This window comes from Heterodontus francisci, chromosome 8 (genome assembly GCF_036365525.1).
Source record: "Heterodontus francisci isolate sHetFra1 chromosome 8, sHetFra1.hap1, whole genome shotgun sequence".
NCBI classification, from domain to species: domain Eukaryota; kingdom Metazoa; phylum Chordata; class Chondrichthyes; order Heterodontiformes; family Heterodontidae; genus Heterodontus; species Heterodontus francisci.
In genome coordinates this window covers 115,439,593-115,582,938 of record NC_090378.1, presented here as the reverse complement: position 1 = coordinate 115,582,938, position 143,346 = coordinate 115,439,593, and the positions used below count along the sequence as shown (strand labels likewise).

General features: G+C 46.6%; 1 protein-coding gene across 8 annotated transcripts; it reads right to left on the bottom strand.

Annotated features, from left to right (window-relative positions):
• Positions 1-37,312: 37,312 nt before the first annotated feature.
• Positions 37,313-133,093, bottom strand: LOC137373086 (2-5A-dependent ribonuclease-like). Of its 8 annotated transcripts, XR_010975580.1 has the most exons (9): positions 105,582-105,785; positions 92,808-92,991; positions 86,422-88,091; positions 73,926-74,098; positions 72,017-72,234; positions 68,167-68,299; positions 64,587-64,711; positions 42,391-42,604; positions 37,568-37,650 (listed from the first exon to the last, which is right to left on the bottom strand). XR_010975580.1 is itself a non-coding variant. In XM_068037953.1 (8 exons), the coding sequence occupies exons 3-8, from the start codon at positions 88,061-88,063 to the stop codon at positions 37,509-37,511; spliced, it is 2,433 nt and encodes an 810-aa protein (XP_067894054.1). In that variant the 5' UTR covers positions 88,064-88,091; positions 92,808-92,991; positions 132,977-133,093; the 3' UTR covers positions 37,313-37,508. The 8 variants fall into 8 exon arrangements, 7 of the variants coding, with proteins under 7 accessions (XP_067894054.1, XP_067894051.1, XP_067894052.1 ...); XM_068037953.1 differs by lacking the exons at positions 42,391-42,604; positions 105,582-105,785 and adding an exon at positions 132,977-133,093 and having other exon boundaries at positions 37,313-37,650; XM_068037950.1 differs by lacking the exon at positions 42,391-42,604 and having other exon boundaries at positions 37,313-37,650; positions 105,582-105,787.
• Positions 133,094-143,346: the final 10,253 nt, after the last annotated feature.

The window sequence follows — 143,346 nt, the reverse complement described above, 5'->3', positions numbered from 1 at the left end:
GAGTGTGGTGGTGGCAGGTTCAGTGAGTTATTACGATCTGGAATGCACTGTCTGAGAGTGTGGTGGAGGCAGATTCAGTGAGTGTTTAGTATCTGGAATGCACTGCCTGAGTGTGTGGTGGGGGCAGGTTCAGTGAGTGTTTAGGATCTGGAATGCACTGTCTGAGAGTGTGGTGGAGGCAGGTTCAGTGAGTGTTTCGGATCTGGAATGCACTGTCTGAGAGTGTAGTGGAGGTTGGTTCAGTGAGTGTTTAGCATCCGGAATGCACTGTCTGAGAGTGTGGTGGAGGCAGGTTCCGTGAGTGTTTAGTATCTGGAATGCACTGTCAGAGAGGGTGGTGAAGGCAGGTGCAGTGAGTGTTTAGTGTCTGGAATGCACTACCTGAGAGTGTGGAAGAGGCAGGTCGAGTAAGTGTATAGGATCTGGAATGCACTGTCTGAGAGTGTGGTGGTGGCAGGTTCAGTGAGTGTTTACGATCTGGAATGCACTGTCTGAGAGTGTGGTGGAGGCAGATTCAGTGAGTGTTTAGTATCTGGAATGCACTGCCTGAGTGTGTGGTGGGGGCAGGTTCAGTGAGTGTTTAGGATCTGGAATGCACTGTCTGAGAGTGTGGTGGAGGCAGGTTCAGTGAGTGTTTCGGATCTGGAATGCACTTTCTGAGAGTGTGGTGGAGGCAGGTTCGGTCAGTGTTTAGGATCTGGAATGCACTGTCTTAGAGTTTGGTGGAGGCAGGTTCAGTGAGTGTTTAGGATCTGGAATGCACTGTCTGAGTGTGTGGTGGAGGCAGGTTCAGTGAGTGTTCAGGATCTGGAATGCACTTTCTGAGAGTGTGGTGGAGGCAGGTTCAGTGAGAGTTTAGGATCTGGAATGCACTGTCAGAGAGTGTGGTGCAGGCAGGTTCAGTGAGTGTTTAGCATCTGGAATGCACTGTCTGAGAGTGTAGTGGAGGCAGGTTCAGTGAGTGTTTAGCATCCGGAATGCACTGTCTGAGAGTGTGGTGGAGGCAGGTTCCGTGAGTGTTTAGTATCTGGAATTCACTGTCAGAGAGGGTGGTGAAGGCAAGTTCAGTGAGTGTTTAGGATCTGGAATGCACAGACTGAGAGTGTGGTGTAGGCTGGTTCAGTGAGTGTTTAGTGTCTGGAATGCACTACCTGAGAGTGTGGTGGAGGCAGGTTGAGTGAGTGTATAGGATCTGGAATGCACTGTCTGAGAGTGTGGTGGAGGCAGGTTCAGTGAGTGTTTAGGATCTGGAATGCACTGTCTGAGAGTGTGGTGGAGGCAGGTTCAGTGAGTGTTTAGTATCTGGAATGCACTGCCTGAGTGTGTGGTGGGGGCAGGTTCAGTGAGTGTTTAGGATCTGGAATGCACTGTCTGAGAGTGTGGTGGGGTCAGGTTCATTGAGTGTTTAGGATCTGGAATGCGCTGTCTGAGAGTGTGGTGGAGGCAGGTTCAGTGAGTGTTTAGTATCTGGAATGCACTGCCTGAGTGTGTGGTGGGGGCAGGTTCAGTGAGTGTTTAGGATCTGGAATGCACTGTCTGAGAGTGTGGTGGAGGCAGGTTCAGTGAGTGTTTAGTATCTGGAATGCACTGCCTGAGTGTGTGGTGGAGGCAGGTTCAGTGAGTGTTTCGGATCTGGAATGCACTGTCTGAGAGTGTGGTGGAGGCAGGTTCAGTGAGTGTTTAGTATCTGGAATGCACTGCCTGAGTGTGTGGTGGAGGCAGGTTCAGTGAATGTTTCGGATCTGGAATGCACTGTCTGAGAGTGTAGTGGAGGTTGGTTCAGTGAGTGTTTAGCATCCGGAATGCACTGTCTGAGAGTGTGGTGGAGGCAGGTTCCGTGAGTGTTTAGTATCTGGAATGCACTGTCAGAGAGGGTGGTGAAGGCAGGTGCAGTGAGTGTTTAGTGTCTGGAATGCACTACCTGAGAGTGTGGAAGAGGCAGGTCGAGTAAGTGTATAGGATCTGAAATGCACTGTCTGAGAGTGTGGTGGTGGCAGGTTCAGTGAGTGTTTACGATCTGGAATGCACTGTCTGAGAGTGTGGTGGAGGCAGATTCAGTGAGTGTTTAGTATCTGGAATGCACTGCCTGAGTGTGTGGTGGGGGCAGGTTCAGTGAGTGTTTAGGATCTGGAATGCACTGTCTGAGAGTGTGGTGGAGGCAGGTTCAGTGAGTGTTTCGGATCTGGAATGCACTTTCTGAGAGTGTGGTGGAGGCAGGTTCGGTCAGTGTTTAGGATCTGGAATGCACTGTCTTAGAGTTTGGTGGAGGCAGGTTCAGTGAGTGTTTAGGATCTGGAATGCACTGTCTGAGTGTGTGGTGGAGGCAGGTTCAGTGAGTGTTCAGGATCTGGAATGCACTTTCTGAGAGTGTGGTGGAGGCAGGTTCAGTGAGAGTTTAGGATCTGGAATGCACTGTCAGAGAGTGTGGTGCAGGCAGGTTCAGTGAGTGTTTAGCATCTGGAATGCACTGTCTGAGAGTGTAGTGGAGGCAGGTTCAGTGAGTGTTTAGCATCCGGAATGCACTGTCTGAGAGTGTGGTGGAGGCAGGTTCCGTGAGTGTTTAGTATCTGGAATTCACTGTCAGAGAGGGTGGTGAAGGCAGGTTCAGTGAGTGTTTAGCATCCGGAATGCACTGTCTGAGAGTGTGGTGGAGGCAGGTTCCGTGAGTGTTTAGTGTCTGGAATGCACTACCTGAGAGTGTGGTAGAGGCAGGTTTAGTGAGTATATAGGATCTGGAATGCACTGTCTGAGAGTGTGGTGGAGGCAGGTTCAGTGAGTGTTTAGTGTCTGGAATGCACTACCTGACAGTGTGGTAGAGGCAGGTTGAGTGAGTGTATAGGATCTGGAATGCACTGTCTGAGAGTGTGGTGGATGCAGGTTCAGTGAGTGTTTAGGATCTGGAATGCACTGTCTGAGAGTGTGGTGGGGGCAGGTTCATTGAGTGTTTAGGATCAGGAATGCGCTGTCTGAGAGTGTGGTGGAGGCAGGTTCAGTGAGTGTTTAGTATCTGGAATGCACTGCCTGAGTGTGTGGTGGGGGCAGGTTCAGTGAGTGGTTAGCATCCGGAATGCACTGTCTGAGAGTGTGGTGGAGGCAGGTTCAGTGAGTGTTTAGGATCTGGAATGCACAGTCTGAGAGTGTGGTGGAGGCAGCTTCAGTGAGTGTTTAGTGTCTGGAATGCACTACCTGAGAATGTGGTAGAGGCAGGTTGAGTGAGTATATAGGATCTGGAATGCACTGTCTGAGAGTGTGGTGGAGGCAGGTTCAGTGAGTGTTTAGGATCTGGAATGCACAGTCTGAGAGTGTGGTGGAGGCAGGTTCAGAGAGTGTTTAGTGTCTGGAATGCACTACCTGACAGTGTGGTGGAGGCAGGTTGAGTGAGTGTTTAGGATCTGGAATGCACTGTCTGAGAGTGTGGTGGAGGCAGGTTCAGTGAGTGTTTAGGATCTGGAATGCACTGTCTGAGAGTGTGGTGGATGCAGGTTCAGTGAGTGTTTAGGATCTGGAATGCACTGTCTGAGAGTGTGGTGGGGGCAGGTTCATGGAGTGTTTAGGATCAGGAATGCGCTGTCTGAGAGTGTGGTGGAGGCAGGTTCAGTGAGTGTTTAGTATCTGGAATGCACTGCCTGAGTGTGTGGTGCGGGCAGGTTCAGTGAGTGTTTAGGATCTGGAATGCACTGTCTGAGAGTGTGGTGGAGGCAGGTTAAGTGAGTGTTTCGGATCTGGAATGCACTTTCTGAGAGTGTGGTGGAGGCAGGTTCAGTGAGTGTTTAGGATCTGGAATGCACTTTCTGAGAGTGTGGTGGAGGCAGGTTCAGTCAGTGTTTAGGATCTGGAATGCACTGTCTGAGAGTGTGGTGGAGGCAGGTTCAGTGAGTGTTTAGGATCTGGAATGCACTGTCTGAGAGTGTGGTGGAGGCAGGTTCAGTGAGTGTTTAGGATCTGGAATGCACTGTTTGAGAGTGCGGTGGAGGCAGGTTCAGTGAGTGTTTAGCATCTGGAATGCATTGTCTGAGAGTGTGGTGGAGACAGGTTCAGTGAGAGTTTCGGATCTGGAATGCACTAGATGAGAATGTGGTGGAGGCAGGTTCAGTGAGTGTTTAGGATCTGGAATGCACTGTCTGAGAGTGTGGTGGAGGCAGGTTCAGTGAGTGTTTAGGATCTGGAATGCACTGTCTGAGAGTGCGGTGGAGGCAGGTTCAGTGAGTGTTTAGCATCTGGAATGCATTGTCTGAGAGTGTGGTGGAGACAGGTTCAGTGAGTGTTTAGGATCTGGAATGCACTGTCTGAGAGTGTGGTGGAGGCAGCTTCAGCGAGCAGTTCGGATCTGGAATGCACTGTCTGAGAGTGTGGTGGAGGCAGGTTCAGTGAGAGTTTAGGATCTGGAATGCACTGTCTGAGAGTGTGGTGGGGGCAGGTTCATTGAGTGTTTAGGATGTGGAATGCGCTGTTGTGAGTGTGGTGGTGGCAGGTTCAGTGAGTGTTTAGTATCTGGAATGCACTGCCTCAGAGTGCAGTGGAGGCAGTTTCTGTGATTGTTTAGTATCTGTAATGCACTGCCTGAGAGTGTGGTGGAGGCAGGTTCAGTGAGAGTTTCGGATCTGGAATGCACTAGCTGAGAATGTGGTGGAGGCAGGTTCAGTGAGTGTTTAGGATCTGGAATGCACTGTCTGAGAGTGTGGTGGAGGCAGGTTCAGTGAGTGTTTAGGATCTGGAATGCACTGTCGGAGAGTGTGGTGGAGGCAGGTTCAGTGAGTGTTTAGGATGTGGAATGCGCTGTCTGTGAGTGTGGTGGAGGCAGGATCAGTGAGTGTTTAGTACTGGAATGCACTGTCTGAGAGTGTGGTGGGGAGGCAGGTTCAGTGAGTGTTTAGGATCTGGAATGCACTGTCTGAGAGTGTGGTGGAGGCAGGTTCAGTGAGTGTTTAGGATCCGGAATGCAATGTCTGAGAGTGTGGAGGAGGCAGGTTCAGTGAGTGGTTCGGAACTGCAACACATTGTCTGAGAGTGTGGTGGAGGCAGGTTCAGTGAGTGTTTAGGATCTGGAATGCACTGCCTGAGAGTGTGGTGGAGGCAGGTTCAGTGAATGTATAGGATCTGGAATGCACAGTTTGAGAGTGTGGTGGAGGCAGGTTCAGTGAGTGTTTAGGATCTGGAATGCACTGTCTGAGAGTGCGGTGGAGGCAGGTTCAGTGAGTGTTTAGGATCTGGAATGCACTGTCTGAGAGTGTGGTGGAGGCAGGTTCAGTGAGTGTTTAGGATCCGGAATGCAATGTCTGAGAGTGTGGAGGAGGCAGGTTCAGTGAGTGGTTCGGAACTGGAACACATTGTCTGAGAGTGTGGTGGAGGCAGGTTCAGTGAGTGTTTAGGATCTGGAATGCACTGCCTGAGAGTGTGGTGGAGGCAGGTTCAGTGAATGTATAGGATCTGGAATGCACAGTTTGAGAGTGTGGTGGAGGCAGGTTCAGTGAGTGTTTAGGATCTGGAATGCACTGTCTGAGAGTGCGGTGGAGGCAGGTTCAGTGAGTGTTTAGGATCTGGAATGCAATGTCTGAGAGTGTGGAGGATGCAGGTTAAGTGAGTGTTTAGGATCTGGAATGCTCTGCCTGAGAGTGTAGTGGAGGCAGTTCAGTGAGTGTTTAGTATCTGGAATGCACTGTTTGAGAGTGTGGTGGAGGCAGGTTCAGTGAGTGTTTAGGATCTGGAATGCACTGCCTGAGAGTGTGGTGGAGGCAGGTTCAGTGAGTGTACAGTATCTGGAATGCACTATCTGAGAGTGTGGTGGAGGCAGGTTCAGTGAGTGTTTCGGATCTGGAATGCACTGTCTGAGAGTGTGGTGGAGGCAGGTTCAGTGAGTGGTTCGGATCTGGAATGCACTGTCTGAGAGTGTGGTAGAGGCAGGATCAGTGTGTGTTGAGGATCTGGAATGCACTGTCTGAGAGTGTGGTGGAGGCAGGTTCAGTGAGTGTTTAGGATCTGGAATGCACTGCCTGAGAGTGTGGTGGAGGCAGGTTCAGTGAGTGTACAGTATCTGGAATGCACTATCTGAGAGTGTGGTGGAGGCAGCTTCAGCGAGCAGTTCGGATCTGGAATGCACTGTCTGAGAGTGTGGTGGAGGCAGGTTCAGTGAGAGTTTAGGATCTGGAATGCACTGCCTGAGAGTGCAGTGGAGGCAGGTTCAGTGATTGTTTAGTATCTGGAATGCACTGTTTGAGAGTGTGGTGGAGGCAGGTTCAGTGAGAGTTTCGGATCTGGAATGCACTAGCTGAGAATGTGCTGGAGGCAGGTTCAGTGAGTGTTTAGGATCTGGAATGCACTGTCTGAGAGTGTGGTGGAGGCAGGTTCAGTGAGTGTTTAGGATCTGGAATGCACTGTCTGAGAGTGCGGTGGAGGCAGGTTCAGTGAGTGTTTAGCATCTGGAATGCACTGTCTGAGAGTGTGGTGGAAGCAGGTTCAGTGAGTGTTTAGGAGCTGGAATGCACTGCCTGAGAGTGTGGTGGAGGCAGGTTCAGTGAGTGTTTAGCATCTGGAATGCACTGTCTGAGAGTGTAGTGGAGGTTGGTTCAGTGAGTGTTTAGCATCCGGAATGCACTGTCTGAGAGTGTGGTGGAGGCAGGTTCCGTGAGTGTTTAGTATCTGGAATGCACTGTCAGAGAGGGTGGTGAAGGCAGGTGCAGTGAGTGTTTAGTGTCTGGAATGCACTACCTGAGAGTGTGGTAGAGGCAGGTTGAGTGAGTGTATAGGATCTGGAATGCACTGTCTGAGAGTGTGGTGGTGGCAGGTTCAGTGAGTGTTTAGGATCTGGAATGCACTGTCTGAGAGTGTGGTGGAGGCAGGTTCAGTGCGTGTTTAGTATCTGGAATGCACTGCCTGAGTGTGTGGTGGGGGCAGGTTCAGTGAGTGTTTAGGATCTGGAATGCACTGCCTGAGAGTGTGGTGGAGGCAGGTTCAGTGAATGTATAGGATCTGGAATGCACAGTTTGAGAGTGTGGTGGAGGCAGGTTCAGTGAGTGTTTAGGATCTGGAATGCACTGTCTGAGAGTGCGGTGGAGGCAGGTTCAGTGAGTGTTTAGGATCCGGAATGCAATGTCTGAGAGTGTGGAGGAGGCAGGTTCAGTGAGTGTTTAGGATCTGGAATGCACTGTCTGAGAGTGTGGTGGAGGCAGGTTAAGTGAGTGTTCAGGATCTGGAATGCTCTGCCTGAGAGTGCAGTGGAGGCACGTTCAGTGAGTGTTTAGTATCTGGAATGCACTGTCTGAGAGTGTGGTGGAAGCAGGTTCAGTGAGTGTACAGTATCTGGAATGCACTGTCTGAGAGTGTGGTGGAGGCAAGTTCAGTGAGTGTTTCGGATCTGGAATGCACTGTCTGAGAGTGTGGTGGAAGCAGGTTCAGTGAGTGTACAGTATCTGGAATGCACTGTCTGAGAGTGTGGTGGAGGCAGGTTCAGTGAGTGTTTAGGATCTGGAATGCACTGTCTGAGAGTGTGGTGGAGGCAGGTTCAGTGAGTGTTTAGGATCTGGAATGCACTGTCTGAGAGTGTGGTAGAGGCAGGATCAGTGTGTGTTGAGGATCTGGAATGCACTGTCTGAGAGTATGGTGGAAGCAGGTTCAGTGAGTGTACAGTATCTGGAATGCACTGTCTGAGAGTGTGGTGGAGGCAGGTTCAGTGAGTGTTTCGGATCTGGAATGCACTGTCTGAGAGTGTGGTGGAAGCAGATTCAGTGAGTGTACAGTATCTGGAATGCACTGTCTGAGAGTGTGGTGGAGGCAGGTTCAGTGAGTGTTTAGGATCTGGAATGCACTGTCTGAGAGTGTGGTGGAGGCAGGTTCAGTGAGTGTTTAGGATCTGGAATGCACTGTCTGAGAGTGTGGTAGAGGCAGGATCAGTGTGTGTTGAGGATCTGGAATGCACTGTCTGAGAGTATGGTGGAGGCAGCTTCAGCGAGCAGTTCGGATCTGGAATGCACTGTCTGAGAGTGTGGTGGAGGCAGGTAGAGTGAGAGTTTAGGATCTGGAATGCACTGCCTGAGTGTGCAGTGGAGGCAGGTTCAGTGATTGTTTAGTATCTGGAATGCACTGTTTGAGAGTGTGGTGGACGCAGTTTCAGTGAGAGTTTCGGATCTGGAATGCACTAGCTGAGAATGTGCTGGAGGCAGGTTCAGTGAGTGTTTAGGATCTGGAATGCACTGTCTGAGAGTGTGGTGGAGGCAGGTTCAGTGAGTGTTTAGGATCTGGAATGCACTGTCTGAGAGTGTAGTGGAGGTTGGTTCAGTGAGTGTTTAGCATCCGGAATACACTGTCTGAGAGTGTGGTGGAGGCAGGTTCCGTGAGTGTTTAGTATCTGGAATGCACTGTCAGAGTGGGTGGTGAAGGCAGGTGCAGTGAGTGTTTAGTGTCTGGAATGCACTACCTGAGAGTGTGGTAGAGGCAGGTTGAGTGAGTGTATAGGATCTGGAATGCACTGTCTGAGAGTGTGGTGGTGGCAGGTTCAGTGAGTGTTTAGGATCTGGAATGCACTGTCTGAGAGTGTGGTGGAGGCAGGTTCAGTTCGTGTTTAGTATCTGGAATGCACTGCCTGAGTGTGTGGTGGGGGCAGGTTCAGTGAGTGTTTTGGATCTGGAATGCACTGTCTGAGAGTGTGGTGGAGGCAGGTTCAGTGAGTGTTTCGGATCTGGAATGCACTTTCTGAGAGTGTGGTGGAGGCAGGTTCGGTCAGTATTTAGGATCTGGAATGCACTTTCTTAGAGTTTGGTGGAGGCAGGTTCAGTGAGTGTTTAGGATCTGGAATGCACTGTCTGAGTGTGTGGTGAAGGCAGGTTCAGTGAGTGTTCAGGATCTGGAATGCACTTTCTGAGAGTGTGGTGGGGGCAGCTTCATTGAGTGTTTAGGATGTGGAATGCGCTGTCTGTGAGTGTGGTGGAGGCAGGTGGAGTGAGAGTTTAGGATCTGGAATGCACTGCCTGAGAGTGCAGTGGAGGCAGGTTCAGTGATTGTTTAGTATCTGGAATGCACTGTTTGAGAGTGTGGTGGAGGCAGTTTCAGTGAGAGTTTCGGATCTGGAATGCACTAGCTGAGAATGTGCTGGAGGCAGGTTCAGTGAGTGTTCAGGATCTGGAATGCACTGTCTGAGAGTGTGGTGGAGGCAGGTTCATTGAGTGTTTAGGATCTGGAATGCATTGTCTGAGAGTGTAGTGGAGGTTGGTTCAGTGAGTGTTTAGCATCCGGAATACACTGTCTGAGAGTGTGGTGGAGGCAGTTTCCGTGAGTGTTTAGTATCTGGAATGCACTGTCAGAGAGGGTGGTGAAGGCAGGTGCAGTGAGTGTTTAGTGTCTGGAATGCACTACCTGAGAGTGTGGTAGAGGCAGGTTGAGTGAGTGTATAGGATCTGGAATGCACTGTCTGAGAGTGTGGTGGGGAGGCAGGTTCAGTGAGTGTTTAGGATCTGGAATGCACTGTCTGAGTGTGTGGTGGAGGCAGGTTCAGTGAATGAATAGGATCTGGAATGCACTGTTTGAGAGTGTGGTGGAGGCAGGTTCACTGCGTGTTTAGGATCCAGAATGCACTGTCTGAGAGTGTGGTGGAGGCAGGTTCACTGCGTGTTTAGGATCCAGAATGCACTGTCTGAGAGTGTGGTGGAGGCAGGTTCAGTGAGTGTTTAGGATGTGGAATGGACGGCTTGAGAGTGTGGTGGAGGCAGGTTCAGTGAGTGGTTCGGAACTGGAACACATTGTCTGAGAGTGTGGTGGAGGCAGGTTCAGTGAGTGTTTAGGATCTGGAATGCAATGTCTGAGAGTGTGGTGGAGGCAGGTTCAGTGAGTGTTTAGGATCTGGAATGCACTGCCTGAGAGTGTGGTGGAGGCAGGTTCAGTGAATGTATAGGATCTGGAATGCACAGTTTGAGAGGGAGGTGGAGGCAGGTTCAGTGAGTGTTTAGGATCTGGAATGCACTGTCTGAGAGTGCGGTGGAGGCAGGTTCAGTGAGTGTTTAGGATCCGGAATGCAATGTCTGAGAGTGTGGAGGAGGCAGGTTAAGTGAGTGTTTAGGATCTGGAATGCTCTGCCTGAGAGTGTAGTGGAAGCACGTTCAGTGAGTGTTTAGTATCTGGAATGCACTGTTTGAGAGTGTGGTGGAGGCAGGTTCAGTGAGTGTTTAGGATCTGGAATGCACTGCCTGAGAGTGTGGTGGAGGCAGGTTCAGTGAGTGTACAGTATCTGGAATGCACTATCTGAGAGTGTGGTGGAGGCAGGTTCAGTGAGTGTTTAGGATCTGGAATGCACTGCCTGAGAGTGTGGTGGAGGCAGGTTCAGTGAGTGGTTCGGATCTGGAATGCACTGTCTGAGAGTGTGGTGGAGGCAGGTTCAGTGAGAGTTTAGGATCTGGAATGCACTGCCTGAGAGTGTAGTGGAGGCAGGTTCAGTGAGTGTACAGTATCTGGAATGCACTGTTTGAGAGTGTGGTGGAGGCAGGTTCAGTGAGAGTTTCGGATCTGGAATGCACTAGCTGAGAATGTGCTGGAGGCAGGTTCAGTGAGTGTTTAGGATCTGGAATGCACTGTCTGAGAGTGTGGTGGAGGCAGGTTCAGTGAGTGTTTAGGATCTGGAATGCACTGTCTGAGAGTATGGTGGAGGCAGGTTCAGTGAGTGTTTAGCACCTGGAATGCACTGTCTGAGAGTGTGGTGGAAGCAGGTTCAGTGAGTGTTTCGGAGCTGGAATGCACTGCCTGAGAGTGTGGTGGAGGCAGGTTCAGTGAGTGTTTAGCATCTGGAATGCACTGTCTGAGAGTGTAGTGGAGGTTGGTTCAGTGAGTGTTTAGCATCCGGAATGCACTGTCTGAGAGTGTGGTGGAGGCAGGTTCCGTGAGTGTTTAGTATCTGGAATGCACTGTCAGAGAGGGTGGTGAAGGCAGGTGCAGTGAGTGTTTAGTGTCTGGAATGCACTACCTGAGAGTGTGGAAGAGGCAGGTCGAGTAAGTGTATAGGATCTGGAATGCACTGTCTGAGAGTGTGGTGGTGGCAGGTTCAGTGAGTGTTTACGATCTGGAATGCACTGTCTGAGAGTGTGGTGGAGGCAGATTCAGTGAGTGTTTAGTATCTGGAATGCACTGCCTGAGTGTGTGGTGGGGGCAGGTTCAGTGAGTGTTTAGGATCTGGAATGCACTGTCTGAGAGTGTGGTGGAGGCAGGTTCAGTGAGTGTTTCGGATCTGGAATGCACTGTCTGAGAGTGTAGTGGAGGTTGGTTCAGTGAGTGTTTAGCATCCGGAATGCACTGTCTGAGAGTGTGGTGGAGGCAGGTTCCGTGAGTGTTTAGTATCTGGAATGCACTGTCAGAGAGGGTGGTGAAGGCAGGTGCAGTGAGTGTTTAGTGTCTGGAATGCACTACCTGAGAGTGTGGAAGAGGCAGGTCGAGTAAGTGTATAGGATCTGGAATGCACTGTCTGAGAGTGTGGTGGTGGCAGGTTCAGTGAGTGTTTACGATCTGGAATGCACTGTCTGAGAGTGTGGTGGAGGCAGATTCAGTGAGTGTTTAGTATCTGGAATGCACTGCCTGAGTGTGTGGTGGGGGCAGGTTCAGTGAGTGTTTAGGATCTGGAATGCACTGTCTGAGAGTGTGGTGGAGGCAGGTTCAGTGAGTGTTTCGGATCTGGAATGCACTTTCTGAGAGTGTGGTGGAGGCAGGTTCGGTCAGTGTTTAGGATCTGGAATGCACTGTCTTAGAGTTTGGTGGAGGCAGGTTCAGTGAGTGTTTAGGATCTGGAATGCACTGTCTGAGTGTGTGGTGGAGGCAGGTTCAGTGAGTGTTCAGGATCTGGAATGCACTTTCTGAGAGTGTGGTGGAGGCAGGTTCAGTGAGAGTTTAGGATCTGGAATGCACTGTCAGAGAGTGTGGTGCAGGCAGGTTCAGTGAGTGTTTAGCATCTGGAATGCACTGTCTGAGAGTGTAGTGGAGGCAGGTTCAGTGAGTGTTTAGCATCCGGAATGCACTGTCTGAGAGTGTGGTGGAGGCAGGTTCCGTGAGTGTTTAGTATCTGGAATTCACTGTCAGAGAGGGTGGTGAAGGCAAGTTCAGTGAGTGTTTAGGATCTGGAATGCACAGACTGAGAGTGTGGTGTAGGCTGGTTCAGTGAGTGTTTAGTGTCTGGAATGCACTACCTGAGAGTGTGGTGGAGGCAGGTTGAGTGAGTGTATAGGATCTGGAATGCACTGTCTGAGAGTGTGGTGGAGGCAGGTTCAGTGAGTGTTTAGGATCTGGAATGCACTGTCTGAGAGTGTGGTGGAGGCAGGTTCAGTGAGTGTTTAGTATCTGGAATGCACTGCCTGAGTGTGTGGTGGGGGCAGGTTCAGTGAGTGTTTAGGATCTGGAATGCACTGTCTGAGAGTGTGGTGGGGTCAGGTTCATTGAGTGTTTAGGATCTGGAATGCGCTGTCTGAGAGTGTGGTGGAGGCAGGTTCAGTGAGTGTTTAGTATCTGGAATGCACTGCCTGAGTGTGTGGTGGGGGCAGGTTCAGTGAGTGTTTAGGATCTGGAATGCACTGTCTGAGAGTGTGGTGGAGGCAGGTTCAGTGAGTGTTTAGTATCTGGAATGCACTGCCTGAGTGTGTGGTGGAGGCAGGTTCAGTGAGTGTTTCGGATCTGGAATGCACTGTCTGAGAGTGTGGTGGAGGCAGGTTCAGTGAGTGTTTAGTATCTGGAATGCACTGCCTGAGTGTGTGGTGGAGGCAGGTTCAGTGAATGTTTCGGATCTGGAATGCACTGTCTGAGAGTGTAGTGGAGGTTGGTTCAGTGAGTGTTTAGCATCCGGAATGCACTGTCTGAGAGTGTGGTGGAGGCAGGTTCCGTGAGTGTTTAGTATCTGGAATGCACTGTCAGAGAGGGTGGTGAAGGCAGGTGCAGTGAGTGTTTAGTGTCTGGAATGCACTACCTGAGAGTGTGGAAGAGGCAGGTCGAGTAAGTGTATAGGATCTGAAATGCACTGTCTGAGAGTGTGGTGGTGGCAGGTTCAGTGAGTGTTTACGATCTGGAATGCACTGTCTGAGAGTGTGGTGGAGGCAGATTCAGTGAGTGTTTAGTATCTGGAATGCACTGCCTGAGTGTGTGGTGGGGGCAGGTTCAGTGAGTGTTTAGGATCTGGAATGCACTGTCTGAGAGTGTGGTGGAGGCAGGTTCAGTGAGTGTTTCGGATCTGGAATGCACTTTCTGAGAGTGTGGTGGAGGCAGGTTCGGTCAGTGTTTAGGATCTGGAATGCACTGTCTTAGAGTTTGGTGGAGGCAGGTTCAGTGAGTGTTTAGGATCTGGAATGCACTGTCTGAGTGTGTGGTGGAGGCAGGTTCAGTGAGTGTTCAGGATCTGGAATGCACTTTCTGAGAGTGTGGTGGAGGCAGGTTCAGTGAGAGTTTAGGATCTGGAATGCACTGTCAGAGAGTGTGGTGCAGGCAGGTTCAGTGAGTGTTTAGCATCTGGAATGCACTGTCTGAGAGTGTAGTGGAGGCAGGTTCAGTGAGTGTTTAGCATCCGGAATGCACTGTCTGAGAGTGTGGTGGAGGCAGGTTCCGTGAGTGTTTAGTATCTGGAATTCACTGTCAGAGAGGGTGGTGAAGGCAAGTTCAGTGAGTGTTTAGGATCTGGAATGCACAGACTGAGAGTGTGGTGTAGGCTGGTTCAGTGAGTGTTTAGTGTCTGGAATGCACTACCTGAGAGTGTGGTGGAGGCAGGTTGAGTGAGTGTATAGGATCTGGAATGCACTGTCTGAGAGTGTGGTGGAGGCAGGTTCAGTGAGTGTTTAGGATCTGGAATGCACTGTCTGAGAGTGTGGTGGAGGCAGGTTCAGTGAGTGTTTAGTATCTGGAATGCACTGCCTGAGTGTGTGGTGGGGGCAGGTTCAGTGAGTGTTTAGGATCTGGAATGCACTGTCTGAGAGTGTGGTGGGGTCAGGTTCATTGAGTGTTTAGGATCTGGAATGCGCTGTCTGAGAGTGTGGTGGAGGCAGGTTCAGTGAGTGTTTAGTATCTGGAATGCACTGCCTGAGTGTGTGGTGGGGGCAGGTTCAGTGAGTGTTTAGGATCTGGAATGCACTGTCTGAGAGTGTGGTGGAGGCAGGTTCAGTGAGTGTTTAGTATCTGGAATGCACTGCCTGAGTGTGTGGTGGAGGCAGGTTCAGTGAGTGTTTCGGATCTGGAATGCACTGTCTGAGAGTGTGGTGGAGGCAGGTTCAGTCAGTGTTTAGGATCTGGAATGCACTGTCTGAGAGATTGGTGGAGGCAGGTTCAGTGAGTGTTTAGGATCTGGAATGCACTGTCTGAGGGTGTGGTGGAGGCAGGTTCAGTGAGTGTTTAGGATCTGGAATGCATTTTCTGAGAGTGTGGTGGAGGCAGGTTCAGTCAGTGTTTAGGATCTGGAATGCACTGTCTGAGAGTGTGGTGGAGGCAGGTTCAGTGAGTGTTTAGGATCTGGAATGCACTTTCTGAGAGTGTGGTGGAGGCAGGTTCAGTGAGTGTTTAGGATCTGGAATGCACTGTCTGAGAGTGTGGTGGAGGCAGGTTCATTGAGAGTTTAGAATCTGGAATGCACTGTCTGAGAGTGTGGTGGAGGCAGGTTCAGTGATTGTTTAGTATCTGGAATGCACTGTCTGAGAGTGTGGTGGAGGCAGGTTCAGTGAGTGTTTGGGATCTGGAATGCAGTGTATGAGAGTGTGGTGGGGGCAGGTTCAGTGAGTGTTTAGGATCTGGAATGCACTGCCTGAGTGTGTGGTGGGGGCAGGTTCAGTGAGTGTTTAGGATCTGGAATGCACTGTCTGAGAGTGTGGTGGAGGCAGGTGAAGTGAGTGTTTAATATCTGGAATGCACTGCCTGAGTGTGTGGTGGAGGCAGGTTCAGTGAATGTTCAGGATCTGGAATGCACTTTCTCAGAGTGTGGTGGAGGCAGGTTCAGTCAGTGTTTAGGATCTGGAATGCACTGTATGAGAGTGTGGTGGAGGCAGGTTCAGTGAATGTTTAGGATCTGGAATGCACTGTCTGAGAGTGTGGTGGAGGCAGGTTCAGTGAGTGTTTAAGATCTGGAATGCAATGTCTGAGAGTGTGGTGGAAGCAGGTTCAGTGAGTGTTTAGGAGCTGGAATGCAATGCCTGAGAGTGTGGTGGAGGCAGGTTCAGTGACTGTTTAGGATCTGGAATGCACAGTTTGAGAGTGTGGTGGAGGCAGGTTCAGTGAGTGTTTAGTGTCTGGAATGCACTACCTGAGAGTGTGGTAGAGGCAGGTTGAGTGAGTGTATAGGATCTGGAATGCACTGTCTGAGAGTGTGGTGGAGGCATGTTCAGTGAGTGTTTAGGATCTGGAATGCACTGTCTGAGAGTGTGGTGGAGGCAGGTTCAGTGAGTGTTTAGGATCTGGAATGCACTGTCTGAGAGTGTGGTGGAGGCAGGTTCAGTGAGTGTTTAGTATCTGGAATGCACTGCCTGAGTGTGTGGTGGAGGCAGGTTCATTGAGTGTTTCGGATCTGGAATGCACTGTCTGAGAGTGTGGTGGAGGCAGGTTCAGTCAGTGTTTAGGATCTGGAATGCACTGTCTGAGAGTTTGGTGGAGGCAGGTTCAGTGAGTGTTTAGGATCTGGAATGCACTGTCTGTGTGTGGTGGAGGCAGGTTCAGTGAGTGTTTAGGATCTGGAATGCACTTACTGAGAGTGTGGTGGAGGCAGGTTCAGTCAGTGTTTAGGATCTGGAATGCACTGTCTGAGACTGTGGTGGAGGCACGTTCAGTGAGTGTTTAGGATCTGGAATGCACTTTCTGAGAGTTTGGTGGAGGCAGGTTCAGTGAGAGTTTAGGATCTGGAATGCACTGTCTGAGAGTGTGGTGGAGGCAGGTTCAGTGAGTGTTTAGGATCTGGAATGCACTGTCTGAGAGTGTGGTGGAGGCAGGTTCAGTGATTGTTTAGTATCTGGACTGCACTGTTTGAGAGTGAGGTGGAGGCAGGTTCAGTGAGTGTTTCGGATCTGGAATGCACTGTCTGAGAGTGTGGTGGAGGCAGGTTCAGTGAGTATTTAGGATCTGGAATGCACTGTCTGAGAATGTGGTGGAGGAAGGTTCAGTGAGTGTTTGGGATCTGGAATGCAGTGTATGAGAGTGTGGTGGGGGCAGGTTCAGTGAGTGTTTAGGATCTGGAATGCACTGTTTGAGAGTGAGGTGGAGGCAGGTTCTGTGAGTGTTTCGGATCTGGAATGCACTGTCTGAGAATGTGGTGGAGGCAGGTTCAGTGAGTGTTCAGGATCTGGAATGCACTTTCTCAGAGTGTGGTGGAGGCAGGTTCAGTCAGTATTTAGGATCTGGAATGCACTGTCTGAGAGTGTGGTGGAGGCAGGTTCAGTGAGTGTTTAGGACCTGGAATGCACTGTCTGAGAGTGTGGTGGAGGCAGGTTCAGTGAGTGTTTCGGATCTGGAATGCACTTTCTGAGAGTGTGGTGGAGGCAGGTTCAGTCAGTGTTTAGGATCTGGAATGCACTGTCTGAGAGTTTGGTGGAGGCAGGTTCAGTGAGTGTTTAGGACCTGGAATGCACTGTCTGAGAGTGTGGTGGAGGCAGGTTCAGTGAGTGTTTAGGATCTGGAATGCACTTTCTGAGAGTGTGATGGAGGCAGGTTCAGTCAGTGTTTAGGCTCTGGAATGCACTGTCTGAGAGTGTGGTGGAGGCAGGTTCAGTCAGTGTTTAGGATCTGGAATGCACTGTCTGAGAGATTGGTGGAGGCAGGTTCAGTGAGTGTTTAGGATCTGGAATGCACTGTCTGAGGGTGTGGTGGAGGCAGGTTCAGTGAGTGTTTAGGATCTGGAATGCATTTTCTGAGAGTGTGGTGGAGGCAGGTTCAGTCAGTGTTTAGGATCTGGAATGCACTGTCTGAGAGTGTGGTGGAGGCAGGTTCAGTGAGTGTTTAGGATCTGGAATGCACTTTCTGAGAGTGTGGTGGAGGCAGGTTCAGTGAGTGTTTAGGATCTGGAATGCACTGTCTGAGAGTGTGGTGGAGGCAGGTTCATTGAGAGTTTAGAATCTGGAATGCACTGTCTGAGAGTGTGGTGGAGGCAGGTTCAGTGATTGTTTAGTATCTGGAATGCACTGTCTGAGAGTGTGGTGGAGGCAGGTTCAGTGAGTGTTTGGGATCTGGAATGCAGTGTATGAGAGTGTGGTGGGGGCAGGTTCAGTGAGTGTTTAGGATCTGGAATGCGCTGTCTGAGAGTGTGGTGGAGGCAGGTGAAGTGAGTGTTTAATATCTGGAATGCACTGCCTGAGTGTGTGGTGGAGGCAGGTTCAGTGAGTGTTCAGGATCTGGAATGCACTTTCTCAGAGTGTGGTGGAGGCAGGTTCAGTCAGTGTTTAGGATCTGGAATGCACTGTATGAGGGTGTGGTGGAGGCAGGTTCAGTGAATGTTTAGGATCTGGAATGCACTGTCTGAGAGTGTGGTGGAGGCAGGTTCAGTGAGTGTTTAAGATCTGGAATGCAATGTCTGAGAGTGTGGTGGAAGCAGGTTCAGTGAGTGTTTAGGAGCTGGAATGCAATGCCTGAGAGTGTGGTGGAGGCAGGTTCAGTGAGTGTTTAGGATCTGGAATGCACAGTTTGAGAGTGTGGTGGAGGCAGGTTCAGTGAGTGTTTAGTGTCTGGAATGCACTACCTGAGAGTGTGGTAGAGGCAGGTTGAGTGAGTGTATAGGATCTGGAATGCACTGTCTGAGAGTGTGGTGGAGGCATGTTCAGTGAGTGTTTAGGATCTGGAATGCACTGTCTGAGAGTGTGGTGGAGGCAGGTTCAGTGAGTGTTTAGGATCTGGAATGCACTGTCTGAGAGTGTGGTGGAGGCAGGTTCAGTGAGTGTTTAGTATCTGGAATGCACTGCCTGAGTGTGTGGTGGAGGCAGGTTCAGTGAGTGTTTCGGATCTGGAATGCACTGTCTGAGAGTGTGGTGGAGGCAGGTTCAGTCAGTGTTTAGGATCTGGAATGCACTGTCTGAGAGTTTGGTGGAGGCAGGTTCAGTGAGTGTTTAGGATCTGGAATGCACTGTCTGAGTGTGGTGGAGGCAGGTTCAGTGAGTGTTTAGGATCTGGAATGCACTTACTGAGAGTGTGGTGGAGGCAGGTTCAGTCAGTGTTTAGGATCTGGAATGCACTGTCTGAGAGTGTGGTGGAGGCAGGTTCAGTGAGTATTTAGGATCTGGAATGCACTGTCTGAGAGTGTGGTGGAGGCAGGTTCAGTGAGAGTTTAGGATCTGGAATGCACTGTCTGAGAGTGTGGTGGAGGCAGGTTCAGTGAGTGTTTAGGATCTGGAATGCACTGTCTGAGAGTGTGGTGGAGGCAGGTTCAGTGATTGTTTAGTATCTGGAATGCACTGTTTGAGAGTGAGGTGGAGGCAGGTTCAGTGAGTGTTTCGGATCTGGAATGCACTGTCTGAGAATGTGGTGGAGGCCGGTTCAGTGAGTGTTTGGGATCTGGAATGCAGTGTATGAGAGTGTGGTGGGGGCAGGTTCAGTGAGTGTTTAGGATCTGGAATGCACTGTTTGAGAGTGTGGTGGAGGCAGGTTCAGTGAGAGTTTAGGATCTGGAATGCACTGTCTGAGAGTGTGGTGGAGGCAGGTTCAGTGAGTGTTCAGGATCTGGAATGCACTTTCTCAGAGTGTGGTGGAGGCAGGTTCAGTGAGTGTTTAGGATCTGGAATGCATTGTCTGAGAGTGTGGTGGAGGCAGGTTCAGTGAGTGTTTAGGATCTTGAATGCACTGTCTGAGAGTTTGGTGGAGGCAGGTTCAGTGAATGTTTAGGATCTGGAATGCACTGTCTGAGAGTGTGGTGGAGGCAGGTTCAGTTAGTGTTTAGGATCTGGAATGCATTGTCTGAGAGTGTGGTGGAGGCAGGTTCAGTGACTGTTTAGGATCTGGAATGCCCTGTCTGAGAGTGTGGTGGAGGCAGGTTCAGTGAGTGTTTAGGATCTTGAATGCACTGTCTGAGAGTTTGGTGGAGGCAGGTTCAGTGAATGTTTAGGATCTGGAATGCACTGTCTGAGAGTGTGGTGGAGGCAGGTTCAGTCAGTGTTTAGGATCTGGAATGCGCTGTCTGAGAGTGTGGTGGAGGCAGGTTCATTGAGTGTTTAGGATCTGGAATGCGCTGTCTGAGAGTGTGGTGGAGGCAGGTTCAGTGAGAGTTTAGGATCTGGAATGCACTGTCTGAGAGTGTGGTGGAGGCAGGTTCAGTCAGTGTTTAGGCTCTGGAATGCACTGTCTGAGAGTGTGGTGGAGGCACGTTCAGTGAGTGTTTAGGATCTGGAATGCACTTTCTGAGAGTGTGGTGGAGGCAGGTTCAGTGAGAGTTTAGGATCTGGAATGCACTGTCTGAGATTGTGGTGGAGGCAGGTTCAGTGAGAGTTTAGGATCTGGAATGCACTGTCTGAGAGTGTGGTGGAGGCAGGTTCAGTCAGTGTTTAGGCTCTGGAATGCACTGTCTGAGAGTGTGGTGAAGGCAGGTTCGGTGAGTGTTTAGGATCTGGAATGCACTGTTTGAGAGTGTGGTGGAGGCAGGTTCAGTGAATGTTTAGGATCTGGAATGCACTGTCTGAGAGCGTGGTGGAGGCAGGTTCAGTGAGTGTTTAAGATCTGGAATGCACTGTCTGAGAGTATGGTGGAGGCAGGTTCAGTGTGTGTTTAGAATCTGGAATGCACTGTCTGAGAGTATGGTGGAGGCAGGTTCATTGAGTGTTTAGGATCTGGAATGCACTGTCTGAGTGTGTGGTGGAGGCCGGTTCAGTGAGAGTTTAGAATCTGGAATGCACTTTCTGAGAGTATGGTGGAGGCAGGTTCAGTCAGTGTTTAGGCTCTGGAATGCACTGTCTGAGAGTGTGGTGGAGGCACGTTCAGTGAGTGTTTAGGATCTGGAATGCACTTTCTGAGAGTGTGGTGGAGGCAGGTTCATTGAGTGTTTAGGATCTGGAATGCACTGTCTGAGTGTGTGGTGAGGCCGGTTCAGTGAGAGTTTAGGATCTGGAATGCACTGCCTGAGAGTGCAGTGGAGGCAGCTTCAGTGATTGTTTAGCATCTGGAATGCTCTGTTTGAGAGTGTGGTGGGGGCAGGTTCAGTCAGTGTTTAAGATCTGGAATGCACTGTCTGAGAGTGTGGTTGAGGCAGGTTCAGTGAGTGTTTCGGATCTGGAATGCACTTTCTGAGAGTGTGGTGGAGGCAGGTTCAGTCAGTGTTTAGGATCTGGAATGCACTGTCTGAGAGTTTGGTGGAGGCAGGTTCAGTGAGTGTTTAGGATCTGGAATGCACTGTCTGAGTGTGTGGTGGAGGCAGGTTCAGTGAGTGTTTAGGATCTGGAATGCACTTTCTGAGAGTGTGGCGGAGGCAGGTTCAGTCAGTGTTTAGGATCTGGAATGCACTGTCTGAGAGTGTGGTCGAGGTTGGTTCAGTGAGTGTTGAAGATCTGGAATGCACTGTCTGAGAGAGTGGTGGAGGCAGGTTCAGTGAGTGTTTAAGATCTGGAATGCACTGTCTGAGAGTATGGTGGAGGCAGGTTCAATGAGTGTTTAGGATCTGGAATGCACTGTCTGAGTGTGTGGTGGAGGCCGGTTCAGTGAGAGTTTAGGATCTGGAATGCACTGCCTGAGAGTGCAGTGGAGGCAGGTTCAGTGATTGTTTAGCATCTGGAATGCTCTGTTTGAGAGTATGGTGGGGGCAGGTTCAGTGAGTGTTTAGTATCTGGAATGCACTTCCTGAGTGTGTGGTGGGGGCAGGTTCAGTGATTGTTTAGGATCTGGAATGCACTGTCTGAGAGTGTGGTGGAGGCAGGTTCAGTGAGTGTTTAGGATCTGGAATGCACTTACTGAGAGTGTGGTGGAGGCAGGTTCAGTCAGTGTTTAGGATCTGGAATGCACTGTCTGAGAGTTTGGTGGAGGCAGGTTCAGTGAGTGTTTAGGATCTGGAATGCACTGTCTGAGTGTGTGGTGGAGGCAGGTTCAGTGAGTGTTTAGGATCTGGAATGCACTTTCTGAGAGTGTGGTGGAGGCAGGTTCAGTCAGTGTTTAGGATCTGGAATGCACTGTCTGAGAGTTTGGTGGAGGCAGGTTCAGTCAGTGTTTAGGCTCTGGAATGCACTGTCTGAGAGTGGGGTGGAGGCAGGTTCAGTGAGTGTTTCGGATCTGGAATGCACAGTCTGAGAATGTGGTGGAGGCAGGTTCAGTGAGTGTTTGGGATCTGGAATGCACTGCCTGAGTGTGTGGTGGAGGCAGGTTCAGTGAGTGTTCAGGATCTGGAATGCACTTTCTGAGAGTGTGGTGGAGGCAGGTTCAGTCAGTGTTTAGGATCTGGAATGCACTGTATGAGAGTGTGGTGGAGGCAGGTTCAGTGAGTGTTTAGGATCTGGAATGCACTTACTGAGAGTGTGGTGGAGGCAGGTTCAGTCAGTGTTTAGGATCTGGAATGCACTGTCTGAGAGTTTGGTGGAGGCAGGTTCAGTGAGTGTTTAGGATCTGGAATGCACTGTCTGAGTGTGTGGTGGAGGCAGGTTCAGTGAGTGTTTAGGATCTGGAATGCACTTTCTGAGAGTGTGGTGGAGGCAGGTTCAGTCAGTGTTTAGGATCTGGAATGCACTGTCTGAGAGTTTGGTGGAGGCAGGTTCAGTCAGTGTTTAGGCTCTGGAATGCACTGTCTGAGAGTGGGGTGGAGGCAGGTTCAGTGAGTGTTTCGGATCTGGAATGCACAGTCTGAGAATGTGGTGGAGGCAGGTGAAGTGAGTGTTTAATATCTGGAATGCACTGCCTGAGTGTGTGGTGGAGGCAGGTTCAGTGAGTGTTCAGGATCTGGAATGCACTTTCTGAGAGTGTGGTGGAGGCAGGTTCAGTCAGTGTTTAGGATCTGGAATGCACTGTATGAGAGTGTGGTGGAGGCAGGTTCAGTGAGTGTTTAAGATCTGGAATGCAATGTCTGAGAGTGTGGTGGAGGCCGGTTCAGTGAGAGTTTAGGATCTGGAATGCACTTTCTGAGAATGTGGTAGAGGCTGGTTCAGTGAGTGTTTAAGATCTGGAATGCACTGTCTGAGTGGTGGAGGCAGGTTCAGTGAGTGTTTAGCATCCGGAATGCACTGTCTGAGAGTGTGGTGGAGGCCGGTTCAGTGAGAGTTTAGGATCTGGAATGCACTGCCTGAGAGTGCAGTGGAGGCAGGTTCAGTGATTGTTTAGTATCTGGAATGCACTGTTTGAGAGTGTGGTGGGGGCAGGTTCAGTGAGTGTTTAGGATCTGGAATGCACTGTCTGAGAGTGTGGTGGAAGGAGCTTCAGTGAGTCCTCAGAATCTGGAATGCACTGTCTGAGAGAGTGGTGGAGGCAGGTTCAGTGAGTGTTTAGGATCTGGAATGCACTGTCTGAGAGTGTGGTGGAGGCAGGTTCAGTGAATGTTTAGGATCTGGAATGCACTGTCTGAGTGTGTGGTGGAGGCAGGTTCAGTGAGTGTTTCGGATCTGGAATGCACTGTCTGAGAGTGTGGTTTAGGGAGGTTCAGTGAGTGTTTAGGATCTGGAATGCAATTTGTGAGATTGTGGTGGAGGCAGGTTCAGTGAGTGTTTAGAATCTGGAATGCACTGTCTGAGAGTATGGTGGAGGCAGGTTCAGTGAGTGGTTCGGATCTGGAATGCACTGTCTGAGAGTGTGGTGGAGGCAGGTTCAGTGAGTGTTTAGGATCTGGAATGCAATTTCTGAGAGTGTGGTGGAGGCAGGTTCACTGTGTGTTTAGAATCTGGAATGCACTGTCTGAGAGTGTGGTGGAGGCAGGTTCATTGAGTGTTTAGGATCTGGAATGCACTGTCTGAGAGTGTGGTGGAGGCAGGTTCAGTGAGTGTTTAGGATCTGGAATGCACTGTCTGAGAGTGTGCTGGAGGCAGGTTCAGTGAGTGTTTAGGATCTGGAGTGCACTGTCTGAGAGTGTGCTGGAGGCAGGTTCAGTGAGTGTTTAGGATCTGGAATGCACTGCCTGTGTTTGTGGTGGAGGCAGGTTCAGTGAGTGTTTAGGATCTGGAATGCACTGCCTGTGTGTGTAGTGGAGGCAGGATCAGTGACTGTTTAGGATCTGGAATGCACTGTCTGAGAGTGTGGTGGAGGTAGGTTCAGTGTTTGTTTAGGATCTGGAATGCACTGCCTGAGAGTGTGGTGGAGGCAGGTTCAGTGAGTGTTCAGGATCTGGAATGCACTGTCTTAGAGTGTGGTGGAGGCAGGTTCAGTGAGTGGTTCGGATCTGGAATGCACTGTCTGAGAGTGTGGTTTAGGGAGGTTCAGTGAGTGTTTGGGATCTGGAATGCACTGTCTGAGAGTGTGGTGGAGGCAGGTTCAGTGTGTGTTTAGAATCTGGAATGCACTGTCTGAGAGTGTGGTGGAGGCAGGTTCATTGAGTGTTTAGGATCTGGAATGCACTGTCTGAGAGTGTGGTGGAGGCAGGTTCAGTGAGTGTTTAGGATCTGGAATGCACTGTCTGAGAGTGTGGTTTAGGGAGGTTCAGTGAGTGTTTAGGATCTGGAATGCACTGTCTGAGAGTGTGGTGGAGGCAGATTCAGTGAGTGGTTCGGATCTGGAATGCACTGTCTGAGAGTGTGGTTTAGGGAGGTTCAGTGAGTGTTTGGGATCTGGAATGCACTGTCTGAGAGTGTGGTGGAGGCAGGTTCATTGTGTGTTTAGAATCTGGAATGCACTGTCTGAGAGTGTGGTGGAGGCAGGTTCATTGAGTGTTTAGGATCTGGAATGCACTGTCTGAGAGTGTGGTGGAGGCAGGTTCAGTGAGTGTTTAGGATCTGGAATGCACTGTCTGAGAGTGTGGTGGAGGCAGGTTCAGTGAGTGTTTAGGATCTGGAATGCACTGTCTGAGAGTGTGGTGGAGGCAGATTCAGTGTGTGTTTCGAATCTGGAATGCACTGTCTGAGAGTGTGGTGGAGGCAGGTTCAGTGAGTGTTTAGGATCTGGAATGCACTGCCTGTGTGTGTGGTGGAGGCAGCTTCGGTGAGTGTTTAGGATCTGGAATACGCTGTCTGAGAGTGTGGTGGAGGCAGGTTCGTTGAGTGGTTCGGATCTGGAATGCACTGTCTGAGAGTTTGGTTTAGGGAGGTTCAGTGAGTGTTTAGGATCTGGAATGCACTGTCTGAGAGTGTGGTGGAGGCAGGTTCAGTGAGTGTTTAGGATCTGGAATGCACTGTCTGAGAGTGTGGTGGAGGCAGGTTCAGTGAGTGGTTCGGATCTGGAATGCACTGTCTGAGAGTGCGGTGGAGGCAGGTTCAGTGAGTGTTTAGGATCTGGAATGCACTGTCTGAGAGTGTGGTGGAGGCAGGTTCAGTGAGTGTTTAGGATCTGGAATGCACTGTCTGAGAGTGTGGTGGAGGCAGGTTCAGTGAGTGTTTAGGATCTGGAATGCACTGTCTGAGAGTGTGGTGGAGGCAGGTTCAGTGAGTGTTTCGGATCTGGAATGCACTGTCTGAGAGTGTGGTGGAGGCAGGTTCAGTGAGTGTTTCGGATCTGGAATGCAATTTCTGAGAGTGTGGTGGAGGCAGGTTCAGTGTGTGTTTAGAATCTGGAATGCACTGTCTGAGAGTGTGGTTTAAGGAGGTTCAGTGAGTGTTTTGGATCTGGAATGGACTGTCTGAGAGTATGGTGGAGGCAGGTTCAGTGAAGGCATTCAAGAGGGAATTGGATTGTTATCTGACAAGGAAGAATGTGCAGGGATACAGCGAGGAGACGTGGGAGTCGCACTCATTGCTTAGTCAGAGAGCCAGCACAGACACGTTGGGCTTTATGGCCTCCTTCTGTGCTGTAACAATTCTGTGAATTGAGCCTTGGCCAGTCGACCCTCTCTGGATGCTTACTTCTTGCACGCACAGGTGGCTATTGGCGTTGCCCCTCCGCACCCCTCTCTGACATTCTGACCCCAAAATCTCGCCCTCCTGGGACCCCTGAGGATGCTGATGTTCTGCTACTGGTGCTTGTTGTGTTTGCGTCTCCTTGTGTTAGTGTTGGCTATTCACAAGAACCAACCATGGGTAAGGGATCGATTAGCACTGGATTTTGGGCAGGAGGCGGGGCTCCCGGCACCAGGTCAAAAAGATTGGGGGATCCCCGCCTCTGCATTTTATTCTGACCCATGAAGCGATCCTCCAGTCTTTTGGGGTCAAAGTTTAAGGAGGCGGATCCCCTTCCCTTTAAACACTTAATAGAGACGAGGATCCCGCCCCCAAGAGCTGTCTGACAGTCACAGTGCCGGCAGATCAACAGTATCGGCAGTGCCACTGGGAGCGGTGTCCACTGCTGGTACTGGAGAGGCTTCAAACCCAGGCCTAGTGCTGGAACCCCAGACCCGAGCGAGGTGAGATAGGGTCACCTGGGCCAGTCTGGAAGGTCTCAGCATGGAGGTGGGGGCGGGGGTTTACTGGGCATTTGGTCCAGGGGTGGGGGGTCCCAGGGGGTACAGTGGTTCCCTGGGGAGAGGGTCCTCCGTGGGCCACAAATTGTCCATGAACAGACACCACCCCCAGGCCCGCAGGGAGGGCACTTGTTTTCCAAAGCACCCACCACCCCCCACTTTGGTGGAGGCCCCCCGCCACTGTAATGATGCCAGCGGAGACAGGAAGAGGCCCTCATTTGGCCTCTGTTGCGGCGGGGAGGCCGATGTCGGCCTATCCCACCCTTGGGAAGATCGGATCCGGCAATCCCTGCCTCGGGTTCCGTGGCGGCTGCTGCCACTACGATTTCCGTCACCCGCCACCCACCTCCACCATGGGACCTGACATCGGGTGGGCACCAGAATGCAGCCCCACGTAGCGTGGGATCTTTATTTATAACTGCACTGCAGGTGTACAACTGTGAGCAAGCTTACACCATCTGTCCTGGACACCTACTCCCTACAGACTCACACCAAGTACAAGACACAAGGTGCATTACATCATTTACATTGAAAACAGAACCACACCTTCTTAAAGGTGTACCACTTTTTTGTAAGTAAACGTTACCCCTTTGACAAATAAACCATAATGATATACAGGTAAGCAAACAGTGGTGAATTACAAATATACATTGTACAAGGTTTTAACATAAGTCTCATAGACTCATAAGTCTCGATAACGCAGTGGCCAATGACAGGGGCGGCAGCTCAACAGTATCTAGAGCACAACCAGGAGTGGTGGCTACTGTCGGTACTGCAGTGGCATCGGACTCAGGCCCAGCACAGGAATCTCAGACCCGAGCTAGGTGAGGGACAGACTCCAGGGCGGTCTGGAAGGCCCCGGCAGTGGGTGTGGGAGGTGGGCATTCAATCCAGGGGAAGGGGGTTCCAGGGGTACAGTGGTTCCTGGGGAGGGGGAGCGTGGGGGGAGCTGACTTGGGGGAAACTGTATATCTGCTCATGGATTATTGGAAAGTTTCACATGGACTCTTCTCCTTAGAGGTTTTGTGCTTACAGTTTGCTTGAGAATAAGTTTGGGGTCTTGTCCTGCTTGCAGTGGAATCTTGCAGCGATGCACAGTCAGGAACCTCTCGGATCTGACCTCGGTTTCTCAGGCTCTCCCTCTGTGACCTTGGCTGAGGTGAAACCTCATGAATCTTCTCCTTCAGGTTATGTGGTTCTGCTGTAACGCTTGTGTGCTTTGCTTTGTCCCGTTGAAAACAATATACAAATCTCCTGGTGTGCGGTCTCACCATTTGCTGAGGCTTTGTTCCTTGCCCATTTGCAAATTCATTCACCGCTATCTGAACAGCCAGCATTTTGGTCTTGTTTTCCTCGTTCAGAGACCTTTCTTGCAACTGGTTGTGTTTTGCTTCTGTTTTCTTCAGGTACTCCTCCATCCTCTCAAGCAGTGCTGCACGTTTCTTCAGCTTTTCTATTTCTTTAGTGAGATCCTCAGCTGAGTGAGTCGGTTAGTCCTCTGTGCTTGGTTTGCTGCCATGGTGATGCCCAATGCCATATATTGTTACCAGGGTCAAATCCCTGTATGTCTATATTCTTATGATAGCTGGTCTGGTAGTCTGAACAATATAAAAAAGCTGGGATGTCCATGTCGATTGGTTGCATGGACAATCTATCCTTCTCGAACCCGACATGGAATTGAAGACCCATTATAAGCTGCAAGCTGAGTGCTCATCATGGCTTTCCACACATTCTCGACGATCCGCAGAAGGAGTATGTCCGCACTTGCCCCGTATCAACTTTTGTCCTTAGAGCATGTTTGCCTTGCTTCCTAGGACATATAATCTGCATGGATGCGAAAGCTTCCACTGTTGTGATGGAATCAATACCTGCAGTGACATCCACTGTGTGAAAGTTTGTTTCTCAAGTCCCGTGGAACCTGGATCCCTGATAGCATCATCACTCTGGTCATTTCCACTGGCTACCTCATGTATCTGTTTTTTGTTGTCTCTAGAATGGTCCCTGTGCTTACAAAGGTGTTGAACCTTTTTCATCGACTGTTTGACTCTTGTCACAAACCTTGCTCTTTCAATTGGGTTTGGTTGCCTTGCACTGCCGCTTCCAGTGCCCTTTTGCACTGCATGTTTTGCACACATGATAGAATGCCAGTCAGCAGCATGGCACGTGTAGGAGTCCACATCTCGAACAGATTTGGAACCTTTGGCTAATGTACCGATCGTTGGGGTCGAGCACAAAGAATGCAAATTTTGTTGTCCTGCAATGATCACTTTGTACCTGTGTTCATCCTTGGCGAGTGAACCCATGGTGTAACCTTAATGTTTCTCCAAACGATCTTTCTGGTGTGTCTCGATCGGCGTTGATGCGATGACTAATTCAGTGACTCACTCTGCGAGTTCCGCTTCTGCGAAGTCACAGTCATGGACCTTGTTTCGACACCTGCTAATGAATGATCAATTGATTCATGTGGCTGTTGCTGGAATGACATGAAGCCAAGGTGATGAACACGGAAATTGATCTTGATCCTCAGTTGATCTAGAAGCACAGACCAAATCTTAGTGGGATCTTTCTGTTCCTCCTCTTTGAGCCCTGATGTAATCAACCAGTGCAAACCTTTGTTGCCTATAGCGATTGGAATTTTCACAGCTTGCTTTCCAGGCTCCGATGTGCCAAATCGACAAAGCACAACTCAACTCACTGTTGGAACAACTTGAACTCTGAGTCCAGATCAGCTGCTTTCCAATTGATGGATGGAAACTTGGTATTCATCCTTACACTTTCTCTGACCAAATCAGCTTGCTTCCAAGTTAAAATTGAGCCTCCTTGCTGTTCAGGAAAAAACGCGCATTTCCACAAATTGCCACCACCCAGTAGAATGGTGAAGCTTGGAATGTGTGGCATTGTCTCATGGTTCACATGCTTTCTGTTGGCCCCGCCCACGAAGGGTGATTTCAATATGAAAAAGCTCGACGGCCAAAAGACAGTAGCGGTGCTAAAATTTTCTAATAGACCTTGGAGCTCGCCCAATTCCTCCATTCGAGCACTCGACCTCGGCAAAATCGATCTAATGGTTTGCTGTAACCCACTATCAATCCGACAGCCTGCTACAGCTACCCGGCTACCCGGTGTCGGTGCCCTACTACCAAATTGGCATGATGCCTCTCAATGTGATGTGCTAACTTGCAGATTCCCTCTGTAAGTGCAGATTAACCTTGAAATGCTCCTGGGACTCAACTCCCTTACTGAACTGATCCCTTTACTTGAGAGTGCGAGGGCCCAATCTCACAACTACAGTGTAAACAATCTTACCGTACACAGATGCAGAGCTGCCTATACACGCTGTGGTCAGAAGTCAGATCCCTCTGTGTCCTTGAGGATCTTCTGAAGTCAATGAACCTCGTTGAAGATGGTGGCATTCAGAATCCAAACATCTCCACTACTGCCACCATATTGTGTTTGCTTCTCCTTGTGTTTAGTGCTGACTATACACAAGAACCAACCACCCCTAAGGGATCAGTTAATACGTATCGTAGATTTTTTATTTATAACTGTACTGCAGATGTACAACTAGGAACAATCTTACACAGGTCTGGTTGGACGCCTACTCTCTATAGTCTCACACCGAATAGAAGTCACATGGTGCATTGCATCATTTCCCTTACACTGTTGTACATTGCAAACAGAACCACACCTTCTTAAAGGTGTAGCAAAACAGCTCCTGGACCTCCCTCCCTCTCTGCTGCTCCTTCCCCTCAATGCGGTCCCAGATGCCAGAGTGAATGAGGCCCAGGACAAGTTGCCTTCACAGCTAATAGCCCTCTCACTCTTCTTCCCCTCAGTTGTCACCTCGAAGGAGGTGGCACTTGCTGGATGTGAGCCTGGTATGCACCTTTGCCCTCACTCCTCAGACTGATTCCCGATGCCCTCTCTCCTTCACCCTCCCTGACAATCGGCACTGCCTCACCCAATGGCTTCCCTTTGAAGCCAGAACTGAGCTCCTGCCTCCTTGGCTCCCTCTTAAAGTAGCCGAGGATCCGAAGGCCTGGGGTTCCTGTGCGCCATCGGCTAAATGCAAAACAGAGAATAAAATTGCTGTCAATTGAGCTCTTAATTACCGTCCCACTGTGTGGATGTGCAATGTCCGCCCTCCATGTCAACTGCCAACGGTAAAATACACGCCTTCGGATTTCCGGCCCAAAGTCTCCCTTCCCGATTTTTTATCCCCGTCTGCAACGTACCCATAAAATTCAGTCCTTGGTTCAGAACAGTCTGATTCAGCCTCACACAGTTGCCAGGGAGAGGGATGGAGTTGGTGGCTAGGAAACAGAGTTTTGTGGCAAAGACTGAATAAATTGGCTTCACTCTTCCCAATATTTAGTTGGTAGAAATTTCAGCTCATTCAGTGCTGGATAATGGACAAGAAGTGTGAACACAAAGGGCGGCCCTGGGGAGGCGGCTTTGGAACGGGAGGGGCTGAGGAGAATCGGGCTCGCTCCCCAATGTCTCCCTGCCTCCAAGAGATTTTCCTGGAGTCGAGCTCCCTGTGACAGTGGCTGCCAGCCTGTCCACAGCAGGTTTCCAGTCAAGGTTTTAAAGGACAATTATCCCTTAACTGTGCAGAGCAATGCCATCTTACAAAAGGCAAATGGGGTCCGCACTGTGTTAAGAGCTCAGCAGAACACGACGCGAGGTTAGGGGGACATGTGAGGCTGCTGTCCATGATGCAATTGTGGAGTCACAAGGCTGAAATTGGCAAAGCCTCAGCCAAAAATATTCTTGTGGAGGGGTCAATCTCCACACTGTGGCCCTAACAGCTCTAGCCCTTCATTTTTATTGACCCCTCCAAAGCCTTTCGACACCACCTCCATTTTGAGGCACGTTGCGCTTTCCCTCGTCATCGGCAGTGCCCGTTTCTACGAGTGGGGGGGTCCCCTCCGTCAGGTCCTGTGGGCCACCCACTGGGCCTCCTGCGTCTGTGTCCCGCCCAACATCCTTAACTGGACAGCAAACACAGAGGCGGTCTGGCCCCCTCCCGTAAGATCGCGTTGCAGGACGCACCGGCGACACGAGCGGGAGTCGGGACTCGCAAATTGTGCCGATGCTAGAAAATTTTAAACAGGACAAGATTCCACGGAAAAGAGACAGCAGAACGGTGGAGAGAGGTGCCGGGAAGGGCTGGGTGTCAGCAGCAATATGGAACGTGACATTGTGTTTGCGGATGATGTCGCCAAGAGGCAGAGGAAAAGCGAGAGAAAGAGCGGGAGGGAGAAAAACAGAGGAGAGACGGCGAAAGAGAAAGTGAGAGACAGAGAGGTCAATTAACCCTAGAATATAAAGAAAGACTTACATTTATATAGCGCCTTTCACAACCACTGGACATCTCAAAGCACTTTACAGCCAATGGAGTAGTTTTGACGTGTAGTCACTGTTGTAATGTAGGAAACGTGTGTGTGTGTGAGAGAGAGAGAGACAGTGGACCTGATTTTCAATTCAGTGTAGAATTTTTATATCTGCACCCTATGCTCATGTGAGCCTATCTTTAAATGTAAATGCTCTAACTGGGCTGGAGGCGAGCTCAGCGCCCAATAGTGGCACCGTTACCAGGAGGCGGGAGCTGCCTGCAGAGCCTGAGCGGCAAAGACAGATGGCAGCCATGATGGGGCCTGCTACTGAAGAGACCAGGCAGCATGTCAGAGGGCCTGCAGCCTAACCACGCAAGAAAGTGGCCATATGGCCAAAGGAGAGGTACTGCACACGATCCAGCGCAAAATCCCCCAGGTCCTGATATTTTTAACGATATAAAAAAACCTTTAACTTCACTATCAAACCAAATCCAGCAGTGCCTTCACTGTGCTTATCCTCCCAGGATAGCGGGCTGACAGGCCAACAACAACACAGTAAGAGCAAACCACAGACAGCCCTGATTCCTAACAACCTCAACAGCTAACTGACACACAGCGACTGGTGGTAAAGGAAGTTCATTCTGAGGAGTGAGGGTTCATTGAACCAGGCTTCCAAAGGTGCCACCCCACCACCCACCCCTCCTCCCCCAAGCCCCCGCCCCCTGCCATTTGCAATTTTATCTGGTGCTGGACCGGGGGTTAGAACTACAAACCCAACATCAAAAGGAGTGGCTGCAGCCATAAAGGATGCATTGGTTGTAATCTCCCAAAATTCGCTGGATTCTGGAAAGGTCCCAGAGGATTGGAAAACTGAAAATTTAATGTCCCTATTCAAGAAAGGAGGGTGACAAAAAGCAGGAAACTATAGGCCAGTTAGCTTAATGTCTGTCATTGGGAAAATCCATTATTAAGGAAGTTAACAAGCCAGGGAGGATGAGAGTGCAATTTTCAATTGGGAAATTGGCAAACCCAAACAATCTGGTGCATGTCAGTAACAGGACATTTAGAAAATCATAATGCAATCAGGCAGAGTCAACATGGTTTATGAAAGGGAAATCGTGTCTGAAAAATTTATTAGAGTTCTTTGAGGATGTAACAAGCTGGGTGGGTAAAGGGAAACCAGCAGATGGAGTGTATTCGGATTTCCAAAAGGCATTCAATAAGGCGCCACATAAAAGGTTATTACACAAGATAAGAACTCATGGGCATTGGGGTAATATATTAACATGGAAAGAGGATTGGCTAACTAAACAGGAAAGAGAAAGTCAGGATAAATGGGTCATTTTGAGGTTGGCAAACTGTAATTGGGAGAGGTGGTAGCGTAGTGGTAATGTCACTAGACTAGTAACCCAGAGATCCAGGCTACTGCTCTGGGGACATGGGTTCAAATCCCACTATGGTATATGGTGAAATTTGAATTCAATTAGTCTGGGAATTAAAAAGCAAATCTAATGGTAACCATGAAACCATTGTCAGTTGTTGTTAAAAACTCATCTGGATCACTAATGTCCTTTCGGGAAGGAAATCTGCCGTCCTTACCCAGTCTGGCCTACATGAGACTCCAGACCCGCAGCAATGTGGTTGACTCTTAAAACACCCTCTTAATTGGTCCAGCAAGGCACTCAGTTCAAGGGCAATTAGGGATGGGCAATAAATGCCCACATCCCACAAATTAAAAAATAAACTGCGGGAGTGCCACAGGGATCAGTGCTGAGGGTGTTCGTTTAAGATCAAACGAAGGAATGTCTTCTCTCAAAGGGTTGTGAGTCTTTGGAATTCTCTTCCTCAGAGAGGAGTGGAGGCTGTGTCATTGAATATATTCAAAGCTGAGTTGGACAGATTTGTGATGTACAAGGGAGTCAAGGGTAATAGGGAAACAAGCAGGAAAGTGGAGTTGAGGCCAAGATGATCTTATTGAATGGTGGAGCAGGCTTGAGGGGCCGAATGGCCTACTCCTGCTCCTATTTCTTCATATTCTTATCAACCTGTAACATTGGCTCCCACTGCCGGTGGAGCAAGGAGATGCAGTTAGTTACTAGCTGCAGCCAACAGTGAGGGAACCTTCAGTCAGTAGAAACACCCTCCAGTAGCCTGCCTTACTCACTAAACAGGAGAGCAGACCAAGAAGAGTCAGGTAACGCCTTGATTTTAAAATTCTCATCTTTGTTTTCAAATCCCTCCACAGCCTCATTCCTCCCTATCTCTCAAATCTCCTCCAGCCCTACAACCCTCCGAGTTACCTGTGCTCCCCTAATTCTAGCCTCTTGAGCATTCCCAATTTTATTTGCTTCACCATTGGTGGCCGTGCCTTCAGCTGCCTCGGGCCGAAGCCCTGAAATTCCCTCCCTAAACCTCTCTACCTCATTTTCCTCCTTTAAGATGTTCCTTAAAACCTACATCATTGACCAAGCTTTTGTCCATCTGCCCTGATATCTCAATTTAAGTGGTTTCTTGCCAAATTTTGCTTTGGACTACTCCTGTAAAATGTCTTGGGATGTTTCATTCTGTTAAAGGTGCTATATAAAGCAAGTTATTGTTGTTGAAACCTCTTTCTCAGTAACTTTCGGCAGTGGTGCAGGAAAAGCTATACCTGGGTAATAGGTTCAACTGAATAACTTCACATTTGCTGTCAATTAGTCAGTTGCCAGCCCCTCATCCCTGCCAGACTCACTTTTACTTCCTAAGGATGCTGCTAGGAAACATTTCATAACACCGAGGCTGGTGGAAATCTGGAGCTCTCTCCCCCCAAAAAGCTGCTGATGCTGGGGGTGAATTCAAAAATGTCAAAACTGAGATTGATAGACTTTATTAGATAAAGGTATTAAGGATTGCGGAATCATGGCAGGTAGACGGGGTTGCCAGGATTTAATTTAATGACGGAGTGACAGGGGCGCTAGACTCACTCGCTTCTTCCTCCCACACTCCTCCAGACAAAACCTCTCACCTACAATCATTGCGGGGATGAGCTGGGGCAGATCAAACTGCACTATGACCTTTTAATGATTCTGGTCTTTAAGCAGAGTTGAGTTTGGGTGACACTCCATTCTTGGTCTCAATTCCCACTGGGAATTCTGGATGGGTACTCTTGTGATGAGGAAAGTATGTCTCTTTGTGCCTCGACCCCACACAGTGACAGTATAAGAGTTACCATGCTACAACTAAAGACCCCATTCTCAACGTTTTGCAGTTGCAGCTTTACCTCCAAGCTGCAGACTTTGGGGCCCAGAGATTGCCGAAGTGGGGCATCTTGCAGTGAGCACCATCAATTTGATTTTTCTCTTGCCTTTCAGATTATATTGTTTTGCTGCCTCAGGTCTCTGGAAGTGTAAGCTGATAATGGAATGGCAAATTCAACAGCTCATCTGAGACCTCATGAACAACAGGGCCAATGGCTTTGTGTTAGGCGTGACGCTAACCGATGGAGAGTTTTTCTCCAATTCCCATTGACTCCAGTTTTGCTGGGGCTCCTTGATGCTACACTCAGTCAAATGTTGCCTTGATGTCAAGGCAAGTCACTTTTGCCTCATCTCCGGAGTTCAGCTCTTTTATCCATGTTTGAACCAAGGCTGTAATGAGGTCTGGAGCCAAATGGCCCTGGCGAAACCCAGACTGAGCATCAGTGAGCAGGTTATTGCTGTGCAAATGCTGTTTAACAACACCTTCCATCACTTTACTGATGATTGAGAGTAGACTGATGGGGCGGTAATGGCTGGGTTGGACTTGTCCTGCTTTTTGTGTTCCGCACATACCTGGGCATTTTTTTCACATTGCCGGGTAGATGCCAGTGTTGTAGCTGTACTGGAACAGCTTGGCTAGGGGCGCGGCAAGTTCTGGAGCACAGGTCTTCAGTACTATTGCTGGAATATTGTCGGGCCCACAGCCTTTGCAGTATCCAGTGCCTTCAGTCATTTCTTGATATCGTGGAGTGAATCGAATTGGCAGAAGTCTGGCATCTGTGATGCTGGGGACTTCAGGTGGAGGCCGAAATGGATCATCCATGCAGTGCTTCTGGCTGAAGATGGATGCAAACGCACCTTTTGCAGTCACGTTCTGGGCTTTGCCATCATTGAGGATGGGGATATTCATGTGCCTCCTCTTCCCATTGGTTGTTGAAATGTCCACCACCAATTAACGGTGTAAAGTCCAGGAATTTCATGGCATACAGTTGAGCAGCTCATGGCGAAATGTTAATTTTTTCAGTTTTGTCGAGGCTAATAGTGGAACAGCACAAATCGTCCGTCAACTTGTGGCGATTGGGACTCTTAGTGTATCTATTCTTCACCACAAATTGCTGGGTTTTTCACGCACTAACAATGCTGGGTGTCCTGAAATCATCATTTCTTTTACAGCAATCTCTGGTAATTGGTGCTGACAGGTTGGGTCACCACTGCACCAAGTTGTCGATTTCAGCACCGTGCTACAGGGAAGTGCACAACCAACTGTGCTGCTCATTTTCCTTTACACTGTGCAGCCTGAGCTACAATGGATCTGACAGAATAATCCAAAACAATCATTACAGATATGTGAACAGGGTGGCTCAATGAGATCTGGATTATTTGCTCACGTGGAATAGAAAACGCCAACACGGAATGGCTGGGCTGAATGGACCGTTTCTTGTGTTGGAATCTCTACATATTTCCTGATTGTGGAAAATTAATTAGTGTTTGTGCAACGTGATGGAAACCGAGTAAACAATTGGCGTGTTGAATGCACTGCGAGGTGTACTGACTTTGGGATTCATGCTTGTATTTTTTTTCCTGGGACAGTCATTTACTGGAAAGGGAAACTGAAAGCTACAGAGTTCTGGGGAAGGTAGAACTGGTTGGGATCAATTAAAACAGTCCTGTGATCAGAGGTACATGGGAACTGGAGCTCAGGTTTCAGCTCTGCACTGTGTGCAAGAGAAACAACAAGGCGCTGTACTTGAAACCTGTTTTCCTGGGGCTGGCCCACGGGAAGGTACAAGTTGCTGCAACTGTTTTCGGTGCCTTTTAAAGAGTTATTTAAGGCGACAATGGAGGAGTAACGCCACCAGGACTGTTGTAAGCAGAGATACGGAGGTTCCGGAAGAGTGACCAGTTTTGGTGAAGACAGCACTGCTGCAGTTCGGATGGCAGGGGAACTGCTATTAAATGGAAATCGCCATTGCACTGGGGTAGATGGGATCTGGAGATCTACTTGAACAATTCAAAGAGCTGGAGGGCTTGGTGACTGTAATTGGTGCTATCTGTGCTGACAGGTCAACCCAAAAGACTGGTGAGATCTATCTTTGCTGCATCTGATAACTAATGTGTAATCTTTAAGTTATATCTACATCAACTCTGATTTAACTGTTAGTTCATGTTTAGTTTATGTTGCTTTTGGTTTTGAGTGTTATAGTAACATTCATAAAAGTGAATCCTTGTCCGTTGTTCTTTTTTTCTAAATTGGGGCTGGTCGGTGGATTGATTTCCTTTGGGGGTCATAACAGCGAATATAATGGGGGTGAATGCTGCTGCCTTCATCTGTGTGACCAATTTACGTTTCAAACTTTTACAGTTCTGGATATTTGAAGGGGGGACAAGTAGTAAACAGTGATCTCATTGCTCATGATTTCAAATCTGCTCAGTCCTCAGCCCATTGCAACTTTCCTCAAAACAGAACAATTACATGAAAATCCCAGCAATCCAGCACTTGCTTCAAACCTTCTGCTTGTGATGATCCATGCTGCGTCACATTACTAGAGTGAGTTTACTGTTGAAAACAGGAGTTCTTATCAATCTAGGAGCCATGACAGTGCAAATGGCATTTGTAAAACTAATGCTGTGAATGTGGCTTTAACCCTTAACCTACTGAATAAGCTTCATTATGGAACGCCTGCATTTCCAATCATGCAACACGCATATTGGCCCTCTAACTACGCCAAAGAAGTCCAAAAAAACCTGAAACTCCACTGATTTCACGGATTCATAGTAATTGCCAAAAGAAACAGGGAGAAGATAAGGTTTTTTTCATGCAGCGAGTTGTTACAATCAGGTATGCACTGCCTGGTTGCAGTGTTGGATAAGTCCTTTACCTGTTAAATAGATTTGTGTGACTCGAGACAGCAATATATTTGATAATTCACTTCATTTATTATTGACAAAACCTTAATATTAAAACACCTAACCAACCGTGTGCACATTAGCCCTGGCCCCAAAACACACTGTATCTAATAACGACTGGTGAAGTTGGCGTCTCCAAGCCAGTTCTCAAATACAGAAGAAGTTGCTTTTTCTTTTCTTTCTATCCAAATAAAACCATGCTGTCTGTCTGTTATGGCCTGGTGAGGAAGGGGTCTCAGACTTTCCTCTCACCCCCTCGTCTTGTTTGACAGCAACAGGGTTTATTCCTTTATTAAAAACAATGGTTGTGCTTACCACCCCAGTGAGTGCTTTCCCTTTTTCTTCTAATGTGATTGCAAAAGAACCAATCTAACAGGTTTTCTTGAGTTTCAACAAGAGGTAAGTTTATTATTCTTAACACTCTAACCCTATTTAAAAATACGCTACACATTCACACAAAAGTCACACACTAACAGATTAGAGGGAAACAGATTTAGTGGTTGGATTAAAGTCCAGAATAAATGGAACTTAAATACAGTCTGTAAATCCAGTAGTCCTTGCCTGAAGCTGTATTCCTGAAGTCCTCGCTGGTCAAAGGGCACTTTGGTTGGCTTGCTTTGCTCAGAGTCTTCCTGAAAGCAGAATTTGGAGTTGATTCTCTTCCCCGGTTGCTGGCTTTGGCAGTCTGTAGGCTTGAGGGGGAGGGAGGGTGGGGGGCAGGGCGGGGGTCCCCAGTTGCAAATGGTTCTTTTCTTGATATTTTCTGGGGAAAGAGAGAGAGAGACAGGGGTGTCAGTCACCTTCTTCTTTGCTGTCTCAGTTACTGCCTGTCTGTTGTCTGTGTGGCAAAACTTTCAGTTTTTTCAGAGAGGAGCGAGCAGTCACATGGTTCTATCCCCTTTGAATCTCATTAGAAACAAAGTCTAAAACCCAAAACTCATCTTAGGTGGGGTTGTCAGGGTTTACTCCCAAACTACCCCCTCCCCACCCCTGGAGGGACGTCTCCACTTATGAATGCCTCAGGATGACTTTGAATGGCTCGCTAACGAGGATAATCTGGCTAATCTATTCAGTCTGCAGCATTGTTCTGGCTGGGCTTCTTGTTAGACTTTTTGTCTCCAGTTCAATCTTCTGGTGTTTCAAATGTAAATTGCAGTGGCCATCTTGGCTACTAGTTTTTTTTTAAAGTTACTGTAGGTTTTTCCCATTAAAAGTCTAATGTAATTTTCCAACCGATGAGATTAATATTTCCCATTTGGCATATAGGGTTGTTCCTGACACTCTCTTATGGTTCTCTTCCTATTGGATACAACCCTATGTCACGTTAAACAACTGCCCAGTCAGTCGGGTTGCTTGCCAAACAGAGATGAGAGGCCCCATGCCTTTTCACACCATACTCTTATTTAATGTTATCAGTGCTTTCCCAAACCATTGCTTTGTTATAAACAACCTTTTGATGTATACACATATAGCAGCATAGTACTGTTTGTATTGCCTGCCATACACTACCCCTGGTGTGATGAAAAGCCTGTGTTTCAAAAGCTTATCTTGTCGGCATCATTGAGGGGGAAAGCCAGGCTTCTCGAGAACACAATTTAAACCAATTAGTTTTGTCTCTATTAAAAACAGAAGTCATATAAAAACATACCGATATACCCTGGAGAAAGCAGATTCAATAGCAACTTTCAAAAGAGAACTAAATTATTGAAGGGGAGAAAATTGCAGGGCTATGGGAAAGGGTGGGAGGTGGGACTCTTTAAAGGGCTGGCAAAGGTACGATGGGCCAAATGGCCTCCTTCTGTGCAGTCAGACTCTATGATTATTGGTCCAATAGAATTGTAATTAGAAGCTGGGTTTTTTAAACTGGACACAGTTGACTTGTCTGCTTAATCCTTGATATCCCTTTTCCTCAATGGGCTGATTAATAGTAATTACTGAATGCCAATTTGTAACAGATGGTATAATGCCAATTGGAGAGAGTACTCTCAGTTAGGTGAGCATCCCCTCACTATTTTTTAAGAAAACTTTCTCACCACTGCTCTCCCAATATAAGGAAGCCGCATTATGAGATAAAGTGCTGCTTGCAAATTAAATCACAGCAACCTTTCAATGATTATTCCCTAAACCTAATCAAATAATATGAATGTGGCAATTCATTCACCATGGGACCTGAAGAGGGCAAGTAAAGGGTTATCATTAGCTAGCTTCATGATTAACCGGGCTGGAGTTGCACAAACACAGTTGCAGCTGCCAGCACAAGGGGATGATGTGTGCAGGGTGAAGATTTTTGAGAAACCACAAGGTGCTGTCCGTTCACGGTCACAGGAACAAAGGCGGTGAATTTTTCATACAGAATGTAATAAGTGTTAATTGCTCGAGAATAACATGGTCTGCTGCCATGTACTTTTGAGCTTCGGTTAAAGGCTGTGTAACCACTGCGGACGTGTCTTCATTGTAATAGGACAATATAATCACTGTGCACAAGTGAGCTTTAATTAAGCAATGTCAATTTCATCTCGTGAGTGAGCTTTGATTAAATAATGTCAATTTCATGTCAACTCCTGATTGGTGTATGCTAATAATTGGATCTATCTGAACTCTATAATAATGATGGAATGTAATTGATCGGTGAGCCGTATGGGATCACTGGATACGTGCGACACCCTTGCAAATGCTTGAATGAACCGGTGGAAAAAGACTCGAGTCTGGTGACTGCGGGTGTGGAGGGCAAATGAACTCCCATGACAGCACCCACCAGAAGAAATCAAAGGATAGGAGACAAAATCAAAATCCACACAAAGTCTGAAGTGCTCATCACAAGAAGTGCTGGATGGAAGGAAGAATTGCACGATGAGTCTTGTTATTTTGGAGTTCAGATTGCCAGCAAATCATTCAAGTGTCATTCTTTTGTCATCTGAACACATCAATTTCTGTCTCCTCCTATTCACCATTCCCTAGCATCAGCTTGGCTCAAGGAGAAGCACTGGATCAATGGCCTGAAGTTAACGATTAGGCAGTGGCCCCAGCCACTGGCTGGAAAGCCAGGACAGCCCGCCTCTGCTGCCCTGGAAACCACGCTGCTATTTTGCGTGGCTCAGCCAATTAATGGCTGGCAGTCGTAGCTTCCGCCCCTCTGAGGCAGCATGTCCCGCCTTCAACATCTGCCAGCCAATCAGAGGGCTGGTGGCTCTTCAGTCCCAGTAGCACCACGGGAGCAAGTGGCCACTGCTGGGACTGCACCCAGTCAAAAGAGGATCCATGGATACCGGCCTCTGAACAGGTAAGAGGGGTCAGGGCTCGCCGGGGCCAATCAGCTAGGCCGCAGAAAGGTGTGGGGGTGGGGGGGAAAATCTATTGAGAGGGTGGGGGTGATCCAGTGGAAGTGACCTGTGTTACTGTGGGGGGGGGGGCACAGGGTGCCTGATCAGGAGCCCCCCCCAAGGAGGCTGCCAGGTATTACTGGGCAGTCTCCTCAGGTGTCAGTGAAGTGATTTATGACCTTAACCCCCTCTCGGGGTCAAACCAAATCAAGCATACTCCTCTGCTAATAGCTTTCAATTAAGTTTAAACTAGACAGATTCCCACAGACACTTGTTTGGGTCTGAACTGAATTAGCTCTCCCTCAAAGAAAGAAGTCCACAGAGAATATTACCATATTTCGGATAGCCTATTTTTAAAATAAATGATAGCTAGGTCATAAATATCCACCAGATATTACAACGGTCTGGGAGACTCTCTTCAATACGTTTCTCCTCACATAAGGAGACACAGCGAGGGGTTCTTGCAGTTGTATACAGAATATTACGCGAGATGTTTACTAATTTATTTATAAATTGATTAAAGAATTGAACATGCAATACACTTAAGTGGCTAAGTATGCTACATCAAAGATTACTAAAAGATGTAAAACAAAATCTTATTTCTAAAATAAGAATACAAAAATTCAACCTTGACACTATTACAGCAAAATATCTTAGAATATCTATCAAAATTCAAAGTACACTGTTACCTTAAATTCCCCGAGTAAGCCTCCTGCTTAACAAGACAAAACACTCTCAGTTGAGAGCAGAATTCTCATGTCAGGCAGTCAGCTTCCTTTACTGTGAAGTGAGAAGCACTGCTGAGGAACTCAATACTTCTGATTTTTCGATTCAAAACTCACGTTTATACTGTTTCTAATCAATTAGCTCATCCTTAGCAAATGTAGGTGTTACCTTTCTGTGAATGTTCCTCCCTCTTTCATTATCCATATATGGTTGCATTATTCACTATTATTCTCAATGATTTAATTGCTGAGAATTCCCCTAGCATGAAATTATGAGCTTTTATCGGGTCAAAATGTTTGTAGCGTTTGATGGTAGCACTATGACTTTGGTTTATTGGTTACTTAACTTCATAAATGTGTTTTATTCTTAAAAGTTTTTTCAACGAATATAGTGCAGTAACTGTTTTTTTCCTTTTGGGTTAACTTAAGGTGACATGGTATCTGTTCTTTGTACGTAACAATCCATTCGTAATGGTTCTTTGGTGCTACCTTCTACCATCTTCGTTAAGATAGTCTGTATCATTATCAATGCATTAGGATTATAGTTATAATTGTGTACCATGTACAGTATGTCTCAGTATGTCTCATTTTCCAATTAGTTCATAAATTCCAATGTAGCAGAGACATTGGGATGGATTTTTTAACTAATAGAGAATCATGAATTTTTAACTCTGCTCTTAAAGGGAATCTTGAAAACTGACAATTTATTCAATCTTTGATTGTATTAAATGAATCTTGATTCCTAAAGTTTAATGTATTAATTATATTTGAATTCTACCTAATTAAGTGTATTAATTATCTATATTCTTTCCTAATTATCCCTATTATACCTATACTTCATCACAGCAGAGTGCCCATCTGCCGCTGATTAAATACCAGCGGCAGCGGGCATAGGCCCTTAAGTGGCTATTAATTTGTCCACTTAAGGGCGTCAATTAGCCTAAGGGCGGGTGGGCAACCTGCCACCTCGCCCGCCACTGGTAAAATACCAGCGGGGGCGGGGAGGTGACGGGCACAGCGCCCCTGCCATCCTACACAATTTTACACTCCCACCACCCCCCAGCCCGATCTCAGGGAGGGGCGTAAAATTCCGGCCAAAATGTTGTGGCTTCAAACTCTATTCCAGAGTACTGAGGGAGTGCTGCACTGTCAGAAGTGCTGTCTTTTGGATAAGGCTCTGTAAAAGATTCCATGGCGCTATTGAGGGAAGAGCAGAGGAGCTCTCGCTGGTGTCCTGGACAATATTTATCCTTCCACCAAGATTATTAAAACAGATTATCTGGTCCTTTATCTCGCTGCTGTTGGTGGGATCTTGCTGTGCACAAATTGGCTGTCATGCTTCCTACGTTACAACAGTGACTACACTTCAAAAGTACTTCATTGACTGTAAAGCATTTTGGGATGCCCTGAGGAGATGAGAGGCACCATATAAATGCAAGTTCCTTCTTTTTATGATACCATTGAAGCATGCATGTAGTTCTGGCTAATATCGCAACAATCCTGTGCAGAACCGCCAAGGAGTTATCAATCCTTTGATGGCAGGAGCAGCCTTTAATCTTTTGGAAAGTGCTTATTCCACTCGGTGTGCTTCACAGCATTGTAGATAGTGACGATGAGATCCGGAAATAATCCAAAGCAATATTCTTCTGGACTCTTCAGTAAACTGTGGAATCTGAAAAACAGTAATTAATGATAGATAGGCTTGTGCCAATGAAGGTTTTTCTTACTGAGCACTAAATGCTGAGTTTTGGTATTTAACGCTCACCACGATTCAAAATATCAACATTAAAGGCAGCTAATAAAAATTGCCTTAGTATTTCTGCAAGCTTTGAATAAAAATACCATTTACCCCTCTCCAGAAGGACACAGCTCACACGCAGGTACAATTCCACATCGGCAGAAACCCCCAGAGAAGTCGCTGAAACTGCTGTTTCCATCAAAGCGATTGCAGAGGATCAGGGAGAACGGCTGTAAAAATGTTATCCTGCTGTGGCTCAGTGAGTAGCACCCTCGCCTCCAGGTCAGAAGGTTGTGGGTTCAAGTTGCACAACAGGACCTGAGCATGTAATCCAGGCTGATACTACAGTACTGCACTGTGGGAGGCTCTGTCTTGTGCAGACTGAGGCCTCTATCTGCCCTTTTGCATGGATGTAAAAGATACCACAGCACTATTGCTCTGCTGTTCTAGACAATATTTATCCCTCAATCAACATCACTGAAAAATACCGATTACCTGGTCATTATCACATTGCTGTTTGTGGGAGCTTACTGTGCACAAGTTGGTTGCTGTTTTTCTACATTACAACAGTGACTACACTTCAAAAAGTGTTTGGGGACGCCCTGTGGTTACGATAGGGTCTATATTCATGCAAGACATTTTTTAGTGATTCAGTTGAGGTTTAAAAACCATTGACAACAAGAGGAAGAGAAATCTACAACACAGGCATCTACCCAGCAATATGAAAATTGCCCAAGTATGTCCTGCACACAAAAGGCAGGACAAGTCCAACCCGGCCAATTACCGCCCCATCAGTCTCCTCTCAATCATCAGTAAAGTGATGGAAGGTATCATTAATAGTGCTATCAAGCAGCACTAACTTAGCAATAACCTGCTCAGTGATGCTCAGTTTGGGTTCCGACAGGACCGCTCAGCTCCTGACCTCATTACAGCCTTGGTTCAAACATGGACAAAAGAGCTGAACTCAAGATGAGAGTGAGAGTGACTGCCCTTGACATCAAGGCAGCATTTGACTGAGTGTGGCATCAAGGAGCCCCAGCAGAACTGGAGTCAATGGGAATCGGGGGAAAACTCTCTGCTGGTAGGAGTCATACTTAGCGCAAAGGAAGATGGTTGTGGTTGTTGGAGGTCAATCATCTCAGCCCCAGAACATCACTGCAGGAGTTCCTCCGGGTAGTGTCTTAGGCCCAACCATCTTCAGCTACTTCATCAATGACCTTCCTTCAATCACAAGGTCAGAAGTGGGGATTTCGCTGATGATTGCACAATGTTCAGCACCATTCGTGACTCCTCAGATACTGAAGCAGTCCGTGTAGAAATGCAACAAGACCTGGACAATATCCAGGCTTGGGCTGATAATTGGCAAGTAACATTCACGCCACACAAGTGCCAGGCAATGACCATCTCCAACAAGAGAGAATCTAACCATCTCCCTTTGACATTCAATGGCATTACCATCACTGAATCCCACTCCATCAACATCCTGGGGGTTACCATTGATCAGAAACTGTACTGGAGTAGCCAGATAAATACCGTGATTATAAGAGCAGGTCAGAGGCTAGGATTCCTGAGGCGAGTAACTCACCTCCTGACTCCCCAAAGCATGTCCACCATCTACAAGGCACAAGTCAGGAGTGTGATGGAATACTCTCCACTTGCCTGGATGAGTGCAGCTCCAACAACACTCAAGAAGCTCGACACCATCCAGGACAAATAAGCCCGCTTGATTGGCACCCCATTTACAAACATTCACTCCCTCCACCACCGACGCACAGTGGCAGCAGTGTGTACATGCTGCAAGATGCACTGCAGCAACGCAGCAAGACTCCTTCGACAGCACCTTCCAAACCCGTGAACTTTACCACCTAGAAGGACAAGGGCAGCAGATACATGGGAACACCACCACCTGCAAGTTCCCCCCCAAATCACACACCATCCTGACTTGGAACTATATCGCTGTTCCTTCACTATCACTGGGTCAAAATCCTGGAACTCCCTTCCTAACAGCACTGTGGGTGCACCTACCCCAAATGGACTGCAGCGGTTCATGAAGGCAGCTCACCACCACCTCCTCAAGGGCAATTAGGGATGGGCAATAAATGCTGGCCTAGCCAGCGACACCCACATCCTATGAAAGAGTAAAAAGATATTGCAGGAATTGTAGAAAATTGTTGGTAGCCTTATTGATTATAGGTACGATTACAATAATGGAGGATATAGGTAAAAGAAAGCAATCAGTGGAGATTCTATGGTTAGAATTGAGGAATATGAATAATGGGAATTGTCTACAGGCCTCCTGATAACAGCAATGAAATGGCAGAATATATTCATTCAGAGATTAGCAAAGCTTGCAGCAAAAGCAGTGTTATTTTAATAGAATAATTTTCACATAGGTTGGGAAGAGCGGAGTACTTCAAATCAGAAAGGTAGTGAATTTCTCGAGTCCATTCACAATAGTTTTCAGGAGCAATATGTCCTGGAACCACAAGATGGCAGGCCATACTAGATTTAACACTGAGTAATAAACCAGACTCAGTTAATAAGCTGTGCTTGCGAACAACGCAGCCACGAGGTGGCGCAGTACTGGCACAGACACAAATGCAGCCTCATTGACCAAACCGTGAAAGAATAAAAAAAAGACCAAACACTTAAGAGAAATTTGAACTGATTTCAGAGAGCCAGTGTGGATTTGTAATGGGTATGCCTAACAAACCTAATTGAATGTTTTGAGGAACTAACTAAAGTAGCAGACAAGAATGTCTATGGATGTTGTTTATATCGATTTCCAGAAGTATTCAATAAGGTTCCACATGGACTGTTAGCTAAAGTTAAATCTCATGGTATTGAAGACAGATTATTGACTTGGTTAGGACATTCATTAGGTGGTAGAGGACACAGAGTAGGGATACTGGGTATATACTCGAATTGGACAGGTGCAGTGCCCCACCGGGATCTGTGCTGGGGCCTTAACTATTCACTATATTTATTAATGATTTAGATAACACAATAGTGAGCCATATATGCAAGTTTGCTTATGACACAAGTAGTGTAGATGATAGCATAAAATTACAGAGAGACATTGATAGATTAAATGAGTGGGCAAAAGTGTGGTAGATAGATTTCAACGCATTTAAGTATGAGGTCATCCATTTTAGACCTAAAATGGATTGAACTGAGTGTTTCTTAAATGGTGAAAAGCTAGGAACAGCGAAGATCTAAAAAGACTTCGGGGTCCATGTACAAAGATCGCTAAAGTAGTGTTGTCAGGTATAAAAAATAAATCAAAAAGGCTAATGGAATGTTACCTTTCAATCTAGAGGGCTAGAACAACAAAGGGTCAAAGTCTTGCTACAGATACAAAAAGCCCTGGTTTGACCAGAGCTGGAGTACTGTGGAATTGATGGTCTAGAGAGAATATTTTTCTGCTGGTGATTGAGTCTAGGACAAGGTGACATAACCTTAAAATCAAAGCCAATCCATTCAGCAGTGAAGTCAGGAAACGCTTCTTCATGGAAAGGGCAGCAGAAGTGTCCCTTTGCGTGAAGAAGTGTGGAACTTTCTCCGAAAAAAATCATCGGATGCCAGCTCAATTAATAACTTTAACTCATATTGAAAGGTTTTTGCGAGTCAAGGGTATAAAGGGATATAGGGCCAAGGCAGATGGAGGGAGGTAGGATACATATCAACAGTGGTCTCACTGAATGGCAGAACAGGTTTGAGGAGCAGGGAGGAGGAAAGGCATGTAGGGTCACTTACGTGAAATTCAAGAGTAACAACAACATTCAGTGGAACAATGAGCATAGGACTGTCAATAAAATCAAGAGAGACAAGGCTGTGATGGAGCGAGGGTGGAGGTCTGAGGTGAAAGAAGGAGCATCCATCCCATACCAAAATGTACTTGCGTGAGAAGGACCTTGCGTCAAACATATTGAAGTCCTGGATGGATCTAGGCTTCATGGAGAGTTAGGAGATGCTGGCAGAAAAAGGGACATTTGGCACAAAAGAAGAATCTGTGCTTCTACGAGGCAGCTTCAGTGATGGTGGAGATACCGGAGTTACGTATTTGAGGCCAGAGCAGATAGTGATCTGACAATGTCAACGGATGAAGTGATAAAATCTGAGCTATTAAAGGTAAGAGGCAGTAGCTACAAGTTGGAGTTGGAAGAGACATGAAACTGTCTTGTAAAAAACAGAGGTAAGTAAGATTTTCACTGCCTCATTGAATGTCACGGAGGAGATTAAGATTCAAGTTTAAGTTTCAACACTGTTGACATGCTATGCTACCATGAGGAGCATAGCGTTAAACCTAATCTTATCCTCATCACACACCCACATCTAAACACGTTCCATCAGAGGTGGAGGGGCGACATGATCGAGGTTTACAAAGTCATGAGCGGCATGGACAGAGTGGATCGTCAGAAGCTTTTTCCCAGGGTGGAAGAGTCAGTTACTAGAGGACATAGGTTTAAGATGCGAGGGGCAAAGTTTAGAGGGGATGTGTGAGGCAAGTTCTTTTACACAGAGGGTGGTGAGTGCCTGGAACTTGCTGCCGGGGGAGGTGGTGGAAGCAGGTACGATAGTGACGTTTAAGAGGCATCTTGACAAATATATGAATAGGATGGGAATAGAGAGATACGGCCCCAGAAATGCAGAAGGTGTTAGTTTACACAGGCATCATGATCGGCGCAGGCTTGGAGGGCTGAATGGCCTGTTCCTGTGCTGTACTGTTCTTTGTTCTTTGTCACTGGATAAAGATCAGGAACAATACACCAGATAGTTCCATCAATGAGCACCGTGCCAGCTCATTTCAACTAATTCAGCGTTAATCGTGAATCAAATCTTAGACGTTCCTGCTCTACTTTGCTCAGTAACACTCATTCAGCCATCACAGTAGACCTTCCTTTGTACTGTATTTCCCTTGGTTGAGTCATGGCCTATTGTTACTTACTTTTAATCAGTGACTGCATGTCATGACTCTGCAAATCCATCATGTGTAATCTGCACTTGCATGAGATGCCATGATGTAAACTTGCTCCACTACTGTTCTGTCGATGGCCTTGGACGTTATAGTGCATTACTAAGCCATTAATGACAAGATCTGAGGTTCATAGCATCACAAAGTCATTTACAGCATAGAAGGAGGCCATTCTGCCCATCAAGTCCATGCCGGCTCTCCGCGAAGCAATCCAGTCAGTCCTACACCTCCACTCAATCCCTGTAGCCCTGCAAGTTTATTTCCTTCAAGGACCCACCCAATTTCTATTTGAAATCATTGATTGTCTCCACTTCCACCATCCTCGTGGGTAGTGAGTTCTAGGTCATTACCACTCGCTCACATTCCTGCTGCATCTCTTGTCCAAAACTGTAAATCTGTGTCCCCTAGTCCTTTTACCATTAACTAATGGGAAGATTAGCATTTTTTATCAAAGCCTGCCGTAATCTTGTATATCTCTATCAAATCTCCCCTTAATCTCCTTTGCTCCAAGGAGAACGACCCCAGCTTTTCCAACCTAACCTTGTAACTAAAATCTCCCATCCCTGGAACTGCTCTGGTAAATCTCCTCTGCGCCTTCTCAAAGACCCTCACATCCTTCCTAAATAGTGATGACCAGAACTGGATGAAATAGTCTAGTTGGGGCTTAACAGAGCTTGATAAAGGTTCAGCATAACTTCCCTACTTTTGTTCCCTATGCCTCTGTTTATGAAGCCCAAGATCCCACCTGCTTTACTAACCACTCTTTCAATATGTCCTGCCACCTTCAAAGATTGACACTCATGCACCCCCAGCTCCCTGCACAATCTTTAGAAATATGCCATTAAGTTTATATTGCCTCTCCCTATCCCTGCTGCCAAAATGCATCACCTCGCACTTGTCAGTAGTAAATTCCATCTGCCACTTGTCTGCCCATTCTGCTAGCCTATCTATGTCCTGTTTCATGCGGTTCATATCATACTCACAGTTTGCCACTCCTCCAAGTTTGATATCATTGACAGATTTTGAGATTCTACTCTATTCCAAGATCCAAGTCATTTATATATAGCAAAAGAAGCAGTGATCCTAGGACTGACCATAGGGGAACACCATTCTCCAGTCTGAAAAACAACCATTTACCACAACTTGCTGTTTTCTATCCTTAAGTAGCCATATAAATACCGTGGCTACAAGAGCAGGACAGAGGCTAGGAATCCTGAGGCGAGTAACTCACCTCCTGACTCCCCAAAGCCTGTCCACCATCTACAAGGCACAAGTCAGGAGTGTGATGGAATACTCTCCACTTGCCTGGATGGGTGCAGCTCCAACAACACTCAAGAAGCTCAACACCATCCAGGACAAAGCAGCCCGCTTGATTGGCACCCCATCCACAAACATTCGCTACCTCCACCACCGACGCACAGTGGCAGCAGTGTGTACCATCTACAAGATGCACTGCAGCAACGCACCAAGGCTCCTTCAACAGCACCTTCCAAACCCGCAACCTCTACCAACTAGAATGACAAGGGCAGCAAATGCAAGGGAACACCACCACCTGCAAGTTCCCCTCCAAGTCGCACACCATCCTGACTTGGAACTATATCACCATTCCTTCACTGTCACTGGGTCAAAATCCTGGAACTCCCTTCCTAACAGCACTGTGGGTGTACCTACCCCACATGGATTGCAGCGGTTCAAGAAGGCAGCTCACCCCCACCTTCTCAAGGGTAATTAGAGATGGGCAATAAATGCTGGCCTAGCCAGCGACACCCACATCCCATGAATGAATTAAAAAAAAAAGCCAATTTTTTATCCAACTGGGCACCGGCCCTCCTAGTCCATGAGCCTCAATTTTGTTAACTAGCCTTTTATGTGGCACTTTGTCAAATGCTTTCTTAAAATCCATAAAGACATAGAGCATGGATCAGTACATGGGATTGTGATATTATAGCTATTACGGAAACGTGGTTGAGGGATGGGCAGGACGTGCAGCTCAATGTTCCGGGGTACCGATCTTTCCGGCGTGACAGAGGTGGAGGTAAGAGAGGAGGGGCAGTTGCACTATTGATTAGGGAGGACATCATGGCAGTACTTAGAGAGGATATCCCGGGGGGAACGTCCAGCGAGGCCATATGGGTAAAACTTAGAAATAAGAAAGGGGTGATGGCTTTGATGGGATTATACTATAGGCCCCCCAATAGTCAGAGGGAAGTGGAGGAGCATATATGTAGGGAAATCACAGATAGGTGTAGGAATTTTTCTAAAAAATAACTTAGTGTAGGTCAGATGGTTTCACAGGTCGGCGCAACATCGAGGGCCAAAGGGCCTGTACTGCGCTGTAATATTCAAAAAAAAAAAATTATAGGGTTGTAATAGTAGGTGATTTTAACTCCCCTAATATTGACTGGGACTCCCTTAGTGCTAAGGGATCAGATGGGGAAGAATTTGTTAAGTGTGCCCAGGATAGTTTTCTGAAGCAGTATGTGGATGGCCCTACTAGAGAAGGGGCTACACTCGACCTCCTCTTAGGAACTGAGGATGGACAGATGGTTGATGTGTCAGTGGGGGAGCACTTTGGGACCAGTGACCATAACTCTATTAGCTTCAAGATAGATATGGAAAAGGGCAGGACTGGTCCTCAGGTTGAAGTCTTAAATTGGGGGAAGGCTAATTTTGATGGCATCAGACAGGAACTCTCAAAAGTTGAATGGGAGAGGCTGTTTACAGGTAAAGGGACATCTGGCAAGTGGGAGGCTTTTAAAAGTGAGATAGGAAGAGTTCAGGGCCGGCATGTTCCTGTTCGATGGAAGGGCAAGGCTGGCAAGTTAAGGAAACCTTGGTTGACGAGGGATATTGAGGGTCTGGTCAGGACAAAGAAGAAGGCATATGTAAGGTATAGGCAGCTGGGATCAAGTGAGTCCCTCGAGGAGTATAGGGGATATAGGAGTACACTTAAGAAGGAAACTAAGAGGGTGAAAAGGGGTCATGAGATTTCGCTGGCAGATAAGATAAAGGAGAATCCTAAAAGATTCTATAAGTATATTAAGAGTAAAAGGGTAGCTAGGGAGAGAGTAGGTCCCCTTAAGGATCAGTGTGGCAATCTATGTGTGGAGCCACAGAAAATGGGCGAGGTCTGAAATGAATATTTCTCGTCAGTATTTACCATGGAGAAGGTCATGGAAGCTAGTGAGTTCAAGGGAGGGAACACCGATAACCTGGAGCATATCAACATTACAAAGGAGGAGGTGTTGGAGGTTTTGAAGTGTATTAAGGTGGATAAATCCCCCAGGGCCTGACCAGGTGTATCCTAGGATACTATGGGAAGCAAGGGAGGAGATTGCTGGGGCCCTGGCACAGATTTTTGTATCATCGTTAGCCACGGGTGAGGTACCGTAAGACTGGAGGAAAGCTAATGTTGTGCCTTTATTTAAGAAGGGCAGCAGGGATAAGCCAGGGAACTACAGGCCGGTGAGCCTTACATCAGTGGTGAGAAAGTTATTGGAAGGGATTCTGAGAGACAGGATTTATATGCCTCTGGAGAGGCATGGTCTGATTATGGATAGTCAGCATGGCTTTGTGCGTGGGAAATCATGTCTCACGAATTTGATTGAGTTTTTCGAGGAGGTGACCAAGAGGATTGACGAGAGCAGGGCAATGGACGTTGTCTACATGGCCTTTAGCAAGGCCTTTGACAAGGTCCCGCATGATAGGCTGGTCCAGAAGGTTCGAACACATGGGATCCAGGGTGAGCTCGTAAATTGGATACAAAATTGGCTTGGTGATAGGAGGCAGAGGGTGGTAGTGGAGGGTTGTTTTTCAGATTGGAGGCCAGTTGTGTGCCGCAGGGATCGGTGCTGGGCCCTCTGTTGTTTGTCATATATATTAATGACTTGGATGTGAATGTAGGGGTCATGATTAGTAAGTTTGCAGATGACACCGTAACATTGGTTAGGCCGCATTTGGAGTACTGTGTGCAGTTCTGGTCGCCGCACTACAGGAAAGATGTGATTAAGTTAGAGAAGGTGCAGAAAAGATTCACAAGGATGTTGCCTGGTTTGGAGGGCTTGAGTTATAAAGAGACTGGATAGGCTGGATCTATTTTCCCTGGAGCGAAGGAGGCTGAGAGGGGACATGATAGAGGTATAAAAAATTATGAGGGGCATAGATAGGGTTGATAGTCAGAGTCTGTTTCCCATGGTAGGGGTGACTAAAACTAGAGGGCATAGATTTAAGGAGAGAGGGAGGAGGTTTAAAGGGGATCAAAGGGGTAAATTTTTCACACAAAGAATAGTGGGTATCTGGAATGAGTTGCCTGAGGAGGTGGTGGAGGTAGGAACGGTAGTGACATTTAAGAGGCATCTGGACAGGTACATGAATGAGCAAGGCAGAGAGGGATATGGAATTAATGCAGGCAGGTGGGATTAGTATAGATAGGCATTATGGTTAGCATGGACACGGTGGATCGAAGGGCCTGTTTCTCTGCTGTACGACTCTATGACTCTAACATCCACTGCATTCCCTTCATCAATCTTCTCTGTTCCTTCATCAAAAAATTCAATTAGTTTGGTCAAGCACGATCTGCCTTTTACAAATCCTTGCTGGCGATACTTAATTAACTCAAACCTATCCAAGTGCCTGTTGATGTTTTACCTGATTATTGTTTCTAAAACATTACCCAACACTGATGTAAAACTAACTGGTCTGTAGTTGCTAGGACTGACCTTACACCCTTTCTTGAATAAGGGTGTCACATTTGTCTCTCTCCAGTCTTCTGGCACCTTCCCTGTATCTAGGGAAGACTGGAAGATTATGGCAAACTCTTCCACTATCTCCATCTCCACTTCCTTTAGCAAGCTGGGATGCAAACCACCTGGACCAGGTTATTTATCTACCCTAAGCATAGGCAGCCTTTCCAGTACCTCCTCCCTCTCAATTTACCCTATCTATTGCCTTTACTCTCTCCGCTTCTACCGATATTTTGCCAGATTCCTCTTCCATAGTAAACACTGATACACAGTATTCATTAAATATTCTTGCCTTGCCCTGTGCCTCCAAGCATATATCACCCTCTTTGGCTCTAACAGACTCCACTCCACCTCTTACTACCCAATTTTTGAATTCCCTTTTCTGTTAATTGCCATTTTATTTTCATATTCTCTCTTTGCCAGTCTTATTTTCCTCTTCACCTCTCCTCTCAACTTATTGTATTTGGCCTGAAGAATTCACCTGACATGCATCATACACCCTCTTTTTTGTTTCATCATCATTTCTAACTCCCTTGACATCCAAGCAGCCTTGTTTTTGTTCCCTTATCTTCCGCCCTTGTGGAATGTTCCTAGCCTGTAACTACAGCAACTCTTCCTTAGAAGATAACCCATTATTCCGTCACAGTTTTTCCTGATGGTCTTTGGTTCCATTTTATCCTGGCTAGATCCCTTTTCATCGCATTGAAATTAACCCTCTTTCAATCTAGATGTTCTACCGTATATCGTTCCTCACTTTTCTGCATTATGAGTCTAAACCTTACGATACAATGATCACTCTTACCCAAGTGTTTCCCCACAGACACTTGGTCCACTTGGCCCACCTCATTTCCCAGCACCAGATCCAGCAATGCCTCCTTTCTAGGTGAACTGAGAACATACATGAACAAGGAAGGTCTCCTAAACACAATCTAGAAATTCCTCCCCCTGCTTTTCCTTTACTCTAACATTATCCCAATTGATATTTGTGTAATTAAATTCCCCCAATATCACCACTGTATAAGTTATTGCACATCTCTGTGATTTCCCTGCAGATTTCCTCCTCTATCTCTCACTCACTAGTCAGAGGCCTACAGAATACCCCAGAAGCACGATGATACCCTTTTTGCTTCTCAACTCCAACCAAATGGATTTTGTCCTTACACTCTCAAGGACATCCTCTCTTTCCAACGCTACAATGTCTGCTCTGATCAGTATTACCACCCCACCTCCCTTTTTCCTTTATCTTTTCTGAAACGTTTTATATCTTAAAACATTAAGCCAGTTTTCACCATTTCCGTTATTGCCACTTATTCCCATACTGCCATTTGTGCTTGTAGCTCACAAACCTTATTCACCACACTTTGTGCATTCACATACATGCAATGTAATTCTGTCTTTGTATTCCTTATAACCAGTCTGTCTGCTCCTATCTAATATGGAACTAGTACTTTCTCTAGTACTGTCCAACACTCTCACATTATGCACCCTATTGCTCGTTTCTACTTCTATATGCTGGTGCCCATTTCCCTGCCAATTTAGTTTAAACCCTCCCCAACCACACTAGTGAACCTCCCCACGAGGACATTGCTCCCAGTCCTGTTGAGGTGCAACCCACCCCTTTGGAAAAGGTGCCTCCTGCCCCAGAATTGACCCCAATGCCCCAGGAATCTGAAGCCCTCCCTCCTACACAATGCTTCAAGCCACGCATTAATCCTCCCTATCTTCTTGTTTCTACTCTTGCTAGCATGTGGTACTGAGAGAATCCAGAGACTCAGTCTTTGATTTATTTTGATCTTAGCCGGGGCAACATTTTGGGTCTTTTAATTACCTTCAGAGCCCCTGGATTGGGGAAGAACAGTAATCAGCCAGAGTTCTTGCTCTTTATTGCTAGTCAGTGAATCCTGCTGGAAAGTGGGCACCGGTGAGAAAAGTACCAGTTGTGCTTTCCTCTAACATTGACTAGCCATGTGGAACTGTACCCCAGCAAAAGTCAATGACAAAGCATTAGAACATCACATAAGGAATAGGGGAAGGATGTTAATTGTGTTTAATCATATGCAGGTGGAGGGTGTTATTAAGTGTCTTACTTGAGTATATATATGGAGACACTTACTGAAAATGAATGAAGGTTTGAGTGAGGAGCTGCAAGTTTGGAATCTTTTTACTTTGTAAAATAAATGTAAGACTGAGTAAAGATTGGCTGCAACATCATCCTTCACCAAGAAGCTTTCTGGAATATAATATAGTAGCAGAGGATGGGCGCCTAAAGTTGAAGGTTGGAAACTAAGACAAATGTTTTTTTGCATAGAAAACTAAACTCCCAGTGGCTATTGTGGAAAATGGCAGAAAGCCAGTGTAAATTGTTGGGGGACGATAACTCTCCGATGTTCACTGAGTCTGAACAATATAACTAGTAGAAGAAAGAAGTGGATATGTGAACATGGGTTACATCCCGACCAAACTGGAAGCAAGGTTTGACCATGGTGCTGTCACAACCTACCAAAAGTAAAATCAGAAGTAAAGTGTTTGTGAACTGGATGCTCGTCAGTTGGACACTGATGAAGGACTGGATCTTCTGTTGGAATTCTTGGATGAGATTTACAAGAAGGATAATCTATTAAATGCCTATGAGGCGTGGTCAGACTTTGATAGATTTTGGAAAACAGATGGTTATTCAATGGAGGAATATATCATGGACTTTAACAGACTGTATAGAAGATTGAGGAAATTCAATTTGGAGATCCCCAGTTCAATGCTAGCATTTGAATTGATAGATTGTGCTAGGGTAGCCCATATGGACAAGCTCCTGGTTCTAACTGGGGTTCGGTTCTCGGAAAAAGACTCACTGTTGGATCAGATGTCTACTGCCTTAAAATTTCTGCCGAAACTGTCATTTCCTGCAGCCTTGGTAGAACAAATGGGACATTCTGCAATGACGCAAAGAATGGAGGACTCAATGACTGCCAGATTTCAAAATGGTCCAGATACTGGACGCAGGCACCAGTACAATGGAAGAGTTAAAGACGGGAGGAATGAGGATGAAGCACCTTTAGCAGGTCTGACTATTATAACAGAAGACAGGACTGAAACAGCAATCATAGGTGAATGAATCACAGGAATGCCCGTCACAGTTAACAGGTGCTTCAGATGTGACTCAAAGTATCATTATGCAATGAACTGCCCTAAGTGGAGAGGCAGAGTCCTCGAAATGAACATGACACTGAATTCTGAGGCAGAAGTGGAAGATAATGATAAATCTGAATGATTTGTACTAGTCACAAGGAGTTTAGTCACGTGGTAAATGTGTTAGTTAGGAACAGGAGACAGGAGTAGGCCATTCGGCCCAACGAGCCTGCTCCACCATTCATTATGATCAAGGCTGATCATCCACTGCAATGCCTTTTTCCCACACTATCCCCATATCCCCTTTTGTCATTGGTATTTAGAAATCTGTCAATCTCTGCTTTAAACCTACTCAATGAGTGAGCTTCCACAGCCCTCTGGGGTAGAGAATTCCAAAGATTCACAAGCCTCTGAGTAAAGAAATTTCTCCTCATCTCTGCCCCAAGTGGCTTCCTCCTTATTTTGAAATTGTGTCCCCTCGTTCTAGACTCCTCAACTAGGGGAAACATCTTACCTGCAGCTACCCTATCTTTCCCTTTAAGTATTTTGTCAGTTTCAATAAGATCACCTCTCATTCTTTGAAACTCTAGAGAATACAGGCCCAGTTTCCCCAATCTCTCTTCATAGGACAGTCCCACCATCCTGGGAACAAGTCTGGTGAACTTTCGTTGCATTCCCTCTATGGCCTTCCTAATATCCTTCCTAAGGTAAGGGGACCAAAACTGCACACAGTACTCCAGGTATGGTCTAACCAAGGTTCTATACAACTGAAGCAAGACTTCATTATTCCTGTACTCAAATCCTCTTGCGATAAAGACTAACATATCATTAGCCTTCTTCATTGCTTGCTACACCTACATATTAGCTTTCAGTGACTTATTGACAGGGACACCCAGGTCCCTTTGTACATCTACACTTTCTAATCTCTTACCATTTAAAAAAATACTCTGCACATCTATTTCTCCGACCTAAATGGATAACCTCACATTTTTCCACATTATATTCCATCTGCCACATTCTTGTCCACTCGCTGAGTCTATACAAATCCCCTTGAAGCCGCTGTGTATCTTCCTCACAAAACACATTCTCACCTAGTTTTGTGCCATCTGCAAACTTGGAAATATTACATTTGGTCCAAATCATTGATATATATTGCGAACAGCTGGGGTCCAACTGATCCCTGTGGTACCCTACCAGTCACAGCCTGCCAACGCGAGAATGACCCGTTTATTCCTACTCTGTTTTCTGCCTGTTAACCAATCCTTAATCCATGCCAGTATATTACCTCCTATCCCATGTGCTTTAATTTTCCTAACTAACCTCCTGTGTGGACTTTATCAAAAGCCTTCTGAAAATCCAAGTGTACTGCATCCACCGACTCCCCTTTATCAACTCTGTTAGTAACATCCTCAAAAAACACCAACAGGTTTGTCTAACATGATTTCCCATTCATAAATCCATGTTGACAATGCCCAATCAGATCATTATTATCCAAGTGTCCATTTATCACATTCTTTAGAATAGATTCTAACATTTTCCCTACTACTGATGTAAGGCTAACATGTCTGTAGTTCCCTGTTTTCTCTCCCCCTCCCTTCTTAAATAGTCGAGTGACATTTGCTACCTTCCAATCTGCAGGAACCATTTCAGAATCTATAGAATTTTGGAAGATGATCACCAATGCATCCACTATCTCCATATCTCCTCTTCCAACACTTTGGAATGTAGAATATCAAGTCCTGGGGACTTATCAACCTTCAGCCCCATTAATTTCTCCAGTTGCTGATTCATTCATCTGAGCTGTGTTAGATAGTGCTTGTATGTCAACAGTGTGTGGAGCAGATTGGTTAAAATGTTATCTGGATTCACTCAGTAGTGAGGATCATTGCAAGGTTAAGAGGTATAAAAGTACTACCAGCTTCAGGTTATCGAGGGTAGGCAAGAATGTGGAGTTGAGGTGACAATCAGATCAGCTATGATCCTGTTGAATGGCAGAGCAGGCTCGAGGGGCAGAGTGGCCTACTCCTGCTCCTAGTTCGTATGTTCACATGTCACTAAACAGATTTGTAATTCCTTGCAAACTGGCTGGAGTAGGCCACTTTATTAGTACTGATGTAGTCTGTAGTGAGGTACCTTTACTGTTGAATAAACTTTCTATGAAAAGGCACAAATGAAACATGATATGGAGCATGATAAAGCAATTGTTTTTGGAAAGTCAGTGAATTTCCAGTTTATCCAATCAGGCCATTATTGTATCCCCTTGACAAAACCTGATGTTTCTAGTCAGAGTTTTAGAGAAGTATTAATGACATCAGGTGTTAAGAATCAGAGATAAAAAGCAAATTGTCTTAAAGTTTCATAATTTGCTCATCCTTCTTGTCAAAGATTAAAAGATTAAAGGCATGATCAATGAAGAATATATGTGAATAATAGAAGAGATTAGTGAAAAGCGTGAAATCTGTAAAAAGTATCATGTCTTATTGTAAATCTTCCATTGGGACGTGACTTCAACGAGGCAGTTACCATAGATGTAAATGTATGGGACAAAGATAGGAATATTTTCATTCTACATTTTATAGTCCTGGCAACCAGATGTAGTCTTTCTACACTAATAAATAGCAAAGGACAAAAGGGTGATTATAGATAAAATTATGGAGAAATGGATAGGGACTGGACTTGGGGCACCAACAAAGTTTCTGACTGATAATGGAGGGGAATTTGCCAATGATGAGTTCAGAGTCATGTAAAAACATGAACAGTATGGTTATGAATACCTTAAAGTCCTTTCAGCAATGGGCTCTGTGAAAGGAATCACGCAGTGTTTGATGAAATGCTGCATAAAATCTTAGCTGACCAGTCAAACTGCAAGTTGACAACTGCCCTGGCATGGATGTTCATGCAAAGAATTCACATCAGATGGTTGGAGGATACAGTCCCTAACAATTGGTCAATGGCGACATCCCAAATTGCCTCAATTAGTTCAATTTTTTCTTCACGTTTGAATACTTTACATGCAGGGAAACAGAACTTCATCAAGGCTGAGGTCTCTGAGAAAATTCGGAGAGCTCTGAGGCATCAGATAAGGCCATCTGAGGCAGAATTTAATTCAGGAGATTTGGTGTATTATAAAAGACAGAGTCGTAGGGAATGGAAAGGCCCTGGTAAGATGATAGGTCATGATGGTAAGACAGTAGTTATCAAACATGGAAATCAAACTGTTAATCACAGACACAGACATTTTACAGCACAGACAGAGGCCACGTGGCCCATCGTATCTGTGCCAGTTGGAATACTAGCCACCAGCCTAATCCCATTTGGTCTGTAGCCCTGCAGGGTATGGCAATTGAGATGCATATCCAGACACCTTTTGAATGAGTTGATGGATTCTGCCACAACTACCCTTTCAGGCACCACCCTCTGGATGAAAAAACCTTTCCTCATCTCCCTTCTAATCTTTCTACCAATCACTTTAAATCTACGCCTTCTAGTCACTGATCTCTCTGCTAAGGTAAATAGACCCTTCACTTCCACTCTATCCAAGTCATTCAAAATTTTGTACATTTCAATCAGATCTCCCCTCAGCCTTCTCTGTTCCAAGGAGAACAACCCCAGCCTATCCAATCTTTACTCATAGCTGCATTTTTCCTGTCTTGGCAACATCCTCGTAAATCTCCTCTGTACCCTCTCTAGTGCTATTACATCCTTTCTGTAATGAGGTGACCAGAATTGCACACAGTACTCAAGTTGTTAACCAATGAGTTATATAGTTCCAGCGTAACCTCCCTGCTCTTATAGGCTATACCTCGACTAATAACGGAAAGGATTCCATATGCCTTCTTAACCACCATATCGACCAGTCCTCCTTCCTTCAGGGATCTGTGGACATTCACTCCAAGGTCCTTCACTTCCTCCACAATATCAATATCCTTCCATTTACTGTGTATTCCTTTGCCTTGTTTGATCTCCCCAAATGCATCACTTCACATTTCTCCGGGTTGAATTCCATTTGCCACTTTTCTGCCCACCTGACCAGTCCATCGATATCTTCCTACAGTCTACAGCGATCCTCCTTCGCTATCTACCACATGGCCAACCTGTGTGTCGTCAGGATTAACTGGGGTTGATTACAAAATCTCAGAATCTGTCTGAGCAGCTCATAGAAGGAAGCAAGGCACCTTGTACCTCAAATGCTCACGTGTTCTGTGAGGAAGGTCCTGAGGAACAGCATGCAGTAGATCAAGGGTTGGATAGTGGTAATGTGAGCGATCATGATGCGCAGGACAGAGCTGTCACATCCAAAAGCCAATTGCCCCGAGTAGGTACTCGGGTGATGTGTATTCAAGAGGGGTCTAGTGAGTGGAGGGATGCAACAATTGTGGGACATGCAGGAAAATCTACTGGCAAGTTTAAATATTGGTTGAATGTTAAGGATGATAGCCAAGAAGTGAGATCCATGGACTGGCAGAAAGGGGCGAAAGAGTGGAGAGTAAAAAAGCGCAGAGCAAGTTCTAATAATGGGTCTGGAAGTGACTTTTGCATCAGGAAACAATTGCGTACTGGAGATTGAGCCTCCAAAAGTGGAGGAAGGGGATCTTGCAGTACCAGTCCCGAAAGACATCACAACGCTAGTAGAGGCCTTAGTTTGGCCAGATTACACAATGAAATAAAGGCTGAAAAACAGTCTCGCAAAAGAACTAGAAGCAGAAGTCCTTTTGGCTGAAGTTTTAGTGGCTGCCAACAAACCTAAGGATAAACTAATAAGAGGCAAAACATAAGGAATTGGAGAGTTGGAGAGTTTGGAGTGTATTCTGAGGTACCAGGTAGGGGACAACCAGCTTTGTCACATAGATGGATTTGTACTGAAAAGTCTTTGCAGGTGGAATTTATAAGGCTAAAGCAAGGCTCATTGCGAGGGGTTTTGAAGAGCGACTGGGTGATACCGATGTTCGAGTGGACTCTCCCACAGCTGGAAAAGTAATCTTGAAAATCTTTTTAGCTCTTTTGGCCACATATTCATGGGAGTGTAGATCCACTAACAAAAGCCACGTTTCTGCAGGGTGATATTTTTCAGAGAGAAGTGTTTATGAAACCATCTAAAGAGGCAGCAGATGCAGAAGGAAAACTATGAAAACTGAACAAATGTGTCTATGGCCTTCATGATGCTTCCAATGTGTGGTATTTCTCGGTGAGATTTGTTGGTTTTGAAAATTGGTTGTGTTCAACTAAAAGGAGATCCTGCAATGTTTTATTGGTATCATAAAGGGAAACTTTCAGACATCGTCATGATGAACGTTGATGATTTCTTATGGGATGGTATTGCAGAATTTGAGAAACGTGTTATTAATAAGATTAGAGTAGAATTTAAGATTGGGAGTCAGGCTTGTGGGGTTTTTAAATATATTGGTTTAGATGTTAAGCAGAGTAGGTCTGGAATAACTTTAAATCAGCAATCCTATTTCGAGAGGTACTCCCATCCTGGTTAATCGTGTTAGGTCATCACAGAAAGAGGATGATTCATCTAAAGCAGAGACTGAGCAATTGCAAAGTTTGACTGGTCAATTGAACTGGTTGTGCACTGAGACTAGACCTGATGCTAGTTTTGATGTGTTGGAGTTAAGCATTACTATTAAACACCCCAAAGTTGTGAATGTTTCAAGGGTAAATAAAACATTAAAATAATTAAATCTGAAGAAATGCATACTTAGGTTCCCATCCTTTGGTGACCCAAAGACTATGAAACTAGTCATTTTTAGTGATGTTTCACATGATAATCTTGCTGATGGGTATTTGAGTGTAGCTGGTTTCATAATATTTTTGATGGGTGAAAATAGGAAATGTTGTCCCATAGCTTGGAAAGCTAAGAAAATAAAAAGAGCTATTAAAAAGTACTTCAGCTGCAGAAACACTTGGGGGCAGTGAATATGGACTTCTATTTGTCAAATATTTAAGTGAGATTCTGTACAAGGGGTGCACTGAAGATAAGATGCCATTGGATGTTATGTAGGTAATTGTTCCTTGTAAGTGAAGAACGGTTACGCGTTGACATTGCTGGATTGAAACAAATGCTGGAGAGAAAGGAAATCTCCAAAATTAAATGGGCACACGCAGGTCGTCAACTATCATCTTTTATGAAAAGAAATGCTTGTACAAAGAAATTGTTAGGGGTCCAAAAGGAGATGCGTCTCGTAATGTAATGCTTTATACAGAATATGCAATTTATTTTGATTTGTTTTGAAATGTTCTAGCATGTTAAACTCTAAGTTTTATTTAAAGAAAAAGGGAAACTGTTGATTGTGTTTAATCATATGAAGGTAATAGGTGTTAATTAGGGTCTTTCTTGAGTATATATAAGGAGACATTTACTGAAACTGGGTGAAGGTTTGATTGAGGAGCTGCATGTTTGTAATACAAAGAACAAAGAACAGTACAGCACAGGAACAGGCCATTCAGCCCTCCAAGCCTGCGCCGATCTTGATGCCTGTCTAAACTAAAACCTTCTGCACTTCCGGGGACTGTATCCCTCTATTCCCATCCTTATTCATGTATTTGTCAAGATTCCTCTTAAACGTCGCTATCGTACCTGCTTCCACCACCTCCCCATGGCAGCGAATTCCAGGCACTCACCACCCTCTGTGTAAAGAACTTGCCTCGCACATCCCCTCTAAACTTTGCTCCTCTCACCTTAAACCTATGTCCCCTAGTAACTGACTCTTCCACCCTGGGAAAAAGCTTCTGACTATCCACTCTGTCCATGCTGCTCATAACTTTGTAAACCTCTATCATGTCGCCCCTCCACCTCCGTTGTTCCAGTGAAAACAATCCGAGTTTATCCAACCTCTCCTCATAGCTAATGCCCTCCAGACCAGGCAACATCCTGGTAAATCTCTTCTGTACCCTCTCCAAAGCCTCCACGTCCTTCTGGTGGTGTGGCGGCCAGAATTGCACGCAATATTCTAAGTGTGGCCTAACTAAAGTTCTGTACAGCTGCAGCATGACTTGCTAATTTTTATACTCTATGCCCCGACCGATGAAGGCAAGCATGCCATATGCCTTCTTGACTACCTTATCCACCTGCGTTGCCACTTTCAGTGACCTGTGGACCTGTACGCCCAGATCTCTCTGCCTGTCAATACTCCTAAGGGTTCTGCCATTTACTGTATACTTCCCACCTGCATTAGACCTTCCAAAATGCATTACCTCACATTTGTCCGGATTAATCTCCATCTGCCATTTCTCCGCCCAAGTCTCCAACCGATCTATATCCTGCTGTATCCTCTGACAATCCTCATCATTATCCGCAACTCCACCAACCTTTGTGTCGTCCGCAAACTTACTAATCAGACCAGCTACATTTTCCTCCAAATCATTTATATATACTACAAACAGCAAAGGTCCCAGCACAGATCCCTGCGGAACACCACTAGTCACATCCCTCCATTCAGAAAAACACCCTTCCACTGCTACCCTATGTCTTCTATGACCGAGCCAGTTCTGTATCCATCTCGCCAGCTCATCTCAGACCGTGTGACTTCACCTTTTGTACCAGTCTGCCATGAGGGACCTTGTCAAAGGCTTTACTGAAGTCCATATAGATAACACCCACTGTCCTTCCTTCATCAATCATCTTTGTCACTTCCTCAAAAAACTCAAATTAGTGAGACACGACCTCCCCTTCACAAAACCATGCTGTTTCTTGCTAATAAGTTTGTTTGTTTCCAAATGGGAGTAAATCCTGTCCCGAAGAATCCTCTCTAATAATTTCCCTACCACTGACGTAAGGCTCACCGGCCTATAATTTCCTGGATTATCCTTGCTACCCTTCTTAAACAAAGGAACAATATTGGCTATTCTCCAGTCCTCTGGGAACTCACCTGTAGCCAATGAGGATGCAAAGATTTCTGTCAAGGCCCCAGCAATTTCTTCCCTTGCCTCCCTCAGTATTCTGGGGTAGATCCTATCAGGCCCTGGGGACTTATCTAGCTTAATGCTTTGCAAGACACCCAACACCTCCTCCTTTTTGATAATAAGATGACTGAGACTATCTACACTCCCTTCCCTAGGCTCATCATCCACCAAGTCCTTCTCTTTGGTGAATACTGATGCAAAGTACTCATTTAGTTTCCTCTGGCTCCACACATCGATTCCCTTCTCTGCCCTTGAGTGGGCCAATCCTTTCCCTAGTTACCCTCTTGCTCTTTATATACGTATAAAAAGCCTTGGGATTTTCCTTAATCCTGTTTGCCAATGACTTTTCATGACCCCTTTTAGCCCTCCTGACTCCTTGCTTAAGTTCCTTCCGACTGTCTTTATATTCCTCAAGGGATTCGTCTGTTCCTAGCCTTCCAGCCCTTACGAATGCTTCCTTTTCCTTTTTGACTAATCTTTGTTATTTTGTAATAAAAATGAAAGACTGAGTAAAGATTGGCTCCAGTATAATCCTTCAACAACAAGTTTTCTGGAATAGAACACAGGATTAGGTCACTTGACTCTTCAAGCCTGCTCTGCCATTCAATAAGATCATTACTGAACTATCTCAATGGCAGCTTCCCGCACTATCCCCATACCCTTAATTCCCTTAGTACACACAAATCTATTCATCTCTGTCTTGAATAAACTCAACAGCTGAGCATCCTCAGCTCTCTGGGGTAGAGAATTCCAAACATTCACAACGTTGTGAACAAAGAAATTTCCCCTCATCTCAGTCATTTATGGTCGATCCCTTATTCTGAGACTGTGACTCCTGTGTTCTAGGTTCTCCAGCCACAGGAAATATTTTCTCAGCATCTACCCGGTCAAGCTCCTTAAGAATTTTTATTTGTTTCAAGTAGATCATTTCTCATCCTTCTAATCTCCAGGGAATAAGGTCCCTGTCTGCTCAATTTCTCCTCATAGGACAATCCCCACATCCCAGGAACCAGTCTAGTGAACCTTTGCTGCACTCCCTCTATATCATCGGCACCTCATGAACAGCTTTTAGGAGGGAAACAAAAGAGAAAAATTGGCACTCATTTTTCCTGTAAATCTACCCTCAAAATTACAAAAGAGAATGGAAAATCTTGGCACCAAATTCACATACTCTTTCTTTTCATCAAAATGCTGGATCAGGTTTCTTATGAATTTCAGGAGGTCACTGGCAGTGTCTTTGTATTCTTTGTTTTTGCCTTGCTTCTTGTTCATGTCATTTAGGACATCAGAGTAGACCTGAAAGAAAAGGAATAACAGAGATTTAAAAACAATTCACTTTGCTTTCTCCTCTGATCACATTCCTGCTGTAGCCACCTGACTGTGCATGTTCTCCCTCCTCCAGCACAGGGTGTGATGGTCTTGCCTGTGGATTTCACTATGGGCTCCATTAGAGAGAATGCACAGTTCCAAATGGCGCTACTGGTCCTCCCGATAGTTTCCCCACCCTCTCCTTGAGATGCATTACACGATTGTCACTGAGATTAGTTAACTTCTGTTCCTTACACTGTCTTTACCAACTGAGGGAATTGCTTGGTGGATACCTGTCTCAAAATCCTTAACAATGATGCAAAACTGGGGGGGAATTCTTTTTAAATATGCCGTATACTCAACTACCATTATAAAACCCATTGTACAATCAGGGTTGAGGGTGGTCACTGACTGAGCTCATGAATACCGGACAGCAGACCAGCTGAAAAGTGGACTGTCCAACATAAAACCGGATGAATGGTCACCCTAATTTCTCGGCACCCTCTCCCAATTATAACTAGGGGATTGGAAGCAATATTGGTCACATGACCAATGCAAGCCTGGGTAATTCAAAATGTTTTTTTAAATATAAATTCAACCACCAACTAATCATGAATAAATAGCCCCTTTTTAAAGTTTGGGAAGATTGCAGTGTTGGGGTATCGATCAGTTGGTGAGTATTTTGATTTTCTATGTTTTGTTGGTGGTGGGGGGGGGGGGGGGGGGGGGGTCGATATTCCCATGGAGGTGTGGGTTCATTTTATTCAGAATAATATTTTTTTTATTTCAAATACTGCAATCCTGAAACAAGGGACTTTTAGTACAGTTGTCCTTTTTTTAAATATTCCATCAGTTCCCATGGGTTACTGGCGGGTGCTTCAATGCAATTAAGTTTATTGGCTGTAAAATCCTGTATAAAAATATTTTTTCTTTAAATTCAGGGAAGAAAGGAACGCACTAGTTTTACTAATGGAGAAGCTGAGTGATCCTGGTTTTTGATTAGACCATTCACAGGCTCAGGGAGCACTGGGAGTCACAGTCCCAGGATTGTGGACCCGTCTCACTCTCCATGTCATCTCGGGGGATACGGTTTCCGGGAACACTATCTCGAGTGATGAGGGACTCAAAGTACTCTTTACCCAATGCTTCACTGTGACAGATCAGTCAGTGTGAGGCACAGGGATGATCTTGGTCAGGTCAATGTCCGTTTGCATTGTGACCCCAAAATAAAAATACCAGGCGTAAAGGTGTCAGGTACTAGATAGGGGCCAGATCAGCTGAAATCCGGATTGTCCGGTCTAAAACCGGATGAATGGCTACCCTATAAAGGGCTGAGATGAGATGGCCAAAGTTATTTTAATCAGCTGTTATTAGAGGATGAAAGGTTTTACATAGAATATACAATATAGCAAAAGGCCAGTCGGCCCAAGAAGTTCAAGCCTTCTCTCACCCTTCCTCATCTAACTTTATAAGCATAACCCTCTATTCCCCTCTACCTCATATGCTTATTTAGTTTCTCCCTTAAAGGCATCTATACTATTCACCTCAACCACTCCCTGTGATAATGAATTCTACATTCTCACCACTGTCTGGGTAAAGAAGTTTCTTCTGAATTGCCTATTGATTTCTTGGTGACTATCTTATATTGATAGCTTCAAGTTTTACTCTTCCCCAAAAATGTAAACAATATCTGTGTCTAATCTATCAAAACCTTCCTTAATTTTAAAGACCTCTATTCTGTTACCCTTCAGCCTTCTCTCTTCAAGAGAAAAGAGACATAGCCTGTTCATCCTTTCCTGATAGGTATATTCCACATTTCTGGTATCATCCTTGTAAATCTTTTTGCCCCTTCTCCATTGCCTCTATATTCTTTTTATAATAGTGTTCAGAATTGTACAGAGTACTTCAGGCGTAGTCTAAGGTTCAATCCAAGTTAATTGTCATTCTCACTAAAAACGTGAGTCGCTGTTAAGGTAGATCAGAAAGTAAGAGATGAGAAATGTCCATTCAAACCATCACACCTATCCCAATCTCAGCTTCTTTCACAGCTCATGTACAAATCGATCCAATCGTGGCCTCAAACTCACACTATTTATTCCCCAATTCCCATTTGGCTATTCTTCATACCTCCAAACTATCTCTTTATTCTCAGACCTCAAATCATGCAATACTGATTAGTTACTTTAATGATAGTTTTATAAGACTGGATCTATCAGACTATCAGTCCCAAATACAATTTTCAAGTAATTAAGTTTTGCTGTTGCCATCACTTGTGGAGTTAGTAAATATAACTCATCATATCTACATAGCATTCACAGAAACAACAACATAGAAACAAATAAAAACGGAAAATGCTGGAAATACTCAGCAGCTTAGGCAGTATCTGTGGAGAGAGAAGCAGAGTTAACTTTTCAGGTCTGTGACCTTTTATCCGAACCAATCTGATTCTGAAACAAGCTGTGTTGGTGTTTATTCTCAAAAGCATGTTAGTCATTTAGCACAGAACAGCAAGACCGCACCAACCTAAGGTTACCAACCCTCCAGAATTATCCCGGAGCCTCCAGGAATGAAAGATTAATCTCCTGGAATCTACTGTAAGTAAGCTGAGATAAAAATTATTAGACATTAAAAAAATAGCTTTTTTTGCATTTTCCCTCACACTCCTAATTGGGCCCTGCAAATGGTGGACAGGCTTTGGGGAGTCATCTGAGTTACTGGCTGCAGAATTCCCAACCTCTGGCCTGCTCTTGTACCCACAGTGTTTATATGGCTGCTCCAGTTCAGTTTCTGGCCAATGGTAATTCCCAAGTTGTTAATGGTGGAAGATTCAGCAATGGTAATGCCTTTGTCGAGGGGAGGTGGCTAGATTCTCTCTTGTTTTAGATGGTCATTGCCTGGCACTTGTGTGGCACGTATGTTACATTATCATTCATCAGCCCAAGCCTGGATGTTGCACAGGTCTTGCTGCAAACGGGCATGGACTGCTTCAGTGTCAGAGGAGTTGCAAATGGCACTGAACATCATACAATCATCAGCGAACATCCCAACTTTTGACCTTCTGATGGAAGGAAGGTCATTGATGAAGCAGCTGAAGATGGTTGGGCCTAGGACACTACCCTGAGGAACTCCTGCAGTGATGTCCTGGGGCTGAGATGATTGACCTCCAACAACTACAACCATCTTCCTTTGTGCTAGGTATGACTCCAACCAGAGGAGACTTTTCTCCCTGATTCCCATTGACTCCAGTTTTGTTACGGCTCCTCAGTGCCACACTCGGTAATTGGCCGGATTGGATTTGTCCTGTTTTTGTGGACGGGGAATACTTGGACAATTTTCCACATTGTCAGGTGCATGCCAATGTTGTAGCTGTACTGGAACAGCTTGGCCAGGGACATGGCTAGTTCTGGAGCACAAAGCTCTTAAAAAGTGTTAAAAAGTCGTACCTTTTGAGTCCACTTGTGAAACGATCTTTCCTGGTCCTCACCAGTCTGATTCAGAATCTGTACTAACTGACTGTCATGATTCCGTTTCATTACATCCTTTTCATTGGCAAAACTTTGGACAAACTGGCTCTTGCTGGAGTGAAAACAAAAAGTTGATTAATGCAAAGTGACCTCAGTTACACAATAAGAGATATTCTTTTGTGTCACATAGTTCAGTTTCTCAATAATAAAGGTACAGTTTAATGTTAATTACACCCTGGTAATGCTTTGGGTGCAGAAGAGAAGAAACATATCAATTGAAACAGAGAATCACAAAATTGTTACAGTGCAGGAGGCAGCCATTCGGCCCATCGTGTCTGCACCAGCTCTCCCAATGAGCAATTCACCTACAGAATCATAGAACTGAAACACAGTAATGCTTAGGAGAGCAAAACAGGTTTTTGATTATGCCTCTGTGAATCACCTTGGGATGTTTTCTACATTAAAGTAGTAGTAGCAGTGGCAAGCATCTGACTGTCTCGAAAGACGATGGTCTGTGCCCGGGATGTATGTCACTCCTGAGTTGAACATTGCCTGTTGTGGCTCTGGAGAGTGACCCGTGAGAAGCAATCCCTTCCGCAGCTCTCACAGATGAATATCGTTGGCCCGAGATCGACTGACGTTTTTTCCTTCCGCCAGTCTCTTTCCCACCATCTGGTCATTTCTTTTCTCCTCTGCGTTTTCCACGCCTTTCCTGACTGCCATTTTCCAGCAACAAGGACTTCCCACTGATCCCGGTCAACTTGAAGTCTTGCTTGCAGCGTCTTTGGGGATGCGGTTGTGGTCCTTTCGGTGCATATGACCCAGCCAATGGATTTGCCGCTAACTGACATGCTGGAGATCTCTGCACGCTGGCGTACTACCGTATTCGGTACTCTGTCCTGCCAGGAGATGCTCAATATCCATCTGAGGCAGCAGAGCTGGAAGTTGTTCAGCTGCTTTTCTCTGCTTTCATAATTTGTCTATGCTTTGCTACTTTAATGGAGGGTGCTACAAATACAAGCCTGGTATATGTGGAGCTTCTGTATTTTCGGTTCGTTTGCTGTTGGTCCACACTCATCTTCTCAACTTTGACATGACAGCTGCAGCCTTGGCAATTCTGGTGCTGATTTCAGCAGCAATGGACAGATTGCTGGAGATTGTTGATCCAAGGTATGTGAAGCTGTTGACGACCTCCAAAGTGAAGTTGTCGATGTTGATGGAAGGTCGAGTCTCTACGTCCTGGCACAGAACTTTGGTCTTCTTGATTGCTGATCAGCCCAAACTCCTTGCAGGCCCAGGAGAACCGATTTATGAGCTTCTGCAAGTTAACTTGATTATGGGATGCCAACACATCGCCATCAGCAAACAGCAACTCACAGACTAGGACTTTACGCCCTTTGGGCTTGGCCCGCAGTCTTGCAAAGTTGAACAGCTTGCTGTCAGCTCTGGTATGCAGATGAACATTCGAGTCGCCAACACAGTACAATAGCAGCATGGCAAAGAATCTGCCAAAGAGATTTGGTGCCAGGACACAGCCCTGTTTTACCCCGCTGCCGATCTTGAAAGCATCCGATGTTGCTCAATTGTAACTGATGAAACGGTGCGTGTTCTTGTGGAAAGAAGAGATGACGCCCAAGAATCCAGGAGGACAGCCTATTTTCCACAGCAGTTTGATGAGCCTGTCTCTGCAGACGAGATCAAAGGCCTTGGTGAGGTCTAAGAAGGCAATGTAGACTGGTCTGCACTGTTTGCGGCACTTCACTGGTAACTACCGAAGTGAGAAAATCACGTCAATGTTTTCGACATTAAAGGATCTATGCAAATGTAAGTTGCTGCTGTAATTGTAGAAAAGTACAAAGCATTTAACTTTGTGCCAATGTCCCAGACTCCTGCATCACCATCACTGGGTATGTTCTGTCTGACTGACCAGAGGTAGCGGCACAGTGGTATACAGCCCTGGGAGTCCTCAACATTGATTTCACAGCCCCTGAATTCTCATGGCATCAGGTCTGACATGGGCATGGAAACTTCCTGCTGATTACCACCTACTGGCCTCCCTCGGCTGATGAATCAGTACGTCCTTCATGTTGAGCACCATTTGGATGAAGCACTGAGGGCACAGAATGTACTCTGGATGGGAGAACTTCAATGTTCATGACCAAGAGTGACACTGCAGTGAGTAACTCACCTCCTGACTCCCCAAAGCCTGTCCACCATCTACAAGGCACAAGTCAGGAGTGTGATGGAATACTCTCCACTTGCCTGGATGGGTGCAGCTCCAACAACACTCAAGAAGCTCGACACCATCCAGGACAAAGCAGCCCGCTTGATTGGCACCCCATCACAAACTTTCACTCACTCCACCACCAACGCATAGCGGCAGCTGTATGTACCATCTACAAGATGCACTGCAGCAACGCACCAAGTCTCCTTCAACAACACCTTCCAAACCCATGACCTCGACCACCTAGAAGGACAAGGCCAGCAAATGCATGGGAACACAACCATCTGCAAATTCCCCGAAAGCCACACACCATCCTGACTTGGAACTATGTCGCCGTTCCTTCACTGTCACTGGATCAAAATCCTGGATCTCCCTTCCTAACAGCACTGTGGGTGTACCTATACCCTAAGGACTGCAGCGGTTCAAGAAGGCAGCTCATCACCACCTTCTCAAGGGCAATTAGGGATCGGCAATAAATGCTGTCCTTGTCAGCGATGCCAACATCCATGAAAGAAGCAAAAAAAAATATTGAACCTAGAATTGTTTGATTCTCACACTGGTTGTGAGAATATTCCATGTCCAGCACTAACATTCCTTCTTGAAGAACATAAACATTGGTGTTAGAAATGGAGAAGGCAGGCATGTTCTTGTGGTGTTATAACTGCTACTTGGACATAGCCTGGGATCAGATATGTGATCTGTAACTTCACCTGATGTGACACTATCAAACTCTACGTCAGTGATACAATGAATGAGCGCATTGTATTCAGCCCATTGCCCCTATTCATGATATTTGCTGTCAGGCTCCTCTAACAGTTGTGCGTTGACAGTCCCTCAATTCAAGGACGATGTCTACTCAGCTCACTAGTTTCTGCCATGGTTCTTTATGAGAATGAGCAGACTAATTCTCGACCCACAGATCTTTGGGCACATGGGGCAGGATGTACCACGAGGTAGTGGGATCCAGAGTGCAGGATTTGCTTCCTTTTCTTTCCTTCTCTGCCACCGCTCTGCCTCATCATTAAGGCATCGGGACTCAAAGCATGATGCAGCTTGATGGACAAGTTGTCGCCATTTTGAACGACTGGTAGCAAGCTCCTCCCAGTCATCAATGTCAATGCTGCCACATTTCAAAGAGAGCTTCAGTGTGTCTTTGAAGCGTTTTCATTGTCCTTCCCTGGAACTCTGGCCATTTGAAAGATGAGTAAACTGGACCTGACAGGGAAGACGGTTTTCGGCCATCCGGACAGTGTCCAGTCCATCAAGGTTGGTTTTGCAGGAGTTTTGCCTGAATGCTTGTGGAGCTGGCTTCAAGAAGGACACTAGTGTTTGTTAGATGGTCCTCCCATTGAATCCGGAGGATGCGGCGGAGACTTTGCTGATGAAATTTCTCGAGTGCTCTTGTGTGTCGCTGATACACGGTTGTAAAGAGCAACACACCGTAATGGGAAACTATAAAGAGATCTCGCTAGCATTATTGATACCTCTCCTGACAACGTTAGAATTCAAAAGGGAATATTTCACTTCCCAATCACTTTTTCAGTACACTTAGGAATTATGGAAACTCAAATCTTTCTTAACATTCTCTGCACTAATCTGACTTACTCCAATTTTTTCCACAGGAACGGATGGTGCTCGACTTCACTGAGCGTAGCCCTTTCCTCAGCTGACGCTAACAGATGCTTTACCAAATCCCTGGCTTCAGCATTCTCTGGTTTGCAAAGAACCTCATCGAGAGAATAATTATTCTCATATAAATCCTCCTCACTCATGTAGGCATCCTTTCCTCCAGTCATTATATAGTGCAATAGCCGTCCAAGTGCCTGTCCAGAAAAGAAAACAACTTTAGACCTACATTTTGTTAAGGAGAAAGGATAGTCAAATCCCACTGGGTTCCCAGCTCCACAAATATACAATGCTAATAATATTTTATAATATGCCATGTTTTGCATCCCTCCATTCTTTTTATAAACATTTATTTTTAGCTGAGTTTTCATAGAATCGCAGAAATTTGCAATACAGGAGACCATTCAGTCCATCAGGTCTGTGCTAGCTCTCTGAAAGAACTGTTCCAATTTCCTGCCCCTTTCCTTATGATGTGTATATTTTTCTTTTTCAAATAGTTAGGTATGTTCCTTTTAAAAGCTATTATGGATTTTGCTGTCACTACTCTTTCCGGCAGGTCATTCCACGTCCGAACAACCTTCTGCGTGATATAATTTTTGGTCTGCACCAGATATTCTCTTGAGTTACGCATCGTTTCTGTAATTGGACCCCATGGCAACTATGATCAGGAGTTTACCTTCACTGCCCAATATCTAGTCATGTGATAATGTGACCCAGGAGGCTGCAAGAATGAAACCCCTCACTCTGTGTACTGTCCTCTGTAATACAAGTTCCCTCCTGTATGTTTCTCCTGTCTGCTGGAAGGTGGAGCAATAAACACCCGAGGGAGACAAGGCTAATTGTAAACCAACAAGTTGGTTCATTTTGCATAAACAGTATATAGTTTTCAATGAATTTCAGTCTATTCCATAATGCTTCTTCTAACACACAGAACACCAAAGTAAAAGCCACATTACCTCTTCTAATGAGCTAAATTCATTTAAAAGACCAGCAAATCCCTGATACTAGTCAGCTCGAATCTGAGGAAACGAGGTTTATTCCTCTGTGACCGTTTCAAACCTCCAACTTTTGCAAACTCTCGTGTCCCATCTAGACAGGAAGTTGAGGACATGACCATTGACCCTTCCTCAGTTCTCCATGTCAGGGAACAGCCTGTTGAGCTGCCAATCAAACCTGCTACCACTCTCCTAGGATGCACGTCCCCTGGCAGCTAACTCTCTCTGCTCCCAACCCACACTCAAGCAGGGCTCAGCAGACAGTGGTCAAGAGTGGGGACCCTGTTGCATTTTTCTCTAGTCCGGATCAGGGTACTGAGAGCAGTTGTAGAGTGCAGCCATTACCACAACCGCTGAGATCAGCTAGCTCAGTACAGACCACAGATAGAGCCTCCAACACTCCTAGATTGTATACCTCGGCTACAACCAATTGTGTATCTGTACGTTAGGCTTTCTTTTGATGGAACTGACCAATACAGAGATGATACCAGACAGGTGCATATAGGATACTGCCACCTAGATATAACACAACATTCATAGTAATAGAGCTATACAGAGTCTCCAACCTCTCTCCGCTTCTCTCTTTTTCTACTTTTCTTGTCTCTATTGCCTCATGAATCCTCCTGAACACCATTTGTGCCGCTCTTTCTAAATCCTCACTGTGTCCTATCAGATCTTACTGCTTCCATTCTCAAAACAGTCGAGCTCTCTAACTCACTCAACCTTTCCTTCCTCTCAACCCCTTTAAAACCCAACCATGGCATCTTCTAACTGAACCACTACTGCTGACTGTCTGGTCTCCCTTTCATCTCTTCTCAAGCTTAGTTGCAAAATGAACCACAGTCCTTTCCCTCGATTACTTAATGAGAGAAAAAAGAAACTGCAGAGTGGACCTGTAAATCCGCTTTGAAAAGCTCATCCGCTTCAAAGGTTGCTGTTGGCAGAGCTTTCAGTTTCTGAAGGATTTCAGAGGCCTCCCAGGTCCCTGGGGTTATCGTCACAGCCAGATTGTTTCCAAAATGCACACTGTTGTCAAAATCTGCCAGACGAAAATGTTTTTCAACATCTGTGGAAAACCAAACCATTTTATTTCCCTGCGTTTTTATCAGACACAGCCAAAAAGGGCAGACTGTTTAACAGTGCAAATCAATTTCAAATACATTCTTCCTTAAATCTATTTACTTTAAAACAATTTGATTTTTGTTCTTTCAGATTCATCAATCACTGGCAGGTCAGACTTCCTAAAGACCAGGGTTGTCCAACCTTTTCGCGTGGGGAGTCACATTACAATTTTTGTCTTACATGGGGGGGGCCAGTGAGACAATTTCGGAAAGATAAAAGCATTAACATTTATCTTCTTATTCACCAAAACAACAAGAAAGGTGCATTTTTGTGAAGAAGCTTTAAATGAGAAGATTAATTTATTGACTTACATTCTGGTCTCTATATTGGATACTGATTAGGTGAGAAACCTGGCATTTTTTTTGCTTGCACAAGTAGTCAATGTTTGCCCATACACTTATTAGCAATGCGGTGTATTCGGGATAGATGTCATTCTGTCAGGAGTGACTGTGATCACATTCTCTTTTTCTCTGTCCTCCCGTCTCTCTCTGTCCCCCTTTTTCTCTCTCTCCCTCTGTCCCCCTTTCTCTCTTTCTCTGTCCTCCTTTCCCCCTTTCTCTCTGTCCCCCTTTCCCCATCTCTCTGTCTGCCCCCCTTTCTCTCTCTCTCTGTTCCCCTTTCCCCCTCTCTCGCTCTCTTCCCCTTTCTCTTTTTCTGTGTCCCCCTATCCCCCCCTCTCTCTCTCTCTGTCCCCCTTTCCCCTCTCTCTCTCTGGTCCCCCTTTCTCTCTCTCTCTCTGTCTGTCCCCCTTTCCCCATCTCTCTGTCCCCCATTCCCGGTCTCTCCTTCTCTGTACCCCTTTCTCTCTTTCTCTGTCCCCCTTTTCCCTTTCTCTCTCTGTCCCCCCTTTTCTCTCTCTCTGTTCCCTACTCTCTCTGTTCCCCTTTCCCGCGCTATATGCCCGCTACCTCTCTGTCCCCCTTTCTCTCTTTCTCTGTCCCCCTTTCTCTTTCTCTCTCTCTCTCTCTCTCTCTGTCCCCCTTTCTCTCTCTCTGCCCCCCTTTCCCTCTCTCTCTGTCTCCCCCTCTCTCTATCTGTCCCCTTTTCCCTCCCTCTGTTCCCTACTTTCTCTGTTCCCCTTTCTCTTTCCCCCTCTCTCTCTCTGCCCCTCCTTCTCTCTCTGCCCCTCCTTCTCTCTCTGCCCCTCCTTCTCTCTCTGCCCCTCCTTCTCTCTCTGCCCCTCCTTCTCTCTCTGCCCCTCCTTCTCTCTCTCTCTCTCTGTCCCCCTTTCTCTCTCTCTCTCTCTGTCCCCCTTTCTCTCCCTTTGTTCCCTACTCTCTCTGTTCCCCTTTCGCTAGCTATATGCCCGCTCCATCTCTGTCCCCGTTTCTCTCTCTCTCTGTCCCCCTTTCTCTCCTTCTCTCCCTCTGTCCCCCTTTCTCTCCTTCTCTCCCTCTGTCCCCCTTTCTCTCCTTCTCTCCCTCTGTCCCCCTTTCTCTCCTTCGCTCCCTCTGTCCCCCTTTCTCTCCCTCTCTCTGTCCCCCTTTCTCTCCCTCTCTCTCTCTGTCCCCCTTTCTCTCCCTCTCTCTCTCTGTCCCCCTTTCTCTCCCTCTCTCCCTCTGTCCCCCTTTCTCTCCCTCTCTCCCTCTGTCCCCCTTTCTCTCCCTCTCTCCCTCTGTCCCCCTTTCTCTCCTTCTCTCCCTCTGTCCCCCTTTCTCTCCTTCTCTCCCTCTGTCCCCCTTTCTCTCCTTCTCTCCCTCTGTCCCCCTTTCTCTCCTTCTCTCCCTCTGTCCCCCTTTCTCTCCTTCTCTCCCTCTGTCCCCCTTTCTCTCCTTCTCTCCCTCTGTCCCCCTTTCTCTCCTTCTCTCCCTCTGTCCCCCTTTCTCTCCTTCTCTCCCTCTGTCCCCCTTTCTCTCCTTCTCTCCCTCTGTCCCCCTTTCTCTCCTTCTCTCCCTCTGTCCCCCTTTCTCTCCTTCTCTCCCTCTGTCCCCCTTTCTCTCCTTCTCTCCCTCTGTCCCCCTTTCTCTCTGTGTCCCCCTTTCTCTCTCTCTCTCCCTCTGTCCCCCTTTCTCTCTCTCTGTCCCTCTGTCCTCCTTTCTCTCTCCCTGTCCCCCTTTCTCTCCTTCTCTCTCTCTGACCCCCTTTCTCTCCTTCTCTCTCTCTGACCCCCTTTCTCTCCTTCTCTCCCTCTGTCCCCCTTTCTCTCCTTCTCTCCCTCTGTCCCCCTTTCTCTCCTTCTCTCCCTCTGTCCCCCTTTCTCTCCTTCTCTCCCTCTGTCCCCCTTTCTCTCCTTCTCTCCCTCTGTCCCCCTTTCTCTCCTCTCCCTCTGTCACCCTTTCCCTCTTTCTCTCTCTCTGTCCCCCTTTCCCCCTCTCTCGCTCTCTCTCTCTGTCCCCCTTTCCCCCTCTCTCGCTCTCTCTCTCTGTCCCCCTTTCCCCCTCTCTGTCCCCCTTTCTCGCTCTCTGTCCCCCTTTCTCGCTCTCTGTCCCCCTTTCTCGCTCTCTGTCCCCCTTTCTCGCTCTCTGTCCCCCTTTCTCGCTCTCTCCCTCTGTCCCCCTTTCCCCCTCTCCCTTTCTCTCTCCCTCTGTCCCCCTTTCCCCCTCTCCCTTTCTCTCTCCCTCTGTCCCCCTTTCCCCCTCTCCCTTTCTCTCTCCCTCTGTCCCCCTTTCCCCCTCTCCCTTTCTCTCTCCCTCTGTCCCCCTTTCCCCCTCTCCCTTTCTCTCTCCCTCTGTCCCCCTTTCTCTCTCTCTGTCCCTCTGTCCTCCTTTCTCTCTCTCTGTCCCCCTTTCTCTCCTTCTCTCTCTCTGACCCCCTTTCTCTCCTTCTCTCTCTCTGACCCCCTTTCTCTCCTTCTCTCCCTCTGTCCCCCTTTCTCTCCTTCTCTCCCTCTGTCCCCCTTTCTCTCCTTCTCTCCCTCTGTCCCCCTTTCTCTCCTTCTCTCCCTCTGTCCCCCTTTCTCTCCTTCTCTCCCTCTGTCCCCCTTTCTCTCCTCTCCCTCTGTCACCCTTTCCCTCTTTCTCTCTCTCTGTCCCCCTTTCCCCCTCTCTCGCTCTCTCTCTCTGTCCCCCTTTCCCCCTCTCTCGCTCTCTCTCTCTGTCCCCCTTTCCCCCTCTCTGTCCCCCTTTCTCGCTCTCTGTCCCCCTTTCTCGCTCTCTGTCCCCCTTTCTCGCTCTCTGTCCCCCTTTCTCGCTCTCTGTCCCCCTTTCTCGCTCTCTGTCCCCCTTTCTCGCTCTCTCCCTCTGTCCCCCTTTCCCCCTCTCCCTTTCTCTCTCCCTCTGTCCCCCTTTCCCCCTCTCCCTTTCTCTCTCCCTCTGTCCCCCTTTCCCCCTCTCCCTTTCTCTCTCCCTCTGTCCCCCTTTCCCCCTCTCCCTTTCTCTCTCCCTCTGTCCCCCTTTCCCCCTCTCCCTTTCTCTCTCCCTCTGTCCCCCTTTCCCCCTCTCCCTTTCTCTCTCCCTCTGTCCCCCTTTCTCTCCTCCTCTCCCTCTGTCCCCCTTTCTCTCCTCCTCTCCCTCTGTCCCCCTTTCTCTCCTCCTCTCCCTCTGTCCCCCTTTCTCTCCTCCTCTCCCTCTGTCCCCCTTTCTCTCCTCCTCTCCCTCTGTCCCCCTTTCTCTCCTCCTCTCCCTCTGTCCCCCTTTCTCTCCTCCTCTCCCTCTGTCCCCCTTTCTCTCCTCCTCTCCCTCTGTCCCCCTTTCTCTCCTCCTCTCCCTCTGTCCCCCTTTCTCTCCTCCTCTCCCTCTGTCCCCCTTTCTCTCCTCCTCTCCCTCTGTCCCCCTTTCTCTCCTCCTCTCCCTCTGTCCCCCTTTCTCTCCTCCTCTCCCTCTGTCCCCCTTTCTCTCCTCCTCTCCCTCTGTCCCCCTTTCTCTCCTCCTCTCCCTCTGTCCCCCTTTCTCTCCTCCTCTCCCTCTGTCCCCCTTTCTCTCCTCCTCTCCCTCTGTCCCCCTTTCTCTCCTCCTCTCCCTCTGTCCCCCTTTCTCTCCTCCTCTCCCTCTGTCCCCCTTTCTCTCCTCCTCTCCCTCTGTCCCCCTTTCTCTCCTCCTCTCCCTCTGTCCCCCTTTCTCTCCTCCTCTCCCTCTGTCCCCCTTTCTCTCCTCCTCTCCCTCTGTCCCCCTTTCTCTCCTCCTCTCCCTCTGTCCCCCTTTCTCTCCTCCTCTCCCTCTGTCCCCCTTTCTCTCCTCCTCTCCCTCTGTCCCCCTTTCTCTCCTCCTCTCCCTCTGTCCCCCTTTCTCTCCTCCTCTCCCTCTGTCCCCCTTTCTCTCCTCCTCTCCCTCTGTCCCCCTTTCTCTCCTCCTCTCCCTCTGTCCCCCTTTCTCTCCTCCTCTCCCTCTGTCCCCCTTTCTCTCCTCCTCTCCCTCTGTCCCCCTTTCTCTCCTCCTCTCCCTCTGTCCCCCTTTCTCTCCTCCTCTCCCTCTGTCCCCCTTTCTCTCCTCCTCTCCCTCTGTCCCCCTTTCTCTCCTCCTCTCCCTCTGTCCCCCTTTCTCTCCTCCTCTCCCTCTGTCCCCCTTTCTCTCCTCCTCTCCCTCTGTCCCCCTTTCTCTCCTCCTCTCCCTCTGTCCCCCTTTCTCTCCTCCTCTCCCTCTGTCCCCCTTTCTCTCCTCCTCTCCCTCTGTCCCCCTTTCTCTCCTCCTCTCCCTCTGTCCCCCTTTCTCTCCTCCTCTCCCTCTGTCCCCCTTTCTCTCCTCCTCTCCCTCTGTCCCCCTTTCTCTCCTCCTCTCCCTCTGTCCCCCTTTCTCTCCTCCTCTCCCTCTGTCCCCCTTTCTCTCCTCCTCTCCCTCTGTCCCCCTTTCTCTCCTCCTCTCCCTCTGTCCCCCTTTCTCTCCTCCTCTCCCTCTGTCCCCCTTTCTCTCCTCCTCTCCCTCTGTCCCCCTTTCTCTCCTCCTCTCCCTCTGTCCCCCTTTCTCTCCTCCTCTCCCTCTGTCCCCCTTTCTCTCCTCCTCTCCCTCTGTCCCCCTTTCTCTCCTCCTCTCCCTCTGTCCCCCTTTCTCTCCTCCTCTCCCTCTGTCCCCCTTTCTCTCCTCCTCTCCCTCTGTCCCCCTTTCTCTCCTCCTCTCCCTCTGTCCCCCTTTCTCTCCTCCTCTCCCTCTGTCCCCCTTTCTCTCCTCCTCTCCCTCTGTCCCCCTTTCTCTCCTCCTCTCCCTCTGTCCCCCTTTCTCTCCTCCTCTCCCTCTGTCCCCCTTTCTCTCCTCCTCTCCCTCTGTCCCCCTTTCTCTCCTCCTCTCCCTCTGTCCCCCTTTCTCTCCTCCTCTCCCTCTGTCCCCCTTTCTCTCCTCCTCTCCCTCTGTCCCCCTTTCTCTCCTCCTCTCCCTCTGTCCCCCTTTCTCTCCTCCTCTCCCTCTGTCCCCCTTTCTCTCCTCCTCTCCCTCTGTCCCCCTTTCTCTCCTCCTCTCCCTCTGTCCCCCTTTCTCTCCTCCTCTCCCTCTGTCCCCCTTTCTCTCCTCCTCTCCCTCTGTCCCCCTTTCTCTCCTCCTCTCCCTCTGTCCCCCTTTCTCTCCTCCTCTCCCTCTGTCCCCCTTTCTCTCCTCCTCTCCCTCTGTCCCCCTTTCTCTCTCTCTCCCTCTGTCCCCCTTTCTCTCTCTCTCTCTCTCTCTGTCCCCCTTTCTCTCTCTCTCTCTCTCTCTGTCCCCCTTTCTCTCTCTCTCTCTCTCTCTGTCCCCCTTTCTCTCTCTCTCTCTCTCTCTGTCCCCCTTTCTCTCTCTCTCTCTCTCTCTGTCCCCCTTTCTCTCTCTCTCTCTCTCTGTCCCCCTTTCTCTCTCTCTCTCTCTCTGTCCCCCTTTCTCTCTCTCTCTCTCTCTGTCCCCCTTTCTCTCTCTCTCTCTCTCTCTGTCCCCCTTTCTCTCTCTCTCTCTCTCTCTGTCCCCCTTTCTCTCTCTCTCTCTCTCTCTGTCCCCCTTTCTCTCCTCTCCCTCTGTCACCCTTTCCCTCTTTCTCTCTCTCTGTCCCCCTTTCCCCCTCTCTCGCTCTCTCTCTCTGTCCCCCTTTCCCCCTCTCTCGCTCTCTCTCTCTGTCCCCCTTTCCCCCTCTCTGTCCCCCTTTCTCGCTCTCTGTCCCCCTTTCTCGCTCTCTGTCCCCCTTTCTCGCTCTCTGTCCCCCTTTCTCGCTCTCTGTCCCCCTTTCTCGCTCTCTCCCTCTGTCCCCCTTTCCCCCTCTCCCTTTCTCTCTCCCTCTGTCCCCCTTTCCCCCTCTCCCTTTCTCTCTCCCTCTGTCCCCCTTTCCCCCTCTCCCTTTCTCTCTCCCTCTGTCCCCCTTTCCCCCTCTCCCTTTCTCTCTCCCTCTGTCCCCCTTTCCCCCTCTCCCTTTCTCTCTCCCTCTGTCCCCCTTTCTCTCTCTCTGTCCCTCTGTCCTCCTTTCTCTCTCTCTGTCCCCCTTTCTCTCCTTCTCTCTCTCTGACCCCCTTTCTCTCCTTCTCTCTCTCTGACCCCCTTTCTCTCCTTCTCTCCCTCTGTCCCCCTTTCTCTCCTTCTCTCCCTCTGTCCCCCTTTCTCTCCTTCTCTCCCTCTGTCCCCCTTTCTCTCCTTCTCTCCCTCTGTCCCCCTTTCTCTCCTTCTCTCCCTCTGTCCCCCTTTCTCTCCTCTCCCTCTGTCACCCTTTCCCTCTTTCTCTCTCTCTGTCCCCCTTTCCCCCTCTCTCGCTCTCTCTCTCTGTCCCCCTTTCCCCCTCTCTCGCTCTCTCTCTCTGTCCCCCTTTCCCCCTCTCTGTCCCCCTTTCTCGCTCTCTGTCCCCCTTTCTCGCTCTCTGTCCCCCTTTCTCGCTCTCTGTCCCCCTTTCTCGCTCTCTGTCCCCCTTTCTCGCTCTCTCCCTCTGTCCCCCTTTCCCCCTCTCCCTTTCTCTCTCCCTCTGTCCCCCTTTCCCCCTCTCCCTTTCTCTCTCCCTCTGTCCCCCTTTCCCCCTCTCCCTTTCTCTCTCCCTCTGTCCCCCTTTCCCCCTCTCCCTTTCTCTCTCCCTCTGTCCCCCTTTCCCCCTCTCCCTTTCTCTCTCCCTCTGTCCCCCTTTCCCCCTCTCCCTTTCTCTCTCCCTCTGTCCCCCTTTCTCTCCTCCTCTCCCTCTGTCCCCCTTTCTCTCCTCCTCTCCCTCTGTCCCCCTTTCTCTCCTCCTCTCCCTCTGTCCCCCTTTCTCTCCTCCTCTCCCTCTGTCCCCCTTTCTCTCCTCCTCTCCCTCTGTCCCCCTTTCTCTCCTCCTCTCCCTCTGTCCCCCTTTCTCTCCTCCTCTCCCTCTGTCCCCCTTTCTCTCCTCCTCTCCCTCTGTCCCCCTTTCTCTCCTCCTCTCCCTCTGTCCCCCTTTCTCTCCTCCTCTCCCTCTGTCCCCCTTTCTCTCCTCCTCTCCCTCTGTCCCCCTTTCTCTCCTCCTCTCCCTCTGTCCCCCTTTCTCTCCTCCTCTCCCTCTGTCCCCCTTTCTCTCCTCCTCTCCCTCTGTCCCCCTTTCTCTCCTCCTCTCCCTCTGTCCCCCTTTCTCTCCTCCTCTCCCTCTGTCCCCCTTTCTCTCCTCCTCTCCCTCTGTCCCCCTTTCTCTCCTCCTCTCCCTCTGTCCCCCTTTCTCTCCTCCTCTCCCTCTGTCCCCCTTTCTCTCCTCCTCTCCCTCTGTCCCCCTTTCTCTCCTCCTCTCCCTCTGTCCCCCTTTCTCTCCTCCTCTCCCTCTGTCCCCCTTTCTCTCCTCCTCTCCCTCTGTCCCCCTTTCTCTCCTCCTCTCCCTCTGTCCCCCTTTCTCTCCTCCTCTCCCTCTGTCCCCCTTTCTCTCCTCCTCTCCCTCTGTCCCCCTTTCTCTCCTCCTCTCCCTCTGTCCCCCTTTCTCTCCTCCTCTCCCTCTGTCCCCCTTTCTCTCCTCCTCTCCCTCTGTCCCCCTTTCTCTCCTCCTCTCCCTCTGTCCCCCTTTCTCTCCTCCTCTCCCTCTGTCCCCCTTTCTCTCCTCCTCTCCCTCTGTCCCCCTTTCTCTCCTCCTCTCCCTCTGTCCCCCTTTCTCTCCTCCTCTCCCTCTGTCCCCCTTTCTCTCCTCCTCTCCCTCTGTCCCCCTTTCTCTCCTCCTCTCCCTCTGTCCCCCTTTCTCTCCTCCTCTCCCTCTGTCCCCCTTTCTCTCCTCCTCTCCCTCTGTCCCCCTTTCTCTCCTCCTCTCCCTCTGTCCCCCTTTCTCTCCTCCTCTCCCTCTGTCCCCCTTTCTCTCCTCCTCTCCCTCTGTCCCCCTTTCTCTCCTCCTCTCCCTCTGTCCCCCTTTCTCTCCTCCTCTCCCTCTGTCCCCCTTTCTCTCCTCCTCTCCCTCTGTCCCCCTTTCTCTCCTCCTCTCCCTCTGTCCCCCTTTCTCTCCTCCTCTCCCTCTGTCCCCCTTTCTCTCCTCCTCTCCCTCTGTCCCCCTTTCTCTCCTCCTCTCCCTCTGTCCCCCTTTCTCTCCTCCTCTCCCTCTGTCCCCCTTTCTCTCCTCCTCTCCCTCTGTCCCCCTTTCTCTCCTCCTCTCCCTCTGTCCCCCTTTCTCTCCTCCTCTCCCTCTGTCCCCCTTTCTCTCCTCCTCTCCCTCTGTCCCCCTTTCTCTCCTCCTCTCCCTCTGTCCCCCTTTCTCTCCTCCTCTCCCTCTGTCCCCCTTTCTCTCCTCCTCTCCCTCTGTCCCCCTTTCTCTCCTCCTCTCCCTCTGTCCCCCTTTCTCTCCTCCTCTCCCTCTGTCCCCCTTTCTCTCCTCCTCTCCCTCTGTCCCCCTTTCTCTCCTCCTCTCCCTCTGTCCCCCTTTCTCTCCTCCTCTCCCTCTGTCCCCCTTTCTCTCCTCCTCTCCCTCTGTCCCCCTTTCTCTCCTCCTCTCCCTCTGTCCCCCTTTCTCTCCTCCTCTCCCTCTGTCCCCCTTTCTCTCCTCCTCTCCCTCTGTCCCCCTTTCTCTCCTCCTCTCCCTCTGTCCCCCTTTCTCTCCTCCTCTCCCTCTGTCCCCCTTTCTCTCCTCCTCTCCCTCTGTCCCCCTTTCTCTCCTCCTCTCCCTCTGTCCCCCTTTCTCTCCTCCTCTCCCTCTGTCCCCCTTTCTCTCCTCCTCTCCCTCTGTCCCCCTTTCTCTCCTCCTCTCCCTCTGTCCCCCTTTCTCTCCTCCTCTCCCTCTGTCCCCCTTTCTCTCCTCCTCTCCCTCTGTCCCCCTTTCTCTCCTCCTCTCCCTCTGTCCCCCTTTCTCTCTCTCTCCCTCTGTCCCCCTTTCTCTCTCTCTCTCTCTCTCTGTCCCCCTTTCTCTCTCTCTCTCTCTCTCTGTCCCCCTTTCTCTCTCTCTCTCTCTCTGTCCCCCTTTCTCTCTCTCTCTCTCTCTCTGTCCCCCTTTCTCTCTCTCTCTCTCTCTCTGTCCCCCTTTCTCTCTCTCTCTCTCTCTGTCCCCCTTTCTCTCTCTCTCTCTCTCTGTCCCCCTTTCTCTCTCTCTCTCTCTCTGTCCCCCTTTCTCTCTCTCTCTCTCTCTCTGTCCCCCTTTCTCTCTCTCTCTCTCTCTCTGTCCCCCTTTCTCTCTCTCTCTCTCTCTCTGTCCCCCTTTCTCTCTCTCTCTCTCTGTCCCCCTTTCTCTCTCTCTCTCTGTCCCCCTTTCTCTCTCTCTCTCTCTCTGTCCCCCTTTCTCTCTCTCTCTCTCTCTCTGTCCCCCTTTCTCTCTCTCTCTCTCTCTCTGTCCCCCTTTCTCTCTCTCTCTCTCTCTGTCCCCCTTTCTCTCTCTCTCTCTCTGACAGTTAACGAGAGCGGGAACGCTCAGCTGATGAATGATTTTTTTTTTAATCTCAAGTTGGTTTCACAGCTGACAGATCCTGACATAGGGAGCAGCCGTTTCTGAATTTCAGACAGATTCCAGTTTTCCGTGGGCCTTTTAAAAAAGCTCTGAATCTGTCCAAACTGCTGAAACTGCTGTTCCCGATGTTAGGATCTGTCAGCTGTGAAACTGACATGCGATCTTTTTTAAATTCTGACAATGCGGGATTTCTCATTTCCAGTCACGGACTGGATCCAGCGAAGATAAGGAACGGCCTCTGATACAGTTTACATCCACGGGTCGGATGTTGGACAACCCTGCTATAGACTCACACTGAGTATTCTGGTGTAAGTGCAGACACTTTTCAGAATTTAAGGGGAAGCTGGATAAACACATGAAGGAGAAAGGAATAGGATAGACAGATAGAATGAGATGAAGTAGGATGGGAGGAGGCAAGTATGGAGCATAAAGAGATCGTTTCCATCACTTCATGTGTCGGAAAGGCAGTAGCAGTGACAGGAACAGAGATAAGCTGTCTGCAAACAGGTTTTGATGGTTTCTTATCTGATACCAACCAAGACTTAGTCTGGGTGAATGCAGACTGGGCAGCCTTATACTAATGGAAATGTAGATTCGTGGCATGACTTGAATCCTGACAGTGGAAACCCAATTTAACAAGAGCTCAGGTCTACAGCACATCTGGGGGAACTGCAAAGGTGAAGGAAGTTGATGCCATGGAATGGATCATTTTCCAACTTTATTTTATACCAGAATCCTATCAGGTATTCCAGGGTGAGCAACAGAACCAGCTGGATGCACAGTAATACTTTTTCCCCCCAACAATGTGCCTTGACCTCCCGAGGAAACTAATGACCTTCCATTTATATCAGGCTTTTTCTGGGCTCAGATGTCTCCAATGAAGTACTTTTGAAGTGTAATCACTCTCGAATTGTAAGGAACGCCAGCAGTCAATATATGTTCAGCAGAGTCCCACAGACAAAGATGAGGTAAATGACCACATAAGCTGCTTAAGGGGTTGTCTGAGAGAGAAATATTGGCCAGGACACCAGGGATAACTTCCCTGCTCTACTTCAAATAGTGCAATGGGATCTTTTACACCCAGCTGAAGGGGCAGATGGGGCCTGAGCTTCAGGTCTTATCCGAAAGACAGCACCTTGACAGTGCAGTGTTCCCTCAGTATTGCACTGACGTCAGCCTTAAATTTTGTGCGCTAGTCCTGGAGTGGGCCTTGAACCCATGACATTCTGACTCAGACGTGAGAGTGCAACAAACTGAGCAAAGTCTGATCCCAACATGTCTTAACTCCTGCCCTAGAAAAGCACTGCCCTGTAAGACGCTACCTTCTAGCTACTCTGGGGCTGCTTTGACATTGCTGTGTCAGTGTCATCGGCTCCCGATGCACAGGTCACATACAGCTAGTGGCCATCCTAGAGTGAGCTTTCTCGGGCTGGCCAGGAGGAAGAACTGATTAAAGTAGGGTCTTCCCATCCACTGGCCTTAGTGAAATTCTGCACATTTATTTTGAGGCTACTGCCAACTCCTAATGAACAGTAACAACAACTTGCATTTATATAGTACCTTTTAATACAGTTAGCTGTCCAAAGGGGCTTCATAGGAGTGTACTCAGGCTAAGTATCACACCAAGCCACATAAAGAGATAGTAGGAAGGGAAAACAAAGGTTGATCAAAGTGGTAGGTTTTCAGGACAGTCTTAAAAGGAGGAGAGGTACAGAGTCAGAGAGTTTTAAGGGAGGGAATTCCAGAGCTTAGGGCTTAAGCAGCTGAAGGCTCGGCCACCAATGGTACCCTCATTAAAATCAGGAATGCCAGAAATCAAGGCCAGAATTGGAGGAGTGCAGATATATCAGAGGATTGTAGGGCTGGAGGAGTTTACAGACATTAGCAGCTGAAGGTCACGGTGGGATAACAAGCTGCTAGTTGGACCATCCTGTGCAGATATTGTCTGCCACGTTTCCTATATTACAACAGTGACTATATCTCAAAAAGTTCTTAATTGACTGTAAAATGCTCTGGGATGTCCTGAGGTTGTGAAAGGTGTTATAGAAATGCCAGTCCTTTTTTTTTCTGTCAAGTACCAAGCAGCAACCCAAAAAGTAGAGTAAAATACTGCAGATTTTAGAAGAGCAGAACTTCTTCAAGGTGGGCATTCCTGGAACTCAGTGGGTAACACTCTCACCTCTTGGGTATGAAGGTGGTGGATTCACGTCCCACTTCAGAGACTTCAGCACCAAATCGGGTACTTGGGGAGAGGATCCCCTATTGGTAAATGGCCAGAGTGGTGGTCGGCAGCCTGAGGTCTACCTACCTTTTCTCTGCCATGTCCCTGAGCCACAGGAAACTGTGGATGTTGGGTGAGGAGGTGCATGTTTGTAATGTGACTCTCTGGCAATAAATGCTTATAAAGTGTAAAGATTTGCTCCAGTTCTATCCTTCACCACATGGCTTTCTGGAATAAATAACAATGAATCAAATAATTGAGGTGCACAAAGAGGCACAGCCTTATAAACAATTCTAATCATCCACCAGTGTGTCTGAGCCAGCCAAAATTTAACTGCGGACATCTCAGAAATTGTTACAGTCCAAAAGATATGAAAATGGAATAGGATTTACCTCTCAGGACATTTGTTGGATGCAGATCCCGGTGAGCAAATTTAACTTTATGCAAAATCTGAACAGCCTGGACCAACTGCTTCATTATTTCAGGGGCATCAGCTTGAATTTCCTCAGGCGACTTATTCACACATTCCTCAAGATTATACTCGCAGAGATTCAGGCATATATAATCGCAATACTCGTCCCTTTCACAATGCAGGATGTTAGCAAACAGACTGCAGTCCAAGATGGTTGGGTGTCTGAGACAATCCATCTCCTTTCTGGCTTTTTCACTACCCTTCCTGTGACATTTTACTGCCACTTCAGTCTCATTGTTATAGAAACCAAGGTAGACTTCGGTTAGGTTGTTTTCTGTAATCATATAATCCTTGATTCTGGACAGTTTCAGATTCCCAATGGGGGCACGCTGTACTTCCTGCAGATCCCGCAGAGTTTTACGCCAGCGTACACTATGCTGCTTCCAACTTGAAGGAGTTTTTATTATGTTGGATGTAATCTTTGCCCCAAAGGTAATCAGCACCTCTTTTGTTCTAGTGTCATAGTTTCTTCTGACAATCATGAATGGCGTATTCCCACTTTTGTCCATACAGGATACATCAGCTCCTCTCTCACACAACAGTTTAGTCAATGAAGCATCTTTATTTTCGACTGCTGCTAGTAGGGCTGTCCGACCTGAATTATCTTGTGCATTGATTTCAATGCTTTCATCCTCCAGCAGTAGTTTAACCACCTCTGAACTCTTTTCTACTGCAAGGATCAATGGTGTTTTCCCATTGTTATCTGGAATATTCAGATTCGGTTTATATTTCAACAGCAGTTCCACCACACAGGTATTCAAGGGAGATCTGGTCAATGCGATACTCAGCGGGGTGTTTCGATTGTTGTCCATGGTGTTAACATCAGCCCCATGGTCCAACAGAGTTTCCACAATTGCCTGCTTGTCTTTCGCCAGGGCATGAATTAATACTGTTTTGCCAAGGTTGTCGAGTGCATTAACATCTGCACACATTTCATCCAACAAGATCTTAACAATGTCCTCATGGCCTTCCATCACAGCATCCATCAGGGCAGTCTTTCCACCTTTACCCACCTTCTTTTTGGCATCGCACACTTCCCTCTGCTTGTTAACGTCAGATTTTTGCTGGAAGAGGAAGTATAACGCATCTTTCTTACCATGATATGCTGCTTCCATAAAGGCAGTAAAACCATTGTCGTCCATCTCATCGACATCTGCGCCCAGGGTTAGAAACTTTTGGAGCAGATTCACATGGCCAGTTATTGCAGCAAGAATGAAAGGCGTTGCTCCATTTTTCTTCCTAAGCCCTGGAACGGCCTTATGTTTCAACAGTAAGTCAACAATCTTTTCCTGATTTTCTTGTACAGCATTAAGGAGTGGCGTCCAACCATAATCTGGCATCTGATAGTTCACGTTTGCTTTGTTGTTCAAAAGCAACTCGGCAACACTTTCATGCCCATTAAATGCAGCAAGACATAAAGCGGCTCCAAACATATCAGCGTTCGAATCCCCCAGTGCTACATCTTTGATTAAACTTTCCACTTGTGAGAGATCAGGATTTTCAGATACACAGAGATCGTGGAGCTTTTTACTAAGTTCTGATGCGTCAAGAGCTTCAGCCATTCTTTTCTTCTGAAGTTTAACTTCTTTCCTATTTAGAAAAAAAATACAAAATGATTGGAATGTAATGGGTAAACTGACTTCAGAACATCTAACTTGACCATCTGGACATAAGAACATAGGAACAGCTTAGCAGCCGTAGGCCATTCAGCCCATTGAGCCTGCTGTACTATTCAATTAGATCATGGCTGGTCATCTACCTCAACACCATTTTCTCACGTTTTCCCCATATCCCTTCATGTCATTAGTTTCCAGCAATCTATCGATTTCTGTCTTGAACATGCTCAATGATTGAGCTTCCCTAGCCCTCTGGGGTAGAGAATTCCAAAGATTCACCATCCTCTGAGTGAAGAAATTCCTCCTCATCTCAGTCTTAAATGGCCTGCCCTTATTCTCAGACTATATCCCCTCTTCTAGACCCACCAGCCAGGGGATAGATCCAATCTATATCCATCCGGTCACACCCTGTAAGAATTTTGTAAGTTTCAATGAGATCACCTCTCATTCTTCGAAACTAGAGAATGCAGGCCCAATTTCCCCAATCTCTCCTCATAAGACAATCCCGCATCCCAGGGATTAGTCTGCTAAACCTCGGTTGCACTCCCTCTATGGCCAGGATATCCTTCCTTAGAAAAGGAGACCAAAACTGTACACAATACTCCAGGTGCGGTCTCACCAAGGCTCTATATAATTGCAGCAAGACTTTACTCCTGTACTCAAAACCCCTTGTGATGAAGGCTAACATACCATTTGCTTCCCAATTGCTTGTTGCACCTGCATGCTGGCTTTTAGTGACTCAAGGACACCCAGGTTCCTTTGGACATCACCACATCCCAACCTCTCATCATTTCGGAACTACTCCGTCTTTCTATTTTTTCTACCAAAGTGAATAACTTCACACTTATTCACATTATATTCCATCTGCCATGTTCTTGCCAAGTAATTAGGGAAGGTAATAGAATGTTATTGTTTATTGCGAGGGAAATTGAATACAAAAGTAGGGAGGTTATGCTTCAGTCATACAAGGCATTGGTGAGACCACATCAGGTGTACTGTGTACAGTATTAGTCTCCTTATTTAAGGAAGGATGTAAATGTGTTGGAAGCAGTTCAGAGAAGGTTTACTATACTAATACCTGCAATAGGCGGGTTATTATGAGGAAAGGTTGGACAGGCTAGGCTTGTATCCACTGGAGCTTAGAAGAGTAAGAGGCGAATTGATTGAAACATACAAGATCCTGAGGGGTCTTGACAGGGTGGATGTGGAAAGGATGTTTCCTCTTTTGGAAGAATCTAGAACTAGGGGTCACTGTTTAAAAATAAGTTGTTGCCCATTTAAGATAGCGATGAGGAGAAATTTTTTCTCTGAGGGTCGTGAGTCTTTGGAACTCTTCCTCAAAAGTCGGTGGAAGCAGAGTCTTTGAATGTTTTTAAGGCAGCGGTAGATAGATTTTTGATAAGCAACAGGGTGAAAGGTTATTGGGGGTAGATGGGAATGTGGAGTTCAGGTTACAATCAAATCAGCCATGATCTTATTGAATGGCAGAGCTGGCTCGAGGGGCCGAGGGGCCTACTCGTGCTCCTAATTTGTATGTTCATATGCTCATTCACTTAGCCAGTCCAGGTCACCTTGAAGCCTCCTTACATCCTCCTCACAACTTACAATCCCACCTAGTTTTGTGTCATCAGTAAATTTGGAAATATTACATTCGGTCCCCACATCCAAATTATTTATATAGATTGTGAACAGCTGTGGCCCCAGCATTGATCCTTGCAGTACCCCACTAGTAACAGCCTGCCATCCTGACAATGACCCATTTATTCCTACTCTCTGTTTTCTATCTGTTAACCAATCCTCGATCCATACCAGTATATTACCCCCAATCCCATGTGCTCTAATTTTGTTCACGAACCACCTGTGTGGAACCTGATCAAAAACCTTCTGAAAATTCAAATACACCACATCCACTGGCTCTCCTTTATCTATACTAAAAGTAACATCCTCAAAAAACTCCAACAAGTTTGTTAAACATGATTTTCCTTTCATAAATCCATGTTGACTCTGCCCAATCATATTATTTTCTAAGTGTCTAGTTATCACATCCTTTATAATAGATTCGAACATTTTCCCTGCTACTGACGTCAAACTAACAGGTCTGTAGTTCTCCATTTTCTCTCTCCCTCCTTTCTTAAATAGTGGGATTACATTTGCTACTTTCCAGTCTGCAGGAATCTTTCCAGAATCTATAGAATTTTGAAAGATAATCACCAATACATCCACTATCTCTATAGCCACCTTCTTCTACACTCTGGGATGTAGTTCATCTCATCCAGTGGATTTATCAACCTTCAATCCAGTTAATTTGAGTACCATCTCTTTATTACTATTAATTTCTTTCAGTTCCTCATTTTCACAAGTCCTTTGGTTCTCTAGTATTTCTGGGAGATTTGCTGTATCTTTCTCCCTGAAGAAAGACACAAAGTAATTGTTTAGTTTCTCCGGTGTTTCCCTATTCTCCATTATAAATTCTCCTGTCTCCCCCTGTAATGGGCCCATATTTGACATTGCGAATCTTTTCCTTTTCAAATACCTAAAGAAGCTTTTACAGTCTGCCTTTATGTTTCTCGCTAGCTTGCATTCATATTCTCTTTTCCCTTTCTTTATCAGTTTCTTGGTCATCCTTTGCTGGATTCTAAATTGCTCCCAGTCCTCGGGTTTATCACTTTTTCTGGCAACCTTATAAGCCACTTCCTTTGAACTAATGCAATCTTTAACTTCTTTTGTTAGCCATGGTTGATTCATCTTTCATGTTGAGTTTTTGTGTCTGATAAGAATTTATATTTGTTGTAGACCAAGTAATACTTCTTTAAATAGTCGTTTGGTAGGACAGAACTTGAGTATTGCTCTGACGGGTCAAGGCACTGCCCTGAGGAATGAACCAGCGAATGGCTGTCACTTATTTTGTTTAGCTGAAACATGCGCAATGTGTGCACATGTTCTTTCTGTCTTTTATTTGATATGTTTCGCCAGTCTCAGGGACATATGGCCCCCTCATACCTTCATAGTTTCTTTTGTTCAGATTTAAGACCCTAATTTCAGAATGAACTATATTACTTTCAAACTTAATGTAAAATTCTATCATATTATGGTCACTATTTCCCAAAGGCTCCTTTCCAGCAAGGTTATTAATTATCCCTTTCTCATTACATAATACTAAATTTAAAATAGCCCGATCCCTAGTTGGTTCTTCAACATACTGCTCCAGAAACCCATCTTGCACACAGTCCAAGAATTCATTCTCCACATCATTCATGCTGATTAGGTTTACCCAGTCTATATGTAAATTGATGTCGCCCATTATTACTGTATTACCCACGTTACATGCACCTTTAATTTCATGATTTATACTGTGTCCAACATAACCACTACTGTTTGGTGGCCTATGAACAACTCCCACTAATCTTAGCTCTATCCAAACTGATTCTACATCTTGCTCCTTTGATCTACGATCCTTTCTCATGAATGTACTCATCCTGTCCCTTATTAAGAGATGGCTTTTCCTTTTTGCTTATCCTTCCTAACTGACGAATATTCAGTTCCCAGTCTTGGTCACCCTGTAACCACGTCTCTGTAATGACAATTAAATCATATCCATTTACCTCTATTTGTGCCTTCAGATCATCTACCTTGTTGTGAATACTGCATGCATTCAGATAGAGTGCCCTTAACTTTGTCTTTTTAATATTAGTCCACGTTCTGATCCTATTTGATGCTTGCTTTCGCTTCGTCGGTCTTCTAATTTTGCTCGCTACTTTTCTACTTCCTGTTACCGGTTTTGCTTCCCTCCAATCTTCCTTTCCTGCCACAGTCAGATTATCAATTCCCTTATTGCTACCAAGCTCTTTTGGCTTCTCCTCTCTCTAAATTATCACATCTTCCCTCACTTTCAATTTCAAGCCCTCGCTACCACGAAAAAATTTGCAGGACCGTGAGGGAAGAGTAGGGGGAGGGGACTAATTGGATGGCTCTTTCAAAGAGCTGGCACAGACATGATGGGTCAAATGGCCTCCTTCTGTGCTGTGTGATTCTATCTTTAAGCAGACAAACAGTATAATTAACTGCCCAGCTGTCCTGTGCATTGAATGTGGCATCCAGCCCTTCTAAGTATTTTATTAACTAAATATCTATTAAAAGCCTTTGCAAATGGACTTTGAAGCCTGCAGCATCAGACTGTATTCTGAGATATGCTGCCAAAATGGAAGCACAGACAGGCCCTGTGTTACCAATCAAATTGGAATGTTGTTGATTAAATGATCCAAATGCGTGTTCATGAAACTTGTCCTTTCCAACCCGGAAACGGCCTGTTCACATGAAAGGAAAGATGAAAGATCTCAAACAGGTGCTGGGATTGGCAAGTTAACCACTTGTTTCCTGCTTGTAAATGTAATCTTTGTTTTAATTTGTTCAGCAAGAGCCAGTTTACGAAATGGTATATCGTCAGCAAGTAGTATGTCATTAAGATACTTTTAGCTTTCAATATTAATGCAGTTCTTGCACAAAGGGAGTAATCCAAACCAAGCTAATGTCCGAAATTAAAGTAAACACCAAGAGGTACAGTTTTTAAAATGGTCAGATTCTAAACTCGGAGAAAATCGCCGAGTTACAAACTGTTCATCCAAGTTCTTTGCCTTTTTTCTTGTTTAACAAAAAGGATTGAGCAATATACTTCTGATGAAGGGTCACTGACCTGAAACGTTAACTTTGCTTCTCTCTCCACAGTTGCTGCCAGAGCTGAGTATTTCCAGCGCTTTTTTGGTTTTGTTTTATTATTGAGTAATATGTTTCCTGCTTTCTTTCTCACCCTGTGCTTGCAGCTTGCATTTAGGTGGGTGTGGTGCTGAACCCAGCTCAGACATATCGTGTCCCGCCTCCTGTAAGCAAAGCAAACTAAACAGATGAGAAAGTGGAAAAGTTTAATATGCAAGAGTGATCCAGAGTGCTTCCCTCTTCTCCTACAACATACAGTAGTTTGGCAAAACTCTCAAGCTTTAACTTCACTCTAGAGGGCACAGAAATTGAAAAACTATTGGAGAGATTCCAAAATGCAATTGACAATAATGCTTATTGCCTCCCGGTCAAGCAACATCCTGATTTTAAAATTCTCATCCTTTTTTTCAAATTGCTCCTGGCCTCATCCCTCCCTATCTCAGTAATCTCCTCCAGACCCACAGCCCTCCGAGATATCTGAGCTCCTCTAATTCTGGCCTCTTGTGCATCCCTAATTTTAATCGTTCCACCACTGGTGGCTGCACCTTCATTTGCCCAGGTTCCAAGCTCTGGAATACCCTCTCTACACCTTGCTTTCCTCCTTTAAGACACTCCTTAAAACCTACCCTCTTTGGCTAGCTTTTGGTCATCAGACCTAATATCTCCTTATGTGGCTCGGTGTCATATTTTGTTTTATAATACTCCTCTGAAGTGCCATGGAGTGTTTTATTACATTAAAAGCACTATATAAGCTGTTGGGGTTGTTGTGTTGCCAACTGGAAATATCCAAGGCTTTTAGAAAGAAAGACTTGTATTTCTATTGCATCTTTCATAACTTCAGGAGAATCCAAAGAGCTTTACAGCCGATGAAGCACTCCTAAAGTGTAGTCATTGTTGTAATCTTAGAACCATACTTCACATAAGCAGGCCATTCAGCCTATTGCGTCTGTGCTGGCTCTTTTCGAGAGCTGTCCAATTAATCCCATTCCCCTACTTCGGGGGTAGGCGGGGATGTGGAGTTAAGGTGACAATCAGATCAGCAATGATCTTATTGAATGGCAGAGCAGGCTCGAGGGGCCGAGTGGCCTATTCCTGCTCCTAATTCATATGTTTGTATGCACTCTTTTCCCATAGCCCTGAAAATTTTTCCTTTTCTAGTATTTATTCAATTCCCATTTTGAAGTTACTGTTGAACCTGATTCCGTCGTCTTTTCAGCAGTGCATTCCAGGTTATAACTACTCAATGCATAATGCAGGCAATGTGACAGCCAATTTGCACACAGCAAGCTCCTACAAACAACAATGTGATAATGACCAGATCGCCTGTTCTACTGATTTTGATTGAGGGATAAATATTGGTCAAGATACTTGGGAGAACTCCCCTGCTCTTCTTCGAAATAGTGCCTTAGGATCTTTTACATACACCTGAGAGAACAGATTTGTAAGAATGACCATATAAAATCTTAAGAAATTAACTGAATATCATAGAAATAGCTCTCTTTTTTTCTTTCTCCCTGTAGCCTGACAGATTAGACACAGACACAGGACGGCATAGGCCATTTATCTCTGCTAAGGACATAATTTTAAGCAAAGGCCTTTGAGTAAGCATTCCCAGGCTTGATCTTACCCCACATATCTAAACAACTGTCTGAAGTAAAGTTAACAAGATGTCCTTACAAGAAATAAGCAGAGGGGTGAAGACATGGGCTGGGGTTGGAATGGGATGGGTCTACTTTGGGTGCCTGTACCCTGGCAATTGGATAACTGAGTGGGAAGATGTACTCGAACAAGTGATTGGCAGGAGATGTCCAACAGCCCCCAGAGATAAAGTATATAAACGGGTGGCCGAGAAGGGAAAAACACGGACGAAGGGAGGAGGCTCTTTAGGTTGGATCCATGCTAACTTCAGCTGAACACCCTGATCAACCTCAAGGCGTGAAAGAGACTGTTAGGGCAGGCAGCAGGCTGCTCTGTCTGTCCTATTTGCAACCAGTAAACCTTCTCACCCATCATGGGTCCTATGTTTACTGTGTCTATTCTGATTATGTGAACTACTGCAATAACGCTTCTCACTAAACCACTTGTAACCCCTCGACTCTTTCCAGTAATCTGTGATCCCCAAACCAAATCTTGCAGGTTTTAACATATCATCTGAAAGACAGCACCTGCGACAGTGCAGTGCTCCCTCAGTACTGCACCGGGAATATTGGCCTGGATTATGTGCTCAAGTCTCTGGAGTGGGACTTAAGCCCACGAACTACTGACTCAAAGGCAAGGCGGCTACCCTCTGACTAACAGCTTTATAGATAAGTGGCAAGTACCTATGTAAAAGCTGATGTATTATAGATGATGTAACTTGAACCTTCTCCTGCCAAGTAACGTATGAGGGAACCCATTGATACCTAACAGCAGTGTTGCTTGACAACCAGTGTAAATTATATCTTTTGCCATCTTCCTTCTCCAAGATAGGCATTGATCTCGCCTCCATCCTGGGTCCTCTAACTTGTAGTGCAGTATCCACCCGTGAGACTCTTCCTCATGATGTGTCCCAGATATCGAAGCCTGCTGTTAATCCGAGAGCAGCAAAAGTACGCAGTCAGCATTACCAGAGTTATACTGTAGGCTGCCATAGTTGAAAATCCGTATTAAAGCGTGCAGGATCTAGTCTCAGTAATGGTGACCATGAAACTACTGGATGGTCGTTAAAACCCAATGTGGTCCTCCAATGTTCTTTAGGGAAGGAAATCTGCCATCCTTTCCTGGTCTGGCCGACATGTGACTCCAGACCCACAGCAATGTGGTTGATTATTAACTGCCGTCTGAAATGGCCCAGCAAGTCACTCAAGTTGTATCAAACACTACAGAAAAACTGAAAAAATAAAACTGGATGTACCACCCAGTATCCAGCTAGGCACCGGAAACGACAGCGGCACACCCTGCCCTGTCGACCCTTCAAAGTCCTCCTCACTAACATCTGCAGACTTGTGCCAAAATTGGGAGAACTGTCCCACAGACTAGTCAAGCAATAGTCTGACATAGTCATACTCACCAAATCATACTTTACAGACCGTGTCCCAGACCCCCTCCATCACTATCCCTGAGTATGTCCTGTTGCACCGACAGGACAGAGCCAGCAGAGGTGGGGACACAGTGGTATACAGTCAGGAGGGAGTGGCCCCGGGAGTTCTCAACATCGACTCCGGACCCCCATGAACTCACAGGTCAAATATGGGCAAGGAAACCTCCTGCTCATTACCACCTACCACCCTCCCTCTGATGATGAATCAGTACTCCTCCATGTTGAATACCACTTGGGAGAAGTGCTGAGGGTGGCAAGGGTGCAGAATGTCCATCACAAAGAGTGGCTCGGCAGCACCACTACTGACTGAGCTGGCCATGGCGTGAAGGACATAGCCAGTGTGGGCCTTTGGCAGGTGGTGAGGGAACCAATAAAAGCAACAAACCTACATGACCTTGTCCTCACCAATCTACCTATTACACAGGCATCTGTCCATGATAGTATTGGTAGGAGTGACCACCGCACTGTCCTTGCAGAGATGAAGTCCCATCTTCACACTGAGGATACCCTCCATTGTGTTGTGTGGCACTACCACCGTGCTAAATGGGATAGATTCAGAGCAGATGTAGCAACTCAAAAGTGGGCATCCATGAGGCACTGTGGGCCATCAGCAGCAGCAGAATTGTATTCAATCACAATCTGTATCCTCATGGCCCAGCATATTCCCCACACTACCATTACCATCAAGCCAGGGGATCAATCCTTGTTCAATAAAGAGTGCAGGAGAGCAAGCCAGTAGCAGCACCAGGCATAGCTGAACATGAGATGCCAACCTGCTGAAGCTACAACACAGGACTACCTGCATGCAACATACAGTGCAAAGCAATCCCATACCTAACAGATTCGATCAAAGCTCTGCATCCAGTCATGAACAGTGGATGGCAATTAAACAACTAACCGGAGGAGGAGGCTCCACAAATATCTCCATTCACCATGGAAAGGGTGCTCATTGCATCATTACAATAGCAAGTCTGAAGCATTTGAAACATTCTTCAGCCAGAAGTGCCGAGTGGATGATCCATCTCGGCCTCCTCCATCACAGATGCCAGTTTTTAGCCAATCCGATTCACTCCACCTAATATCAAACAACAGTAAGTGCACTGGACACTGCAAAGGCTACGGGCCCCGACAACATCCCAGCTGTATTACTGAAGACTTGTGCTCCAGAACTAGCTGTGTCCCTAGACAAGCTGTTCCAGAACAGCTACAACACTGGCATCTACCCAACAATGTGGAAAATTGCCCAGGTATGTCCTGTACACAAAAAGCAGGACAAATCCAATCTGGCCAACTATTGGCCCATCAGTCTACTTTCAATCATCAGCAAAGTGGTGGAAGGTGTCATTGACAGTGCTATTTGATAGCACTTACTCAGCAATAACTGGCTTAACAATCTCAGTTTGGGTTCCACGAGGCTCCAGACCTCATTACAGCCTCAGTCCAAAAAAGGGACAAAAGATCTGAATTCCAGAGGTGAGGTGAGAGTGGCTGCCATTGACATCAGGGCAACATTTGACTGAGTATGTCATCAAGGAGCCCAATGAAATCGAAGTCAATGGGAATCAGGGAGAAAACTCTCCGCTGGTTGAATTTATACCTTGCACAAAAGGAAGAACATGGTAGTTGTTGGAGGCCAATTATCTCAGCCCCAGAACATCGCTGCAGGAGTTCCTCAGGGGAGTGTCCTAGGCCCAAATAGCTTCAGCTGCTTCATCAATGACCTTCCCTGTATTACAGGGTCAAAAGTGGGGATGTTTACTGATGACTGCACAATGTTCAGTACCATTTGTGACTCCTCAGACACTGAAGCAGTCTGTGCTCGCATGCAGCAAGACCCAGACAACATTGTCACTTCGACTGAGAAGTGGCAAGTAACATTCATGCCACACAAATGAATGGCAATGAACATCTCCAACAACAGAGAATCTAACCATCACTTCCTGCATTCAATGGCATTCCCATCGCTGAATTCCCCCACTATCAACATCCCAGGGGTTACATTAATCACAAACTGAACTAGACCTTTAGGAAAGACATGAGGGCATTGGCAAGAGTACAGAAAGAGTACAGAAAAGATTCACGAGAATGATTCCAGGGTTGAGGAAGCTCAGTTATAAAGATAGATTGGAGAAGTTAGGACTGTTTTCCTTGGAGAAGAGAAGGCTGTGAGGTGATTTGATAGAGGTATTCAAAATCATGAGGGGTCTAGACAGAGTAGATAGAGAGAAACTGTTCCCACTCGTGAAAAGATCAAGAATGAGAGACCTCCTTCTGCACTGTAACAATTCTGTGATAAATACCGTGACTACAAGAGCAGGTAAGAGGCTGGGAATTCTGCAACAAGTAACTCACCTCCTGACTCCCAAAGCCTGTCCACCATCTACAAGGCACAAGTCAGGAGTGTGATTTTATTTTTATTTTTTATTTTATTTAGAGATACAGCACTGAAACAGGCCCTTCGGCCCACTGAGTCTGTGCCGACCAACAACCACCCATTTATACTAACCTTACAGTAATCCCATATTCCCTACCACCTCCCTACACTAGGGGCAATTTACAATGGCCAATTTACCTATCACCTGCAAGTCTTTGGATGTGGGAGGAAACCGGAGCACCTGGCGAAAACCCACGCAGACACAGGGAGAACTTGCAAACTCCGCAGGAATACTCTCCACTTGCCTGGATGGGTGCAGCTCCAACAACACTCAAGAAGCTCAACACCATCCAGGACAAAGCAACCTGCTTGATCGGTACCCTACCCACCACCTTCAACATTCACTCCCTCCACCGCCGATGCACAGTGGCAGCAGTGTATACCATCTACAAGATGCACTGCAACAACTCACCAAGACTCCTTCGAAAGCACCTTCCAAACTCGCAACCTCTACCACTTAGCATGGGAATACGACTACCTGCAAATTCCGCTCCAAGCCACACACCATCCTGACTCGGAAATATATCGTCCTTCCTTCACTGTTGTTGGGCCAACATTCTGGAACTCCCTCCCTAACAGCACTGGCTGTATCTACATGAGAAGGACTGCAGCAGTACAAGAAGGCAGCTCACCACCACCTTCTCAAGGGCAATTACGGATGGGCAATAAATGCTGGCTTTGCCAGTGATGCCCATATCCCGTGAATGGGTAAATAAGAAAGACCAGGGTGAGGAGAAGCACATTAGAGTTCTTGAAATGTGACCCAGTCTCCAATGAGTGAAGGAGGGAAGGATGAACAAGAGGTAAACAGCTGCAACACCTGAGCCGACTAACCCAGCTACTGGGAGAAGGGTAGTTCATGCCAGCCTGTGGTGTGTGCTGTTGTATAATGTGTCTTATTGTGGCTTTGGTGTGTCTTTGCTTCACCATTGGTGGCCATACCTTCATCTTTCTGAGCACTAAGCACTGGAATTCCATCCCTGTCTCTCTTCCCTCCTTTAAGATGCTCCTTAAAACCTACCTCTTTGACCAAGCTTTTGGTCATCTGTCTTAATATCTCATTTTGTGGCTCGGTTCCAAATTGTTTTCTGATAAAGCTCCTATGAAGTGCACTATTTAAATATAACAAAAAGTGAAAGTGCTGGAAATACTCAGCAGGCCAGGCAGCATCTGTGGAGAAGGAAACAGAGTTAATGTTTCAGGGTGATGACCTTTCAGAAGTATTTTGCTTTTATATAAATACAAGTTCTTCTGTCCCGGGCGACAGAGCTTCACCTTCCTGAAGCTCGGGGCGGAACTTTACCAACCACATGGCAACTGTCTTGGAGGCTGGTGGGGGGTGGGGGGGGGGGGGGGTGCGGCAGCGCGGGTGCCAGTAAAATGGCAGGGGAACCCCTCACAGCAGAACCACAACCTTGTCCAGCTGCTGGGCTTATTTCCCAGGGCAGTCAAGCAGCAGGATTGGGAATGTGCAGGATGACACACGCAGGCAATTGACAGCGATGTTGGGGGAATTTTACATTTTCCATGGGGCACAAGGGTTCCACAGTGTCAGCGGCTCACCTGCCCAAAGGAGGCGAGAGCTCAGAGGCAGCTGAGTGGTGGCAGGAAGTGGCAGGTGGAAGTGGCAGCCATTGAGTACACCTGTGTTGTCAACTAAGCAGGTTGAGGTTCAGATAGTTTAGTTTAGTTTAGAGATACAGCACTAAAACAGGCCCTTTGGCCCACTGAGTCTGTGCCAACCATCAACCACCCATTTATACTAATCCGACACTAATCCCATATTCCTACCACATCCCCACCTGTCCCTATATTTCCCTACCACCTACCTATACTAGGGGCAATTTATAATGGCCAATTTACCTATCAACCTGCAAGTCTTTTGGCTTGTGGGAGGAAACTGGAGCACCCGGAGAAAACCCACGCAGACACAGGGAGAACTTGCAAACTCCACACAGGCAGGACCCAGAATTGAACCCGGGTCACTGGAGCTGTGAGGCTGCAGTGCTAACCACTGCACCACTGTGCCGCCCCACCACTGCACCACTGTGCAAAGGATTGAAAGGTTGCAGGTATTGCACAGTGGGAACCCATATTGGAGGGAAGTTATTGGAAGGGTGTGTCCCAGGTCCACTTCATCTAGTGCAGCCAGCACTAGCAGGTCGAGAGGATATGAACCTTGAGGGCTCCAATTCTCAATGGGTGCTATGCACTCTAGTGAGAAGAGTGGGAGAGAGAGACAGGTTCAGCCACATGAAGTGGGGTTGCAAGAGCCAGAGGAGCAGCAGCCTCATGAGGGTGCAAAGGGATGGTGAGGAGGGGACACAGGACTAATGAAGGCTCATGTTAGCAGAGGACGCTGCTCAGCTGAAAGAGTTGACAGACAGAGGCTTAGTTACATGGAGATATGAGAGCACCGGTGTCTCCGAAGACTGTCTGTCCAGACAGGTGCTCGAGGACGTGTGTGGAATGCTGGAGGATGAATTCAGGTCAATGGGACCTAGTGGCCACCCATTGCCTGTGGGGATGAAGGTGACCATGGGGCTCAACCTTTATGCTCCAGGGATCGTCTGGAGACATCCGTGGGATCTCCTAGTCAACAGCCCATCACAGCTGCATCAAGCAGGTGACAGAGGCTGTGTACCAGAGGGCATGGAAATAGACCAGGGATCACACTGATCAGGCCATTCAGGCTGAGAGGGGGATAGGGCTCGGGGCCAGGCTGGGTTTCCTCAGGTGCAGGGGGGAATTGATTGACTACATGCATGTGGCATCAAGATTCCCACAGAGCAGCCAGGAGCCTTCGGGAACAGGTAGGGGGTTCCACTTGCTGAATGTTCAATTAATTTGTGACGATTGTGTAAAAGGATCCTGCAGTTGTGTGCACAGTTCCCGGGAAGCTGCCACAACTCGTACATCCTGAGCCAGTCCCAGGTGCCTCAGCTCTTCAGGCCACCAGAATGCCTTCGTAGACGCATCCCGGGTGATCAGCGCTACCCACTAAAGGCATGACCAACACAAAGGCTGGGGACACCTGCAACCACTGCCATGGGACAACAAGGGCGGCCATTGCACATGCCATAGGCCTTCTGAAAATGAGGTTGAGATTCCTGCATAGATCTGGGGAATCCCTGCAATATGCCTCTTTCTGGGTCTCACATATCGTGCTGGTGCGCGGTGCTCTGCACAACCTGGCACTCCAGAGTAGAGATGCAATAAAGAATGACACTAACATTGAGTGCACTGCCTCCACCAAGGATGAGCTGGAGGAGGTGTGAGACCAGACACCAGTGGAAATGCACCTGTGGGTCTGATGTCAACGGGCATTGGCATGAGTGCCAGGGAGACACGCGGCTCCTGCATAATGTCAAGCATGGAAGAAGCTGTGATGAAACGAACAATGACTTGGAGGAATTATGAAAATAAAAACTCAACTGTTAAACTAAACCACAAGAACATGGACACTTATACCACAAACAAAATGCAGTAGCAGTCATGTGACCCCCCTCCTGTACTGGAAATCAACAAGCCTGTCTGCAGATATGAAACTCATTAAGCTCATCTGAAATTACTCTGGGGACAACCCCTTTGAAATTGAAAGGAACACCGTCAATTTTTTCTATTTTAAATGTTGTTTATATCTTCATAGTGTTTAAGAATTTAGTTATTGTAATTAAAGAGTTAATTTATTGATTTAAAGACACCTGGTTTGGTTAGCCTCATTCGCGGGTGGGGGGGGGGGGGGGGGGGGAATTAATAGATGGTACAATTTGGTTGGGTCTCTCTTTAATTTGGAATGTTTCATATGATATGTTGGCCAATCTGTGGAATGATGGGATTGAATTAACAGTGCGTTGGTCCCACCACAATCAGAATCATATATTTTGATTGGGGGCTTCCACTGGAGCGGTCGGTCGTAGCAATGACTCCTATCAACATGAATGAACTAACAAAGGGTTCTAGAACCAGACTGACTCACAACCCAAACCAAAATGAATAGGTGTGAAGTAGCACATTATTACATCAATTGATAGCTATGAACAAAGAACAAAAGAACAAAGAACAAAGAACAGTACAGCACAGGAACAGGCCATTCGGCCCTCCAAGCCTGCACCAATCTTGATGCCTGCCTAAACTAAAACCTTCTGCACTCCCGGGGACCGTATCCCTCTATTCCCATCCTATTCATATTTGTCAAGATGCCTCTTAAATGTCGCTCTCGTACCTGCTTCCACCACCTCCCCCGGCAGCAAGTTCCAGGCACTCACCACCCTCTGTGTAAAGAACTTGCTTCGCACATCCCCTCCAAACTTTGCCCCTCTCACCTTAAACCTATGTCCCCTAGTAACTGACTCTTCCACCCTGGGAAAAAGCTTCTGACTATCCACTCTGTCCATGCCGCTCAAAACTTTGTAAACCTCTATCATGTCGCCCCTCCACCTCCGTCGTTCCAGTGAAAACAATCCGAGTTTTTCCAACTTCTCCTCATAGCTAATGCCCTCCAGACCAGGCAACATCCTGGTAAACCTCTTCTGTACCCTCTCCAAAGCCTCCACGTCCTTCTGGTAGTGTGGCGACCAGAATTGCACGCAATATTCTAAGTGTGGCCTAACTAAAGTTCTGTACAGCTGCAGCATGACTTGCCAATTTTTATACTCTATGCCCCGACCGATGAAGGCAAGCATGCCGTATGCCTTCTTGACTACCTTATCCAACTGCGTTGCCACTTTCAGTGACCTGTGGACCTGTACGCCCAGATCTCTCTGCCTGTCAATACTCCTAAGGGTTCTGCCATTCACTGTATACTTCCCACCTGCATGAGACCTTCCAAAATGCATTACCTCACCTTTGTCCGGATTAAACTCCATCTGCCATTTCTCCGCCCAAGTCTTCAACCGATCTATATCCTGCTGTATCCTCTGACAATCCTCATCACTATCCGCAACTCCACCAACCTTTGTGTCGTCCGCAAACTTACTAATCAGACCAGCTACATTTTCCTCCAAATCATTTATATATACTACAAACAGCAAAGGTCCCAGCACTGATCCCTGCGGAGCACCACTAGTCGCAGCCCTCCATTCCGAAAAGCACCCTTCCACTGCTACCCTCTATGACCGAGCCAGTTCTGTATCCATCTTGCCAGTTCACCTCTGATCCCTTGTGACTTCACCTTTTGTACCAGTCTGCCATGAGGGACCTTGTCAAAGGCTTTACTGAAGTCCATATAGACAACATCCACCGCCCTTCCCTCATCAATCATCTTCGTCACTTCCTCAAAAAACTCAATCAAATTAGTGAGACACAACCACCCCTTCACAAAACCATGCTGCCTCTTGCTAATAAGTTTGTTTGTTTCCAAATGGGAGTAAATCCTGTCCCGAAGAATCCTCTCTAATAATTTCCCTACCACTGACGTAAGGCTCACCGGCCTATAATTTCCTGGATTATCCTTGCTACCCTTCTTAAACAAAGGAACAACATTGGCTATTCTCCAGTCCTCTGCGACCTCACCTGTAGCCAATGAGGATGCAAAGATTTCTGTCAAGGCCCCAGCAATTTCTTCCCTTGCCTCCCTCAGTATTCTGGGGTAGATCACATCAGGCCCTGGGGACTTATCTACATTAATGCTTTGCAAGACGCCCAACACCTCCTCCCTTTTGATAACGACATGACCGAGACTATCTACACTCCCTTCCCTAGACTCATCATTCACTAAGTCCTTCTCTTTGGTGAATACTGATTCAAAGTACTCATTTAGTACCTCGCCCATTTCCTCTGGCTCCACACATAGATTCCCTTCTCTGTCCTCAAGTGGGCCAACCCTTTCCCTAGTACCCTCTTGCTCTTTATATACGTATAAAAAGCCTTGGGATTTTCCTTAATCCTGTTTGCCAAATGACTTTTCATGACCCCTTTTAGCCCTGCTGACTCCTTGCTTAAGTTCCTTCCTACTGCTACTACCAGTCGCATCTTCCCCTCCCTTCCCCTGTCAGCATTCCGAAGGGATCATTCCCTCCGCGACACCCTGGTCCACTCCTCCATTACCCCCACCACCTCGTCCCCGTTCCAGGGCACCTTCCCCTGCAATCGCAGGAGGTGTAATACCTGCCCATTTACCTCCTCTCTCCTCACTATCCCAGGCCCCAAACACTCCTTTCAGGTGAAGCAGCGATTTACTTGTACTTCTTTCAATGTAGTGTACTGTATTCGCTGCTCACAGTGTGGTCTCCTCTACATTGGGGAGACCAAGCGCAGACTGGGTGACCGCTTTGCGGAACATCTCCGCTCAGTCCGCAAGCAGGACCCTGAGCTTCCGGTTGCTTGCCATTTCAACACTCCCCCTTGCTCTCATACTCACATCTCTGTCCTGGGATTGCTGCAGTGTTCCAGTGAACATCAACGCAAGCACGAGGAACAGCATCTCATCTACCGATTAGGCACACTACAGCCTGCCGGACTGAACATTGAGTTCAATAATTTCAGAGCATGACAGCCCCCCATTTTACTTTCATTTTTAGTTATTTTTTCTTCCTTTTTTTTTTTACATTCTTTTTTACATTTTTTACAATCTTTTTTTGCATTTATTTCATTTCATCTTAGTTTGTTCAGTTTGCTTACCCACGGTTTTTTTCAGGTTTGCACTTGCTGCTATTCAATATTCAGTGTATTCACACCTTTTCTGTACTAATGCTTTGGCTTTCAACACACCATTAACATATTGTTTGCCTTTGCTCCGTGACCTTTTGGTCAGCTATGTGGCCTGGTCCAATCTGCACCTTCTCCTTTGTTATCTCTTGCCCAACCCCCACCTCACTTGTTTATAATCTGTGACTTTTCTAATATTTGTCAGTTCCGAAGAAGGGTCACTGACCCGAAACGTTAACTCTGCTTCTCTTTCCACAGATGCTGCCAGACCTGCTGAGTGGTTCCAGCATTTCTTGTTTTTGTTTCAGATTTCCAGCATCCGCAGTATTTTGCTTTTATTTTAGTGCGCAGAGGGATGTTGTTCGTGACGTCACCGCGCAAGCGAGCAGGGTCACGTGGGTTGGCGTCGGCCTGACGGCCAACTCAGCCCCTCAAAATGGTGAGCGAGGAGGCGCGCTGCAGATGTCGGACGATCGTCCTTGTCAACTACTCGGATTCAGTAAAGATAAAACAGACTGGAGGTATTAAAAAAACACAATTTATAATAAATCCAAGCGGAATGAATGCGTTGAGCGCCGCGATCGGCCAAGTACCTCAGTGGGTTTTCGGGCCATTGTCACCTTCTGTCCGGGCCCTCAGTTGTTTGTTTGTGGGAGGAATTCCGCCGCCACCGACACAATGCTTATGTGTTGGTCGCTTTTTAAAGAGAAGTTAAAAGTATAAGTGGCAGGCGGCGATTGGAGTTGCGATGTCATTTCCGGTATCGGGCGGTGTCGGCAACATCATGCGGGTGTGGGGGAAGAGGCAGTAGAGCGCAGGCGCGCAGAGCCGGCACCGGAACATGCGGCTGAGGAGGAGGAGGCAACAGAGCGCAGGCGCGCAGAGCCGGCAACCGGAGGCGACCATGTGGCGCTTGGAAAATCTGTTCCACCAATCAATATAGTCATGGCTGATCAGGAGTGCGTGGGAATATTCAAGTCTGGAGGTAACGAAGGTTACTAAGCAGCAGACAAGCTGAGACAGGGCAAAGTCAATGGATGTTACAAGGTTGGGAATAGGTGGTCTTGGTGATGGCACGAATGAATATGAGATCAGAAGCTCATTTTCTGGGTCAAATGTGACACCGAGGCTTAATGTCAGACTGTTTCCAGGGTGATGGATGGAGCTGCTAGCTAGAGAATGGAGTTTGGAGTGGGGACCAGAAACAATGGGTTTCCAGTATTTAATTGGAAATTTCTGCTCAGCTGGTACTTGGATGCCGGATAAGCTGTGTGAGAAATCAGAGTCAGCGAGGGGGTCGAGAGGTGTTGGTGAGGTTGAGCTGGGTATTGTCATCATACATGTTAAACCTGACTGTGTTTTCAGATGTAGTTGCTCATAGGCAGCTTGTGGATTCTTTTTATTTGTTCATGGGATGTGGGTGTCGCTGGCTAGGACAGCATTTATTGCCCATCACTAATTGCCCTTGAGAAGGTGGTGGTGAGCTGTCTTCCTGAACCACTGTGCTGTTAGGAAGGGAGCTCCAGGATCTTGACCCAGCGACAGTGAAGGAATGGTGATATAGTTCCAGGTCAGGGTGGTGTGTGACTTGGAGGGGAACTTGCGGGTGGTGGTGTTCCCGTGCATCTGCTGCCCTTGTCCTTCTAGTTGGTTGAAATCGCAGGTTTGGGAAGTGCTGTTCAACAGATAGATGAGGAGGGGGCCAAGGAGAGATCCTTGTGGGGGCACTCATTGCAGCTAATTCTCTGGCTATGACTGAATTGATAATGGAACCAGGTGAGAGCAATCCCACTCAGCTGGATGACAGTGGAGAGCTGTTGGAGCGGGTGAGATGGTCAACTGTGTCAAAAGCTGCTGACAGCTTGCGAAGGACGAGGAGGTAGTTTACCTTTATCACAGTCACATAGCATGTCAGTTGTGACTTTGGTAAGAGCCGTTTCAGTACAGTGGCAGGGGCAGAAATCTGATTGCAGGCATTCAGATGTGGACATCTGGGCAGGATGGGAATGGATTTGGGAGGCGGCAACCAATCAAAGACCTTGGAGAGGAAAGGGAGGTTGTAGATGGGGTGGTAGTTTGTAAGGATGGAGAGGGTCAAGGGTGGATTTTTTTTATGAGTAATGATTTGAAGGAAAGAGGGACAGAACCAGGAAGAGTGGGAGAACTGATAGCAGCCTCAGCCAGGAGGGGACGTTGGGCGCTCAGCAATTTAGTGCGACTAGGATCGAGAAAGCAGGAGGCGAGTCTCATGGAGAAGATGAGCTTATCGAGCATGAGGGAAGATAGGAGAATAAGGCTGTGATCCGGCTGCAGTGTGATTGGATACTGCCACTTGCTTGGGTGCAGCTCCAACAATGTTCAAATCCAGGACAAAGCAGTCTGGTCTGATCAGCACTCCCTCCATCAGTATGCTGCAAGTGCAGAACATACTGTGTACAGCACTGACTGTAGCAAGTCACCAAGACATCCTCTGCGGCACCTACCAAACCTGCAGTCAGTATCACCTAGAGGAATGTGGGTACTAGGTACAGACAAAAACACCACTTCCAGATTCCCCTCTACCCTCATGTGGTAATCCATCGCCACTCCTTAGTTATCACTGTGTCAAAATCCTGGCGCTCCCTCCGATATGGGGGAAACCTTCGCCATACAGGCTACAGCAGTTCAACATGACGGCTCACCAGCACCTTCTTAAGGGAAAGTAGGGACGGTCAATAAAAACTGCCCCCGACCAGTGGCGGCCAAATCCCAGGAATCAATTTTTAACACCTGCAGAAGTGAGTGTACCACTGTTGCCTCCTGGCCATATGTCGTCCAGACTCCACTATAATTCTGAGCAAAAGGGTGCAAATGATGATTATTGGGAAATGTGATGTTACTGATCTTCAACGCAAGCACACTGATGCATCCTTTAGCTCATGGGAGGATATTGAGGCTGGACTCTGGTTACAGATCGATAAGCATAGGCAAACACTGGGTGTACACTGTCTCTCACCTCAGACTGGGCTTCAGTTTAAGAAAGTGTGCAGTATGTGGTCAGTTAGTGAAATACTGGTGTGGACACTAATAATTATTTTGTTTTGACAGGGGGAGCCTGGGCACAGAACCGGTGATCATTTCAATATGGTAAGTGACTTTTGAATACGATCTAATGGTGTTTGAATATATCAACCTGTTAATCTTGAGCAGTAGGATGCAAATGATGACAGTGTTTTCATGTTGATTTCACCGTGAGGCTCAAAGTAAACGCTCTGATGTGTCCTGCATCTCCCTGGGAGCATATTCCACCATTAACTCTTCAGGAAATAGAGCTTTAGTCCCTCTAGCTGGTTGTACAGTTTTTCATCTGGTATATCTGCTCATCTAGTCATTCCACAGAAAATGGCAGGTACAATGAGCTGAATTCCAGAGGTGAGGTGAGAGTGACTACCCTTGGGATCAAGGCAATGTTTGACTGAGTGTGGAATCAAAAGGAGTCCCAGCAGAATTGAAGTCAATGGGAATCAGAGGGAAATTCCATGCTGGCTAGAGTCATACCTAGCACAAAGAAAGATGGTTGTGGTTGTTGGAGACTAACCATCTCAGTTCCTGGACATCGCTGCAGTAGTTCCTCAGGATAGTGTCCGAGGCCCAACCATCTTCAGCTGCTTCATTAATGACTTACCCCAAAACCATCCCCCCCCCTCCCTCCCGCACCCCCCATCAGAAGGTCAGAAGTGGGGATGTTTGCTGATGATTCAGTTTCATTCGCAACACCTAAGATACTGAAATAAAAACAAGAAATGCTGGAAATACTCAGCAGATTTGGCGGCATCTGTGGAGAGAGAAACAGAATTAATGTTTCAGGTCAGTGACCCTTCTTCAGAAGCTGTTCTAGCCCACATGTAGAAAGACCTGGGCGCAACATTCAGACTTGGGCTGATAATTAGAAAGTAACATTTGTACCACACAAGTGCCAGGCAGTGACCACCTCCAACAAGAGAGAATCTAACAGTGTCCCTTTGACATTCAACAGCATTACCTTTGCTGAATCCCTCACTATTAATATCTTGGGGACTACCATTAACCAGAAACTTCCACCATCGGCTTAAATATTGTGGCTACAGCGTAATACTCGATACTCTAGAATAACTTGGGAGGTTTTGCTCCTGCCTGTTTGGCACAGTATCATCCCCGGCCTGGCTCAGCCAATAGATACCTTATAAAAACTGAAATTCCTGTATTTGGACAGGGTGATTGTTTCTTGATCACAGCCTGTTCATGTTTGTAAAGTATGATTCTCAACTTTAAAGTGATTTATATTTTCTGTGACTGACGGAAACGGTCTAAATGCGGTTTGTTTTCTCTCTGACATGACTGGTCAGTTCACAGTGCAGAAACAAGGCTCAAAGAATGGTCAGTTTTTTAAAAAAAAAACACAAAACCAATACCTCAGCTGTGCTGGGCTGCTGTTAACTCTTGTTTCTGCTGTGCTCCAACAGGGACTGCCGAATGGGAACAGACTCAATCAGTGTGCATTGATTGTGGATCTTGCTGCTCCGAGGAATCCAGACCAGACGTTAAGACTGTTCACATAACAGATTGCAGTGTGTTGGGTCTTTAACTCGAGCGATGGTTTACTGACATCGAGGGAATGAACCGTTTCAAACAGTAGGTTTTTAAAAACAGTAGATGAGCTGTTTGAATGGTGGAAGGGGCTCAAGGCGCTCAATGGCCCACTCCTGGTCCTATGCTGTGTAGTGTGTAGACAGGGCAAGGAGCAGTACAGGCACCTTTTTTTTTAATAGACGGCCTGCCCTCCCATTGTTCGTTCCCTCTGCTCTGTCTTTTGGGGAAGCACTGGGCAGGTCCTTGTCAAGGATGAGTTGTTCTGTGGGTCAGCACAGAACTGATCCTGCAGCCTACCAGCCTCACAGTCCACAGAACTGCAGGCACATTGCAGACTGTAAAATCAGATAGACAAGTCAGACACTGGTATTTGACATTTTTTTTAAATGACAGCTGTGATGTCAGGGTGTAACATGAAGACGTAGTTCTACACTTGAATAAAGTGAATCTTTGCAAGGTTCCAGGTTTTTAACACAGGGCTAGGACAGCCTCACCTGCAGTGTGGTAACAGCTTTTGTTGCTTTTTCCTTCTCATTCTTGTTTTCAAATCTCTCCATGGCCTCATCCCTCCCTATCTCTAATTTCCTCCATCCCCACGACTCTCCAGGATATCTGCACTCCTTGAATTCTGGCTTAAACATTCTCGATTTTAATTGTTCACCATTAGCTGTGAGGTCAGCTGTCAAGGCCATAGACTGTGGAATTTCCTCCCTCACTGTTTCTCTGTACCTCTCTCCTTCTAAGATGCTCCTTAAAACCTACCTCTTTGACCACACTCCTGACCACCTGCCCTAATATCTCCTTGTGTGGTGCCTTGAAGTTGGATTTAACTTTATAATGCTCCTGTGATGCACCTTGGGTTTTATTATGTTAAAGGTGCTATCTAAATACAAGTTGTTGCTTGTGCTGTTTCAATTGGAATCTCCTGCTGTGCACATTAGGGTGTAGATGATCAGCAGTGCTTCTAACAACTAATAACCCTGCCCACTGCAAATGTGCCGAGACGGCTTCAGCTGCTCAGGAATACTTCAGGATGTTCCTGTTGTTTATCCCTTCTGCTCGTCTCCTACCTGTCAGTGCCCAAACTCAGCTATAATTCTGAGCGGAGGGATGCAAATTTAAACATTAAACAAAATTTGCTGAGACCCATTATTTTTTCTGTAAGAAATGACTGATATTTTGAACAAAAAGAGTTCCTGACATTTTCTTTTCTCTTGAACAATATGCGTCTCAAATTCAAATCATACCCTAATTTTTTCAACGGAAATTTTTCCTGGGTGGCGCAGTGGTTAGCACCGCAGCCTCACAGCTCCAGCAACCCGGGTTCAGTTCTGGGTACTGGCTGTGCGGAGTTTGCAAGTTCTCCCTGTGACCGCGTGGCTTTCCGCCGGGTGTTCTGGTTTCCTCCCACAACCAAAGGTTTGCAGGTTGATAGGTAAATTGGTCATTGTAAGTTGCCCCTAGTGTAGGTAGGGGGTAGGAGAATGATGGGGATGTGGTAGGCAATATGGGATTAATGGGTGGTTGTTGGTCGGCACAGACTTGGTGGGCCGAAGGGCCTGTTTCAGTGCTGTATCTCTAAATAAATAAAATTTAAAAAATTGTTCCATTGTACCAAATCAGAATTGGACCGGTTGCAAATTGGGAAATGTGATGTTACTGATCTTCAAAGCAAACACTGTGATACATCCTTCAGCTCACAGGAGGATATTGAGGCTGGACTCTGGTTACAGATCGATAACCATAGGAAAACACTGGGTGTACACTGTCTCTCACCTCAGACGGGGCTTCAGTTTAAGAAAGTGTGCAGTGTTTGGACAGTTGGTGATATACTGGTGTGGGCACTAATATTTATTTCATGTTGTTGACAGGGGGAGCCTGGGCACAGAACCTGTGACCATTTCAATATGGTAAGTGACTTTTGAATACGATCTACTGGTTTTGTTTGAATATATCTACCTGTTAATCTTGAGCAGTAGGATGCGAATGATGACAGTGTTTTCATGTTGATTTCACCATGAGGCTCAAAGTAAACGCTCTGATGTGTCCTGCAGCTCCCCGGGAGCATATCCTACCATTCACTCTTCAGGAAATAGGGCTTTAGTCCCTCTAGCTGGTTGTACAGTTTTTCATCTGATGTGATTCCTCAACTCGTCATTCCACCAAAAACTCAATATAACATTCACCATTCCAGAATACCTTGTGGATTTTGTTCACTGCTGGTTACTTTTTTTTTGTTCTTTGGCTGTGTGTGTCGCTCACAAGGCCACGATTTATTGCCCATTCGTAACTGCCCTTGAGAAGGTGGTATTGAGCTGCCTTAGAATCATAGAACATTTGCTACACATGAGGCCATTCAGCCCATCCTGTCTGTGGGTGAAGAGCTACCCAGCCTAATCCCATCTTCATGTACTTGGTCTGTAGCCCTGCAGGTCACAGCTCTTCAAGTAGACATCCAATTACTTTTTGAATGTGGTGAGAGTTTCTGCCTCTACCACCCTTTCTGGCAGTGAGTTCCAGGTCCCTGCCACCCTCTGGGGTGGGGGGGGGGAAACATGTTTCCTCATCTCCATTCTCATCCTTCTACTAATTACTTGAAGCCTGTGTCCCCTGGTTTTTGACCCATCTGCCAAGGGAAATAGGTTGTCCTTATTTACTCTGTCTAGGTCATCCATAAATTTGCACACCTCAATTAAGTCATCCCCTCAGCCACCTCTTGTTCCAAGGAAAACAACACCAGCCTATGGAATCTTTCTTTCTTAGCTAAATTTCTTCTAGTCCTGGCAACATCCTCATAAATCTCCTCTGCACCCTGTCCATTGCAATTGTAGTTTTCCTGTAATGTGGTGACCAGAACTGTACACAGTGCTCTATCTGCAGTCTAACTAATGTTGTATACAGTTCTAGCATAAACTCCCTGTATTCTATGTTGTATTCTATGCCTTGGCTAATAAAGGAAAACATGCCGTATGGCCCCTTAACCACCTTATCAACCTTTCGTGCTACATTTAAAGATCTGTGAACATGCACTCCAGGGTCCATCTGTCCCTCCATACTACTCCGTATCCTCCCATTTATTATGTATTTCCTTGCCTTGCTGCACCTCCCAAAATGAATGACCTTGCACTTCTCCGGATTGAGTTCCATTTGCCACTTTTCTGCCCAACTGACCAGACCAGCTATATCTTCCTGCAATATAAAGTTTTTCTCCTCACTGTCAACCACACGGCCAATTTTTGCAACATCTGCAAACTTTATCATGCCCCTACATTGCATCTAACTCATGAATATAAACTACAAAAAGCAAGGGACCAAGTACTGAGTCCTGCGGAATCCCACTGGTAACAGCCTTCCAGTTGCAAAAACATCCATCAAGCAGTACCCTTTGCTTCCTGTCACTCAGCCAATATTGGATCCAACTTGCAACTCTTGCTTGGATCTTGAGGGCTTTTACCATTTTGACCAGCCTGCCATGTGGAACCTTGTCAAAAGCCTTGTGTCAGGCAAACCCCCACCTGTCAAGAATAAGGAAAATTAATTTCGCCTGTTGAGCATTGATGTTGAACTGCTGATGAAGAAAGAACATGCTTTAAAAAACAATTGGAAAATTTGGCTGGGGAGAGACATTTAGCATATCCACAGACAGTACTTCAAAGAACAAAGGGGCTATTCCCTGCTCCAATTTAACCCACAATGGACTTTTGATTACCAGACGTTGAAGGTGGAAAGGCTAGCATTCCAGGTTAACTGGTAAGATGGCCGAATACACAAACAGTCCTGGTGGGGCCGGTTTGATCACATGGCTGGCCAACTTGGAATTGTTTGAAGTATGTTGCTGATCTTCAAAGCAAACACTGCGATACAGCTCATGGGAGGATATTGAGGCTGGGCTCTGGTTACATTTAGATAACCGTAGGCAGACACTCAGTGTGCGCTGTCTCTCACCTCAGACTGGGCTTCAGTTTACGCAAGTGTGCAGTATGTGGTCAGTTGGTGATATACTGGTGTGGACACTAATAATTATTTTGTGTTGTTTACAGGGGGAGCCTGGGCACGGAACCTGTGATCATTTCAATATGGTAAGTGACTTTGAATACGATCTAATGGTGTTTGAATATATCAACCTGTTAATCTTGAGCTGTAGGATGCAAATGATGACAGTATTTTCATGTTGATTTCACCATGAGGCTCAAAGTAAACGCTCTGATGTGTCCTGCATCTCCCTGGGAGCATATTCCACCATTAACTCTTCAGGAAATAGAGCTTTAGTCCCTCTAGCTGGTTGTACAGTTTTTCATCTGATGTATTTGCTCATCTAGTCATTCCACAGAAAATGGCAGGTACAATGAGCTGAATTCCAGAGGTGAGGTGAGAGTGGTTACTCATGGGATCAAGGCAATTTTTGTCTGAGTGTGGAATCAAAAGGGGTCCCAGCAGAATTGAAGTCAGTGGGAATTAGGGGGAAATTCCATGCTGGTTGGAATCATACCTCGCACAAAGAAAGATCTGTTTGTTGGAGGCCAATCATCTCAGTCCCAGGACATCGCTGCAGGAGTTCCTCAGGGTAGTGCCCTAGGCTCAACTATCTTCAGCTGCTTCATTAATAGCCTTCCCTCCATCATAAGGTCAGAACAGGGGATGTTTGCTGATGATTCAGTTCCATTTGCAACACCTCAGATACTGAAGCTGTTCTAGCCCACATTTAGAAAGACCTGGGCAACATTCAGACTTGGGCTGATAAGTAGAAAGTAACATTTATACCACACGTGCCAGGCTAACCATCTCCGACAAGAGAGAATCTAACTGTCCCTTTGACATTCAACAGCATTACCATTGCTGGATCCCTCACCATCAACATCCTGGGGACTACCATTAACCAGAAACTTAATAGCACCATGGGCATGAATACCGTGACTGCACACTAACACTTGATACTCGAGAATAACTTGGGAGGTTTTGCTCCTGCCTGTTTGGCACTGTATCATCCCTGGCCTGGCTCAGCCAATAGATACCTTTATAAAAACTGAAATTCCTGTATTTGGACAGGGTGATTGTTGCTTGATCACAGCCTGTTCATATTTGTAAAGTATGATTCTCAACTTTAAAGTGATTTATATTTTCTGTGACTGACGGAAACGGTCTAAATGCGGTTTGTTTTCTCTCTGACATGACTGGTCAGTTCACAGTGCAGAAACAAGGCTCAAAGAATGGTCAGTTTTTTAAAAAAAACACAAAACCAATACCTCAGCTGTGCTGGGCTGCTGTTAACTCTTGTTTCTGCTGTGCTCCAACAGGGACTGCCGAATGGGAACAGACTCGATCAGTGTGCATTGATTGTGGATCTTGCTGCTCCGAGGAATCCAGACCAGACGTTAAAACTGTTCACATAACAGATTGCAGTGTGTTGGGTCTTTAACTTGAGCGATGGTTTACTGACATCGAGGGAATGAACCGTTTCAAACAGTAGGTTCTTTGTGAAGAGAAAATCCTCTGGTCAGTGGGTCCATACATTTGGAGGGGTGTGTTTTTAAAAAAAAAAATAGAATTAGCTAAACTTGAGTCCTGGATTGAACAGTCACCGGGATCTGATTAGGTGCACGTCTGAAGCTGGGCAATGAAAAATTTCTAAACTGAGTCTATTTGGTTCATATTCGGCAAGGGTATTAAGGGAAGTGGAGGTACGATACAGATCAGTGATGAGCTGTTTGAATGGTGGAAGGGGCTCAAGGCGCTCAATGGCCCACTCCTGGTCCTATGCTGTGTAGTGTGTAGACAGGGCAAGGAGCAGTACAGGCACCTTTTTTTAATAGACGGCCTGCCCTCCCATTGTTCGTTCCCTCTGCTCTGTCTTTTGGGGAAGCACTGGGCAGGTCCTTGTCAAGGATGAGTTGTTCTGTGGGTCAGCACAGAACTGATCCTGCAGCCTACCAGCCTCACAGTCCACAGAACTGCAGGCACATTGCAGACTGTAAAATCAGATAGACAAGTCAGACACTAGTATTTGACATTTTTTTTAAATGACAGCTGCGATGTCAGGGTGTAACATGAAGACGTAGTTCTACACTTGAATAAAGTGAATCTTTGCAAGGTTCCAGGTTTTTAACACAGGGCTAGGACAGCCTCACCTGTAGTGTGGTAACAGCTTTTGTTGCTTTTTCCTTCTCATTCTTGTTTTCAAATCTCTCCATGGCCTCATCCCTCCCGATCTCTAATTTCCTCCATCCCCACGACTCTCTAGGATATCTGCACTCCTTGAATTCTGGCCTAAACATTCCCGATTTTAATTGTTCATTGGCTGTGAGTTCAGCTGTCAAGGCCATAGACTGTGGAATTTCCTCCCTCGCTGTTTCTCTGTACCTCTCTCCTTCTAAGATGCTCCTTGAAACCTACCTCTGACCAAACTCCTGACCACCTGCCCTAAAAGGTCATAAGAACTAGGAGCAGGCGTAGGCAATTCAGCCCTTCGAGCCTACTCCGCCATTCAATACAATCATGGCTGATCTCTTCTCGGCCTCAACTCCACTTTGCTGCCCGTTCTCCATAACCCTTCAATCCATTACTAATTAAAAATCTGTCGATTTCCTCCTTAAATTTACTAAATGTCCCGGCATCCACTGCTCTATGGGGTAGTGAATTCCACAGACTCTCGATCCTTTTGAGAGAATTAATTTCTCCACACCTCTGTTTTAAATCTGCTACCCCTTATCCTAAAACTATGACCTCTCGTTCTAGATTGCCCCACAAGAGGAAACATCCTCTCCACGTCTACTTTGTCAAACCCCTTCTCCTCTCATTCTTCTAAACTCTGGAGAGTAAAGACAAACCCCTCATTCCTGGAATCAATCTAGTGAAACTCCTCTGAACTGCATCCAATGCAACTACATCCCTCCTCAAGTAAGGGGACCAAAACTGTACACAATACTCCAGATGCGGTTTCACTAATGCCTTGTACAGTTGCAGCAACACTTCCCTACTTTTACACTCTCTATTCCTTTAGCAGCAAATGTCAAAATTTCATTTGCCTTCCTTATCACCTGCTGTACCTGCAAACTAGTTTTCTGCGATTCATGCACGAGGACACCCAGATCCCTCTGCACAGAAGCATTCTGAAGTTTCTCTCCATTTAGATAATTTGTTTTCCCATTCTTCCGACCAAAATTGATAACCTCACACTTATCCACGTTAAAATCCATCTGCCACATTTTGGCCCATTCGCCTAACCTATCCATATCCATTTGTAAATTTCTTATTTCTTCATTGCAACTTACTATCCCATCTATTTTAGTGTCATCTGCAAATTTGGCTATAGCACCTTCTATCCCTGCATCCAAGTCATTAATATATATTGTAAAGAGTTGGGGCCCAAGGACTGAACCCTGTGGCACCCCACTAGTTACATGTTGCCAAATAGAAACAGACCCACTTATCTCGACTCTCTGTTTTCTGTTGGTTAGCCAATCCTCTATCCAAGCTAATAAATTGCCCCTAACCCCATTTGATCTTACCTTGTGTATTAACCTTTTGTGCGGCACCTTATCATGTGCGTTCTGGAAGTCCTTGTGTGGTGCCTTGAAGTTGGATTTAACTTTATAATGCTCCTGTGATGCACCTTGGGTTTTATTATGTTAAAGGTGCTATCTAAATACAAGTTGTTGCTTGTGCTGTTTCAATTGGAATTTCCTGCTGTGCACATTAGGGTGTAGATGATCAGCAGTGCTTCTAACAACTAATAACCCTGCCCACTGCAAATGTGCCTAGATGGCTTCAGCTGCTCAGGAATACTTCAGGATGCTCCCGTTGTTTATCCCCTCTGCTTGTCTCCTACCTGTCAGTGCCCAAACTCAGCTATAATTCTGAGCGGAGGGATGCAAATTTAAACATTAAACAAAATTTGCTGATACCCATTATTTTTTCTGTAAGAAGTGACTGATATTTTGAACAAAAAGAGTTCCTGACATTTTCTTTTCTCTTGAACAATATACGTCTCAAATTCAAATCACACCCCAATTTTTTCAACGGAAAAGATGGTTCCATTGTACCAAAACAGAATTGGACCGGTTGCAAATTGGGAAATGTGATGTTACTGATCTTCAAAGCAAACACTGTGATACATCCTTCAGCTCACAGGAGGATATTGAGGCTGGACTCTGGTTACAGATCGATTCAGTTTAAGAAAGTGTGCAATATGTGGTCAGTTATTGATATACTGGTGTGGGCACTAATATTTATTTCATGTTGTTGACAGGGGGAGCCTGGGCACAGAACCTGTGACCATTTCAATATGGTAAGTGACTTTTGAATACGATCTAATGGTGTTTGAATATATCAACCTGTTAATCCTGAGCAGTAGGATGCAAATGATGACAGTGTTTTCATGTTGATTTCACCATGAGGCTCAAAGTAAACGCTCTGATGTGTCCTGCATCTCCCTGGGAGCATATTCTACCATTAGCTCTTCAGGAAATAGGGCTTTAGTCCCTCTAGCTGGTTGTACAGTTTTTCATCTGATGTCATTGCTCAACTGGTCATTCCACAGACCACTGAAGATAACATTCACCATTCGAGAAGAGCTTGGGGATTGTGCTCACTGCTGTTTAGGGATTTTTTTTATTTGTTCCTTGGCTGTGTGTCGCTCACAAGGCCACGATTTATTGCCCATTCTTAACTGCCCTTGAGAAGGTGGTAGTGAGCTGCCTTAGAATCATAGAAAATTTGCTACACAGGAGGCCATTCAGCCCATCGTATCCATGCTATTGAAAAAACTACCCGTCCAATCTAATCCCACCTTTGAATACCTGGTCCATTGCCTTGCTGGTTACAGCAATTCAGGTGCATGTCCAGGTACCTTTCAAAGAATTAAGAGTTTCTGCCTACCGGACACCCTCCATCCTCTGGGTGAAAAAGTTTTTCTTCATGTCCCCTCTAATCCTTCTACCAATCACCTTAAGTCTGTGCCCCCTGGTATTTGACCTCTCCACGAGGGGAAACAGGTCCTTCCTGTCTACTCCATCTAGGCCCCTCATAATTTTATGCACCTCAATTAAGTCACCCCTCAGCCGCATCTGTTCTAATGGAAACAACCCTAGCCTATCTAATCATGCCTCATAGCTGCAACTTTTGAGCCCTGGCAACATTCTTGTAAATCTCCTCTGTATACGCTCCAGAGCAATTATGCCCTTTCTGTAATGTGGTGACCAGAACTGTACGCAATCCTCTAACCAGCATTATATATAGTTCCAGCATTAAATCCCTGCTTTTGAATTCTATACCTCGGCCAATAAAAAGCATTCCATATGCCTCCTTCACCACTATCTATCTGTCCTACCACCTTCAGGGACCTGTGGACATGCACTCTACCCCTCTCAATATCCTCCCGTTTACTGTGTATTCCTTTGCTTTGATTGCCCTCCCCAAATGCATGACCTCACACTTATCTGGATTGAATTCCATTTGCCACCTTTTCGCCCACTCAGCCAAACCATTGATATCTTTCTGGAGTCTATAGCTATCCTCTTCACTATCAACTACACGGTCAATTTCTGTGTCATCAGCAAATTTCCCAATCTTGCCTCTCACATTTAAGTCCAAATCACTAATATGTACCACAAACAGCAAGGGACCCAATACTGAGCCCTGTGGAATGCTACTGGAAGCAGCTTTCCATTCACAAAAACATCCGTCGACTACTACCCTTTGTTTCCTGTACCTGAGCCAATTCTGTATCCAACCTGCCACATTCCCCTGTATCCCATGGGCTTTCATTTTACTGACAAGTCTGCCATGTGGGACCTTGTCAGATGCCTTACTAAAATCCATGTAGACCACATCCACTGCACTACCCTCATCAATCCTCCTTGTTACTTTCTCAAAAAACTCAAATCAAGTTAGTAAGACATGACCTTCCCTTAACAAAACCATGTTGACTATCCCTGATTAATCCGTGCCTTTCTAAGTGACAGTTTATCCTGTCCCTCAGAATAGATTCTAACAAGGGCGGCGCAGTGGTTAGCACCGCAGCCTCACAGCTCCAGCGACCCGGGTTCAATTCTGGGTACTGCCTGTGTGGAGTTTGCAAGTTTTCCCTGTGTCTGCGTGGGTTTTCTCCGGGTGCTCCGGTTTCCTCCCACGTGCCAAAAGACTTGCAGGTTGATAGGTAAATTGGCCATTATAAATTGCCCCTAGTATAGGTAGGTGGTAGGGAAATATAGGGACAGGTGGGGATGTGGTAGGAATATGGGATTAGTGTAGGATTAGTATAAATGGGTGGTTGATGGTCGGCACAGACTCGGTGGGCCGAAGGGCCTATTTCAGTGCTGTATCTGTTTTAAAAAAAAAAAAAATTTACCCGCCACCGAGGTCAGACTGACCGGCTTATAATTATTTGCCCTATCCCTCGCACCCTTTTTAAACAATGGCATAACGTTCGCAGATCTCCAATCGTCTGGTACCTCTCCTGTATCTAGTGAGGATTTGAAGATGATCCTCTGCGCATCTGCTATTTCCTCCCTGGCTTCCTTTAAAAACCTAGGATACAATCCATCTGGCCAATCAATGAAGATTGAAACTGTCGCTCAGAATTGATTCCAATAATTTGCCCACAGCTGAAGTTGTTAACTAGCCTATAATTACTCAGATTATTCCTTCCTTTTTAAACGACGGTACAACGTTGTCAGTCCTCCAATCCTCTGGCACCACTCCTGTAGCCGGGGTGGATTGAAATATGAAATAAAAACAAAGTGCTGGAAATACTCAGCATGTCAGGCAGCATCTGTGGAGAGAGAAGCAGAGTTAACGTTTCAGGTCTGTGACGTTGCACCAGAACTGGCTAAGGTTAGAAAAGTATTCGGTTTTAAGCAAGTGAAGGTGGGGTGTGGTGGGGAGGAGAAAAAAAAGGAAAGGTGTGTGATAGGGCCGAGGGCAGGAGAGATTAGATAACAAAGCTGTCATGGGACAAAGGCAAACAGTGTTAATAGCAGCAAATAAAGTGGGGGAGGGGAAAAGAGAACAAAAGGGAAGGTGTTGATAGTACAGAGGGCCTGACAATGTAGTCATGGGGCAACGGCAAATTATTTGCTTAAAACCTAATTCTTTTCTAACCTTTTCCAGTTTGGATGAAAGGTCACAGACCTGAAACACTAACTGCTTCTCTTTCCACAGATGCTGTCAGACCTGCTGAGTATTTCCAGCACATTCTGTTTTTATTTAATTTCCAGCATCTGCCATATTTTGCTTTTATCTCAGCATTGGAAACCCTGGCTGATTTTCTCTGTCCTTGAACCAGAGAATTTTTGCACAACCGCTGGGTCGGCAGAGAGTTCAGAATGCAACTCAGAATAGCACTTGAGCTTTTCTGAGCAGAAGGTCCCAGGTCCAAGTTCCACAGTAGGTTTAATCAGCAAGGCAGCAGGAGGGCCAGTAATGGAATGGCATGTGTCATGTAGACCCCCACCTGCCAAGAATGAGGCGCATTAATTTTGTCATATGAACATTGATTTTAAACTGTTGCTATAGTGAAGAAAGGACTTGTTTAAAAAAAAAAATCCCCAGACACTTGGCTGGAAAAATACTTGCATACTACCAAACAGTGCTTGGCGTGACCAAGGACTATTCCGTGGTCCACTTGACCCAAAATGGACAGTGATCACCAGACATTGAAGGTGAGAAAGCTCGCATTCCAGGATGACTGCTAAGATGGCAGAATCCACAAACACAAGTGGTCAAACCAGCTAGTCACATGACTAACCTGCTGGGCAACCTGGGCTTTTTTTGAATTGAGCCACAGCGAAAGGCAGAAGGCTGTTTGAAACTGAAGCTGGAACAAGGAAGCCTCTCTCTCTCTCACTTTCTTTCTCCCAAGCCACCGGACCAGGGAAGACACGTAAACCGAGAGAGAAAAGACTCCGACATCAAAACAAGTTGAAGCGTGAACTGGGCACCAACGAACAGCAGGATTTACTGGCAACCAAAGACGCCACATTAAACTTAAGGACAGTAAATACCTAACAGATATTGCCTCAAACTTTTCCCCTTTATTCTTTTTCTGTCTCTGTCTGCGTGTGTTTATCGCGTATGCATGCTAGCGTGCATATTTGTAGTTGTTAATCACAAGTCGTGGGAGTCAGTTGCCAGCGTCCGCCAGAGCTGGTGTGGTGAGTCGAAGAGACTTTGTAGTTGGCAGGAAAAAAGACAGAGGCGCAAGGGGAGAGCCAACTGTGTAACAGCCCCGACAAACAAATTTCTCTGCAGCACCTGTGGAAGAGCCTGTCACTCTAGAATTGGCCTTTATAGCCACTCCAGGCGCTGCTTCACAAACCACTGACCACCTCCAGGCGCGTATCCATTGTCTCTCGAGATAAGGAGGCCAAAGAACCGGATTAAAGTTTAAGGTTAATAAACTTTCATCTTGCTTGCTTAAATGTAAGAAAACCTGTCTGAATTGATTTCTTTGCCTTACAATTGGAAAGCAGTGAACAAGGGTTCACTGCGGGGGAAGCTAAAGCATTTTTTTTTTAATTAAACCCTGTAACGGTTAAACCAGGTAAAGGCTGAGAGGGAACCCCTAGACCCCTCTCACCTGGTTGTAACACATGATATTTTACTTTCTAAAACCACAGACTAATATACCGTGCAAGTTACACAGCTTGACAAAGGAAAGCTTGTCCGTGTTTGACATTTAACAAAGGTTTCATGCTGAGGTGCTCTGATGATTTTTGTGATGAATGCTCGTCTGAACTGTTGATGTTGAGCAGCAGGTAACTAATGATTTTTCACATAGATTCACCAGGAGCCTCAAAGTAATGATGTGCCCTGCAGCTCACTGATCGCATATTCCATACGTTGTCTCTACAAATAGTTTAGTGGCCTAAGGAATTGTCATACGATGGGGATACCAAACATTCCCCATTGACTTACCAGTTATGAATGGCTTCTGAATATCTTTATTTACATTTCCCTCCCCATGAGGGCTGCAAGTCTATCAGTTATCGTTACTGAGTCTCTCTCTTATTGAAATGAAGTGGAGCAGTCAGCAGACCTCCTGCCTATTTGAAAACCATTTCTGCCTTTGTGCTGTAGCAGACACTGTTTTACCATTTTTCCAGTACAGTATATAAATATACATTTTACATATGATTCCAGACACAAAGTACACAACTTAATCCTAATATAATGCATTGATGCACATACATAATATAACTATTGAGCATAACCACATCATTTCTTAAAAGTATTCTACTTTACAAATGTAGGGTGTGGTGATAATTTGACTTGTCAGATCAAAGGCCTCCACCCCAAACATTGACCTGTCTCTTCTATTTACAGATGCTGCCTGGGAACCTACTGTATGTTTCCATCACTTGTTGAATTGTGAACTTCTGAACTCTAGCTCTCCTGATGTTTCTTGTCTGATGGGAGGCAGCTTTGTTTCTACAAGTAGTTTTTTTTTCTGTAAAGCCGAGTGAGAAGGTGGCTGTTCTGTGCCTGCAGCTGCTTATTGTACTGTGCAGCATAAGTCACTTGTAACCCTGAATAAACCTATTCACTTCCATGGCTCTGGTTTATTTGCTAACAAGTTGGTTGATACCGGTAATCCTCATGATTTAAACTTTTGGAGAATATATTTACATGCTTTTCTGACCATAGAATAGTGCAGGACAGATGACCATTTTGCCCATTGAGTCAGTGCTGGCTCTTTTGAAGAGCAATCTAGTTAGTCCCGTGCCCCTGCTTTTTCCCCATATTCCTGTATTTTTCTCACTTTCAGGTATTTATCCAGTTCCCTTTCGAAGGCTATGATTGAATCTGTATCCACCACTATCAGGCATTACGTTCCAAATCCGAACCACTCGTGTTAAAATAAACTTTTTCTTCATGTGGCCGCTTGTTGTCGATCCTTCCACCATTGGAAAGCGTTTCTCTTCATTTACTTTATCTAAACCCTTCATAAATCTTTTTATCTTCTCCACTCTGAAAACAACCCCAACTTTTCCAGTTTATCCACATAATTGTAATCCGAACTGTCCGAGTATACCTCTTCTGTACCCTCTGCAAAGCCTTAATGTCCTTCCTAAAGTGTGGTGCCCAGAATTGGGCACGATATTCCAGCTGGGACCAAACTAGTGTTTTCTATAGGTTTAGTATAACTTCCTGCCTTTTGCACTCTATACCTCTATTTATAAAAGCCCAGGATCTAGATGTTTTTATTAACTGCTTTGTTAACCTGACCTGCCACTTTCAAAGATTTGTGCATATGTAGTCCCAGGTCTCTTTCATTTTGCACCCCCTTTACAATCATACATTTTGATAGGAAGAATAAGAGAACTGGTATCACTTCACACTTTTCTGCATTCACTTTCATCTGCTATGTTTCCAGCCATTCCACCAGCCTGTCCTCTTGAAGTTTATTATCTTCCTTACTGTTTTCTACACTTGCAAGTTTTGTGTCATCTTCAGATTCTATAATTGTGCCCTGTACCCTCAAGTCCAACTCAGCAATGTGTATCAAAAACAGCAGTGGTCCGAGTACTGAACTCTGGAGGTCACCAGTCTGAGAAACAGCCATTCACAACTCTGCTTTCTATCCCTTAGCCAATTTTATATCCATGCGACCACTGCCCCTTTTATCCCAGGGGTTTCAATTGTGCTGACAAGCCTATTATGTGGTACTTTATCAAATGCCTTCTGAAAGTCAATATACATATCAACTGCACACTCATCCACCCAACTATACCAAAACATCAATTAAGTTCATCAAATATGATTTTTCCCTTAAATCTAGGCTGGCTTTCCTTCAAAAGTCCATGCTTGTCCAAGTGGCTGTTAATTTTCTCCTCGATTATTGTTCCTAAAAGCTTCCAATCGCTGACATTCAGCTGACTGGCCTGTAATTGGCAGATTTAGCCGCCTTCTCCCATTTTCGAACAAGGGTGTAATATTTGCAATCCTCTACTCTGATACGACACCTGTATCTAAGGTGGATTGGACAATTGTGGTCAGCACCTTCACAATTTCTACTCTTCCTTCAGCAACCTAGAATGCATTCCATCTGGACCAGGTGCCGGGTGGCTTAACCACTTTACTGCCAGCCTTTCTACTACCACCTCTTTATCTATTTTTATCTGATCCAGTATCCCAACAACCTCCTTATTGTAGTTTTGGTGAAATTCTCTTAGAATCATAGAAAATTTAAGACACAGAAAGAGGTCACTTGTCCATTGTGACTGTGCCGGCCGAAAAACTACTCACCTAATCCCACCGTCCAGCATTTGGTCCATAGCCCTGCAGATTATGGATATGCACTTGAGGTGCATATCCAGACTTCTTTCCAATGAGGTGAGGGTCTCTGCCTCAACTCCCCTTTCCGGCAGTGAGTTCCAGACCCCCACCACCCTCTGGGTGAAAAAGTTTTTCCTCATCTCCCCTCTAATTTTTCCACCGATCACTTTAAATTTATGCCCCCTCGTCACTGACCTCTGCTCAGGTGAATAGACCCTTCACCTCCAGTTTATCCAAGCCCCTCAAAATTTTGTACATTTCAATCAGATCTCCCGTCAGCCTTCTGTCTTCCAAGGAGAACAACCCCAGCCTATCCAATCTTACTCATAGCTGCATTTTTCCAGTCCTGACAACATCATCGTAAATCTCCTCTGTACCCTCTCTAGTGCAATTACATCCCTTCTGTAATGAGGTGACCAGAACTGCACACAGTTGTGGCCAAACCAATGAGTTCTACAGTTCCAGCATAACCTCCCTGCTCTTATATGCTATACCTCAGCTAATAAAGGAAAGGATTCCACATACCTTCTTAACCACCTTATTGACCTGTCCTGCTACTTTCAGGGATTTGTGGACATTCAATCCAAGGTCCCTCACTTCCTTTACACCTCAGTATTCTCCCATTAATTGTTAAGCTTAGTTTAGAGATACAGCACTGAAACAGGCCCTTCGGCCCACCAAGTCTGTGCCGACCATCAACCACCCATTTTATACTAATCCTACACTAATCCCATATTCCTACCACATCCCCACCTGTCCCTATATTTCCCTACCACCTACCTATACTAGGGGCAATTTATAATGGCCTATCAACCAGCAAGTCTTTGGCATGTGGGAGGAAACCGGAGCACCCGGAGGAAACCCACGCAGACACGGAGAACTTGCAAACTCCACACAGGCACCACCCAGAATTGAACCCGGGTCGCTGGAGCTGTGAGGCTGCGGTGCTAGCCACTGTGCCGCCCTTGTGTATTCCTTTGCCTTGTTTGACCTCCCCAAATGCTTCTCCAAGTTGAATTCCATTTGCCACTTCTCTGCCCAACTGACCAGACCGTCAATATCTTCCTGCAGTTATCCTCCTCACTACTGACCATACGGCCGATCTTTGTGTCATCTGCAAACCTCTTGATCATGCCCCCTACATTTACGTCCAAATCGGTAATATATACCCCAAAAAGCAGGGGACCCAGTACTGCGCCCTGTGGAACACCACTGGAAACAGCCCTCCGGTTGCTAAAACACCCATCAACAATTACCCTTTGTTTCCTTCCACTGAGTCAATTTTGTATCCACCTTGCTGCATTTCCCTGGATCCCATAGGATTTTATCTATTTAACCAGTCTGTCATGTGGGACCTTGTCAAAAGCCGAGCTAAAATCCATGACTGCACGACCCTCATCCATCTTGTTACTTCAAAAAATAAGGTTTAAGATCTTGTTTGACGAACTTGAACTAAAGTCCATGCTGACTATCCTTGATTAACCTGTGCCTAAGTGACAGTTTATCCTGTGTCTCAGAATAGATTCCAATAATTTGCCCACTACTGATGTTAGACTGTTACAAAAATTTCTAAATTCACTTGTAACAGCCCTTCAAAACACTCCCACAGGGGATGCTGAGACCAAGTGGGCCCACATTAGAGACGCCATCTATGAGTCAGCCATGACCACCTATGGCAAACGTGTGAAGCGGAATGCAGACTGGTTTCAATCTCATTTTGAAGATCTGGAACCTGTCATAGCCGCTAAGCGCATTGCACTGTTGAACGACAAGAATGCCCTCAGCGAGTTAACATCCGCAGCACTTAAAGCAGCCAGAAGCACTGCACAAAGAACAGCCAGGCGCTGCGCAAACGGCTACTGGCAACACCTATGCAGTCATATTCAGCTGGCCTCAGACACCGGAAACATCAGAGGAATGTATCATGGCATTAAGAGAGCTCTTGGGCCAACCATCAAGAAGATTGCCCCCCTCAAATCTAAATCAGGGGACATAATCACTGACCAACGCAAACAAATGGACCGCTGGGTTGAACACTACCTAGAACTGTACTCCAGGGAGAATGTTGTCACTGAGACTGCATTCAATGCAGCCCAGCCTCTACCAGTCATGGATGAGCTGGACATACAGCCAACCAAATTGGAACTCAGTGATGCCATTGATTCTCCAGCCAGCGGAAAAGCCCCTGGGAAGGAGAGCATTACTCCTGAAATAATCAAGAGTGCCAAGCCTGCTATACTCTCAGCACTACATGAACTGCTATGCCTGTGCTGGGACGAGGGAGTAGTACCCCAGGACATGCGCGATGCCAATATCATCACCCTCTATAAAAACAAAGGTGACCGCGGTGACTGCAACAACTACCGTGGAATCTCCCTGCTCAGCATAGTGGGGAAAGTCTTTTCTCTGGTCGCTCTAAACAGGCTCCAGACGCTGGCCGAACGTGTCTACCCTGAGGCACAGTGTGACTTTTGTGCAGAGAGATCGACCGTTGACATGCTGTTCTCCCTTCGTCAGATACAGGAGAAATGCCGTGAACAACAGATGCCCCACTACATTGCTTTCATTGATCTCACCAAAGCCTTTGACCTCGTCAGCAGACGTGGTCTCTTCAGACTACTAGAAAAGATTGGATGCCCACCAAAGCTACTAAGTATCATCACCTCATTCCATGACAATATGAAAGGCACAATTCAACATGGTGGCTCCTCATCAGACCCCTTTCCTATCCTGAGTGGCGTGAAACAGGGCTGTGTTCTCGCACCCACACTTTTTGGGATTTTCTTCTCCCTGCTGCTTTCACATGCATTCAAGTCCTCTGAAGAAGGAATGTTCCTCCACCCAAGATCAGGGGGCAGGTTGTTCAACCTTGCCCGTCTAAGAGCGAAGTCCAAAGTACGGAAAGTCCTCATCAGGGAACTCCTCCTTGATGACGATGCTGCTTTAACATCTCACACTGAAGAGTGCCTGCAGAGTCTCATCAACAGGTTTGCGGCTGCCTGCAATGAATTTGGCCTAACCATCAGCCTCAAGAAAACGAACATCATGGGACAGGACGTCAGAAATGCTCCATCCATCAATATTGGCGACCACGCTCTGGAAGTGGTTCAAGAGTTCACCTACCTAGGCTCAACTATCACCAGTAACCTGTCTCTCGATGCAGAAATCAACAAGCGCATGGGAAAGGCTTCCACTGCTATGTCCAGACTGGCCAAGAGAGTGTGGGAAAATGGCGCACTGACACGGAACACAAAAGTCCGAGTGTATCAATCCTGTGTCCTCAGTACCTTGCTCTATGGCAGCGAGGCCTGGACAACGTATGTCAGCCAAGAGCGACGTCTCAATTCATTCCATCTTCGCTGCCTCCGGAGAATACTTGGCATCAGGTGGCAGGACCGTATCTCCAACACAGAAGTCCTCAAGGCGGCCAACATCCCCAGTTTATACACACTATTGAGCCAGCGGCGCTTGAGATGGCTTGGCCATGTGAGCCGCATGGAAGATGGCAGGATCCCCAAAGACACATTGTACAGCGAGCTCGCCACTGGTATCAGACCCACCGGCCGTCCATGTCTCCGCTTTAAAGACGTCTGCAAACGCGACATGAAATCCTGTGACATTGATCACAAGTCGTGGGAGTCAGTTGCCAGCGTTTGCCAGAGCTGACGGGCAGCCATAAAGGCGGGGCTAAAGTGTGGCGAGTCGAAGAGACTTAGTAGTTGGCAGGAAAAAAGACAGAGGCGCAAGGGGAGAGCCAACTGTGTAACAGCCCCGACAAACAAATTTATCTGCAGCACCTGTGGAAGAGCCTGTCACTCTAGAATTGGCCTTTATAGCCACTCCAGGCGCTGCTCCACACAGCACTGACCACCTCCAGGCGCGTATCCATTGTCTCTCGAGATAAGGAGGCCAAAGAGGGGAGAGGGATGTTAGACTGACTGGCCTGTAATTATTCGGTCTATTCCTTGCTCCCTTTTTAGAGTCATAGAGTTGTACAGCATAGAAACAGGCCCACCACGTCCATCCAGACCGTAATGCCTATCTATACTAATCTCACCTGCCATTATTAATTCCATATCCCTCTATGCCTTGCTCATTCAAGTACCTATCCAGATGCCTCTTAAATGTCGCTACTGTTCCTGCCTCCACCACCTCCTCAGGCAGCTCATTCAGATACCCACTATTCTTTGTGTGAAAAATTTACCCCTTTGATCCCCTTTAAATCTCCTCCCTCTCACCTTAAACCTATGCCCTCTAGTTTTAGTCGCCCTTACCATGGGAAACAGACTCTGGCTATCTACCCTATCCCTGCCTCTCATAATTTTATATACCTCTATCGTGTCCCCTTTTAGCCTCCTTCGCACCAGGGAAAACAGACCCAGCCTATCCAGTTTCTCTTTATAACTCAAGGCCTCCAAACCAGGCAACATCCTTGTGAATCTTTTCTGCACCCTCTCTAGCTTAATCACATCTTTCCTGTAGTGCGGTGACCAGAACTGCACACAGTGCTCCAAATGCGGCCTAACCAACGTTATGTACAACTGTAACATGACATCCCAACTCTTGTACTCAATGCCTCAGCCGATGAAGGCAAGCATGCCACACGCCTTCTTCACCACCCTGTCTACCTGTGTTGCCACTTTCAGGGAACTATATACTTGCACCCCAAGGTTTCTCTGCTCAACAACACTCCCTTGGGCCCTGCCATTCATTGTATATGTTTTGCCCTGGTTTAACTTCCCAAAATGCATCACTTTGCACTTGTCTGCGTTAAATTCCATTTGCCACTCCCTTGCCCACTTTCCCAGTTTATCTATATCCTAATGTAACCTTAACAACAACCTTCTTCATTGTTCACTATACCACCAATTTTGGTGTCACCTGCAAACTTACTAATCATGACCCCTACATTCACATCCAAGTCATTAATATATATGACAAACAACAGAGGGCCCAGCACCGATCCCTGCGGCACACCACTGGTCACCGGCCTCCAATCTGGAAAACAATCCTCCACTACCACCCTCTGCCTCCTATCACCAAGCCAATTTTGTATCCAATTGGCTAGTTCACCCTGGATCCCATGTGTTTGAACCTTCCGGACCAGCCGACCATGCGGGACCTTGTCAAAGGCCTTGCTAAAGTCCATGTAGACAACGTCCATTGCCCTGCCCTCGTCAATCCTCTTGGTCACCTCCTCAAAAAACTCAATCAAATTCGTGATACATGATTTTCCACGCACAAAGCCATGCTGACTATCCCTAATCAGACCATGCCTTTCCAAATGCATATAAATCCTGTCTCTCAGAATCCCTTCCAATAACTTTCCCACCACTGATGTAAGTCTCACCGGCCTGTAGTTCCCTGGCTTATCCCTGTTGCCCTTCTTAAATAAAGGCACAACATTAGCTTTCCTCCAGTCTTACGGTACCTCACCCGTGGCTAACGATGATACAAAAATCTCTGCCAGGGCCCCAGCAATCTTCTCTCTCACTTCCCATAGCATCCTAGGGGTAAATCCTGGGGATTTATCCACCTTAATGTGCTTCAAAACCTCCAACACCTCCTCCTTTGTAATGTTGATATGCTCCAGGATATCGCTGTTCCCTCCCTTGAACTCACTAGCTTCCACAGTAAATACAGACGAGAAGTATTCATTTAAGACCGCACCCATTTCCCTTGGCTCCACACATAGATTACCACACTGATCCTTAAGGGGACCTACTCTCTCCCTAGCTACCCTTTTACTCTTAATATACTTATACAATCTTTTAGGATTCTCCTATATCTGCCAGGGAAATCTCATGGCCCCTTTTTGCCTCCTAATTTCCTTCTTAAGTGTACTCCTACATCCCCTATACTCCTCGAGGGACTCGCTCGATCCCAGCTGCATTTACCTGACATATGCCTCCTTCTTTGTCCTGACCAGACCCTCAATAACCCTCGTAAACCAAGGTTCCCTAAACTTGCCAGCCTTGCCCTTCCATCTAACAGGAACATGCCGGCCCTGAACTCTTCCTATCTCACTTTTAAAAGCCTCCCACTTGCCAGACGTCCCTTTACCTGTAAACAGCCTCTCCCATTCAACTTTTGAGAGTTCCTGTCTGATGCCATCGAAATTAGCCTTCCCCCAATTTAAGACTTCAACCTGAGGACCAGTCCTGCCCTTTTCCATATCTATCTTGAAGCTAATAGAGTTATGGTCACTGGTCCCAAAGTGCTCCCCCACTGACACATCAACCACCTGCCCATCCTCATTTCCTAAGAGGAGGTCGTGTGTAGCCCCTTCTCTAGTAGGGCCATCCACATACTGCTTCAGAAAACTATCCTGCACACACTTAACAAATTCTTCCCCATCTGATCCCTTAGCACTAATGCAGTCCCAGTCAATATTAGGGAAGTTAAAATCACCTACTATTACAACCCTATAATTCCTACACCTATCTGTGATTTCCCTACATATATGCTCCTCCAATTCCCTCTGACTATTGGGGGGCCTATAGTATAATCCCATCAAAGTGATCACCCCTTTCTTATTTCTAAGTTTTACCCATATGGCCTCGCTGGATGTTCCCCCCGGGATATCCTCTCTAAGTACTGCCATGATGTCCTCCCTAATCAATAGTGCAACTGCCCCTCCTCTCTTACCTCCACCTCTGTCACGCCGGAAAGATCGGTACCCCGGAACATTGAGCTGCCAGTACTGCCCATCCCTCAACCGCGTTTCCGTAATAGCTGTAATATCACAATCCCATGTACTGATCCATGCTCAGAGTTCATCTGCCTTACCTGTAAGGCTTCTTACATTAAAGTAAATGCAGATTAGCCTATCAGACCTTCCACACTCCCTATACTACCCCTGCCCGGCCTGTCTACCTGACTTGCTTGCTTTAACCTCTACATTTGCCTCAACTATCTCATTGGAGAGACTATTATTTTGTGTCCTACCCCGCTGCCAGACTAGTTTAAACCCTCCCGAGTTGTACTAGCAAACCTCCCCGCAAGGATATTGGTCCCCTTCCAGTTCAGATGCAACCTATCCCTCTTGTACAAGACAACTCTGCACCAGAAGAGATCCCAATGATCCAAGTAGCTGAAGCCCTCCCGCCTACACCAGCTCTTCAGCCACACATTCATTTGCCTAATCCTCCTATTCCTACCCTCACTAGCATGTGGCACAGGGAGTAATCCTGAGATTACAACCCTAGAGGTCCTGCTTTTTAACCTTCTGCCTAACTCCCTATATTCACTTTGCAGGACCTCATCTCTTTTCCTGCCTATGTCGTTAGTACCAATATGGACCATGACCTCTGGCTGCTCACCCTGCCCTTTCAGAATGTCCTGCAGCTGCTCCGAGACATCCTTGACCCTAGCACCAGGGAGGCAACATACCATCCTGGAGCCTCGTTTGCGGCCACATAAATGCCTATCTGCACCCCTTACGATACAATCCCCTATCACTATAGCTCTTCCACCCCTTTTCCTCCCCTGCTGTGCAGCAGAGCCCTCCATGGTGCCATGAGCTTGGCTGTTGCTGCTTTCCCCTGGGAGGTCATCCCCCCCAACAGTATCCAAAGCGGTATATCTGTTTGAGAGCGAGATGGTCACAGTGGACTCCTGCACTACCACCTGCGCCTACTACTCCGTCTGGTGGTCACCCATCCCTTTTCTGCCTGTGCAGCCATTACCTGCGGTGTGACCACCTCACTAAACGTGCTATCCACGACGTCCTCAGCCTCGCAGATGCTCCACAGTGAATCGGGTAGCCAGTAACTGCAGATGGATACACTTCCTGCACACATGGTCCTCAGGGACACTGGAAGCGTCCCTGATTTCCCACATAGCGCAGGAGAAGCATATCACGGGGCCGAGCTCTCTTGTCATGACTTACCCTTAGATTAATTAGTTACTCCCTTAATTAAAAAATACTAATTACACTAGGGGCCTTGTTCTACCCACTCCAATCTAAAGTCCTTAATAAGCTACATTGAATTTAAAAAAACACTTTAGTAGTACTCACCTTATCACCAGAGGTATTTTTATCAATAAAAAAAACTTTCCCCTTTTTTTTTAAAGATATTTAAATGCACTAACAGCAGTGACTCACCCAACCAACCACCTCACAGCTCTCCTCTGACATCACTGTTGGCTTTTTTCCTTTTTTTTTCAAAACTCTGGAAGAGGTCTGCTCGTTTCGCTCCCGAAAGGTAAGAGACTGGGCCTCGATCCTGGGGCTCGATTTATAGGCTCCACTATCGGCGTTCTCCCCTCAGGTCCGCTCCGCTCCTCTCCGCTCCCGAAAGGTAAGAGACTGGGCCTCGATCCTGGGGCTCGATTTATAGGCTGCGCTCTCGACGCTCTCCCCACAGGTCCGCTCCGCTCCGCTTCCGGAAGGTAAGAGCTTTTTAAACAGAAGTACAACGTTAGCAGTTCTCCAATCCTCTGGCACCATACCTGTGTCCAGTGAGGACTGGAAAATGATGGTCAGACCTTCTGCTATTTCCTCTTTTGCTTCTTTTAACAGCCTAGGGTACATTTCAACTAGCCTTATTTATCAACCTTCAAGGAAGCTAATCCCATTAATACTTCCTCACTCCCTATGTTTATCACATCCAATACTTAACATTCCTCCTCCATCACTACAATATCTGCATCGTCCCCCTCTTTTATGAAGACAGGCGCAAAGTATTCATTAAGAACAATACCAATATCTTCCGCCCCTACACATAGGTTACCTTTTTGGTATTTTATGGGCCCTGCTCTCTCCTTAGTTATCTTCTTACTCTTAATGGATTGATAAAACATCTTTGGGTTCACCCTGATTTTGCTTGCCAATATTCTTTCGTGCCCTTTCTTTGCTTTCCTAATTTCCTTTTTGATTTCACCCCTCCACTTTCTATACTCCTCTCGGCTTTCTATAGTATTGAGTTGTCGGTGTCGGACATAAGCTTTCCTTTTCTGCCTTATCATACCCTGTAAGCTCCTTGACATCCATGGGGCTCTAGGTTTGGCCAGGTCTTTGTGTTAACATGTTTACTCTGAACCCCTCGAATCTCCCCTTTGAGTGCCTCCCATTGTTCTGACACTGATTTACCAAGTAGCTGTTTCCAGTCCACTTTCGCTAAATCACTCCTCAGTTTAGTAAAATCGGCCTTTCCCCAATTGAGAACTCTAACTCCTGTTCTTTCTCTGTCCTTTTCCATAATTATGAAACTGACTGAATTATGATCACTACCGCCTAAATGCTCTCCCACTGCCACCCCTTCCACCTGCTCATCTTCATTTCCGAAAACTAAATCTAAATCTGCGCCCTCTCTTGTTGGACTTGCTACATACTTCTTTGGTAAACACTGATACAAAGTACTCATTCAGCACCTCCGCCATGTCTTCTGCCTTCACCAATAGATCTCCAATTTGATTTCTAATCGGCCCCAGAGCTCCTCTGATAACTTTTTTACTGTTAATATTCCTATAGAAGACCTTTGGACTCTCATGTAGCTGCCAACCGATTCTCATCCTGTCTCTTTGCTCCTCTCATTTCACCTCTGTGCACTTTTTATTTTCATCCTCATTCTGCCTTGTTTTATCAAGCTGACAGCTGTCACATGTTCCCTTTTTCTGAGTCACCCTACTCTCTGCCTCCTTCACCATCAAGGGAGCTCTGGCTTTAGTTGCTCTCCCTTCCCCATTGTGTACTGAACCATCTTTTCTTGAAAGACTGCTCATTGCTCTATTGCATGTTTGCTAATCGTCAACTCCAATTTACTAATGTCAGATCCCTCCTCAATTCACTGAAATCGGCCTTCCTCCAGTTAAGTATTTTTGTTTTCGATTGCTCTTTGTACTCCTACAAATCTAAACTTTAGACTGTAATCACTTCCCAAGATGCTCCCCCGCTGTGACATTCTGCACTTGACCCACTTCATTCCGCAAGACTAGATTCAGAAATTCCTTCTTCCTCATTCGGCAAAAAACACTAATGAAGAAAATTCTGAACACACCAGAAATTCTTCCCCCTTTCTGACCTTAACACAATCACTGTCCCATTCAATATTGGGGTTATTAAATTCTCCTACAAGCACTACTTTAACAGAAGTGCATGAACTATAATTTCCATGCAAATCTGCTCGTCTATGTCCTTCCCATTAATTGCTGAGCAATAAAATACAGACTAGTGTAATGTCACCTTTACTGTTCATCTCCAATGAAAGCCCCTTAAGGACATTTTCTAGCACTATAAGATTTTCCTAAATTAAAACTGTTACCCCTCCTTTTTTTCACCCTCCCAATTTTTCCTGAATACCCTGTATTCAGGAATATTGAAAAGCAGATCCTCCCCTATTTTGAGCCAATTATTGCAACTACTTCATATTCCCAGGTGACTATTTGCACCTGTCGCTCACCAACCTTATTAACAACACTTGGTGCATTTACACACATGCACTCCAAAAGTAACTTAGACCTCTTTGTATTTTCTACGATCTCACTTAACTCTGTTGTAAGTGTAACTCTTTCTCCTGCTTCTTTGTGCACCTTGTTTCGACTTTTTAAATACTACATCTTAGTACCCAGCCCCCTGCCAAATTAGTTTAAACTCTATCCCACAGCACTAGTTAACCTGCCAATAAGGATATTGGTCCCAGCTCTGTTCAGGTGCAATCCTTCCATCTTGAACATGTCCCTTCTGCCATAGAACTGGTCCCAAGTTCACAGAAATTTGAAGCCCTCCCTCCTGCACCATGTCTCGTGAGTTAACCTTCTATTCTCACTAGTGTGTGGCATTGGGAGTAATGCAGAAACCTTAGAACTCCTGGTTTTTAACTTCTCCCCTAGCTCCTTAAACTTCAGCACCTCAACCGTCGTCAGACATGCACCATGGCTTCTGGCTCTTCCCCTCCCCCCGCAGAATGTTCTGCGCAGTCTCTTTGATGTCCCTTATCTTGGCAGCAGGGAGGCAACATACCATACAGATCTCCTGTCGACAGTAGCAGAACTGCCTGTCTGACCTCTTAACTGCTGAATGACAGATTCTTACTGCTTTCCTACAATTTGCTGTACCCCATGTATTCCCTTGCCTCTCGGTGCCAGGCTTGGAACTGCACTCCTTTGAGGTGTCAGCAGCCCCCATCAGTAAATCAATCCTGAATATTGGTTTGGGAATGCCACTCCTGGGGGAATTCTTGTTCTTGCCCTTCTGAGTGGCCACTCACTTGCTATTCTGAACTCTTATCTCTGGCTGTGGGGGGACAATCTCCTGGAATGTGCAATGCAGGAAATCTTCAGCCACCAATATGCCCTGCAGTGAATCCAGCTGCCCCTAAAGTTGAGAAACCCTTTGTGTGAGTTCAAGCAGCTGGAGGCTCTTCCTGCAAACAAGGGCCACTGGGGCACATGACTCAGGGACTGCAGGCAACACAATGAAGCCGTCCCTCCATTGTCATTAGAAATGCTAAACAAAAACTTAGATATCATATGATTATTTACATAATTGCTATTAACTTGGTCTGAATTATTTAAATGTATTAACGACACATTTTTCTATTCATTCCTCAAAGCTAACTAAATTACTTACTCAAGCTCCACTCCTTTTTAAGGTAGGCGTGAGAAGCCGTCTTCCTCTCCATCAGATTCCTGCTATCACCAAATTCTCAGCTTCCACCTGTGATGCACCCCGATTGCGATTCACCCAGCTCTACTTCGCCCTTTCATGCATCAATTTCCTTATTTCTGGACCTTTACGTTGTCACCATTATTATGTTTTACTTCTTTTCCTTCTAATTCTCTTTTTCTCATGCCCAAAATCTCTCCATTGTTATGCAGTTTCTTTTCCCTCTCTTTGTTGTGATTCATTTTCGCAGAATCGTTACAGTGCAGAAGGAGGCCATTCGGCCCATCGTGTCCGCACTGGCTCTCAAAGGGCAACTCCCTCAGTTCCATTCCCCCGCCTTCTCCCCGTAACCCTGCACATTCTTCCTTTTCATATAACAGTCTAATTCCCTTTTGAATGCGACAGTTGAACCTGCCTCCACCATGTTCTCAGGCAGCGCTTTCCAGATCTCAACCACTTGCTGCACGAGAAAGTTTTTCCTCATGTCACTTTTGCTTCTCTTACCAAATACTTTAAATCTGTGCCCTCTCATTCTCAATCCTGTCACAAGTGGGAACAGTTTCTCTCTATCTGCTCTGTCCAGAGCCTTCATGATTTTGAATACCTTGATCAAATCACCTCTCAGCCTTCTCTTCAAGGAAAATAGTCCTAGTCCAATCTATCGTCATAACTGAAATTCATCATCACTGGAACCATTCTCATGAATCTTTTCTGTACTCTCTCCAATGCCCTCACATCTTTCCTAAAGTGCGGTGCCCAGAACTGGACCCAATACTCCAGCTGAGGCCGAACTAGTGTCTTATACAAGTTCAACATAACTTCCTTGCTCTTGTACTCTGTGCCCCTATTAATAAAGCCCTGGATACTGTATGCTTTATTAACCGCTCTCTAAATCTGTCCTTCCACCTTCAATGACTTATGCACATATACACCCAGGTCCCTCTGCTCCTGCACCACCTTTAGAATTGTACCCTTTATTCTATATTGTGTCTCCATGTTCTTCCTACCAAAATGAATCACTTCACATGTCTCTGCATTCAACTTCATCTGCCACCTGTCTGCCCATTCCACCAACATGTCTATGTCCTTTTGAAGTTCTATACTATCCTCCTCACAGTTCACAATGCTTCCAAGTTTCGTATCATCTACAAACTTTGAAATTGTGCCCTGTACACCAAGGTCTAGGTCATTAATATATATCAGGAAAAGCAAGGGTCCCAACACTGATCCCTGGGGAACTCCACTACAAACCTTCCTCCAGCCCAAAAAACATCCATTAACCACTACTCTTTGTTTCTTGTCATTCTGCCAATTTCTATTCCCTGTTGCTAACATCCCTTTTATTCCATGAGCTACAAGTTTGCTCACAAGTCTGTTGTGTGGCACTGTATCAAATGCCTGTTCAAAGTCCATGTACGCTACATCAACACCTTTCTTCCTCTTCATTGCCATTTTCCTCCTTTTCTTTAACCCCAGTTCTACTCAAGTGTTGTTGCACTGAGCTGGGTTTTCTTCCCCCTCCAGTGCAGCTCATACTCCTCAATACTGCAGGTGATGATTCCTCTTCTCACCAAAGTTCCTCATTGAAAAGAAAATTCATTCTTGAGATGTGTTACTGGCAGGGTGGGGGCTGGTATTTAATGCTCACCCCTGCTTGCCCATGACAGTTTGATGCAACTAATTGGCTTGCCAGTTATGAGGACAGTTAAGAGTCACAATGTTAAGCATTATACAAAGATGCTGAAGTCGGTACAGTGTGTGCAACAACCAGAATTCAGTCAGTTATCTGAACACACAACTAGGAATGGGACTGAGGTAGAGGGGTTAGGTCTAGTCTGTTATTACCAGGACTCTAATTGTAGGATGTATGGTGCCTTTAGACGGGGAGAAACATCCCAGGGTGTTTCCCAGAAACATAATCAGATATCAAGCCCAAGAAGGAGAAACTGGGACAGGTGACTGGAAGATTGGTTAACGAGGTAGGTTTCAAGGAGTATGTCCAAGGAGGAGAGGTTTAGGGAGAGAATTCTGTCTTTAAGGTAAAGACGGCTGAAGGCACGACCACCGATGGTGGGGCAAGGGAAGCGGCGAATACTCGAGTTAGAGAAATGGGGATCGTGGAAGGTTGTAGGGCTAAGGGAGATCATGTGGATGGTCCATTGAATTGCCTTGCAAGACTGTCTATCTAGCCTCAAACATGAAGAGTGGTCACTTGGACAAGGTTACTGGGGGTGTAGGGGCACAAAGCTGGGACCTAGTCTCCAGATAACCCCCTTTCCCCATCTCCATATCATGGCACTTTCTGATTGAAATGTGTTGCAAACATATCTGCTTTGGAGATGGCCTAGTTGAGAGGGTAGAAACAGGGCGCACTACAACATGGAAGAATGGCTTCACGTCAACGCACTGACACACAGTGGCATTTTAATCTTAGCCAGGCTCCTCTGGTTCATTCACTATCCACCAAGTAGAGAATCCCAACAGTGGTATGAGGAAACAACAGCAGCAGGCAAAACACGCTCCAATGTAACTGACATTTAATTAAAAAGTTAGATACTCAGTACAAACATATAAATTCTATAGAAACAGTACATGTGATATTGCATGTTCAGCGAGATGGGTTTGAGGGATAGACACTCAGTGCTCTCCTTCACAAATACTCCTACCATACCTTCAGATGTGGGCTGCGACGCCACGACAGCCTGGACGACATCCTGGAGCTGTTATTGAAATAAAAGGCAACAGATGCAGTACTGCAATCAGGTTCAAACAACTACCAGCTGCACAATAGCAGCTGAGGATCAAACTGGGGGGTTGGCGGACCCCTAAAAATGGTTGGGTGTGAAGTAAAAATGTAAAAAAAAACTTAAACCTCAACCCAACCTGCCTACTTCTGATTCAACGGGGGACGTGACCACTCCAGTACAAGGAAGTGGATCCCTTACTTAAATATTATAATGAGGCTGCATACCCCAGATTGTTTCCTCTCTTCCAGCTTTAATGCTGGCCGCTCAACTTTCCCAGGCCCTTGGGAGAAGACAGCTGAAGAGAGGAGAAGGTTGCAGCATGCAACACGTATGTACATTTCCAGCACTGCTTGTGGGCCAGGAGGAACGAGAATGCTTACCACCACCCTCACCCCCCCAGCTCACCAAGCAATCCTGTGAACATCCCAGTGATCAGACCCCCCACCCCCACTCCCCCACTTCCCTCCATGACCCAGGATTTCCTCCGGCAACTACCCCCACCTCCCGCCAAACCCATATCCTCTGCACAATCTTCCCTCCTCCCCCATCTACACCCCCTCCAAGGTATTCTCCCCTCGTCCCCTGATCCTTTGGTGCTCTGTGATTATCTCCCCTCCTTCCCTGATCTTACCCCCCACAAAATTGACCCAATCTCTACAGCCCCTCGTAATCAACGTTACCGCTATCCTGATCTCTCCCTGGCCCCCATTGATATACCCCTCCCACAGGTGGTGCCATGTTGCCCTCATCACCACCCTCCTCCTGGAAATCGTTCACAGACAATATGCACTCTCCAACTTGTTCGTCCTGTAAGTCCAAACCTCTGTTCTATGCAATGTTGTGCAGAGTGCAGCACATCATGACCATTCTGGAGACCCTGGTTGACACGTAATGAAGGATACCTCTGTCTAGGCACCTGAAACATGCTGATGACTTGTTGGACCACACATCTGGTGGCCATACGGCATTCATTGTATCGCCGTTGGGCTTCATGAACTGGGTTTCTGCTGGGTATCATCAGTCTAGTTTGAAGTGTACCTTGTCGCCAAACAGACACGCCTTACGTCTGCTTGCAGGACCAAAGACATCAGGGAGCATGAACTTCCGCAGGAGGCAGAAACATGGAAACTCCCTAAGAATCTTGCACACGCCTGCAGAAATGTTTTTTTGTGTTTGCACATTGATGAATGGATGCCCTTATGGTTCACAGATACTCTGGGGGTCTGTGGATTCACATGTATGTAACCAATGATGCGCTACACCTGTGGAAGCCAGCTGGAGGTGAACACCCACTCCTTCTGGTTTGGCGCCATCGCTGGTGGAGTTGACAAAATTACTGGACCTGGTAAACAACCCATCAGGCGTTCGTCTTATGCATTTATGGTCTGCCGACTGCGAGATCTGGGCTGTGTCTCCAGCAGAGCCCTGGAAGCATCCAAACCGGAAAAAAAGCTTGGGGGCAGGGGAGTTGTGGTCACCAGGTCCAACAGGCAGTAGGTTTTTTTCCAGGGGACTGCAGACGTCTGCTACCACCTGACGTGACAACCTGAGCATCCTGAAGTACTACTGTACTGACATATTAAGGAAACTCAGCCTCAGCCTCTGGATCTTGTGTGGTGGGTGGTGTCTCCTAGGAACTCTGCTGGTCTCCTCCCTGTTGTGAAGCCGCAGGTTTCTGAAGAGCGAGTTACTGCTGCTGGTCAAATTGCTCCTCGTCCAAGGTCCATTCAAAATTAGTCAGGGTGCCACCCATCCTGATGTGGTTCAGAATACTTTCAAAGAGTAGAAAGTAAACTCAGGAGACTTGCTATGAAAAAAACACGTACCCACGAGTAGGTAAGAAAGCAGTTTTGGGTACTGAGTATTTATTGCAGTATTTCCTTGAGTTTTCATCAGCCTCCTCGGCTCCTGTCATGGTCAAGCCTTGCTTTCACTGGCAAAGCCCACTGAATCTGTGGATGTGCCATTAAATTTGAAACTGTTGAAATATCACTTGAATTGATCACCGTATGTTAATAGGCAATCAGCCTCTCCTGAGGGGGTTGTACAAGTGCTCGAGCCAAATGCCAAAGTCAGAGAATCCCAACATGCTCATGTTTTTACTGGGTTTAACATCAACCTGAACCCAAACCCATGTGCCACTCCAGGTTAAATGTTCCTCCTCCGCTCCCCCCACTTCCCATGCAAGCAGTCAACCTTTTTTAAATTCCACGACTGCCAACCTTTAGAAGGACCCTATCAGATTGTTGTCCTTTAAAAAGGGTTTAAAAGTTACATAGGTACATTAAAATATCTCTGAGAAAAGAGTTCCTAGCCATCTCACTAGTCAACATACGCCCTCAGTAATTTGAACTCTGACAAGCCCTTGGGTATTTCATCAAATGCCTGCCAAAAGTATAATTGCCTGAAGATTTAGGACCTCTGCCCAATATTGGCCCAGATTTTCCTGAACTAGGACATCTCATGCCGAGTCCTGTTTGACATTTTCCCCTGTCTTTCAGTTTGAAAAGTTTTGCTCCTCACATTGTTAGAAGTGTGAGCTGATAATGATGCAGCGAGGAAACAGAGCATCTGGGACCTTGGTGACCTAAGAAACCAACCTTATTCTAGAAACAGCAACAATGGAAAAGGATCAAAGCAAAATACTGCAGATGCTGGAAATCTGAAATAAAAACAAGAAACGCTGGAAATACTCAGCAGGTCTGGCAGCATCTGTGGGGAGAGAAGCAGAGTTAACATTTCAGGTCAGTAACCCTTCTTCAGGAAACAGGATGAATCTGAGTCAAATTAGATCCAGGAAGAGAAGTAAAGAGATTGGATTAAGAGAGCGAGAGAAAGAAAGAGAAACATAGGAAAAGTAAGGAAAAAGATTAAATTTATATTATAAATTCTCTAACAATTGACTACCTGTAGGAGTGAGACTCCACAGTTGCAGTTGTTCCCTTCCTGGGCTGGAGCGTTTGAGTGCCATTGCAGGAACACAAATCTCATGAAAAAGATACTTACACTGTTAAATGCTAGCCCTAGCTTCCTGCAATGAGTTTAATGGGCAATTAATGTGCAAATGCAGCAATTTCTTGACACTCACAGGGAGGTTGTGGGAGAGCTGCCATTTTCACAAAGCTAACGGAACTGTGTTAGTCATCCAGCAACTTGTGGTGATCCACAATTTACAGAGTATCCCTTCCTCTCCGCAAATTGCTGCACAATTCACACATTGATAAGGATGACCCTGTTAATTTGGCTGCAAAATCTAACCCACTGTCATCTTTGTAGTAAAAGCAGAAAATGCTGGAAATACTCAGCAGGTCTGGCAGCATCTATGGGGAGAGAAACAGAGTTAACGTTTCAGGTAAGACTCCACAGAACTGAGAAAAGTTAGAAATGTAAGAGGTTTTGAGCAAGTGAAAGGGGGGAGGAAGAAGAACAAATGGGGAAGGTGTGTGATAGGGTGGAGGGCAACAGAGATTAAATGACAAAAGGGTTCATGGTTCAAAGCCAAAGGGAGCATTGATGGGACAAGTAAAGAAACAAAAGATGTGTCAAGAGGAGGTGTGAATAGCTGCTGTTGGAAAACAAAATAAAGGGATTAAGAAAGAAACCAGAAAAAAACAGCAAAAAAAAACGAAACAAGTTGGAGGCAGAGGTTATAATCTAAAATTGTGGGACTGCAGGAGGCCGAGGATAGAAAGGTCAGGATGGGAGCAAGGAACAGAATTTAAAAAATCTTCACCTTGCTCCCACTCTGGCTTCTGTCTTCAGCCTCCTGCAGTGATCCAGTGAAGATGAACACAAGCTCGAGGAACAGCACCTCATCTTTCGACTGGGCATTTTACAGCCTTCCGGACTCAACACTGAGTTCGATGATTTCAGGTCATGACCTCTGCCCCAATTCTGCTTCATGTTTTCTTTGGCAGGCTTGTTTTTTTTTTTCTCGTGTTTCTTTCTTAATTCTTTTACTTTGCGTTTGGACTGCTGCTATCCTTACGTTCTCTAGATACATCTTTTGTTTCTTTACCTGTCCCATTACCACTCCATTTGGCTTTGCACCATGAAACCCTTTGTTAATTTCATCTCTCCCGCCCTCCACCCTATCACGGACCTTCCCTTTTGTTCTTCTAC

Bases quoted from the DNA above. Each gene is read 5' to 3' on its own strand.
- LOC137373086 (XM_068037953.1), bottom strand. From the start codon at position 88,063: ATGGCTGAAGCTCTTGACGCATCAGAACTTAGTAAAAAGCTCCACGAT. The intron at 64,712-68,166 runs GTACGACTTTTT...CTTTTCTTTCAG, and splicing joins TTCACAAGTGGACTCAAAAG to GTCTACTCTGATGTCCTAAA. The intron at 37,651-64,586 runs GTATGTGAATTT...CTCTTTCCCCAG, and splicing joins CATTTTGATGAAAAGAAAGA to AAAATATCAAGAAAAGAACC.